Source organism: Thalassophryne amazonica, chromosome 20, assembly GCF_902500255.1.
Source record: "Thalassophryne amazonica chromosome 20, fThaAma1.1, whole genome shotgun sequence".
Lineage (NCBI taxonomy): Eukaryota > Metazoa > Chordata > Actinopteri > Batrachoidiformes > Batrachoididae > Thalassophryne > Thalassophryne amazonica.
The window spans coordinates 22,598,403-22,713,753 of NC_047122.1; the positions used below are offsets into that span (position 1 = coordinate 22,598,403).

General features: G+C 42.3%; 1 protein-coding gene and 1 long non-coding RNA gene across 5 annotated transcripts; one reads left to right on the plus strand and one right to left on the minus strand.

Moving 5' to 3' along the window:
- Positions 1 to 2,327: 2,327 nt before the first annotated feature.
- LOC117501571 (ectonucleotide pyrophosphatase/phosphodiesterase family member 2) lies at positions 2,328 to 88,931 on the minus strand. Of its 4 annotated transcripts, none has more exons than XM_034160476.1 (25): positions 88,742 to 88,931; positions 76,077 to 76,179; positions 72,912 to 73,061; positions 68,495 to 68,620; positions 67,780 to 67,840; positions 61,605 to 61,702; positions 51,875 to 51,954; positions 51,345 to 51,464; positions 51,172 to 51,227; positions 50,697 to 50,762; positions 48,045 to 48,117; positions 47,818 to 47,926; positions 43,675 to 43,800; positions 43,568 to 43,599; positions 43,340 to 43,464; positions 43,121 to 43,202; positions 39,551 to 39,638; positions 39,289 to 39,461; positions 38,548 to 38,608; positions 35,701 to 35,840; positions 35,210 to 35,351; positions 34,946 to 35,023; positions 29,156 to 29,288; positions 28,800 to 28,953; positions 2,328 to 2,811 (listed from the first exon to the last, which is right to left on the minus strand). In XM_034160476.1, the coding sequence occupies exons 1-25, from the start codon at positions 88,757 to 88,759 to the stop codon at positions 2,638 to 2,640; spliced, it is 2,568 nt and encodes an 855-aa protein (XP_034016367.1). In that variant the 5' UTR covers positions 88,760 to 88,931; the 3' UTR covers positions 2,328 to 2,637. The 4 variants fall into 4 exon arrangements, with proteins under 4 accessions (XP_034016367.1, XP_034016370.1, XP_034016368.1 ...); XM_034160479.1 differs by having other exon boundaries at positions 2,328 to 2,808; positions 43,121 to 43,199; positions 43,337 to 43,464; XM_034160477.1 differs by having other exon boundaries at positions 43,121 to 43,199; positions 43,337 to 43,464.
- On the plus strand, positions 54,300 to 70,142 carry LOC117501572. Its single transcript, XR_004558043.1, has 3 exons — positions 54,300 to 54,311; positions 61,422 to 61,428; positions 70,027 to 70,142. It is a non-coding gene; the product is annotated as an uncharacterized LOC117501572 (long non-coding RNA).
- Positions 88,932 to 115,351: the final 26,420 nt, after the last annotated feature.

Sequence of the window (115,351 nt, forward strand, 5' to 3'; positions counted from 1 at the left end):
TCCAGTATTTGTGCACCGTGCTGTCTGACTATTAAAGGTTTAATTAGGATAAAACAAGAAGAAAGATGAATTTGCAACATTCATACAAATGTGTGGTTCAGCGAGCTTCTTTTAAAGCACCTGCATGCTAATATAGCGAGCTAGCGACTGTAGCTTGCTATCTAGCCTGCAGCTGCTTCCTGAGTCCCATTAATTACTTGAATCAAATCTGTTTCTAATATTCAGTCTTCTCTCATAACAAACTGAAAAGTGATACAGATCTGTCTTTGTAAAAGTTTAGACTTCAAAGGGGAGAACTTTGTTAAAACTGGAAGAAGATACCTAATCCATTGCTAATCCAGCAATGAAAATACTTTTTAAACTTACTCACTATTTCCTGACAAAACCTGTTTTTTCACCATTGCTTGATTTTTTTTTAAAAGATATTTCTTGTTTACATAAGTCTTTAGTTGCCCTGATGCCCGCGTACGTGTACACACACACACACACACACACACACACACACACACACACACACACACACACACACACACAAACAACTCTTTACCATTCCAGTATATAATGTTTGTTATTTTTACAGCATTATTACATTGCAGGAATAATCTACATTATTGCGCAAATCTCCATCTTATCAAGTCTTTTGTCAATATTCAAATCATACAGATCATGTTTTCTTAAAATAACTGAGATCAGCCAATAATCTGCCACTGATTCCCAACCTATGGGTCGGGACCTTTTAATATGCCACTTGATAAATATGAGGGGTCGAAAGGTAAAGCATTTGGCTATAAGATATGGTGCTTGTCAGTTACCAGATGATTTCACATCTGGATGGATCTCAAAATAAAGTCGTAAGTTGAGTAATGAGCCTTGTGTGTACCACTGGACAGCTCTGCATTTCAGAATCCCCCTGAACGGGATTCCAGTCCAGTACAGGTTACTTACGCAGTCAGGTCCAGTACCCATTTACTGCTGGGTGGACTACAACAATGCAGATGGAATGTTTCATCCACAGACATAGGTAGCCTGACCGGGACCTGAACCTAGGTCAGGGTTGGGCAATTATGTGCCATTAAGGGCCAAGACACTGCAGGTTTTCCTTGCTACCAATCACCTCAACAGGTGATTTCGTTAAAGATCAGGTGTTCAGGAGAGAAGCTCATCACCAAACCCACCTGATGAGGTGACTGCTTCCAAGGAAAGCCTGCATGGTCTTGACCCTCATTGCCTACTCCTGAACCTATGGTCTACATACAGTCCAACTCCCTATCCCACTGAAAAAAATACAAACACACTGTATCAAAAAAAAATTGCATGCCCAAACATTTGATGATCAGTGAGATGGGTTACTGTCAGCTCACTTCCAGTTCTGTCGTGTTCGTAGAATTTTCTCATGTTCTGTTTGAAGAGGAGTTGAACACTATCAGTTAGATCACAATGGATTACTGTGATTGAGGCTTGACTCTTGATGTCACAAAAGTAAAGCGGTTAAAAAAAAAAAATAGTTACTTTACTGTACTTTCAGATTTTTACTAATGCCAATGCGGCCATATGTTCCCTGGTTATTGGATGAATCAAAGTTTTGGGAAGATCACTATAAATCTTGGTTTGGTGCAATCAGAGGAAACCAGTCAGTCGCACATATTTCATGACATGTGAAATTTAGTGCTGATCAGGATAAAGATTCAGATCTCTTAAAAATGGAACATTCATTTGAAGATGGATCAGTGCTGGACTAGGGTAGAGAAGTGTGGGTTGAGCTGCTTGATTTGCTGCTACCATGACCCAGACCCGGATAAGTGGCTGAAAATGAAAGAATGAATGAATTAGTGTTAAATCTCAGAACAACACAGTGGTTTTCCAGCCTTAGCAGTGCTAAGTTTGTTTCAGTTCCTGGCAGACAAAATTACTTGATAAGATGCAGGATGATGCTACAACCTTTAGTGTGTCAGATATTTTATTTCTTCACTTCCAGTCACCTACTGATTTCAGTGCAGGTTTAAAAACAAACAAAAAAATCACAGAACCTTCAACCTTGGTTGTGTTGTGTACACTGAAAAAAGAGAATGTTTGAACCAACTTAAAAGTGTTACAATTTATAAAAACCTGAATGAATTAAATTGTTTGAACTCAAGTTTGCAAGTTAGAGTTGATTTTAACTTTCAAATTTAAGTTTAAACAACTAAATTCATTCAGGTTTTTACAAATTGTAACACTTTTTAAGTTGGTTCAAACATTCTCTTTTTTCAGTGTAGCCGGAATAAGTCAGAGCTGATTTTTATACCATGAAGAGATAAACAGAATCCAGTGGCTGCCTGGGAGGGATTGTACAGAAGAAACATAAATTAATACTAAGTTTGCAGGATCGGCACCATCAATGATGTTTTTAAATACATGAAAAATGAGCCGTGTGCAACCACGTTCGTCCTCTTTCCTGTGCTAATCTGTCAACATTTTCAAAGTTGTACTTGACAAAACTATTGTTTTAGTCTATCAAATTTCACACTTTCCCCTTTTGTCCAAACGCTTCACAGGCAGTGCCGTCAGGAGCAGAGCAATGAGGCAGAGGTCGCCTGGACGGCATGTAGTGAAGAAGCAGAACTCGCCAAAACATCTGCATCTCATCTGTGCTCCCATCTAGTCTTCACTCTCGAAGGTGTGCAGATATGTTTTGAGGCTCAGGGTGCTGGTGTACGTGAGGTTGGTGGAACGATACAGGTCCAGACCGGTCAAGATCTCCACGTCGCGGACTCGAGCCGTATGAAGCTTTAGCAGCTCTTCCACCCACTGCGACTCATCCTCGGCGCTCTGCTGATGCACAAACAGAAAGCCATAATTGGCAGCAATTATTGCAAAAGCATTGCACAAATGACCACTTTTGAGAAGCGGCAAAAACATTTAGCGTGGAGATTTATGTTGTGAGACATGTTCATATCTGTAATTTGGTTAAAAACAAGTAAGGTTGTCATGTTCTGTGGTTGCTCTTTTCATCTGCCATGTCTGATTTTAGTATTAATTTGGATGTTGTGTTTTCTGTGTGTCTTCCCTGTCTCTTGGTGCTGGGTGGTGGGCGTGGCACAGTCTTGACCACGCCCACTTCTGGATCCTTCCACACAGGTGTTTCCCATCAGCAGCTCATCACCAAGGAGTATTTAAGCCTCACTGGTTGCACTTGTACTTTTCCTGATCGTTGTGCCTAGTGCCTTCGCTTCTAGCTCTGAGTTGTGTGTTTTTCCAAGTCCTGTTTCCACGTAGTGTATCAGACCACCTGCCTGTACTGACCACGCTTTTTGCCTGATGATCCTGATCTGTTTGCTTGTTTTGGACTGCCTTATTGTGTACCGAACCCCACTGAGTAACTCAGTAAACGCCTTTCTAAACCAGAGCTATCGTGTCGAGTCCTGTACTTGTGTCCAACTGTTTCCGTCCGACACTCCTGATGAAGGTGGCCATTAGGGCAAGAGACACAACTGTAAGTTGATTTTTGGTTGTCAGCCCTTCTTCTTTTTGCTGAAAGTGAACTTCTCAAATGAATAATCAGTCATAATAATCAGACCTCGGCGCATGTTTGAGCAACTTTTTTCACCATCTAGTGGGCAATGTGAGGCTTCAATGTCAGGGCTTCTGGCACTTTTCCTACTTGAAACCTAAAATTCAAAGAAGGTATATACAGTGCCCACCAAAAGTACTGGAACACTTGGTATTTCACACATTTTAAATTGATGCCATTTCAAATACAACAACAACAAAAAAAACTAAACAAAACAACAACAAAAAACAATAATTTCTAAAATTATCTTTGTTAAACTCAAATTGAAAAGCAAATCTATACAACATAATTACTCCATACAATTAATTAAAAATATGAAAGCCAAGATGATGGATTGCATAAGTAATGGAAAGCTTTGGTGTAATACCTGTAAATAAGAGGAGGATTTTCTTAAAAAAGAAGACCTGAAAGTTCGGGTACAATTTGCCAGAAGGTACATCAGAGATGCAATCTGAGATTGGATGTTTTGGTGAAAGAAAATTATATTTGCACAAAAACAACAAAGTTTATCAGTTTGAACATTAAATATCTTGTCTTTGTGGTGTATTCAATTGAATATAGGTTGAAGAGGATTTTCAAATCATTGTATTCTGTTTTTATTTACAGTTTACACAACATCCCAACTTCATTGGAATTGGGGTTGTACGAATCATATTTTCCAGTCAAGAGCCAAAACACGTTTCACGATGTTCCATGACGAAGAAGATGATATGGAATAATTTGTACTGTAATTAGTAGGTTGTCACCAACACAAGTTGCCATGCTTCAGATAATTAAATGCTTCACACGAGAACTTTGCCTTGAGACGGTGCAGGATGTGCACGCACATGCCTGTGTGAGCAAAAACACAGGCAGTTGACACTCTCACTCTAGTCCTACATCGCTCTGTAATGTTTCCGCTTGTTGGCGATGCCACATGAAACGATGTTGGTATGAATTGCGGCAACATATTTTAAGAATGACTAATATGATTTTGTCATGCATGTTGGGCAAATGAATCAGAAGAAGGGATTTAATTATGGTTAAAGATCAGAGGTCAAGGCCTAATTACTGTCCAGGTCAAAATGTTTAGAAGTGAGTTTGGATATTTTATCTTTAGTGAAATAAAACATTTTATTGTATATAAGTGGGTGATTCTTTTAAATCTGATCGGATCGGATGTGTTGTTGTGCTGTTGGAAAACTTTGGATATATTTTACTGAGGTTTTCCAATCAATTGAGTGATGAATAACTGTGGCAGGAGTGATATAAAGCTGACCAGCGAATACAGTCACAATCAATCACAAATATTTTGCTGATCAATATGTGCTTTAGATCATCCATCGAGACTTCTTAGTTGTTGAGATATACACAGGTGTTTTCCTTGGCTTTTGACCAAACTCAGATCTTTTCACTTCTAGGTGCAATTTCTTTTTGGACCACATTTTCCTTGATCTTTCAGACTTCAGACAACTTTATTGATCCCAAAAAAGGGCAATTATGTTTAAACTCCAATTACCTCAGACAAGATACAGCAATTAATCCACAATTATTACTTGTTAACCATAATAATGGCACACATCAAAATTAAAGACAACACATATACATTTGACATTGTTTATGTGCACTAAACTTGAAGCAGTCCGTCATCCGAATTGAGGCAAAGTGGGTGAAGGCTGCTGCAACTGGAGTCGCGTCGCCGCTAGCTTGGGGGGAACGGGGACCTGCCGCAGCTAAAAACCGCGCAGCCCCCGGAGGGGAAAGGGGTGGCATGAGCGGTGGCCAGGATGCGACCACCCTCGTCAGAGTCCCAAGCTGTTTGGCCAAACTACTCCAAAATTGAATCACCTCTCAGTATCAACTCAAGTAATATTCACAACAAGTTTGAAGATAACCTGTCCAGACATTTTTGAGTTAAACACACACACACACACACTACTCTGTCATTGCCTCCTCTCACACATGCAGGGTAAAGAGGACCAGCCAGAAGAAAAAGAACAGGTGCAACAATGGCTACGCAATAAGAACTCCAAAAACTAATTTTACATCTACAAGTCAGTCATGGGGAGTTCAAGTTAGTCCTATATAGGCCCTGAAGTCCATCTCTGTCTGTGTTTATCCCCAGATTCCAAAGTGTGAAGCGGATGACAGTCTGCAACTCCTGCTGGATGGGATGTCAATCTGTCACTGGTTACCTCTCCAGCCAAGACCAGCACCCGTATACACCTGGTTGGGACGATGTAGATGTAGCATCTTGTCCAAGGACACAGACTGGTAGCGAGACCAGGAATCAAATCCACATCTACATATTGATACCCCCCCCTGCAGACTCTAAGGGGCTATCCAGTTAAAAAAGTGGCACATCTGTAGGTCTGATCAGGTTTGATGGTTTTGCTCCAGACTTTGGTGCAGCCTTACATCTGCTTCCCTGGCAGAGGAATTAGTGGATGTTGTACCTTCAGACAAGGACTAAATGTCTGTTCGGAGAATCCTTGTGTACTCCTTGAATGAGGAGTATTACTTGCACTTTGGGGAGAATGACAGCTATGAGATTTTAGCCATGTGGCTCTGAACGTTATCCAGCACTTAGGTGCTTCAATGTAGAGGACCCCAGGAGCTGGAGGAAACCAAGGACACGCCCTTGTGTCACCTGGCTGCAGCAGATAGATGGTCACTTCTGAGAGGTGTAGATGGAAGGCTTGTCTGTCTGCGTGGGTGTCAGCCAGGATCCAAGGCAGCAACTCGTGACACCGGTGCACATTCTGATCTGATGTGAACCTTCAGCGTGTCCGGACTGAGAAGATTTGGGGTGTATCTAATACTTTGCCATGCCCTCAAAGCATTTTCAATTGCCTACAAATGGGAAAAAAAAAAAAAATAGGGGAGGTGATGGTTCAAATCCCATCCTGATTGGAAAATCACTAAGGGCCCTTGGGCAAGGTCCTTAATCCCCTAGTTGCTCCCGGTGTGTAGTGAACACCTTGCATGGCAACAGCCTGACATTGGGGTGAATGTGAGGTATTATTGTAAAGCGCTTTGAGCGTCTGATGTAGATGGAAAAGCGCTTTATAAATGCAGTCCATTTAAAAAAATTGGAATCACGACTTTAAGTGAGATGAAAACAAAATTATAAATAAGTTGTTAATTAAAAAAGTCACACAGCTACAAAACCTCCGCCAACACTAGTCTCCAATTCCACAAAGATTTTACCTTGGAAAAAATTTTTAAGGCCAAAGTCCTGTTAGAAGTGACTAAATTAGATGTGATCAAATGTCAGGAGGATATATTTAGTTCATGCACTCAAAACAAAGTTTTTCATGGTGTTGTCATGTTTTGTTTTGTTTTTCAGTTTCTGAATTCTTTTTCAGATAATTTCCACAGAACATTGGTGATCTTTGCTATGCAAAATTTGTCATTGCTTTTTGGCACTTGGTTTCTGACTGATAACTGAAAGACAAACACGCAAAAATTGGAACCTCCATTCAATTTTGGTGGTGTAGGTAAATTCATAACAGAAAAATAACAGTAACCGAGGCACTTTTGATTGAGCTATAATGAAAACTGTACACCAAATGGGTTTTTCAATATTAAATTCAAATGTCCACAAAATCCACAATCCGGATTAGATCTGGATCAAACTTTGAGGTGATAGTGAGTGCCAGTCTGCACCTCATCTTCAAATATGAGAGTGATTGGGGCATGTTTGATTAAGATACAATGTAAAATATACATTAAATGGGGTTTCAATGATAACTTTAAATGACCACAAAATCTGTAATCTGTTTCAGATCAGATCAGGATCAAACTTTGTCAGGCGATAGATAGTGAGCACCAGTCTGCACCTCACTTTCAAATATGAGACTGATTAGAAGACTTTTGATTAAGATATGACTGTTGTGAAAGTGTCGTTAATGAACGGACAATGGATAAGCCAAAAAGTAACAATTTAATGTTGTGAATCACACAACGATGTACAGACAATAACAATACAGTGACTGTCAATCATACACCAGGTGACGTGTGGGCAGGCTCGACGATAGAAGACGCCTGGCGAGAGAAAAGCCGGATCCACACAGCTTCCACCGCGAACGGAGCTGAAGAACACCGGAGCCGCCAAGCCCTGCGCCCCAGGTGGCCGCTGTCTTCAGCAGTCAGACCCGGTACTCCAATCACACACTCGTGCAGCTCCTGAGATAACCACTTATCTGGGTGGGGTGTGAGGCGAAGCCGTCGCAGTCCACACCAAATGCCAACTCCGCAGACAGGGTATCCGTCCCAGGAAAACGGCTGCAAAAAGAGATCAGACTAATACTCGAATTTAAGTCAGCAGAGAAAATTACCTGATTGGTAGTTGATTTCTCGGCGGGGAGGTGGAGTTGCAGTCCGGCCTTTATGGTGGTGGTGATGAGTAGTGGATGAGTGACAGCTGGTACGGATGATGAGTGACAGCTGTCACTCCTGGTCGCTCCGAGCCCTCTCGTGCTTGAAGCCCGCACTTCAAGCAGGGCGCCATCTTGTGGTGGTGGGCCAGCAGTACCTCCTCTTCAGCGGCCCACACAACAATGACCTAAATATATACTCAACAAAAATATAAACGCAACACTTTTGGTTTTGCTCCCATTTTGTATGAGATTAACTCAATGATCTAAAACTTTTTCCACATACACAATATCACCATTTCCCTCAAATACTGTGCACAAACCAGTCTAAATCTGTGATATTGAGCACTTCTCCTTTGCTGAGATAATCCATCCCACCTCACAGGTGTGCCATATCAAGATGCTGATTAGACACCATGATTAGTGCCTGATGATGTTGTAGAACGCAACACAGAGAACTAAAGAAAAAACTATATTGGCACACAATCTTTAAGAATTTGAAGGTTGTTTGCACAGCCACATTCTTCTGAGCAGGTACGCAGCAGCCTAAAGACCCTTTCTATGGCGTCAGATCAGTGACAAAACCCCACTCGCGTAAAAAATGCGTGCTCCCAGTGCTCCCCCCAGCCCGCTCAAACTTGATTTCTGCTCACGCGAAGTTTATCTGCTCGCGCAGAGAATTCCTGCTAGCTCATTTGAAAGTTATGGCACTATGGGGGCGAGATTATGGCACTATGGGGAGGCAACCAGGTCGGCACTGCCTCTGCTTGATTGGCTGTCTCTGGAGAGCGAGTTTTGATTGACAGCCCTCCTCTCTGACACGGAAGTCAGTCGGAGACAACAGCATTAAGCGATTATCACCTCGTTTCTGCTTAAAACTTCACTTCAGTCATCATCTATCTCAGCGACAGATATCTGAAGCTTCTGTACAACAATCATTTCCACATTATTTCATAACAAATTACAGAAAGTCCTAAAAATCACCTCTTGACACCAGCGCGTCTGCAGACTGACTCTGTACACCCAAACCGATCAAATGGAATAAAGTGATTATTATCATGCACACCTGCCCATCTGCGCGATGTTTCGTGGTGCGCTCATACGAGCTCTACCGCCGTAAGTCACCCTGAGTTGTACGTATTCGCACTATGTGTGAAGGGGCCTTTACATTTTTCCTGGATATATGCACACGACATAGTGTTTTTGTGCCATGAAACAGAAACGTTTTCAGTCTTCTAGACAAACAAGATTCATCACTGGGAGAGGCCACATTTGTTTTAGCTGTCAAAGTTTCCCCGTAAGGTCAGTGAGAATTCCTTTAAAATGTCCGCACTTGCTGCATTAGGAACAACTGGGGCTATTTTTGAAAGCCGTGCGTACACAGTCAGTGGTTGACTCATACTTGACACCATGTTCTTTCCCTTTTGCTGTAACATTTGATGTTTGTCTGAATGGCAACATACCCATGTAAAAAAACAAACAAAAAAAATGTGTGGCCATTCGCACTATTAATATGACAACAGTCAGCAGACAATCATTGCTGAGCTGGCAGTGAAATTTGTCTAAGTGCCCCACGACTGTGAAGTTGCCGAGTGCACGTGGCATGCCAGAGTGTCGGCTCCCCCCACAACATGTGTGCGCGTGTTGCGCGCTCTCAACCGCCCCCCCTCTCTCCCCAACACAGGTGTACGTGTGGTTCGCGTCCCCCTCTGCAGGTGAGGCATCTCTCATCTGATCACAGAGACATCTTAGTCTGTGCGCTGACAGGACAGGAGGCGTGGCTGGCTGCCCACAGCTGTTAAGACATCTCCGGTTCTAGACATCACAGCTGCAGCATACCTCCCATGTTTTGATGGACACGTGCGTGTGTGTGCTTGTGTGGAAACATAAAAATGGACCGTCAGTCTGTTTGGACATGCAGCAGGCGATCTGAATGTCACATCTGACAGGACATGCGTGTCAGGCTGTAAGCAGCATGCTGCAGGACCAGGACAATCCAACAGTATGACAAATCCATCACTTTCAGTCACGTATCAGCAGAAATGCGCCGTACCAAACGCCGTTTGGTCACTTATCATAGCACTTTTTTTCTTTTTTTGAAAATATGTTTATCTGCTTGTTGATTTGAGCCATTTCATGCTCCTGTTGCAAGACAGTGATTGTAGCGTAGTGGTAAAGTTTCCGTCTGTTAATCAGAGCATGCGGGTTTGAATCTGTGGCATTTTTTTTCTTTTTATTTAACCAGGATTATTTAACCGCGGGCTTCTGTGTTGCGTCCCCCTCTTATGTATTATTTATATCAACCCAGTGATATTCACTAATTATACAGCTGGTTTTTATGTTATTTTCCTCCACATCAGTGGCATGATGTGGTGCACCTCGTCCCATGGAACACAGTGCGAGCTGCTGCTTGCACTGCTCAAAAGACACCATTGCATGCATGAGCCGTTGCACAGGCATCGTGCACACCTGCCCGTCGGCGCGATGTTTCGTGGTGCGCTCATACGAGCTCTACCACCGTGAGTCCCCCTGAGTTGTACGTAGTCGCACTATGTATGAAGGGGCCTTTACATTTTTCCTGGATATATGCACATGACATAGTGTTTTTGTGCCATGAAACGGACACATTTTCAGTCTTCTAGACAAACAAGATTCATCACTGGGAGAGGCCACATTTGTTTTAGCTGTCAAAGTTTCCCCGTAAGGTCAGTGAGAATTCCTTTAAAATTTCCACACTTGCTCCATCAGGAACAACTAGTTTTGAAAGCAGTACGTACAAAATCAGGGGTTGACTCATACCCGACACCATGTTCTTTCCCTTTTACTGTATCATTCCATGTTTGTATGAATGGCAACACACCCGTGTAAAAAAGCAAACAAAAAAATTGTGTGTGTGTGTGTGGGGGATGGATAAAAGGAAACATTCTGATTTAGCACATCATCAAGTTTTGCTCAACTTTTCCTTGTCCCAGGAGGAAACTAATACTCTGGACTTGCTCAAGGACTCTTCAACGCACAGACATTAAAAAGGTTAAACAGAAGCAAACACCATAATGACAATAATGATGGCAAAAAGAAAATCCTGATACAGTTGTGCCTCAAAAGCCATTCAACCTCTCTTGGATCCACATGGTCAAACAGGAGGCTCATTCTATCCAAATTCACTCATCTTTAGAACTTCGTGCAATTTTGTGCTGACAAACAGAAAGTGTCCAAATCAGTGTAGTCAAAGGATGAACGTTTTGTGACAACAATCTACTGTATTTTCAGAAGTATAAATTGCACCTGTCAAAAAATTAACTGTGAAGGTCAAGCCAAGTCTGCCAACCAAGTCAAGTCAGCCAGCCCATTCCCACATCTCTAAAATAATTATTGATCAGCTGCAGACAGGTGAAACGTGGATGTCCCCTCGGCCTTCTCCAGCTACTGGCGTCCTCAACATCCAGCTACCTGTGCAAAGTCATTCCAGTGATACCCAAGGATCCTTCAAAAAGATCTAGTTCCAAACACATCCAGTCTTCACCTAACTAGTTAGCATCCAGGTCTCACACCATACAGCAGGACAGGCAGCACCAGGACCCTCAAGACTTGGACCTTTGCTTGCCTGCAAATATAATGGCATTGCCAAACACCTCTGTCCAGTGACCTCATGAATCCACAAGTTCTTCCCATGGGCCTCTCAATCTCAAAGGCAGAGGAACCAGAGACATGCACATCACTGCCGAGGTAAGTAAATGTCTTTTGAAGTTCAACTCTTCCACCACATACAGATACACATCCAGGAAGTCATTAAAAGCCTGAATCTTAGTCCTGATCCAGGACCATCTCAAACCCAGACACTCTGATTCCTCATTTAGCTTCTCAAGTGCCTCAATCAGAGTATCCATTGATTCCGCAAAGATCACAGCATCACTCAAGTCACTGGTTTCCGCAACCCTACCAGACACCCAGTCCACACAAGCACTGAACAGTGTATGAGCCAGAACACACCCCTGACTCTACCTACACTCCACACAACACTCATAGTATCTGTGTATAGGCTTCACTGTGCAGTGGACAACCCCTCAACACTGTACCAGCAGCCATCCTCCAAAGACAAGACCACTGTGGTTTATTCTTCTTCTCAGGAGATGAGGCTCCAGATAGCTTCTCCCCATCCCCTTCATAAAGCACGCTACCTTCCAATGAAAAGCAGCGACAGAATTACTCCCACGGGGAGCAGAAACAGCAATCTTTCTTTTTTTGTTTTGGAGCTACGCGAGATGTTTGTTTGTTTTTTTTTCACAGCGATCTGAAGGTGAAAAAATTGTATCTAAATTGCACTGGTGTATAAGTCACAGCTTTTTTTCCTGTATGTGAACCTCATTTTTAACAGGTTTCCCTGAGGGTGACATGTGCACACCACAGCCTGTGTTGTTTCTTAACATAAGGATTCTTAAAATTCTAAAAATAAGCAAGATGGACAACTTAACAGGCGTTGGACAACATATTCAATGTTATTTGACGCGGTTTGGACAGATAATATTGTGAGATGCACACAAATTGTTGGTCCGTAGCGTTGAAAACACTACAAGGAAAATGTATATCCATTTGATTATCATTATTATTTTTTTAAATCAGCCATTTAATTTGGGATTTCTAAGCTTTTTTAGCTTAAAAATGTGTTCCTCTCTCTCTCTCTCTCTCTCTCTCTCTATATATATATATATATATATATTCACTGTGGTAAGTCAAAACATGCACCATATGATAATTTGGGTCCCAAACATCAAAACACATCTGACTTTATGAGCTCCAACTAGGTGTTGCACAAAACCAGAATTTCCAGAGATATTGTGTGTTCGAGAAACCTGTCAACCAACTTCCTGAGGTAATGGTCATGTTTAAGGAAAACATTTTTCTTTTGTCCCCACTGACTGAGTTTCTAAAACAGCTACAAATGACAGAGTTGACCCTTTTACAGAGTCCGCCTACTTCCAATTTAAAACAGAACAAAATGGACATTCTCACGAATTTGGCGATGTTCATTTTCATTCATTCATTTTCTGGTGTTTATCCGAGTCTGGATCATGGTGGCAGCAGGCCAAGCATCTCTACCGACACTTCCCTATCCTCAGCTAAGCCCTGTAACTGTTCCAGGGGAGAAGAGCCTTATTACTCCCACCACCTTGAGGCATTCCCAAACCACCTGTGACCTGGGTGTTCCCAGGCTCTTCCCAGTTGGACGTCCCTACAAGAATTTCCTAGGAACATCACCAGAGGGCATCGTCACCAGTTGCCTGAATGACATCAGCTGGATCCTTTTGATGTGAAGAAGTAGCAGATCTATTCTGTATTCCTCCAAGATAGTCAAGCTTCTCACCCTGTCCTGGAGTGTAAGTCCAGATACTTGACAGAGGAATCTCAAAGTTCATGGCCTTCTTCACCACGATGGTTCAGTACAGCCTTCGTAGAACATCAGACACCACCCCAATTAGTTATCCGGGTCCCTCAAGGTGTCCTCTGGGAGGTGCTGTGGGAGGACTCAGGTACTGGAACCACAGCAATGAGTGATTCGGTCTCTATATGATCAAAGTAGGAGCTGCATTCTCGGCATTACATGGGACCCATTTTTGGTGGGTGTTGGACTCCACCAGGTCTGCCCCTTGTCACCAATCCTGTTTGAGATGTTCACAGACAGGATCTCAAGTCACAGTCAGGGACCAGAGGGTGTCCAGTTTGGTGACCGCCGAGATGCATCTCTACTTTTTGCAGATAATGTGGTTCTCTTGACTTCTGAGGCACAAGTTCAAGGCAAAGTGTGACACACTTAGAATGAGAATCAGCACCTCCAAATATGAGACCATGGTCCTCTGTTGAAAAAGGGTGGATTGTCCCCTCTGGGTCAGGGGAGAGTTACTGCCCCATGGTCTTGTTCACGAGTGGCGGTAAGTTGGAGCATGAGATCTGGAGATGTTGCAAAATACAAACTGCTGTGTGTGTGTGACAGTAAACATCCAGGACAGTGGACACGTATTTAGAAGCTTTTCAACAGTTTGTGGCAGTGATTCATGTGCTGATGTACAGTTGAGTAAACACATTATGTTTGTTATTTGTGGGGACAGGAAACAATGTGCCTTATAGAATGACTCAGGCGGTGCCAGCTCAAACAGGGAAACTGCACAGTTATCTCACATTTTAAACAAAAAAGTCCCTGCTTTAGTTTACGGTACAGTAAGTGACTGTAATCCACAACAATGTGACTTTAAGAAGAATGAGTCTACAGACCATATGACAGGATCTTGTGGTGTCATTTGACCAGGAGTCCCAAACTTTTGCAATGAATAATTTTCCATGATAGCGCCAACAGTAACCCAAGCAAGCATCTAAGAATGTTCTAGTCATTGTTTACTCAGGTTATGGTGAAGATGTCAAGAAAGGACCAGATGTCTGCCATCCAGGGCCTGAGGTGGTCCTGTGGTGAGGTGGATGCAGAGGCATGCGGTACCAGTGTTGACTAAAAGCCACAATATGTTGATGGCATTCTGAGTCAAGGCCTGGGTCCCACTCTCTGGTTAGTTATGTCCACCAATGACGTAATAAAATCAGCTGCGTTCAAAGCTACTCCACAGATTTTGAGGGAATTTGTACCACAGACAGATGTTAGGGCATGGAAGACTCCATTAAATTGTGGAGGTCATCTGGATCTGAATTTCACTTTATATAGGCTTTGAAGGATTACATCAAAACTACTTCATGGATTCTCAAAAAATTTGTACCATAGATAGATATTAGGGCATGGAAGACTTCACTTAATTTTGGAGGTGATCCAGATTCGGACTGGCAGACATCAAAAATCTCTGATTGCTCTTGTTTTAATATCAGACTTAATGTTGAATAATTATGTGTTAATTAGACAATTTAAATTATATAAGATCATGAGGTGTTGCTCTCACTTTAGATGCAGTAGTGAATACATGCACAATTAACTACTAATAAATGATAATAATAAATAATTGAACTACAGCTAAAACTACAACTAATATATAACTGAACTGCAACATTATTTTTGCATCATTGACAGTAAAACAACAAATCTGGATGCAGATCCGGATCACCATTACATTTTGGAGTTGATCTGGATTCAGATCCAGATTTTGGATCAGGATTTCACTTTGTAGACTTGTAACGATTATGCCATACTGCACAGATTTTTACAAAACTTTCATCCCAGATAGATATTAGGGCATGAAAGACTTCACTTAATTTTGGAGGTGATCCGGATCTGCATCTGGATCATGGATCAAGATTTCACTTTATATAGGCTTTGAAGGATTACATCAAAACTGCTTCAAAGATTTTCATCAAATTTCACCACACATTGCTGTTAGGCCTTGGAAGACTCCATTCAATTTTGGAGCTGATCTGGATCCAGATCCAGATTTTGGATCAGGATTTCACTTTGTAGACTTGTAAGGACTATGCCTACTGCACGGATTTTTACGAAATTTTCATCCCAGATAGATATTAGGGCATGAAAGACTTCACTTAATTTTGGAGGTGATCCGGATCTGCATCCGGATCAAGATTTCACTTTATATAGGCTTTGAAGGATTATGTCAAAACTGCTTAACAGATTTTCACCAAATTTTCAAAACAGAGGGATATTAGGGCATGGAAGAATCCACTGAATTCTGGAGGTGATCCGGATCCTTGTTCTGGATCAAGAGTTCACTTTATATAGGCTTTGAAGGATTACGTCAAAACTACTTCAAAGATTTTCATCACATTTTCACCACACATTGCTGTTAGGCCTTGGAAGACTCCATTAAATTTTGGAGCTGATCTGTTTCCAGATCCAGATTTTGGATCAGGATTTCACTTCGTAGACTTGTAAGGACTATGCCATAACTACTGCATGGATTTTTATGAAATTTTCATCCAAGATAGGTATTAGGGCATGAAAGACTTCACTTAATTTTGGAGGTGATCCAGATTCGGACTGGCGGACGTCAAAAATCTCTGATTGCTCTTGTTTTAATATCAGACTTAATGTTGAATAATTATGTGTTAATTAGACAATTTAAATTATATAAGATCATGAGGTGTTGCTCTCACTTTAGATGCAGTAGTGAATACATGCACAATTAACTACTAATAAATGATAATAAATAATTGAACTACAACTAAAACTACAACTAATATATAATTGAACTGCAACATTATTTTTGCATCAATGACAGTAAAACAACAAATCTGGATGCAGATCCGGATCACCATTACATTTTGGAGTTGATCCAGAATAAGGATCCGGATCACCTCCAAAATTCAGTGGATTCTTCCTTGCCCTAATATCCCTCTGTGTTGTAAATTTGGTGAAAATTTGTTAAGCAGTTTTGACATAATCCTTCAAAGCCTATATAAAGTGAAATCTTGATCCAGGATCCGGATGCAGATCCGGATTTTGGATCAGGATTTCACTTTGTAGACTTGTAAGGACTATGCCATAACTACTGCATGGATTTTTATGAAATTTTCATCACAGATAGATATTAGGCCATGGAAGACTCCGTTAAATTTTGGGGGTGATCCAGATCCGAATCTGGGATCAAGATTTCACTTTATATAGGCTTTGAAAGATCACGTCAAAACTACTTCACAGATTGTCACCAACACAGATAGATATTAGGGCATGGAAGAATCCACTGAATTTTGGAGGTGATCCACATCTGGATTCTGGCTCAGGATTTGTTGGGACTGCTCCGGATCAATATGCAGTTTCTGCAGCAGAAAGATATGAAATCACGATGTAAAGCCAAGGTCAGGAAGACATTATTTTGTGTCAGTTTGTGAATTAAATATCAGATTGCACCATCTTGATCAGTTGGACCATTCTGGATTAGTATGCAATTATTGTACTGTGCTGTGGAATCCAGATCCAGGTAAAGCCGAGTCATGATGTAAATCACATATCTTTTATTTTGAGTCCTCCTCAACCCTGGACGGACATCAGAAAACTCTGAATGCTCTTGTTTTGGGTTAATTTTGTGTAAAGAAGTAGCTGCTGTGACCAGACCTCGAAACGTCAACTACACCTGCTCCTAATTTCCATCATGCATATGCAAGGTTGGGTAGGATTACTTTTAACGAATACATGTGGATTACATGTATGTACATACATACATACATACATGTGGATTACATGTATGTATGTACATACATACATTTGGATTACTTGTAATCTGATTATTTTTGGATTACATTTCAAAGTAATCCTACCCAACCTTGCACATATGATAAGAGTATTCCCTGCAACGGCAGATTGATGTATCATATATGTTATATGGCTGGGGGGGCCTGGCTGCCGGTTTGTTTCTGTTTTTTGGTTTTCCTCCCAGGTGGCTTGCGTTTGGGACTGAGTGGCTGTGTTGCTGAGGCTGTCAGGACCTCACCCTGATCACCTGCGACTCGTCAGGACTCACAGCTGTGGTGCATCTGGATGGATTGGAACATGTTGGCATTTAAGACTGGAGTGCACAGTGTGTATTTGCCAGAGACTCGACCTTGTGACCAGACGGGTGAGATCGTCGTCTCGGGAGCCATCTCATCAACAGCGGATGCTGAGAACGTCCAGGTTTGATGCACAGTCTGTGAAAGAGGAGGGGGTGAGGTCTCACGCTCGTCAGCACACTTCCTGAGGTACGTTAGATTTTGTGACTAACAGTTATACAGTCAGTAAATGTGGTGTCCCTCACACCTTATTGTATTGAGCTGTTTGTTAGTCATGTATCAGCTTCCACTGCAGTGGAGTTTTGTGAACTGGATGTTCCATGCCTGCAGGTTGGGAAGCTGATCAGTAATCAAGCCAGGAAGTGTTTGCTGTTTGTACACCTTTAAGTGTTCTGTGTGTAGAGTGTGGACTCACATAATGGTTCCTTCTTTCAGACTCGGTTTGTTGCGGCCACCTGGGGGGTGTCGGCGGGGTCCTTGGGTCCGAACAGCTTCTGGCTCCGGACCGTTAGCGCTGCTGGGAGCGCACCACGCCAGGCCGCACCTTTTTGTTATTATATTATCACTGTTATGTATTAAATTCAGTTAGCCTTTGTACCGTGCTCTGCTTGTTTCATACTGGGTCCTTCAAACGCTGGTCGGTTCTCCGAGCTGCGTCCGACACATAACAGTAGTCTCTGGCCAAACATCACGGACCCAGCGGTAGCAGAGACGGTATCAGCTCCGGGCGTTCTTTAGTTGAGCACATTTTGGTTGTGTGTTGCACTCAGCTGCGCACATAAGAGCAGCTCGTTTGTTTTTTCTGTCGCCAAAGGGGTTTTTTCATTTTTTGCACTCTGGTTCCCCCTTGTGGTGACTGAATCACGTTACCGTCAAGCTCTTGAGTAGGAACAGGTGTGTTCCATTTGGTTGAGCTTGACGGTATAACTCACTGATTTGTTTTGTGTTAGTTCATTTTGTGTGGGTGTTTTTTGAGTTGGTTTTTGTGTGGGATTTTATTTTTTTGTTGTCCACTATTTGTCTGGGGTTGTGACCCTGCAGCCTGTCTGACAAAGAACAAAAAAAAAAAAAAAAAAAAAAAAAGGACCCAAACAACTGTGTGTTGGTCTGTTTGTTTTTTCTTTTATTTCTTTTTGTTTCACATCCCCAGGGTTAGATGGAACGGTCCCCTGGGGGGTGATGGGGTGGTACTTGGGTTGTTTTTTCTCTTTGTTTTTTGTTATGCCCTCTCTTCTCCTCTGACTCCAGCCGGGTGTGCCGTAGTGTCGGCATTGCTGGAGGGGTGCAGTTAGGTTGTGCTGGGCGTTTCCCAGGTAGCCTCTGCACCCGGGAGGGGAGGGGGGGGGTTTGGGGTGTCTTTTTGTTTTCCCCCCCCAGTTTCCGCCCTCAGGGTTTGACTGTGGTGTCCTCTGGGGGGGAAAGGGCGTTGGGTCCATCTAGCCGTGGACGGCCGGGGCTGGGTCCATTGGTCATGAGGGGAGGCGTCTCCTGGGGTTGACGAGTGGTCCTCTGGGAGGCGCTGGTAGTCCCCGTGGGTGACGTTGGATCCCAGAGGGACCTCGGCCGTGGTTATTACTCCTGGAGCTGGCGGGTGGCCCTCTGGGGGGTGTTGGTCCCTACGTGTCGTTTGGGGGGAGGAGGGGGGGTATTTTGGCATTTTTGTTTGTGAGCTCAAGTTTGGGTTTCTTTTCTCCCCTTCCCTAGGGTTTGATGGAACGGTCCTCTGGGGGGGGGGGGGGGGGGTGTTTTGGTTGTTTTGTTTTATGACTAATCACACATGTTTGGATAAAGGCTGACCGCACAGGTGTAAGAACTCCTGGCCACACCTGTGCTAAGAGACTGTCAGAAACAAGGGCAAAGATGCAGCCAGTTCAACCAGTCTGTTGGAGGATGAACGCAGACGCGGTTTCCAGCCATGGTCCCTGGAGGGGGGTGTTTCTCCTGGGCCAGGTGTGTGTGGTCGCCGGGAGGCTTCCCGTGAGGGTGGGGTACTGTTATATGGCTGGGGGGGCCTGGCTGCCGGTTTGTTTCTGTTTTTTGGTTTTCCTCCCAGGTGGCTTGCGTTTGGGACTGAGTGGCTGTGTTGCTGAGGCTGTCAGGACCTCACCCTGATCACCTGCGACTCATCAGGACTCACAGCTGTGGTGCATCTGGATGGATTGGAACATGTTGGCATTTAAGACTGGAGTGCACAGTGTGTATTTGCCAGGGACTCGACCTTGTGACCAGACGGGTGAGATTGTCGTCTCGGGAGCCATCTCATCAGCAGCGGATGCTGAGAACGTCCAGGTTTGATGCACAGTCTGTGAAAGAGGAGGGGGTGAGGTCTCACGCTCGTCAGCACACTTCCTGAGGTACGTTAGATTTTGTGACTAACAGTTATACAGTCAGCAAATGTGGTGTCCCTCACACCTTATTGTATTGAGCTGTTTGTTAGTCATGTATCGGCTTCCACTGCAGTGGAGTTTTGTGAACTGGATGTTCCATGCCTGCAGGTTGGGAAGCTGATCAGTAATCAAGCCAGGAAGTGTTTGCTGTTTGTACACCTTTAAGTGTTCTGTGTGTAGAGTGTGGACTCACATAATGGTTCCTTCTTTCACAGACTCGGTTTGTTGCGGCCACCTGGGGGGTGTCGGCGGGGTCCTTGGGTCCGAACAGCTTCTGGCTCCGGACCGTTAGCGCTGCTGGGAGCGCACCACGCCAGGCCGCACCTTTTTGTTATTATATTATCACTGTTATGTATTAAATTCAGTTAGCCTTTGTACCGTGCTCTGCTTGTTTCATACTGGGTCCTTCAAACGCTGGTCGGTTCTCCGAGCTGCGTCCGACACATAACAATATATTACCTGAGCAACACAAACTTTTTTTGACTGATCTGCAGCGTCAAAGGTCAACCAATTTTAATCACTTTGTCATAATGACATGTGCTTTAAATTTAGAGACTTAGAACATGATAGCATTCATCGTTTGTGAGTTATATTAGCAAACAAGTGTATAAGAGTCAGAGGGATGGGGCAGAAAACACACAGTTGTGGTGTTTTTGGGTGAATGTTTTTATTTTGGCTGTTAGCGGCGGTAATCATGAACTGTGTGAGAGTATGTTCACTCCACTGGAGTATGTGCTGCTCTAATTTGACAGAGTGAACGTGTGTGTTTTTGAGTCATTATCTTTGGCTAATGATGTACATCTGTGGTGTCATTAAATAACTTAGCAGAACAAAAGTCCAAACCAAACATGCAGGTTTTTCTCACACGGCATCCCTGTGCTCCACTGGGTTTGTTTTTACTACTAGGAGGAGATTCAGTTCACCCGTTCCCATGAGAACAAGAACAAGAACAGTAAAGTTTACTGTGGAGGATTTAGTGAAGCCACTGGCACCTCCAAGTGGTCAAACCAGCAGTACTACAGCACTAATCAAACCCTGACACTTGATGCACACAGTAACACACAATTTGGATTGCAACACTTAGTCCATGGGCCAAGCAGGTTTTTGGTACCACTTAAGAGGGAAAAAAACGACACTTAGAATCCAGCCTCAGTGTATCATGGCCTACACAAAAATGTATGATAACCATCCTAGGGTGGTAGCTGTAGCCAGGTCGGGGTCAATGAAGAATTACACAGAGGTCAAACTTTACAAATGCTCCAATCATGTTGAAAACTATATCACATTACTTGTCTGATCATAACGATTCCAAAAAGGTATCTATGACAGACTATTATGGAGTTACGGGGTCAAAAATGGTGACAAAGGTCAATTTCAGTTTGTACAGGGGTCAAATATTAAAGTTGCTCCAATTTCAGTAAAGATTTATGCAAATTATTGTTTGGGTTAATAGTGTTGTGAAGGTGTCGTAGCACGGACCCACAACAGGGGGCGCAAATGAACGGACAATGAATAAACCAAAAGGTAACAATTTAATGTTGTGACACTACACAACGAAAAGATACAGAAAATATGCACAGTCAATTAGCACCAGGTGACGTGTGGCAGGCTCGAAGATAGGAGACCCCCCCGACGAGAGAGAAGCCGTACTCCACACGGCTTCCACCACCAACGGCCTGAAGAACACCGGAGCCGCCAAGTCCCGAATCCCCAGGTGGCCTCTGTCCCCGGCTGTCGACCCTGGTACTGCTGGCAGAGAGCAAAACAGGATGTGTGAGTGTGAGTCCGCACACTCAGTAATACACAGTCCAACACTGATGGGAGGGAGCACCTCCACCTCCAAATCACACACACTCGTGCAGCTCCTGGTCAACCACTTATCTGAGATGGGGTGTGAGGCGAAGCCGTCGCTGTCACACCAAACGCCAATCCTCCAGATAAGGCAACACTCCAGGAAAACGGCTGCAATAGAAGTTCAAGTTATTACACACACAGTGTTAGTCAGCAGAGAAATTACCTCAGGAATGGTAGTCGATTTCTCGGCGAGGAGGTGGAGTTGCAGTCCGGCTTTTATGGTGGTGATGATGATGAACGAGTGACAGCTGGTGCAGGGGATGAATGACAGCTGTCACTTCTTCTAGGTCTGGCGCCCTTTCGTGCTTGGAGCCCGCACTCCAAGCAGGACGCCCTCTGGTGGTGGTGGGCCAGCAGTACCTCCTCTTCAGCGGCCCACACAACAGGACCCCCCCCTCAACGGGCGCCTCCTGGCGTCCGCCCAGGCTTGTCCGGATGCCGTGCGTAGAATTCGGCCAGGAGGGCCGGGTCCAGGATGAAGCTCCTCTTCACCCAGGAGCGTTCCTCAGGTCCATACCCCTCCCAGTCCACCAGATATTGGAAACCCCGGCCCTTACGATTGACGTCCAGGAGCCTGCGGACCATCCAGGCAGGCTCCCCGTCGATGAGCCGGGCAGGAGGCGGCATTGGTCCCGGAGTACAGAGGGGCGAGGTGTGGTGCGGCTTGAGACGGGAAACATGAAAGACGGGGTGAATCCGCAGTGAAGCCAGGAGTCGAAGCTTTACTGCGGCCGGGTTGATGATCTTGAGGATCTTAAATGGTCCGATGAATCTGTCTTTCAATTTAGGGGAGTCGACACACAGAGGGATGTCCTTGGTCGAAAGCCACACCTCCTGCCCAGGCTGGTATGTGGGGGCCGGGGAACGCCGGCGGTCCGCATGGGCCTTAGCCCTCGTCCGGGCCTTTACCAACGCAGAGCGGGCGGCCCGCCACACCCGGCGGCACCACCTGAGGTGGGCCTGGACCGAGGGCACACCGACCTCTCCCTCCACCAATGGGAACAATGGGGGCTGGTACCCCAAACATGCCTCAAAAGGGGAGAGGCCGGTAGCAGACGAAACTTGGCTGTTGTGGGCATACTCGATCCAGGCCAGCTGGTGACTCCAGGCCGCCGGATGCGCGGAGGTGACACATCGGAGGGCTTGCTCTAACTCCTGGTTAGCCCGCTCTGCCTGGCCGTTGGTCTGGGGGTGGTACCCGGACAAGAGACTCACGGTGGCCCCCAGCTCCTTACAGAAACTCTTCCACACCTGTGAAGAGAACTGGGGGCCCCGATCCGAGACGACGTCCGACGGTATCCCATGCAGCCGCATGACGTGGTGGACCAGGAGGTCTGCCGTCTCCTGGGCTGTCGGGAGCTTCGGGAGGGCCACGAAGTGGGCCGCCTTGGAGAACCGGTCCACTATCGTGAGAATCACGGTGTTGCCCTGGGACGGCGGGAGGCCCGTGACGAAGTCCAGGCCGATGTGAGACCAGGGGCGATGAGGCACTGGCAGAGGATGGAGGAGTCCCGTCGTCCTCCGGTGGTCCGCCTTACCCCTGGCGCAGATGGTACAGGCCTGGACGTAGTCCCGGACGTCGGTTTCCAGGGACGCCCACCAGAAGCGCTGCTGGACTACTGCCACGGTCCTGCGCACTCCGGGATGACAGGACAGCTTGGACCCGTGACAGAAGTCCAAGACGGCAGCTCTTGCCTCTGGTGGGACGTATAGTCTGTTCTTGGGGCCAGTCCCCGGGTCCGGGCTCCTTGTCAGGGCCTCCCGGACGGTCTCCTCCACGTCCCAGGTGAGGGTGGCCACGACAGTGGACTCGGGGATGATGGTCTCGGTGGGGTTCGACAGCTCCGCTTTGGCTTCTTCTTCATGCACCCGGGACAATGCATCTGGTTTTTGGTTCTTGGTCCCGGGGCGGTACGTGATCTGGAAGTCAAAGCGCCCGAAGAACAGAGACCAGCGGGCTTGCCTGGGGTTCAGCCGCTTGGCGGTCCGGATGTACTCCAGGTTACGATGGTCCGTGAAAACCGTGAAGGGCAACGACGCCCCCTCCAGCAGGTGTCTCCACTCTTCAAGAGCCTCCTTCACCGCGAGGAGTTCCCGATTGCCGACGTCATAGTTCCGTTCAGCTGGGGTCAACCTGCGGGAATAAAAGGCACAAGGATGGAGAACTTTATCAGCCTCCACGCTCTGGGACAGCACGGCTCCTATCCCTGAGTCAGAGGCGTCCACTTCAACTACGTACTGGCGATCAGGATCAGGCTGCACCAGAACTGGTGCAGTCGAGAACCGGCGTTTCAACTCCTGGAACGCGGCTTCGCACCGATCCGACCAGGTGAAGGGGACTTTGGTGGAGGTCAGGGCAGTCGGGGCTAACTACCTGACTGTAACCCTTGATGAACCTCCTATAGAAATTTGCAAAGCCGAGGAACTGCTGTAGTTTCCTGCGGCTTATCGGTTGGGGCCAATCTCTCACCGCCGCAACCTTGGCCGGATCAGGGGCGACGGAGTTGGAGGAGATTATGAACTCCAGGAAGGACAAAGAAGTGCGGTGGAACTCGCACTTCTCGCCCTTCACAAACAGCCGATTCTCCAACAACCGCTGTAGGACCTGACGTACATGCTGGACACGGGTCTCAGGGTCCGGGGAGAAGATGAGTATATCGTCCAGATATACGAAGACGAACCGATGCAGGAAGTCCCGCAAGACGTCGTTTACCAAAGCTTGGAACGTCGCGGGGGCGTTGGTGAGGCCGGACGGCATGACCAGGTACTCAAAGTGACCTAACGTGGTGTTGAACGCCGTCTTCCATTCGTCTCCCTCCCGGATCCGAACCAGGTGGTACGCGTTTCTAAGATCCAATTTAGTGAAAATTTGGGCTCCATGCAGGGGCGTAAACACAGAATCCAACAGGGGCAACGGGTATCGGTTGCGAACCGTGATCTCGTTCAGCCCTCTGTAATCAATGCATGGACGGAGTCCGCCGTCTTTCTTGCCCACAAAAAAGAAACCAGCACCCATCGGGGAGGTGGAGTTTCGGATCAGCCCGGCAGCTAAGGAGTCCCGGATGTAGGTCTCCATTGATTCGCGTTCCGGACGTGAGAGGTTGTACAGTGTACTGGACGGGTACTCAGCGCCCGAGACCAAATCGATGGCACAATCATACGGTCGGTGCGGGGGAAGAGTGAGCGCCAGATCTTTGCTGAAAACGTCAGCAAGATCATGGTACTCCTTTGGCACCGCCGATAGATTGGGGGGGACTTTGACCTCCTCATTAGCCGTAGTGCCGGGAGGAACCGAGGATCCTAAGCACTCCCGGTGGCAGGTTTCGCTCCACTGCGTCACAACCCCAGACGGCCAATCAATCCGGGGATTGTGCTTCACCATCCATGGAAAGCCCAAAATCACTTGGGAGGTAGATGGTGTGACATGGAACACTATCTCCTCCCTGTGATTCCCAGACACAACCAAAGTCACTGGTTGTGTCTGATGTGTGATTAATGGAAGCAGGGTGCCATCTAGTGCTCGCACCTGCAATGGTGCCGGCAGAGCCACCAGAGGGAGCCCTACTTCCTTTACCCATCTGCTGTCCAGCAGATTCCCTTCAGACCCCGTGTCTACCAGTGCTGGGGCGTGAAGGGTTAAATCCCCACAAAGGATTGTTACTGGGATTCGTGCAGATTTGCGGGGTTTTCCCGCGTGCGTGTTATGGCCCACCCTTAGCCCAGTTTCTAAGGACGGGCGTTGTAGTTTGACCGTTTTAGGGCAGTCCTTCTGCATGTGCTCGCAAGAGCCGTAGACAAAACACTCCCCGCGGGCCAGCCTCCTTTGTCTGATATTTGATTTTAATTTGGCCCTGCTTGTGTCCATAGCCTCCTCAGCAGGGGGAGCTGTAGCCACAAGGAGCTCTCTGGCAGTGAAGCGTGGGGACGACGTCACCTTGTCGGAACCGGAAGGGGGAGGGACGGCTCGTGCCCGGTCACGGCCCCCGGCCTGCTCCCGACGATGCTCGTTTAAACGGTTGTCTAAGCGTATAACTAAATCGACAAGCCCGTCAAAATCCCGCTGTTCCTCCTTGGCCAGTAGGTGCTCCTTAAGAACCGGGGACAGTCCATTTACAAAGGCGGCGCGGAGCGCAACGTTATTCCAGCCGGACCTCGCTGCCGCGATGCAGAAGTCGACTGCATACTCGGCTGCGCTACGGCGCCCCTGTCTCATTGACAGCAGCACGTTCGAAGCGGTCTCGCCTCTGTTGGGATGATCAAACACCTGTTTGAACTCCCGTACAAACCCAGTATAAGACGTTAGGAGCCGTGAATTCTGCTCCCAAAGCGCCGTAGCCCATGCGCATGCCTTTCCTCGAAGCAAATTAATAACATAAGCCACCCGGCTAGCGTCCGATGCGTACATGACAGGGCGCTGTGAAAAGACGAGCGAACACTGCATGAGGAAGTCCGCGCACGTCTCGACACAGCCCCCATACGTTCCGGAGGGCTTATGTATGCTTCAGGGGACGGTGGGGGGGTTCGTTGAACGACCAGTGGAACATCTGATACAGGCCCAGGACCAGCCAGAGGAGTGGCTGCAGCAGCGCCCTGATCGCGCGCTTCCACCCTGGCGGTGAGAGCCTCCACCCTCCGATCAAGGAGGACACTCTGCTCGGTCACAGAAACTAACCGAGCCGTGAAGGCGGTTAAGATCTGCTGCAGCTCACTCAACACGCCTCCCGCTGACGCCTGCGCTCCTGGCTCTTCCATTGGCCGTTCAAACTCGGGTTGACGCCCCTCGGAGTCCATGACGATGGCCGAGAAATCCTGTTGTGAAGGTGTCGTAGCACGGACCCACAACAGGGGGCGCAAATGAACGGACAATGAATAAACCAAAAGGTAACAATTTAATGTTGTGACACTACACAACGAAAAGATACAGAAAATATGCACAGTCAATTAGCACCAGGTGACGTGTGGCAGGCTCGAAGATAGGAGACCCCCCCGACGAGAGAGAAGCCGTACTCCACACGGCTTCCACCACCAACGGCCTGAAGAACACCGGAGCCGCCAAGTCCCGAATCCCCAGGTGGCCTCTGTCCCCGGCTGTCGACCCTGGTACTGCTGGCAGAGAGCAAAAACAGGATGTGTGAGTGTGAGTCCGCACACTCAGTAATACACAGTCCAACACTGATGGGAGGGAGCACCTCCACCTCCAAATCACACACACTCGTGTAGCTCCTGGTCAACCACTTATCTGAGATGGGTGTGAGGCGAAGCCGTCGCTGTCACACCAAACGCCAATCCTCCAGATAAGGCAACACTCCAGGAAAACGGCTGCAATAGAAGTTCAAGTTATTACACACACAGTGTTAGTCAGCAGAGAAATTACCTCAGGAATGGTAGTCGATTTCTCGGCGAGGAGGTGGAGTTGCAGTCCGGCTTTTATGGTGGTGATGATGATGAACGAGTGACAGCTGGTGCAGGGGATGAATGACAGCTGTCACTTCTTCTAGGTCTGGCGCCCTTTCGTGCTTGGAGCCCGTACTCCAAGCAGGGCGCCCTCTGGTGGTGGTGGGCCAGCAGTACCTCCTCTTCAGCGGCCCACACAACAAATAGAGCTCTAAAAAGGAATAGTTTGTACCATCTGTCATGCTTAGTTATCATGTTACAGGGTAACATATGTCACATGTCATAGAATTCAATGGATGTTGACCTTGTTTGACCTTTACTTTGGAGACAATGCATTCAACACAGTCAAAACTATTCCATTTATTGATCCTTTTATTTCAACCAATAATTTGCATCATTTTTTTGCTGAAATTGGAGCAACTTTAACTTTAGAACCCTGTACAAACTGAAACTGTGATATAGTTTTCAACATGAGTGAAGGATTTTTAAAGTTTGACCTTTGTGTAATTCTTCATTGACACCTGGCTACAGCTACCACCCTAGAATGGCTATCATACATTTTTGTGTAGGCCATAATACACCGAGGCTGGATTCGTTTTTTTCCCCTTAAGTGGTACCGATTAGGTCAAAATTCATGGAGTGGCTCATGGACTAACTAGGATTTGGATAGAAACAGAGAAAAATGCAGAGATAAATAGAATACAAAGAAATACAGAGAGATAGATTCCTTCATGGGTGGGCCAACAGAAAATCAAATTTGAAATTTCCATGAAATGGGAGATATTTTGTGTGTGTGTGTGTTTTAACAAAACTAATCAAAAAAGCAAGCGACTTATGATCAAGAAGATAAAATATCCCCCACTGCTGCCATACTGGCTGTTTGCATGTAATATATCAGAGGTAGTAAATCATTTATGGCAATCTACTGTATTTTTCAGAGTATAAGTCACATGTTTTTTTTTTTTTGTTTTTTGTTTTTTTAGTTTTGGAAGTCCTGCAACATATACTCCAGTGTGACATTTTTTTTTTTTTAACAGAAAATCACACATTCGTTATTAATAATAACGGTGACTATTTTTATCGAACATTCCTGGGAATCAAAGCATAAATAATCTCTATTATTATATGGCTACGACACTATGCACACACTGATTGGCTGATTTGGTCTCATCTGACCACATGACCTCACATGCCTCCTCTGGATCATCCAGATAATTATTTTAAAATCATACAATATCAAATTTTTTTAAATTTATTTTTAGATTCTGTCACTCACCGTTGAAGTGTACCCACAATATAGGGGTTTGACAGGGCATGGTGCAATGAAAGTGAGGGGTGCACAGTCATAATCCCACAGATGGTAGCTTTGCACCATTGGCTCCTCAGCCAAGCACATACGGTACACCAAACATGAAGAAATCCATATTTTGTGAGATGTGTATTCACGTTTCGGGAGATATTTTTTTCAATATTCGTGTTTTGCAATTCATGGTTTGCAGCTGATTCACGTTTTGGGTGTTAACAGGATTAAATAGATCCTGGCACTTAGCCTGGTCTGGAGCAGGTTAGCTCAACAAACTACATCTCCATGGTGTCTTATGCCATAACATATCCCACTTTCCACTCCCCTGCTTTCCTGCAGATGATGGATGAGTTGAGCCAGGATAACCACGAAATCCTGGCTTAATCCCTGTACTGCTTCTCTTATTTCATTGCTGATTGAACTGACAGATGTGGCGGTGCTGCCCCCTGCTGGGCGGGACTTACCTTGCAGCTTTCACTATTGTCTGGTCTGTGGGGCAGGATGAAGGAGAAGACCTTCAACGCACCATCGCACTCCTCCACGGTCTGGTTCTGCTCTCGACAGCTCGACACCACGATGTAAAAGTGGGAGGGGATGTGCAGCACATCAGTGGAAAACCTGAGAGTTTATTCACAAAATGTTCAATCGCTGCCCACAACTTTCTCAGATTACAAAAACAAAATATAATCAGGTGTAAAATTCTGCAAATAAACTGTGGTGAAAGTCAGTGAATTATATGCAAAATGTAATATTATTTTTTTTTTTTTCCAGAAGTCACACGCTTCATATGCCTGGTATACATTTGACCTTTGACTCTTACTCTTTTATTGTCTCCATAGAGTCTCTGAGACCATCATAATTGTAGTCAAAGATGGGCCCGGCCATAATGTTGATGCCATTGTTTTCCTCAGCATAACGCCTCAGCAGTGTCCCCTGCAGGTAACTCCACACCTCTGCATGCAGAAAAAAGTATGGCAGTTAAGTTTTGTTAATGGTTAATATTATTATTCTCTCTGATATGCAGGGGGCTATAGCAGTCAGCATGTCCGTCCATCAGTCCGTCCGTTTTGGCTTAGCATGATATCTCAATAACCACTTGACCAATTTCATAAGTGCTTCAGTTCTTTTTTTTAAATTGGAGCAAGACAACTGCACTCGCAGTGTGTCATCAGTCTGAACCAGACAGTGAAGATTCTGATGATGAAGGAGATGATCCCTTTTTTGTTCTGGATAAGCAACCAGAGCAGGTGGATCCACCGACGTGCGCACAGATCTCCACAGTGGGTCGAATCACATGCTTCTCTTTGCAGCTTCTCCAGGACTGAGGTGCTACAGAGCTCCATCCCAGCGCCGAGTCCTGGAACGCAGAGCAGGATGCAGACACACACTGCTCCAGCAGTGGTTCCAGGCGCGTTTTGTTTAAAGTGTCGAGATCAACGTTAGCTTCGGTTTTGTTTTGTTCCTCTTTCGTTCCTTTTGCGCTCTTGATTCGCAGGCTATTCGGTGATGGTAAAAGTCAAAAGCTCATTGTTCACCTTCTCTTCACAATTTGTGGCTTTGTTTACTTTGTTCCCTTTGTTCTGGAATCGTCATATGCCGTGTGACTGGGCCATAAGAGAGACACCAGCCACCCTCTTGAGGAAACCAGTTCTAAGGGCTCATTCTAAGCTCATGAAAAGACATGGATTCATTGTTCCAGGTAATTAAACACCAATGAACACATAGCTATGAACGCTATATTCCATTTCAGCTAATAACACAACTAACACAATGCGGCACACTGTACTCGAAAAACTGATGCATTGGATGAACTCAATTCAATTATGAGCAAGGTTTCCAGCTAATAAAAATAAGTAGCCCCAACTCAAATAAAGCACATCCATGCAAGATAATTTCATTTAATTTAGCTCAGGCTACATATATTTATTAGATGGAAATCCTGCACATCATTTGAGTTTATCAATGAGTCATTTGTTTGAGTGACACACTCAAAAAAAACTAACGCACTTGATTTGATTTCTATCTAATAAATATATGTAGTCTCAACTAAATTAAGTTACATTATCTTGTGTGGATGTGTTTCATTTGAGTTGGGGCTACATATATTTATTAGATGGACATCCTGCTCATAACTGAATTGAGTTCATCAATTAGTTTTTTGTTTGAGTGACACTCAAAAAACTAACTCACTTGATTTGATTTACAGCTAATAAATATATGTAGTCTGAACTAAATTAAAATACATTATCTTGTGTGGATGTGCTTTATTTAAGTAAAGGCTACTTGTATATTTATTAGATGGAAATCCTGCACATTATTTAATTGAGTTCATCCAATGAGCCATTTTTTTGAGTGTAGCTTTAATGCATCAAGAGTCTATGCTATTTCTCTAATTGAGTGTACTGTACATCACAACTAACATCACCTGTGGTTGATTAAGGAGTAAAGTTGTCCCTTAAAAGTTATCGTCATTTTTTTTCACTTTTGAAACAGTTCTGTGACAAATGTGAGAAAAGAAGCTTCATTAACATGTGAGAAATCACGCTGCATTTGTTCCCCTGATATAACTGGGACATCGTACCGCTTAAACAATAAAACATTCGCACACAAGCTGTCGTGAGATGCAGTGAGAACAAAGACGCGCGTGTGTGCAGCCATTCAGAGACGTCCTTGTCCCGCTCAGTTGTTTCTGTCTGCAGGAACAAATGTGTATCAGCTCGTCCCTTCTCAGACCTGACATCATAACGCTCGTGACCCAGAGACACAACGAGATGCAGCTGTTGTAAGAGAAAGGAACAACTCATACGAGCCACATGCTCCATATAAAGTCACACATTTCCTCACTGGCTTCAGTATAAAACCAGCCAGTGGAGCATGAATTGGGGACTGGAGCCATTTAAATGTCTCTTGACAAAAAACACTTTGATTTCTCAAAGTGCTGCTTTCCCTGGTGTGTCTGAATTTGTATGACTTAATTATTGCTCCAACCTTCAGTAATTGTCTCAAACGTTGGGTTATGGCCAAAAGATCAGCTTCACAGATCGATGCAGGGTTCGAGACACAGTGTGAAGACTTCATAGAAATGGTGGAACTCAAAATAGAACCATGACTCAAATGGGGGTAACTGATCCATGAACCATATGATATGTTACAGCCATGGGACCTGGGAAAGTCTTTGGTTCCTCCAGCAGATATTTGGGCTACCTTACTCAACATGGCTACGTGGTAAAACATGGACGGATGATGGTACAAAGCCAAGCATGAGGGATGTCAGTGAAGGATAGCAATTGTCCATAATAAAAAACTGAGTGATTTCCAGTTCCCACTCAAGGTTCTCCAAAGACTCCAACTGTGATAAGTCATAACCACCTTTGACCAATATATATATATATATATATATATATATATATATATATATATATATATATATATATATATATATATATATATATATATACGAGGTCTGTGAGAAAAGTATCGTACCTTTTTATTTTTTTCAAAAACTATATGGATTTGATTCATATGTTTTTACGTCAGCCAAGCTTGAACCTTCGTGCGCATGCGTGAGTTTTTCCACGCCTGTCGGTTGCGTCATTCGCCTGTGGGCAGGCTTTGAGTGAGCACTGGTCCACCCCTCTCGTCGTTGTTTCATTGCGAGGAAATGGCGGAATGATTTGGGCTTTTTTTTCCATCAGAATTTTTTCAGAAACTGTTAGAGACAGGCAGCTGGAAACCATTCGAAAAATTTATCTGGCTTTCGGTGAAAATTTTACGGGCTTCACAGAGAATAAGGAGTGTTACTACAGCTTTAAGGACGGCCCACAATGGCGCACGGCGCGCCGCGCTCCGAGCCGCCATCGAGAGGCAGAAACCACCACATCATTTCTAAACGGATGGCTGTGTGGAGCCGGGACCGTCGTGAGCAATTTCTCTCGTTATCACAAGAGCTGGACATCAGCCATTTTCCGGCAGATTTCACTTTTAACAAGAGATTTTGTCATGGAAAGCCGCGCGGAGGCTTCGCGCGTCAGGACCAATTCGCTGATGGAGCGAGACAAAGAACATCTCCGTTTCGGAGTGCCAGAGGACATGTCCAGCTCTCCACAATTTCTGTTATACTCACTCGACTGGTAAGCACTGAAAGCCGATATAGGCATGTCCCAACTTGTCCTCTAACACTCCGAAACGGAGGTGTTCCTTTGTCTCACATTCCACTGTTACAGGAGTTTTTTTCATGGAAAGAGGAGCGGCTCCATGGCGCAAAGCAACGCCGTGATGAAGCCTCACAGGACATGTTGGGGCATGTCAAGCTCATGCACAATCACAATCGGAGAATCACACGACTGGAAAGCAACCGGAATCCATCTGAAAGCCATCTCAAAGCCGTCCTGTGAGACCAACACCGAGGTGGTTTTGTCCCGCTCCATGAGCGTCACGGTGGCGCATTCATCCGCTTCTTTTTCCATGAAAAAAACTCCTGTAATGGTGGAATGTGCTGAAAAAGTGCTGATGTCCACGTCTCCTGCCTTTTTGTGAAAGTCAGACGACCTCCCGGATCAACAAAGCCTTCACGTTGGAAATGATCTGGTTGTTTCAGCAGGGTTTGACCCTGTTAATCGGCGCTGGCGCCGCGCTCTCAGCAGTTGTGCGCTGTCCTTAAAGCGGCAGTAACACCCCGTAATCTGTTTAATCCCCATAAAATCGTCCCTGAAAGCCATATTAATTTTTCGAACGGTGTCCACCTGGAGGTCTCTCACAGTTTCTGGAAAAAAAATTGATGCAGCAAAGCTCCAAATCGTTCAGACATTTATTCGCAGTTAAAAAACGACGAGAGTTGTGGACCAGTGCTCACACAAAGCCTGCTCACAGGCGAATGACGCAACCGACAGGCGTGAAAAAACTCACGCATGCGCACGAAGGTTCAAGCTTGGCTGACGCAATCACACGTGATTCAAATCCATATGGTTTTTGAAAAAAATAATAAGATCGGATACTTTTCTCACAGACCTCGTATATATATATATATATATATATATACACATATATATGTATATATATACGAGGGCTGTCAATAAAGTTACGGTCCTTTTTATTTTTTTCAAAAACTATATGGATTTCATTCATATGTTTTTACGTCAGACATGCTTGAACCCTCGTGCGCATGCGTGAGTTTTTCCACGCCTGTCGGTGACGTCATTCGCCTGTGAGCACTCCTTGTGGGAGGAGTCGTCCAGCCCCTCGTCGGAATTCCTTTGTCTGAGAAGTTGCTGAGAGACTGGCGCGTTGTTTGATCAAAATTTTTTCTAAACCTGTGAGACACATCGAAGTGGACACGGTTCGAAAAATTAAGCTGGTTTTCAGTGAAAATTTTAACAGCTGATGAGAGATTTTGAGGCGATTCTGTCGCTTTAAGGACTTTTCACGGTGCGAGACGTCGCTCAGCGCTCTCAGGCGCCGTCATCAGCCTGTTCAAGCTTAAAACCTCCACATTTCAGGCTCTATTGATCCAGGACGTCGTGAGAGAACAGAGAAGTTTCAGAAGAAGTCGGTTTCAGCATTTTATCCGGATATTCCACTGTTAAAGGAGATTTTTTTAATGAAAGACGTGCGGACGGGTCCGCGCGTCGGGACGCAGCCGACGCGGTGCGGCGGCACAGGAAAAACACCTCCGTGTTGATAACCATTTGTAAAATCCAGGCGGCTTTTGATGGCTTTCAGTGGAGTGAGTATATGAGAAATTGTTTAACAGGCAGGACATGTTCCAACTTGTCCTTAAGGCTTTCAACAGAGGTGTTTTTCCTGTGGCGGAGCGTCGCGGCGGCTGCGTCCCGACGCGCGGACCCGTCCGCACGTCTTTCATTAAAAAAATCTCCTTTAACAGTGGAATATCCGGATAAAATGCTGAAACCGACTTCTTCTGAAACTTCTCTGTTCTCTCACGACGTCCTGGATCAATAGAGCCTGAAATGTGGAGGTTTTCAGCTTGAACAGGCTGATGACGCCGCCTGAGAGCGCTGAGCGACGTCTCGCACCGTGAAAAGTCCTTAAAGCGACAGAATCACCTCAAAATCTCTCATCAGCCGTTAAAGTTTTCACTGAAAACCAGCTTAATTTTTCGAACCGTGTCCACTTCGTTGTGTCTCACAGGTTTAGAAAAAATTTTGATCAAACAACGCGCCAGTCTCTCAACAACTTCTCAGACAAAGGAATTCCGACGAGGGGCTGGACGACTCCTCCCACAAGGAGTGCTCACAGGCGAATGACGTCACCGACAGGCGTGGAAAAACTCACGCATGCGCACGAGGGTTCAAGCATGTCTGACGTAAAAACATATGAATGAAATCCATATAGTTTTTGAAAAAAATAAAAGGACCGTAACTTTATTGACAGCCCTCGTATATGTGTGTATGTATGTGTGCACCACAGCCTGTGCTGTTACTTAACACAAGGACTTCTAAATCCCAAAATTAAGCAAGATGTACAAATAAACGTGCAACGGACAAGGAATTGGGCATATTTGAATAATGTGACTTACATTTTGGAAAATACAGTGCTGGATTTTTTTTGTTGTTGTTGTTTTTAACACTTTGTGTTCTGTGGTGTGACTCACTCTTGAAGGCGGGGTACATGGGGACAGTGTTGGTGATGAGCGAAGCATCGTATCTGGACTCAGGCAACATTGCCATGTCTGTTGAGACAAATCATGAAGTGAGAGCTGTCCATACGTGGGATAACAGTGTGTGCACGTGTGTCCAAGCACGCACATGCACATAAAATAGACAGAACGATTTTGAAGAAACTATACTGGATTAAAAAAGAAAAACCAATGAAGTGCTTGTGCACAGAGCGTCCTATAGGAGCTGTGCAGGTTTACCGGGAGGAAAGAGGAAGCCGGAGGTCACGTGGTTGTTTCGGCTGTAGGCGGTGCAGCTCTGGCTGTGTTCAGGTGACACTCTGGAGTCAACGCGGATGCACTGAGCTCCAGCGGAAACCTCTGGAATGGGAGTCATATCCTCCTGAGAGCAAAAATATAAACATCTTGCAGCTCTAACAGTTAGTTTACAGTAGATGATTTTACATCCTGTGTGTTTACATGCAGCGTGTAAAACACGCATTTTCCTCTAAATATAGAGTTTTGTTTGCTGGTTATTGAATTTTCTGTTTATTGTTTCATGTTTATGCAGCTCTGTCATTAATTGCAAACACCATGTGCAGTTTGTAGTGCATGTGGAACTTTTAAGGCCTGCTTTTAATAACAAGCAGCATGACCAAGGCAGGCGGCAATCAGGAAGTTAGCGTGTGTGCAGACTTTGGACAGTAATCCTACTGACAGTATGAGTGTACGTGTTTGTGGTGTCTGTTTACCTGGCGTGGCAGCGTGTACGCTGTCCACAGAGGCATGTTCAGCTCCTTGCTGTAGCCGCTGACGAAGTCCACCTGCTGCAGGAGGATGTACTTGGTGTCAAATATCACGGCCGGCCGGCCAAAAGGAAGGTGTGTCCGGTCTGAAAAGCGAGTTTTAAGTACACTTCAAAGATCCAGTGTAAAAGTTTAGATTTACATTTTCACACTCGCTCACACACTCATTGTTACTATGCTATGTTGTGTTCTTATGTATTTTGGGTCAAGGATTAACGCTGCAAAAACAGAACGTTGATAGGACTAATATTTTTGGAGAAATTAGCAATATTAGCTGACAACAGTGAACAATGGATGTTGTGCTGCAATGCAACATGGGCGTTTGGGGTTTTAGATGTAATTGGGGTTCATATTAGTTTAACAGTGTTGTTCATGAAATTGATTTATTGTGTTTTTGTAGTTCAGTTAGTTTAGTCAGTTTAGTTAAGTGCCATGCTGTTGTTGCATTCCGCCACTGTCTCTGATTGTGGATGTGTAAAAATAAAAGCGTGCACGCATGTGTGCAATTTCACCCATGGGCAGACTGGGAAGAGCTAATGTTTGCTGTTTGGTATGTTTATGTATTTTGGGTCAAGGTTGAACACCGCCAAAATGGAACAATGATAGGAGTAATATTTTTAGAGAAACAATGGATATTAGCTAACAACACTGAATAATGGATGTTGACATTTACATTCTGGACTCACATGCCAATCCACCAGGGGGTGGTAAATCATCTATATAATAAAAGCGAGTGTGATTTTATTTAGTAAGTTCAATGTAAGTACATAATATAATTGTAAATTTGTTAAAAATACATGAATGCAAAAGAAAGTGAACACACTTATTTCCATTGTCATCTATTTAAAAATCAAATGACAAAATAGAAGTAAAAATTGAATATTAATACTACTACTACTACTACTACTACTACTAATAGGTTGCCATAGATACAGTCACTTCCGGCGAAGTGGCCAATCTGAAGGTGAGAATTCGTACCTCCACGACTGACCGCCCGATGAAAAGAAGATCGGGCTGCATTGATTGTTTATTGAAATCAGCTCGTTTGTTTTGTCTCTTTTTTTTCCCGTCTGCATATATAGTAATGGTAAATGCCACACTGGCAGAACCATTTATGAACTTTAATATGCATATATGCAATTTATTCTTGCAAGACAGAAGGCATGTTGTGCATGAGTGAATGTGGTGTATGTGTGACTGCCATCCGCCATTCCCGATCAGCCTATAACATTCTACTCAAAGCCAACCGACAGCTTCTATCAGGAAGGGCAGACCACCAAAACAACACAAAGACAGACAAGAACGAGAGACAAGTGGTGAAGACAATAACTGTGACGTGAGACACCGAGGAGACGGGGCCCCAGCCATACGACATACCATGACAAACAACCACACATGAACAAACAGTGACAGCAACAGTCTGTTGTCTAATTAGTGAGCATCCATACCCTAATCCAGAACACCGTCGTGTTAATCCTCTTAAGAGCACCCAAAAACCGAATTGTGGTGACGGCCACAAACACGCGACCGTCCACACACAGAGACCTAGATCACAGCTAAATATCCGATCACTACTGTGGCTGGTGTGTTGGGCCAACACAAGAGTACAGAACCTTACCATATGACATGGACCACTCCGGCACGTCAGAAGCCACGGGGCCAGCCGCGAGTAACGACGGAAGTGGGTCCAGGACGCAGGGTACCGGGGGAGCCAGAAGAAAAGGGGCAGCGGAAGGGCACGGGGGTCAGGAAAGGCAGCCCCCATAGCCACCGGGCAGCACAGCAAACCAACACCCCCAACAACACCCCCCACCCCTCCGCAGGGTCACAGGGAGCCGCCCCAAACCCGAGGAAAGCACACAGGGCACCGGCATGGGCCCACCAATAGGGGGAGCCCCAGAACCACGCCACCCTGGCCACGGTCCCCGAGGGCGGGAGAGAGCGGCGGCAAGGACGGGGAGCAAAGGAGCCACCGCAACCGAATCCAAAGCACAAGGTAGGGACCACCGAGCCACACGAGGGCGGGGCCCAGCCCCCAGACAAGAGGTGAGGCCCAACCCCGGGGCCAGGAAGAGCACAAGGCCCCCCAGCAGCCAGGCCCTCCAGCGCAGCCAGCAGTGCCCCCCAAGCTCCCTCTCCCCCCAACCTACCCCCCATCCCGGATCCCACCCCAGCCACCAAAGCCCATGACCAGGAGACCGCCCAAGCAAGACCCATCCTGCGTAGACCACGACCCCCCATCCCCCCAGCAGCCGCCGGCCCCCCAGTGCCAACACCCGTGCCCCACCGCCACCACCCATCCCCACAACAGGCCGTGGGCCCCCGAGCCCCACAGGCCCAGAGCAGGGCGAGGGGACCACGGCAGAACCGGTGAGGCAGACCCCCTACCCCAGAGTCCCAGACATCCACAGCCACCCGGGGCCAACCCGGGTGGCTGTATTCTGACCTTCAATGGAGTTTTCTTAGATAAATCTCAGTCAGAAGTCTGAAATTTGCAAGTTCCCTGTTTCAGTTGAATTGAGTTATTCATGGTCATGCATAGACTGAGTTGTTTACTCTAATACTTATGTACTGACCCATATAAGCAGCAGAAAATTAATGAATGAATGGTTAGTGCAAAAAAGTCTGCCCTCTACAGGACCGCACTGTGGAAAACTGGACAGATGTCACACTGACATATGAAAATAAGAAAAACATGTTTCAGTGGATCTGTGAATGCATCAATGAAAACTTCTAAAAAATAGACTAGAATGAAAATTTTCATCCAGATCCTGGTTCTGATAGGATACTTACTGTAAGTGTAGAAAGCCCCTAGTGGAGGACTAAAGGTTTCAATGGTTTCTTCTACTTTGTTCTGTAAAAGAAAATTCAGGCATCACACAGTCCGTCTGTTTGCCTAAATCTAAAAGTTAAATTTATTTAGTCTGCAGTAACCCATGGCACTCTGCATAAGCAATGATAAGCTTACCATTGACAAGGGATAATTTTCTGCTTGTACAGAGTACAGTTCACTGATTTAGACCTTTGATCTTTTGACCCCAATATTAGTAGTCTACTTGGGGTCACCGTGCCTAACACACATACCAAGTTTGGTAACAATCAGGCAATTAGGAAAGAAGTTATTTGCACAAATATTTTGTGACCCCAGATGCAACAGTCTAACACACTAACACACACACACACACACACACACACACACACACACACACACACACACACACACACACACACACACACACACACACACACACACACACACACACACACACACACACACACACACCACATTTGGTGATAATCAGGCCAGTGCACCTGAAGTAATCTTGCTCACAAGTGAAATGACTTGTGAGAAATGAAATGTCATGCTCATGCATCAGTACAAAAATTCCAGCACAAAAAATGCCAAAGCTGTTCCAAAATAAGGTTCAGAGGTTTTGCTGCCACCTAGAGGCTGCAGACTGATGGATTAAAGCTGTTATTTAAAGCAGTGTTTTGAACGCACAGTGATGATTGACATCACCGTTGCCCACTGACCTCATCGTCACAGCTGCATCCTAGGTCGTCGGTGACCGTGACCTGTGGGTCAGGCGTGGGCGATGGCTGTGTCACTTCCTCGGGCATACTGGGTCGGTACACCGGCTCTCGCAGCATGTCGTTCAGGCTGCCGTGCGTCCCGTTGTTTGGGGCTGGTTTCAGTCCCAAGAGGTCTGAGACAGAGTACGTTTTAGGTAGTGAGTTTTTTTTATTTATTTATTTGATCATATCATTAAATATTGGCCAGTAAAAATATTCTCACCACACATCACGTTGTATAACTCAATGTTTTCAAACTCAGGCACTCGTTTTTGGAACTTGAAGCTTGGTCCATAGCCCATAAAGATCGTCTGGATTAAGAAAAGGAAATAAAATACTTAGTGTTTTTTAATTTAAGGTTAACCACAGATGACCTCTCTCAGGTATGAGGTCACAATTCCAGCCTCATCTGTATGAGGATCATTTTATAAAATACTACACTCAACATGTTTGGAAAACAACACTAACTAAACGGATTGGTTAGGTTTAAAAAAGAAGAGAAGAAAAAGAAAATAGTGCAAGGACAACAGTATTTTCCAGAGTATGTCTTTTTTTTTTTTTACTAGTTTGGGAAGTCCCGTGACTTATACTGTGGTGCTACTTATATACTGAAATATCACACTTTTGTTATTAATAATACAAATTTAAATCCATTTTCATATAGAACATTCCAAGGAATGAATTCGCTAAACTAAATAAACTGCAATAATACAAGAACAAATGACAATAACTAAAATTATGCAAAAATGCACAAAAATCTCAAATTAAAAATCTGAAAATACAAGAAAAAAGGTGAGTTATGGGTTTTTCCTCTTCAAGAGGATTTTTTTTTAACAGGTGTGACTTATGCTCCGGAAAATATGATAATATAAAAAATGTATTTCAATAACAAGTGGAACCTATGGAACAACTAGAAGCACTCAGAGAGTGCAAACCTCCGCCAAGGCCATAGGGTCACTGACCCTAAAGAGATTCCCTCCTTGGCACAGTTATCTATTCAACAATTCAGTGTTACAACCAAAACTATGATACATACACTTTTCTTTCCTTTATATTTCACATCCTTGACCATGAAAACATACCACTAGAACTTGGAATCACTTTTATGTCTTTATTAGTTCAAACGTTATTGTATAAAAACGATTTTTCGGTAATGGCGGTTTTCTTCTGGATCTAGCTCCGTAACATTTGAAGCTACATCAAATCTGATGACACCTTACTGGATCAGTACAGATTCAGCTACAGTTTGGTGTTAGTTGTGCATCTCTAGCTTCATTTGTCACCTCACACTGACACATTTTCTATTTTCCCTATATTTTTGCATATTCTGGATCACCAGATCCGGAATCCGGAGCTGATCATCACCAAACTTTGTTGTTTGATAGAAAATTTGACTATGTTACACCTTAATTTTTTTCAAGTCTTTCTGCCTTGTTTTTGTGGAGTTAGAAATTAGAAACTGTCAAAATTCCCCCTATCCCGCAATGGTGAAGAATCCTTTAAAAAATTCCTGGATCTGGATCATGATCCGAATCACCACTAAAATTGAATCACTTGTTCCGCTTGTCATTTCCAACCACTCCACAAAATTTCATCAAAATCCGTTCAAAACTTTTTGAGTTATCCTGCTGACAGACAGACAAACAAACAAACAAACACGACCGAAAACATAACCTCCTTGGCGGAGGTAATTATGAGGAAAAACTGAAAATGTGGATTACAATTTACACTCTAATAGGTTGTTTAAAAACTGATTAGTTAACACATTGATTGATTGAAAAGTAATGTCTCCAAGAAATTTACTTGACTGGATATGTTAAGGCAGTGATTTTCAACCTTTTTTGAGCCGCGGCACCCTTTTTATATTTACAAAATCCTGCGGCACACCACCAACCAAAATAATATTATAATTCTATTACCTCTGGTTTTACACAAAACCCAATTATCGCAATAGAAAATCGAAACAGAAAACACCGCATTTCGAAAATCCTCAAGCATTTTGTGCTCTGATCTCAAGTGTTTTTTAGACGTGTCACAATAATCTGCCACTCTAATATTCACGGCGGTCAGGCCGCCTTCCACGCACACCTCCACAGCCAACACGGTTTCTCCTTCCCCAGAGGAGCCATGCTCTGTGAGCAGTTGAGATTCACGCTGTAGTCAGCAACCCGTAACCATGGAGACGCACAACGCTATGTGCGCAAGTATGTCTATTATACTATAGTACAGCACTTTGCTGCCATCTACTGTAATAAAAGAGCATTACATCATCTGCCACACTATTACAGCACATACACCCGATAATGGTGATATTTGATAATTGCCCACGGCACCCCTGACGATCGATCATGGCACCCTAGGGTGCCGCGGCACCCCGGTTGAGAATCACTGTGTTAAGGAGTGAAAACCAAAAAAAAATTAAAAATCCTTAGAATCTGTACTTTACTTGCATACCTTAATTTTTCACCAGATAACTGAATACATTTGCCTGAAAAAAGTTGCCAGCACTGGTGAGAAACAGGTTTTAGTATGTTCTGTAGCTTCCCGTCTACAATCTGAGTTAGCGGCGAGCTATCACGGTGAACGCTTGCTGTTATTGTGTCAGGAATGGAACCTGTGAAGGAAGCTCATCACTACGTTTTAAGCAGCGGAGTTCTTCACAGCAGAAGGTGATGTTTCGGTGGAAATTCATCGAAGAATGTAAGTTGTTTGCGGTAATGGATGTGCTAATGTTAGCACTGAGCGGCGGCTGGTCAACGGATGCAAAGATGGTGACGCTGAACAATGGATTTGTGTGACAACATAGTGGGACGAGTCCTGTCAATGACCGATGAGTTTCTCAAGAAACGAGTCAAATACTTGTTAGGGGAGAACTAGAACATCACTCAGAGAGAGTGATTGCCTACATAGTTGGAATTTTGCAAGAGTCTTGGGGTCACATGCTTCGCTTTGCTTGATTATCCAAAGATCTTCCACTAGAAAAGTCAGGTCACCTGTTTCTTTGTTTCTGGGATACAGATGGTCTTATCTGTATTGATTTCCTGGAACACGGGCCAACAATTAAATCAACTCGTTACATTGAGCTTTAAGAAAGTGCTTATGGAGAATGCAACGGGAGAAAGAGAATGTTTTGCTGCAACAGGACAACACTAGGCCACACACTTCTACTGCCACCATGGAAGCGCTGTGGAAGCTGAAACTCAACACATTACTGTATCCACCATCCAGTCCAGACTTGGCACTGTGCGATTTCCATCTATTCCCATAAATGAAGGAAGACGTTAGTTGAAATCACTACGGGTAGGAGCTGATTGCGGAAACAAAAGGTGGAGTTCTTCCATGATGGCTTCACTGGTGGAAATGTTATCTGGCAACTATGTTGAAAAATGAAGGCATGTAATTAAAGTGCAAATTGTAAGGATTTTTTTGTGTGTGTATCATTCCTTGAAACATTCACATCCATTCACGAGTAATTTTCTTGGAGGCATCACTTTTCATTCAAACGTTGCAGTTTCAAAATCTCCAATCCCAGCTCAGTCTCATTTCTTTCACGTTATTCTTCCTTTTCTTGTATCTGGCATTCTGATGTGGAAAGATCCTGCATAGCCGTAGCAACACAATCACCTCTGGCAATGTGCGATCGTGTGACGCATTGGGGTGGTGATCAGGAAGACGAGCTTATCCTGAGGGCAGTTGTTTAAAATGTTTAAAAGCATCTACAGTATTGCTGGGAAAAATATGGGATTTGGACATAAATACAGTGTGTTATAAAGAAAAACTACAGTCACAGTACCCTCATGCTGGTTATTTTGTTGTCGAAGCCGTGGTCGCCAAAGAAGCCGCATCGAGTCCGTAGTTTTTCTGGCATTTTCCTTAAATACATAAAAATAAAAAGAATCATTTTCCACTTTGTTAAACAATAAATGTGGGTTAAATATTTTAGATGCAAGAAAATAATAGGGAGTGTGTTGACGGTTGGGGGGGGGGGGGGGGGGGTGTCATATGATACTGTGCGATGTGCCACTTCTTCTCCATCAGCAGGTGGACATCCTCAATCCGGCGGTTGTTTGCGTAATGAAGTCGTTTTGGCAAATGTTGCTTCAGGTACGGCTTAAAGCGCTGCGTTGGCATTTTACACTGAAACAACAAAAGTAGGACACTGACCCCACTCGCCGAAGGACACCCAACGCCTCAGTTTGTGGCCGTACTGTGATAGTATACATGTTACTGTAATACTCACAGTAAGGTTTGCAACCACTACTTTTGGATCATCTGGTAAAAGGAAACATCATGTTAAGGTTGAAACATCGCCAGGTTACTAATTAAACTCTGGGACGGTCATATTACATGTGCTGGATTTGGGGTCACGGGGTCGTATTCTGCCCTGTGAGCCGGGGATCAGGATGATGTCATCTACGTTGATGGGGTAGCTGCTGAGAAACTCAATTCTGTCACAGTGTGCCTCCTCCATGCCTGAGAGACAAAAGCAGGACAAAGGTTTGTTTCCACCACTAATAAGACGGGTCAGAAACACAGAAGTCAAATTAAGGAGCTTACAGATACAAATCTGCAGTTTCTGGGGAATAAGAGTTTAGATGGAGGAATAGTGAAGTTCTAAGAAGTGGAGATGGTTAAGGTAGAAGAGTTTAAATACTAGTCTGGGTCAACTGTTCAAAGTAATGGAGACCGTGGGAAACAGAGTGCAAACAGTTTGGTTTTATGACAGAAGGATATCAGCAAGAGAGAAGCATGGGCAAAATTTGGTGGGGGATGGGGGGACATGTCCCCCCCACCTTTTCAACCAGGGGGGACAGAATATGGTATGTCCCCCCCACCTTCTGACATATATGTGTGTACTTGAAACATGCTATGTCAGTCTTATGTGCAAACCATGTCAGAATAGTATCTTTGTTTTGCAAGTTTGTATTTTTAGCAGCATTGACTTGTTTACAACACTTGTTTCTTGTTTGTCACATTCGGAATTTTCTGGGACTGCATTTGCCCAGATTTGAAACCAAAAATAGTTGCCTCTAGGGACTAGTGCAGGGCTGGCCAAGTTCGGTCCTCGAGAGCCACCTTCCTGATACTCTTAGTTGTCTCCCTGCTCCAACACACCTGAATCCAATGAAAGACGCATTAGCAGACTTTTACTGAGCCTTTCATTGGATTCAGGTGTGTTGGAGCAGGGAGACAACTAAGAGTATCAGGAAGGTGGCTCTCGAGGACCGAACTTGGCCACCCCTGGACTAGTGTCTACACATAAGTATCAATGGACCATATGCTAATTTACTAAATTCTGAAAGTTAGAATAGGAAATCAGAAAAGCTATCTGAGACCTCAGAAAGCCCATCTGCAATTATTGCTTGATCTCCAAAATCAGTCTGTGGAAGCGAAATTATGTTCAGTATGAGTGTTATCGTTAGTGCCATTTCGAAAATTAAATTCATGATAAGTAATTTATCCTAAACTTATGATCTGTTGTTTTTTCAAACTTATGCAGAAACAAATCTTGAGAAAAAAAAATACAGTATACGATAGTTAATAATTATTAAGAACCTGTTCTTCCATATTTATGAATACATTTTACCACATTGCAGTTGTTTTTTAAATGAGAACTCAACCTCTCATTCTTTTTGAGTTCTACACATGTGGTGATACCTTATTTACACCAGGATGTTAATAAAATCAATGCTGGCTATTCTCAGAATAAAGTACTTATATCCACAGTTTCAAATTGCAGAAGTCAAATGGTGTCCACTTTATGGTCTTCTCAAAACATTAAAATTACTGTTCTGGATGTTCAGAATGCATCTGAGCTTATCTAGAAACTGTTGGCTTCTGGGGGACTACACCGGCCCCCAGACCCCCGGCCTATGGGCTTAGGGCCTGTGGGCCTCGCACTTTGTCCCCCCCCAATTTCTAGTTCTAAATTGCGCCCTTGGAGAGAAGGGGAAAGTTTACAGATGGCAGCAAGACCAGGTGATGTCGTTAACAACACGAGTCAACAGAAGATGACATATCAACCTGAATGAAAATGGTCAACTGGTTCTTGAGATATCACGTTAACAAGGATGGCAATGATAATATCTTGAATATCTCACTGTGACCTTGAAAAGGACCCCAAGGTCACTGTAATCAACCAGTGTCAGGGGATCACCCAAGTACACCCTTATGCTAGATATGAATTTAATTGGTCAACCAGTTCTTGAGATATCGAGCTAACAAGGGTGCAATGACAATATCGTGAATATCTCACTGTGACCTTGAAAAGGACCCCAATGTCACTGAAATCGAATGGGTTGAGGGATTACCCAAGCACACGCTTATACTAAATTTAAATGAAATTGGTCAACTGGTTCTTCAGATATCATGCTAACAAGCAAAAACAAATGGACGGATGGACATGCTGATCACTATATCCCCCTGTATTCCATACCGGGGGGATAAAAGGCAGGAGCTGGAGCTGAAGATGCTGTGATTTTCTTTGTCGCCCATGGGCCAAGCAAGTTTTTGTTTCCAATAAAGGTGGCTAAAGAACACATGAAAGGTACGGTGGCCATTCTAGGGTGGTAACTGTAGTCAGGTAGGGATCAGTGAATGATTACACAGTCAAAATTTAGCCAGGTCAAAATGTCTGAATGCTGCCATCATATTTAAAAGTATGTCACATCATGCCTGATCATAAAGCTTTCAAAAAGATATAGTTTCTATGTCTCTATGACTGAATGTTATGGACTTATTTTGTTTTGACAAAAAGAGATGTAAATTATCGGTTGAGCGAACAGGATTAATAAATGTAATAGTTTTGACCATGGTGAATGTTTGATCTGTAACATGACAAGTGGTGCTGAATATTCCTTCTTAATTCAACCAATAATCTGCACCACTTACCCAAATGTAACTTTTGACTTCTGGACAAACTAAAATTGACCTTGTCATTGTCTTTATTGTCAATATTTTTGCTGTTTTTACCCCATAACACTCAGTCACAGACACTCCAAACTATACCTTTTTGAAATCATTACTATCAGACATCATGTTCAGGTGAATGCATCGCTGTTCACCTCCACAAAGTGCAGCAGAGGCTGTCAGAATTGGGCTTGTAAGCCACTCGCAAAGGTGCAGATAGACCAGCACCTCCAAGTCCTGATGCTACACCACTGTCTCTCGTAGATGGACGGATGCTAAAGAAGACTATCAGACAAATTCAATTCATTTAAGCATTTTAAAAATTTGACTCCTGTGTAATCCTTTTGGCCCCTACCTCACCATAGCTGCCACATTGGGACAGTCATGCCAGTCATTTTTGTGTTGGTCATGGTACACTGAGGTTGGATTGCTAGTGTTTTTTAGTCCATAAGTGGTACCAGTGAGGTAAAACTTGGCTTTGAGCTCATGGGCTATTGGGAGTGATGAGGATGGACAGGATTAGGAATGAACATATCAGAGGGGCAACACAGGTAGGACAGTTTGGAGAAAGTCCCAGAGGTTAAATTGAGATGTCTCGACATATGCAGGGTATATAGGGAGAAGGATGCTGAGTTTTAGCAAATGCGTGGTATGAACATCTGTCAGGAACACTGCCATCTACTGGCCAGTAGATGGCAGTGTTCATGGCAGTGTGAACAAGTGCCACACAGTCGATAAAAGTGTTGAATCACTTAACAAACAGAATTTTCAGTTTGTCTTTTTTTAACAAATGAAAAAAATGACATATTTACAAATACAGATTTATTTGTAAAACCCACCACACATTTCAGTAACTTGTATACAACTAACCAGCCACTGACATCAGGAAACTAATGTTCCCATAATGCATTGCAGCATGTGTGTCTAAACTCTAAAACCTTCAAAATTAGTTCATTACATTAAAACTAAAACATATAGCTGATATTTTCACTTTGTAAAATGACAGATGTGACGTTAATTCCAATAACTTGTCCGGAATTAGTTTGTTTAAAATTTTAACCATAAGACAAAACTGTCTTGCTGTGCATGACGCTAGTGATACGCTGCCAATTCTGTATGGTGCTAAAAATAAATGATCTTTTTTTCCCCTCACTGTCTTTCTTTCTGGTAGTCAGCTCTTCACTGCCTGTGGAGAATAGAGCTCTACCATTCATAGCTGTCTGTCTGCTACAAAACATATAACAGGTAAGCACTAAAATCTTTGATTTCAGACTTTACAAATGTTTATAACTGTTAAGCTTTATTCACTATGCCCGCAAAAATGTATTAGCGGTCTAAAAGTTATCGGAGCTAAATTTACCAGAAGCTAATTGGTTCACTGATGGTTTTCAAAGTTATCTGAAAAACTAATCCGCTCATGAAAACGTTAGCTTTGATAATTAGCGGTTAGTGGATTAGCAGAACTGTGCCCACCACTGAATTTAAGTGTGTCATTTTCACCATCAGACTCCTCATACTGTAAAAATAAACTTTAATCGCTAAAAAAATGAAAAGGTGTAAATTTTGTTGGGCGGGTCATACCGTGGTCTCCTACGATGATAACATTAACACAGCGATGCAGGTTCATCTGCTTCAAGCCATTCATCAGCTGACCAATGATGCTGTCCATCTCCTTCAGAGGTTCATCCAGCTGAGGACACAGCCAAAAAGGAATCAAAAGGCTCAACTGTGATATTTTTTGAAAATTAATGATATAACTGCAAAATTTCTCCTTCAGCAGCAGCACCAACACTGTTCGTGACACTGACCTCACTGCTGAGTGGCCCAAGTCGATGTCCAAAGGTATCGGGCTGCTCTGAGTGCACGCCATAAACATACGGCCTGCAAAAACACAAAACAGAAGTTTAACCTGGAACTGAACCTGGAATTTTCCGGAGGTTTTTTTAAACTACTTTGTGTTGTTAAGAACAGGGACAACTGTTTAGGACCCGAAATGCTATGAGGCAGTGAGCTGAGTGAAATAAATAACAGGTTTATTGTCAAATGAACAGAGAAATATGCGGAGTTGGTGATTGATGGCATGGAGGAGGACATTGGAGGACTGGATGGGGAGTGAAACCAGCCAGTGGACCTGGTGGTGGCTGCAGATCACACCATTCGAGTAATCTGGTGGTGTCCTCCTGCTCAGCCAGGCCTGAATAAGACGACGCTAATTACCGACAGGTGTGTTGCAGCCACAGATGTTTCTCAAAATCAGCTCCACTGGATGGAAACTGAGAATGAACAACACAGGAGAGAGGACAACTGACCCCAACCCCAAACCACAACACTTTGGCAGGTCCTGCAACTTACACTCTGGTGTGACTTGTGTACCGAAAAAAACACGTTCATTATTAACAATAACACACATTACAAAAGAAATTCCCATAATAAAGAGTACAATACAACAATGCATAAAAATCCCAATTTAAAAAGCAATAATAATAATAATAATCAAGAAATAGACTTTTTTGTTGTAATGTTTGTAAGGCTCTTGGTTATCAGTCTGTATTCATCTGTCTCAAATAACATCCAATATTAAAGGATTATTAACCGACCGCAAGGTCTGTACGAGGAAATATCAGGTCTGATATCCCCGTACAGGCTGAGTAAGTCAGGTTAATAATCCATTTATTATATGGCTATTATATATATAAACACACAAACTTACAATGTCGCCCGAATATGAAAACTGCTGACGGCTCATAGTCCGACCTGTTCGCTTCACCTCCATGAAGAACTTGCTAACAGATTGCCCAGTTGTTAGCTGCTAATCTTTCAATCTGTGTGGTTTTTTTTAGATGCTGTTTAGATATTTATGAAGTAAGTTTATGTCCGACTTGGATTATTTTAATCATGTTATTTGCTTCCTGGTTAGCAAAGAAAATACGCGTTGCGGACTGATTGTCATGGAAACTGGTCAAGATATGGGAAAATACCCAACTGGTAATCAGCCAATCAGAGCGCAAGTAGCATCGCAGCCATATAATAAGGACTTTTATTTGTCTCTCTTGTTTATTTTTTGAATTTAACACTCCTTAAATGAAGTTACAGTAGGGGTGTAATGATTCATCTGCTACATTGATGTATCTATTTATATTCCTACAATCCAAATACATCAATCTGTGCTCGACAAGTTGGCCTTCTAGATGACATATATCGATCTAATATCGTTCTAAAAGGTAATAAATCAATTGTATCGATACTAGGAAATAATGCGTTGGATTTAAGCACGGCAGATTTTTTTAAGGATGTATTTTGTTTGCACTTTTAAAGATAAAGACATTAAACGTTACTTAATTCAGTCTGCCTGTCTGTGACATCGTCGCCACGCACCAGCAGACAACACAACATAGCATGGCAGAGGAGAAGCCGGCGAACAAAAAATTATCAAGCCACTATTGTGGTCCAATGTGTGGAAACACTTTGGCTTTTGCAAAGACTGGGATATTCTAAATAAGTCGCTCGCTGTTTGTAGGATGTTTAAAGAACAAGTAAAACACCACGGCAACACGACAAATCTCTCCAACCACCTACTAAGGCGCCATGGGATTTCACACGCTGAACAAGTAGCAGTAACTACGGATTCGACAATTACATCTCATCACATTGAGTGGATCAATGAAGCTTTAAATGTAGTTTTAAATGAAGCTCATATTGGTAAAAATATTGGCGCATTACTGTGCATTATTAGAAAATGTCTGACAAGAATCCTGACATGATGACAGATAGCGCCAGGAACATGATTGCAGCTGGTGCAGAAGCCCAGTTCAGTCCTCAAATTACCTGCTTCGCACAACTATCCAGGTATTTATTTTCACAGTCACACTGGTTGAATTTTTGGCTAAAAAGCTACTGAATCGATTTCATGCCACTAAATTGTTTCGTAATATATCATTCTAAATGAACCAAGATCATCCTTGAATCGTATCGGCAACCTTGAATCGTGATATGGATCGAATCATAGTTACACCACTAAGTTACAGCCATGCTGTGGTGTGCACATGTGCTACACTAAGTTCCTGTTTGTTGTTAAACTCACACCCCAGTGAAGCACTGTGTTAAGAAGTGAGTTTCACATACAGAAAACAGTGTGACAAAGACTTTTTGACAGGTATGACTTATACTCCGGAAAATACAGTATTTTTTTTTTCGTCATCAGTCACATTTCATATTGGGCTGATGTGGTTTAAGTTTTCTAACTTTACCAACCTGGCACCTTTCCTGACGCAACTCCAGAATGACAAGTGGAATAAGGCTCACATGTCCTTGAACTGAAGACCTTCTGTTTTGGATGCTCAGCACACTAATCTCTTATGCCACCTGTGACTTAGATTTTGGGCTTATTTATGATTCAGATTTACTTTTGTTTGTTTTTTTCTTTTAAATGCTACATCCATGTATATTATGAGATAGGATACCTCTCATCATCGGACAGACGCAGCCAGTGTAAGATGGTCAGAATCCTTCTCTCCAGAGGAATCATCCTGGAAATAACAAAAGAAACAATAATAAAGTTCATGGTGTAAAGTTATACGTCACATTGTCATGATTCTGTCCTTATTTTGCTCTGAGTTCAGTTTCCTATTTGGTCGTATAATTTAACAGTAAGTTGACTCACTCGTCCCTCAGTTCAGTTCATATTTGTTTAAACCTGCTGTTCTTTTGCAAACACTGGTTTAAATATCAGTTATAATGGCTTTGATTGGTTGTTGAGCCATGAATCGCTTTAATTGAGTTTTCTACAGTTTTTGGGGCAAACCTAATGAATTAATTTCAACAAACCCGAGTGAACTGATCCGCTGCATTTAAAGTCAAACTGGGATAAAAGGGTGAAATTCCACCTCAGTTTCTGAAACTAATTAAAAAAATATTCCAGTACCAACTTTTAAGTACCAAGGCCAGAAGAAAGTTCCTGCTTTCACTCCTTGTTGCTCTGCTGTGATCCAAATCTGAAACAGTTTTGGTAAAATTTCAATTTTAATTCTTGTATATTTCTTACAATTTTGTCAAAATTTTATTTTGAAAAATCATTAAAAAAGCATGTGTGATTGTGTGTTTTAACTCACAGGCTGTCCGCCCCACCAGCGGTGGTTAAGTTTTTCTCGAGTGCGCACGGTGAAGGTGGCGTTAAACACCTGGTCATGCATAGTGTTTCCCACAATCCCATGGGATTCTGGGTAAAGACCCTGGAGAGTGCACCAACCACAAAAGTTATTCCGTTTTACATTAAAGTCTTCGACATTTGGCCACATTTAATTAATTGTTGGCAGTTGTTTGAAAACAGCATGTCAGAGTTGCAAAACTGTGTTATAACTACAAAAATGCAATTTTATTTTCACACTTCTTATAATATTAATGTATGCTTAAGAGCTCATTTTTGCACAGTGTAAATACACTGCACCATCAGTCTGGGCCAAATTCAGCTGTCACTCTCCTGCATAAAGACCAAAGGTGAGCTCAGAACCCCTTACTGGCAAACTTGCATTTCAAATTTGCCAACCAGCATCATTTGTGTATTTTGGAGTACATATTAACAGCCCTGCAATACTGCATCTCTAAAGTTAAAAGAAAACAGTCATTGATCTGGGTCACTTACAGTGGCGAGGGTGTATAAATTTGGGAAAGTCTTTGATGGGTAGACTGGTCGCATGTATGGAGCTGAAGTACCACAGGTTCCTGGTGGGGGGGGAGAGAAAAATGCATTTATTTATACCAATATTAAAATCATTTGCTTCTCAATCATGAGCACTTAAGATTTTAATGTCTGTGATTGTTTGTGCCACAAAGCCTCTACAACCAAACTACACCACTAGTCTTAACCCTCTGGGGCCCACGCTGTCGTATACGATGGCTAAGACCAAGCTTTACTAAATTATAAATAACTTTTTAATGATATGAGATATAAACTTACTTTTTTTTTTTTTTTTTTGCTGAAAAGTTAACTCCTTAGACTTTCAAGCCAGCCATCGGCCATCTTTGTACTCCTCATAGAAGCTGTGTGATGACGTGCGCAATGTGAGTGTCCAATCGGAATTGGTTCACCGTCACATGGTTTTACAAAATCCAATCATACTGCAGATTTACCTCGTGAAAAGCCAAAGATCATTTTCAGGAGTGATATGTTACTCGTGGGCAGCACGGTGGCTTAGTGGTTAGCACTGTTGCTTCACGGCGAGAAGGTTGTGGGTTCGATTCCCGTGGCCTTTCTGTGTGGCGTTTGCATGTTCTCCCCGTATTTCCATGGGTTTCCTCCGGGTGCTCCGGTTTCCTCCCACATCCAAAGACATGCAGGTTAGGTGGATTGGAATCTTTGAAATTGTCCTTAGGTGTGTGTGTGGGTGTGTCTGTGTTTGTTTGTCTATTTGTGGCCCTGCGACAGACTAGCGTCCTGTCCTGGGTGTACCCCGCCTCGCGCTCTATGACTGCTGGGATAGGCTCCAGCCCCCCACGACCCTTAATTGGACTAAGCGGTAGAAGATGGATGGATGGATATGTTACTCGTTGGCTGTTTGAATAGCCCCCCGGGTGCTCCAATGAGTACATACTCAGTGCACCCTGCGCCATTACGCACAGCGATCAGAGAATGAAGCGGAGAGCCTCTGATGATCTCACGTGAAAACTGCTTTAGGAGCAGCATAGAACAGTCCGAAACAGAGTAGAAGTAGAAGTTTGTGTTGTAATCTTTGTGTAATAGCGGATACAAATTACTTTGAGATGAAGACAAAAAAAAAAAAAAAAACGCATAGACCATTTTGTATATATTGTTCAAAATGTGCATTTGTTTATTGTTTGAACCTTTTTGTTGTACAGTCTTTCACACAAGACCTCAAATTACCTTTATAAAGTGTCAAAATAGTTGTTTATTATAGTTTGCTGTGTGTTTTGAATAAATGTGTGGAAAATTATTTTCCGCTTCTCTTTTTTCTTGCTTATTTTTGTTTGTAAACTTTTATTACACTTATAAAACACAACTATAGCATATATATTCTGAAAGCACAGGTTGTCCTGAAAAAAAGACATAAAACTTGATTGTGGGATGCAGGCAGAGCTGTTAACAGCAATAATAAAACATTTATGCCAGGCGAGTGAACTGTCCAAAAAATGCCCTCAGACTCCAGAGGATTAAAATATATACCAGTATTTATAGTGTAGTTGCAGCCTGGTATCAAAGTTATTTTTATAACTAAATTCCAGTGTACAAACACATCTGGCCATTCAATTCTGATATTGCTGTCCCAGTTCAGCATCTGTTCTTCTTCTGCATGAACAAGATGCATGAAGATGCTCCCTTTATATTTAACTGTTTTATCATTTTGTAGTTGTGGAGGTTTTGGTAACTTGACTTGTAACTGCAATTGTGTTGTAATTGATTTTAATGCATCATACATGCTAAGTACAAATCAGCATGTATGATGCATTAAATCAATGTTAAACCAATCATTTTAAATATTAGCTTGTAAAGTATGTTGTTACTAACACTTTTTTCCATTAGAATTTGCCAAAATAAATAAAAATCTGTGTCTTTGAGGTCTAAAGCCGGCCATTCACCACATGATGATGGATTAGGATGATGAATGCTTACTAGGATCATGGAGAAATGCATGCTGTATTGCAACACGCTTTGAGTAACTGCAATGAATTCTTGTCTGTTGCACAGATCACACCACTTTGCGGCACCTTGAGCATCTGTAAAACCGGTATTTCCCATGTGACATTATGACGTGTAATGCACTGTGTTACAAACATGTTATTACAGGCAGAGTGGTACATAGGGGCACACAGGGGTGCACACACTACACATTTGCATGTGATACAGCTATAATGGGAGACTCACTGTGGCCAAAGTCAACCACACTTCCATAACGAATATGTGTGAGGTGGAAGTGTATGTTTCCATTGTTGGAACCCTGAATGGGATCAACCAAAAGACAGGCAAAAGCTGCATGCCTTGAAAATGACCAAACTTCCAAGATGTGCACATGAAACAGTCCACGCCCATGGAGGCTCGGAGTGGTAATAGAAAGGGGAAAAAAGTAAGGCTGCAGGACTCAAGAGTCTAAATCAATTGTATTTTTATGTTTCTGTACCCCAGCACATATGGCTAAGACATTTTTTCCATTATCTGTAATGCATGTATTTCTCTGAGTAAACAAAATCTATTCTATGGTCAAGAATTTACATATTTGTATTTATGTGTATATTATCCACTCTAGCACACAATTGTAATATCTGTCACTCTGTTGTGTGGGCCGCTGAAGAGGAGGTACTGCTGGCCTACCACCACCAGAGGGCGCCCTGCCTGAAGTGCGGGCTTCAGGCACGAGAGGGCGCTGCCGCCTCACGGGAACATCCGGGAGTGACAGCTGTCACTCATCAACTCATGACAGCTGTCACTCATCTCCACTTCATCAACCGCTCCATAAAAGCCGGACGACATCTCCACCCCACTGCCGAGATATCACCTACCATTTGAGGTAAACTCTAAGCCGTTTAACTGTGCTGTATTGCACGTAATCATTTGCTTAATCTTTTCAGAAGGACCTGTTTGCTTGTGTCAGCGGGAGGCTGATTCAGTCGTCGACGGCAGGGTGTGGGATCACACCCTTCACGACTCGTAAGACAAGCAACTGGTCGAGTGTAGCGGATTGACTGTGTTCAGTATTGCGGAGGTGGAGGTGCAAATTCCCACCTGCTTGACTGACTGTGTTACTGGGTGTGCACACACCCACACCTAACTGTTTCTGCTTCCTGCCAGCAGTACCAGATCCGACAGCCGGAGACGGTGGCCACCTGGGGACTCGGGATTTGGCGGCTCCAGTATCCTCCGGGTTCGGTGGCAGTGGAAATCGTGTGGGATCCGGTTCTTCTCTGGACGGACGTCTTCTATCCTCGAGCCTGCCCACACGTCACCTCTGTAGATTGACTGCATACAAATTCTGTAACCGTCTGTATTTCGTTGTGCACATTCACAACAGTAAAGTGTTCTATTTTCGGCTCATTCATTGTCCATTCATTTACGCCCCCCTGTTGTGGGTCCGTGTCACTACACTTTCACAACACACTCAGCGTCATTCTCAATGTGCTCTGAGTGCACTCAAAATGGCACAATGCACAAATTACGTATTTTTTATTTTTTTGGAGTATAAGTCGCACATATTAAAAAATGCCTCTCGAAAAGGAAAAACCAACATACAAGTTGCTCCATCGTGATTATAAGTCATATAAGTTGTATAAGTCAGTCAGAGACATTTACCACCCCCTCTGCTACTGACCAGATCAATATTCCTGAAGCTGAACTGACTTGATGCTATACTCTGATTAAAAAGTGTTTCTTTTATTTTGTTATAACTGTTAGAATGGTCTAAGCAGTATGTCACCCCTCTGAGTCTGGTCTCCTTGAGGTTTCTTCCTCATTTTATCACCAAAGGAAGTTTTTTCCTTACCACTCTCGCCTGTGCACTTGCTCAGAGGGGTTGGTAAGGTTAGACCTTACTTGTGTGAAGTGCCTTGAGGCAGCCTTGTTGTGATTTGGCACAATATAAATAAAAATAAAGAATTTTTTGGGGAGAAATATATAATAACCTTTTTAATTTGGGATTTGCTGTCATGTATTTTTTTTTATTATTGGCATTTATACTTTTATTATGAGTTTATTTTTTTACTGCTTTGATTCCTGGTTAAGTCCCATACAAATTGCCATTATAATTATTCTTATTATTAAATGCATGTGTGATGTTTTAGTATATATGTAACACTGAAGTGTATATAAGTCGCAGGATCTCCCAAGCTACTAAAAAACTAAACAAAAAACTTTCGAATTATACTTCAGAATACATACACACACACACACACACACACATATATATATATATATATATATATATGTATATATACAGTGTTGCCACAGTTACTTTGAAAAAGTAATCCAATTACTGATTACTCCTTGAAAAAGTAACTTAGTTACTTTACTGATTACTCAATTGTAAAAGTAACTAAGTTAGATTACTAGTTACTTTTTTAGTTACTTTCCCAGCTGTCGACAACAACCCACGTCAACATGACAATGATACCTGTTTTGCCAAAACTCACTTTATAGTCACCCTTTCTTGACTTCAATGAAAATAAATACTTGTTTTATAAAAAGTAAAATAAAGACCTCTTTCTTGACCTCATATTTAACTGTTGACAGCACTGTAACAGTAAAACTTGCAATTTCAAACCTACATTGTTTATAAATGTAACTATTAAATTCTAACATTTTTCTAACATTTAAATTCTCTCTAAACATTTTACTTGTCGAAATTATTATTATTTTAAGCAATATTAGTAGTTGTAGTAAAAAACAGCTTCAAAACTGGACCTTTAATCTAGGGGTGTTGTGGGGGGGCACATCCCTCCTCCACGCCCCCATTCCATCTGGATTCGCCCCTGCTTTGGCGTTTGAGCACAAAGAATGGATAACATTTATTTATGCAGAAAACAGGACCAGATTTACAGGTAAGAAAGTTTTATTGCGTTTTCACATCATGTGGTCCTCAGAAAGAGAGTTTAGGTGCATTTGAGTGGAAAATAGTGTTAGTTGTTGACGCGTCGCGGAGGATCAGCTGTTTTTAACGAGACGATACGGAGCGGCTCAGCTCAGAATTCTAAATAAAGGAGGAAAAAAGTATAAAAATGTCTTCGTAAAGCTCAGTGCAGGTGTGCTGATCACCGCCCTTTAAGAGGTGAGGACGAGTCGAGCAGCTGCAAAAAACCGCAGATGAAAAGCTCACAGCTCGCTGAAAGTGGGCAGTTCAGTCGAACCCCGACCTCCTGCCCACGGACCAAGTTTAATGCTGCTATGGACCCACAATGAAAAATAATAGTAACGCACAGTGACATGGAGAAGTAACTTTAATCTGATTACTGACTTGGAAAGATTAACGCGTTAGATTACTCGTTACTAAAAAAAGTGGTCAGATTAGAGTAACGCGTTACTAAGTAACGCGTTACCGGCATCACTGTATATATATATATAATACACAGTGGGGAAGATCCCCCTGTCAGTTTTTCAGGTTTTCCCACGTACAAAGAATGCAGAAGTCTGTAATTTTTATCGTAGGTACACTTCAACTGTGAGAGACAGAGTCTAAAAAAAAAAAAAAAACAAATCCAGTAAATCACATGTTGTGTGGGCCGCCAAAGAGGAGGTACTGCTGGCCCACCACCAGAGGGCGCCTGCCTGTTGGCAGGTTTCAGGCACCAGAGGGCGCACTGGCCAGGTGGATCCACCAGGTGCACCGTATCAGCTGTCAGTCATCTAAACTCATCATCATCTCATCTATAAAAGCCTGGGAGAGACACCACTACTCTGCCGAGTTATCAGCTTACCATACAGGTAAACCTACTCAGCCGTTTTGTGCCGTACGCACATTCATTGTAACTGAAGTCTTCGCAGTTGTGACTTATACTTGCAGCTTGTAGCCGAGTTTGTGGAAATTGGAGGAGTTGGCGTCTCCACTCCTAACTTCTGATTTATTAAGTATAACAACTGACACTGCACGTCCTCCAGTTTTCCTCTGCACTCTGGGAGTATCAGGATTTATTCCTTCAGGAGGATTTCTGTGAGTTACTGACTCAAAGTCAAAGTGTCTTTATTTGTCTCCCTAAGGAGAAATTTGCCTTGGACAGAGTCTGCTACACAACAACACATCCCACGACTGTTTGCTGGGTATACACACACCCAGATTAACCTGTTTTGTTCCTGCCAGCAGTACCGGGTCTGACAGCCTGGAGCGGTGGCCACCTGGGGAATCAGGACTTGGCGGTTCTGGTGTATTATTGCAGGTCTCCGTCGGCAGTGGAACTTCGTGGGTTCTGGCTCTTCTCTGGATAGGCGTCTCCTACCCTTGGGCCTGCCCACGTGTCACCGTTTTGGACTGACTGTCTAAAAGCATATTTAAGTGTTGTTGCACATTTGCAGAATAAATTATTTATTTGGAATTCCTATTGACCGTTCATTTACGCCCCCTGGCATGGGTCCGTGCATTCACTTTCTCAACAGCATGATTTTTAAATAATTAATTTGCATTTTATTGCATAAAATAATTATTTGACCCCCTAGAAAAACAGAGCTTAACAACTGGTACAGTAGCCTTTGTTTGCAGTTACAGAGGTCAGATGTTTCCTGTAGTTGTTGACCAAGTTTTCACACACTGCAGCAGGGATTTTGGTCCACTCCTCCATACAGATCTTCTCCAAATCTTTCAGGTTTGGAGTTTCAGCTCTCTCCAAAGATTTTCTATTGAGTTCAGGTCTGGAGACTGGCCAGGCCACTCCAGGACCTTGAAATGCTTCTTACGGAGCCCCTCCTTAGTTGCCCTGGCTGTGTGTTTGGGGTCATTGTCATGCTGGAAGACCCAGCCATGACCCTTCAATGCTCTTACTGAGGGAAGGAGGTTGTTTACCAAAATCTCGCAATACATGACCCCATCCATCCTCCCTTCAATACGGTGCAGTCGTCCTGTCCCCTTTGCAGAAGAGCACCCCCAGAGTATGATGTTTCCACCCCCATGCTTCACGGTTGGGATGGTTTTCTTGGGGTTGTTCTCATCCTCTAAACATGGTAACTGGAGTTGATTCCAAAAAGCTCTATTTTGGTCTCATCTGACCACATGACCTTCTCCCATGGCTCCTCTGGATCATCCAGATGGTCACTGGTGAACTTCAAACGGGCCTGGACGGGTGCTGGCTTGAGCAGGGGGACCTTGCTGCCCTGCAGGATTTTAAACCATGACAGCATCATGTGTTACTAATGTAATCTTTGTGACTGTGGTCCCAGCTCTCTTCAGGTCATTGATCAGGTCCTCCTGTGTAGTTCTGAACTTTCTCAGAATCATCCTTACCCCACAAAGTGAGATCTTGCATGGAATTCCAGACGGAGGGAGATTGACAGTCATCTTGTGTTTCTTCCACTTTCTAATAAATAATCATAACAGTTGTTGTCTTCTACCAAGCTGCTTGCCTGTTGTCCTGTAGTCCATCCCAGCCTTGTGCAGGTCTACAGTTTTGTCCCTGGTGTCCTTAGACAGCTCTTTGGTCTTGGCTATGGTCGACAGGTTGGAGTGTGATTGATTGAGTGTGTGAACAGGTGTCTTTTATACATGTAACAAGTTCAAACAGGTGCAGATAATACAGGTAAAGAGTGCAGAATAAGAGGGCTTCTTAAAGAAAAATTAACAGGTCTGTGAGAGCCAGAATTCTTACTGGTTGGTAGGGGGTCAAATACTTATTTTATGCAATAAAATGCAAATGAATTATTTAAAAATCATACAATGTGATTTTCTGTTTTTTTTTTTTAGATTCTGTCTTTCACAGTTGAAGTGTACCAACAATAAAAATTACAGACCTCAACATTATTTGTAGGTGGGAAAACCTGCAAAACTGACAGGGGGTGAAATTATATATATATATATATATATATATATATATATATACACAACCCCTGGCAAAAATTATGGAATCACCGACCTCAGAGGATGTTCAATTTTGTAGAAAAAAAGCAGATCACAGACATGACACAAAACTAAAGTCATTTCAAATGGCGGCAACTTTCTGGCTTTAAGAAACACTATAAGAAATCAAGAAAAAAGATTGTGGCAGTCAGTAACGGTTACTTTTGTAGACCAAGCAGAGGAAAAAAATATGGAATCACTCAATTCTGAGAAAAAAACTATGGAATCACCCTGTAAATTTTCATCCCCCAAATTAACACCTACATCAAATCAGATCTGCTCATTGACATTGACCCTATGCCATGACATTGACCCTATGTGTCTTTTTGCAAGGAATGTTTTTGCAGTTTTTGCTCAATGGCAAGATGCATTATCATCTTGAAAAATGATTTCATCATCCCAAAACATCCTTTCAATTGTCCAAAATATCAACATAAACTTGTGCATTTATTGATGATGTAATGACAGCCATCTCCCCAGTGCCTTTACCTGACATGCAGCCCCATATCATCAATGACTGTGGAAATTTACATGTTCTCTTCAGGCAGTCATCTTTATAAATCTCATTGGAAAGGCACCAAACAAAAGTTCCAGCATCATCACCTTGCCCAATGCAGATTCGAGATTCATCACTGAATATGACTTTCATCCAGTCATCCACAGTCCACAATTGCTTTTCCTTAGCCCATTGTAACCTTGTTTTTTTCTGTTTAGGTGTTAATGATGCCTTTCGTTTAGCTTTTCTGTATGTAAATCCCATTTCCTTTAGGCGGTTTCTTACAGTTCGGTCACAGACGTTGACTCCAGTTTCCTCCCATTCGTTCCTCATTTGTTTTGTTGTACATTTTTCGATTTTTGAGACATATTGCTTTCAGTTTTCTGTCTTGACGCTTTGATGTCTTCCTTGGTCTACCAGTATGTTTGCCTTTAACAACCTTCCCATGTTGTTTGTATTTGGTCCAGAGTTTAGACACAGCTGACTGTGAACAACCAACATCTTTTGCAACATTGCGTGATGATTTACTCTCTTTTAAGAGTTTGATAATCCTCTCCTTTGTTTCAATTGACATCTCTTGTGTTGGAGCCATGATTCATGTCAGTCCACTTGGTGCAACAGCTCTCCAAGGTGTGTTCACTCCTTTTTAGATGCAGACTAACGAGCAGATCTGATATGATGCAGGTGTTAGTTTTGGGGATGAAAATTTACAGGATGATTCCATAATTTTTTCCTCAGAATTGAGTGATTCCACATTTTTTCCTCTGCTTGGTCTAAAAAAGTAACCGTTACTGACTGCCACAATCTTTCTTTCTTGATTTCTTATAGTGTTTCTTAAAGCCAGAAAGTTGCCATTTGAAATGACTTTAGTTTTGTGTCATGTCTGTGATCTGCTTTTTTTCTACAAAATTAAACAACTGAATGAACATCCTCCAAGGCCGGTGATTCCATAATTTTTGCCAGGGGTTGTATATATATAAAGGAAATGTGGAAACACATATATTACATCATGCTAACAAAATGTATGTTGTGCGCACACAGTAGCATTTAAGGCACTTTATGTATCAACACATGGCCTCATTATGTATTTTTTCCTCTGTATCACTCCAGAGCTCTGTGCAGCTTCCACCATCATCCTTTGCTACGTGGCACAGATTAGAAGTGCAGACAGCGTAACATATACACTGTTCTTATGGTTATAATAGCATCTCATCGTGTAGTGATTGGCTGGCTTAAGATGTATAAAGTCAAAGCTGTCTGTGATGGAACAAATGTTCATCAGTGTCTAAACGACAGAGTTCTTATCATGTAGGAGTGAGTGAGTTTTGTCTTTTTACTGAGTTTTTCGATGTTGGGCATGACAGATTTTCCCTTCTTCAGGTAGGATGCCCTAAAGCCGTCCACAGACAGCATGATGAGAGGAGGACGGATGAAGCTGAGGACACATGACAGAAACACATTTTAAAAAACAAAGCATTTGAATTTGAAACACGACTGCATTTGTGCCGTTCTATTTGTAACTCTGAATATATACACATTTCACTGGAACAGATCCTGATCCAGACTGCCACAAAAGTTCACATGTTGATCGGGTCAGGTTTCATCATAATCAGTGGATTAGAAGTTAATATGCAAGTTTATAAAAGATAGCAGAAAATGATCCACAGCCAGACCTTTGTGGCTTCCTCCTCTTTCTTTAATAAGCGTAACATTGTTCAACACAATTTTTCTTGCATGTTTTTCAATGGATTTTGGGTCATTTGGGGGCGTTGAATTCAAATCTGGTGTTGTTTTTGCCAATCACGTTTTGAGATATGAAAACATATTTCTCGTATCAAGCATTGAAGCAAAAGCTGCAGTCTTGCACACCTCTTGGATGTTGTAAATAATATTAGGCTATGGCTGTTTTTCAAATTTTGTAAATATGGTTTAAAAACTATGCTTTTGAAGCTGATTTTCTGCATGGGTAGTCACTTCAAAGGCATAAGTGAATGAGCAACTTTTGCATAGTGGGTAAAAAGCTACTTAGAAAACAGAAAACAGTTTGTTCAGATAAATAATATCAAATCAGAATTGTGTAATATTGCTTATGGAGTACCACAAGGATCAGTACTTGGACCCAAACTGTTTATTTTGTATATCAATGATTTTGTGAATGTATCTAATGTGCTTGGTAGCATTTTATTTGCTGAGGATACAATGCTGTTTTACTCTGGATCATATATACAGGAAGTAGCACAAGTGATAAAAACAGAATTGGAAAAGGTTAAGCATTGGTTTGATATAAACAGACTGTCACTAAATATTAATAAGACAAATTTCATATTGTTTAATGACAGAGCAAAAAAAAAATAACGTGTCATTACAAATAGATGGAATGGATATACAAAGGGTAAAAGAAATGAAATTTTTAGGAGTCATAATTGATGAAGATCTTACATGGAAGTCACACATAAATTACATAAAAGGAAAAATAGCGAAAGCCATTGCTGTTTTGCATAAAGTAAAATATTCATTAAATAGTTATGGTTTATTAACATTGTACAATTCATTAATTTTCCCATATTTAACTTATTGTGTAGAAATCTGGGAATCAACATATACAACTTATATACAACCTTTGTTTATTCTGCAGAAAAGGGCTTTAAGGGTGATTAGCAACAGTGGTTTTAGAGATCCATCTAATCCATTGTTCATTAAGTACAGGGTACTTAAATTTCGTGATTTGGTCGAATTGAAAATATTACAAACAATGTACCAAGCTAATAAAAATGCTTTACCAACAAACATTCAAAATATGTTTGAGAAAAGAGTAAGTAGTTATAAACTGAAAGGAATATAAGTCTTTAGAAAACCAAGATACAGAACCAGAGTAAAAGAACGGAGTATTGCAGTAAATGGTGTAAAATTATGGAACAATCTCAACAAAGAAATTAAAGAATTAAGGTCGTTTAAATTATTTAAAAAACGTATTAAACTAGATGTATTAAGTAAGTATGAAACTATAAAATAAGTTAGTGGGCTGTAAGGAAGTAAAAAAAAAAAAATGTAATTTGTTAATAATGTATAAAATGTTTTAAGTTTAAAAATGTAACCTGTCAGAGATGTAATCTATTTAATAATGGTCATAATTATGAAATAAGTCAGTGGTATGTGACAAATTAAAGAAATACAATCTGTTAAATAATGTTGAAAAATGACGCTGGATATTGAAAGATTGTATTGTAAAAAGGGGCAGAAAATATAAGACTTGTTCTTCTCTCTGCTCCTTTTCATTCTGGTAATGGAGATGCTTTATTTCTGCTTTTCTGTTTTTTTTTCTTTTAAATGAATGAAATAAATAAATGAATGAATGAATAATCCATCAATATGGAACATGCAGATTGCAAAAAAAAATAAAAATACATGATGTGATAGAGGAAATCTGAGCTCAGATTTAGATTCAGCACCCTAAAATGATAAAAAATCAGCTCTCAAAGTCTATGCAAGTCTTTTGACCAGTGACAGACAGAGGAATAAAAATCCAGATGAATCAGTAACTGCACTGTGTAATCCAGATTAGTGGACATTTGTGGGATAAACATTAGGTACATAGATACAGATTAAAAATCAAATGTATACTTAAAGATCTAAAAAAAAATAAAGCCCGGTCCAGTCATTAAAGTAATATCTGATTTTAAATCTATGAAATCAGGTATTTTATTTAACCAGGTTAGTCCCATTGAGATCGAGACCTCTTTTGCAAGGGAGATCTGGACAATTAGAAAGTTCCCAATTCACCTAACCTGCATGTCTTTAAATGTGGGAGGAAACCGGAGCACCTGGAGGAAATCCACGCAATCTCCACACAGAAAGGGCACAGGTGGGAATCGAACCTATGACCTTCCTGCTGTGAGACAACAGTGCTAAACCACTAAGCCACCAGGCATTAGTGGAGAAGTAGAACTAGACTGAACAAATCACTTCTGAATGTGACTCTTCTGCATTTAGATTTTATACCATCTCCATGAGAACTTTTGAACCCCAGAACTTGCCCATGAAGATGGAGCATTTTTGTGGGAGTTTGGATGAGAACTGGGGTAACGTCCTAATTCAATGACTGATCTGACACTGACGAAATCATGGCTTTAGTCTTCGGGTCCTGGTTGTTCTTTCAGGTTCTGAACACTGGACTGTATTTTGGCTGTTTAACTGCAACATTTCTGTGATATCAATCACGTTCTGAGGATTCTGTATTTTATTTTGTTAGTTTGGCCAAAGCAGATGGTCAGCAAACTGCATCTGGTCTGCTTGAAGATTCTTCACAAAATTAAAAACCAAACCCACTGAGGGATTTTTTTCATGACTGGTTTCATCAATGTGCTCGCAAATGGGGTGGGTAAGATTTAAACAGTGGTGTCAAAAGTACACACATTTGTTACTTAAGTAGAAGTATAGATACTGCAGTTTAAAAATACTCTGGTAAAAGTTGAAGTATCAACTTGACCTCTTTACTCAAGTAAAAGTGCTCCAAAACCTACTTAAAGTATAAAAGTATAAAGTAACCTTTAAAAAAAAAAAAAAAGTAGATGCCACTATATGAATTGAAAGCTTAATTTAAAAACTGATTCGTTCTACATGTGGCCCAAGACCCAAAACCCCAAATTACCCCCCAACACCACCTGCACGAAAATGTTTCAATTCTAGAAGCTCTGAAATGCAAAACTGCAGTGAGTGCAGCATCCATTTAGTGAAGGAAACAAACAAAACAATTTTCCTTATTCAAATTAATTCCAGTAGTATTCTGCTCTTACTAGGATGCAGCAGTTTTCTAGTTTGGCAGATAGTTCTGGAGGAAATAACTAAAGAAATTAACACATTGAAAATATGGTTTGACCGAAACAAACTGTCATTAAATAAGACAGGGATGAAGTGGAGGTGTAAGAGTCACTAGGTGTTCACAGGAAACATTTATTTATTTATGTATGTATTTATTTATGTATGTATGTATTGTTAGTTGCTTTTATATTTTCTGTTGTGTTTCTATTCAGGTTCTTTTTGCCTCTCTCTAAAATTGTATATAATAATCATTAGATTATTAATATATAAACAAAAATAAATTTAACAAATATTACAATTTGAAAACAAATGCACCCGAACCTGACGAGAGCTGCTTAATGCTAACTTTTAACATTGAAAATGCCATAGACATGCTAACGCGTTAGCGTCGCTCCCGTTTTTAAGTTATAAAATACATCTATCAACTATTTCAGAAGACCATAACAGGTTGGTTTAACATAGAAAAGATAAATAATACTCACAGAAGTAGGCTCTTTAGGGTTTTAGCGGGGGAAAATTAAGCGAAAGAAAGAAAGAATAAACGAAGCAATAGGTCGAAGCATTGCTTCAATCTGCGAACCACTGCTTGGATTGATTCACGGTTCAAAGCAAAGCCGTGCTGCAGAAAAGTTGATTACAGGCGCACATGACGTGAAATATATATATAAACATTAAACTGAAGCCAAAAGTAACGAGGCTGTTTGTTTTAAAAATGTAAGGAATAGAAAGTACAGATACTTGTGTGAAAATGTACTGAGTAGAAGTCAGAAGTAGGCAGAAAAATAAGTAATGGAGTAAAGTATAGATACCTAAAAAGTGTACTTAAGTACAGTAATGAAGTATTTGTACTTCGTTACTTGACACCTCTGGATTTAAACCCTGCTCAAGTTCAGCTTCTTGGAGATTTGATGCTGTATAAATAAACTGAAAGACAAAAAAAAAAAAAAAAGAAATCTGAAATCTGGATTTGAACACTGATCCAACTCATTCTGCAAGTTTAAGCTACTGTGACACTCTGAAAACTACTCAAGTCCATCAGAAATGTTCCCCTCACCCTCCGAGACAAAATGTTTCAAAAGACTTCTTAATAAAAAAATAAATAAATAAAAATCTTTAAAAAAAATTACAGAATCTGACCAGGATGTCATCTTTCAAGCAGTCTGAGCTTCTGTGTGTAAGAATGTCAGGTGAATCAGATCAATTGTGCTTTTCAATTCAATTTAATTTACATTTATATAGCGCCAAATCACAACAAAGCTGCCTCAAGGCGCTTCACACAAATAAGGTCTAACTTTACCAACACGTAGAGCCCACAGGTGACAGTGCTAAGGGCCCCTTCACACATAGTGTGAATTTTGGTCAAATTGCGCATGAAGTGCGCATGAAGCAGGAATCGTATGTAAAATGTGTAAAATCGTAGCTGCCTCTAACGCCTCGTACACCTGTTGCTACAACTATCTGTGCACGCCAATGGCTGAAAGACAGAGTGCGCGCTGTGAGAGCCCATCAAACCCTCTCGCGGCAGGTGTCAGCCAAATTCCAGCTCACACACACAAACATCTAACATCGCTCGCATGGCACATGGAAAATGTGTAGCCATTCAAACTGTTAACATGACAACAGTCAGCAGGTGATCATTGTTGAGCTGGATGTGAAATTTGTCTAAGTGCCCCCACGAGTGTGGCTTTGCAAAACAGCAACACACGTGAGGTGCCAGAGTGTTGGCTTACCCCGCAACACATGTGCCGTGTATGTGTGTCTGCTTGCTGTCCTCACGTAGCCATAAATAAAAACATATATCACTGTTGCAATGGGCTGCAGCGAATGCGCGCACGGCGCACACATTGGCAGGCTACCCCAGGTGAAACGGACAGTCAGATCATAACACACAGCGGGCGATCTGAATGTAACATCACCCACGTGAGCTCTGTTCCACATGACGCGGTATCTGTCCTGCAGCACGCAGTCACAAGACACGCGTGTCGGGCTGAACATGCGCACGGGGCCGGTTGGACATGCCGCCAGCAGATGTGGACATAAGAGCTCATTGCTTCATTCATGTCATTTCATGACTGTACGTTTGTGGCCATGGGTCATCTACAGAGGAACAGATGGCTCATACTTGTATTGTCCACTTGATAAGAGGGATTCAATAAAATACAGTGTTTTTATATGGTGTGGTTTTATTATCTTTAAATATGTCTGTGTTATTTTTGTTATCAGGCATTTTCCCACACCTTTCACAGGACAGTGATGGTAGATTAGTGGTAAAGTCTCTGGCTGCCAATCAGAGCTTTTGGAAATTGTAGGTTCGAATCCCATGGGTGGCATGTATTTTTTTTTTATCTTCACAGCAGCTGCTCGCACTGTGTTCCTGTGTACACACTACCGTCGCGGCATCGTTCACGCCTGCCGTCGGCTTGATATTTTCATGGCTTGCTTATACAAGCTGTTCCGCTGTGAATCGCCCAGATTTGTACTTGGTCATACTATGTGTGAAGGGGCCCTAAGGAAAAACTCCCTCTGATGACATTGAGGAAGAAACCTCAAGCAGACCAGGCTCAAAGGGGTGACCCACTGCTTTGGCCATTCTAACAGTTACGAGGTTACATCTGTTTTTGAGCAGATATACACACTGCAGAACCGTTCTCAGTACCTCGGTCAAGATAAAGGCAAGTTGAGGTTCGGACTCACCCGGCAGGACATTCTGGCTTCTTGATCTCCTCACAGTCTTCCTGCAGCCATGATGTTTCACCTCACAAAGTCACAACAGCACAAAGTTAATAGCAGTTTCCCCACCAGCCATTTTATTAGGCATGCCTGTACATTAATGTAACTATCTAACCAGCCAATCGTGTGGCAGCAACTCAGAAACAAGTGACTTTGATGAAGTGATCAGACATGTGTATGAACTCATACTGACCAACAGCCAAGTACATCAGTGCCATAGTGAAAGTTGCATTACGCTGCATTCACATGACAACAGCAAAAAAACAAGCTGACTTGTCATTACAGTAGAACCGCCATCAGCAACACTGAGCGGAAATGCGTTTGTGTTGCCATGGTGATTTGATGGGGCAACATTTCCCTTTAAGCATCTTCAAAGTGTTGCATAAAAATTAATTTGCTATGCTCCTCACCATCATTAGAAAAAAGGGTGGAGCTCACACAGGGAACTTGGTGACCCGGGTCATATTGGAGGTGGTTTGGGCATTTGGTGAGGACGCTTCCTAGAGATGCATCCAACTGGGAGGAGAACCTGGTTCTGCAGGTCACATGAACTCCCCATCGAACTGGTACCCAGATACAGTCTGGTATAGACTCAGATATACCGAGGTCAGTTCTATCTACAGTGTGAAGGTTGCAGTGACGCACAGCAGTGCGCGCTCCCTGACCTGACCTCTTGTACCTTTGCAGACAAACTTGTAGTTGGAGCAGCAGTCTTCTTTCTCGATACAATCGTCTGAACAGTGACAAGCGTGGTTGTCCTTCCTCTCCTCGCCGCAGCGAGCCTCTATGCACTCGAATCGTCCATCTGACAAACGGCACACAAAGGTCATAAAGGAGTCATACTGTGCAGCATTTGTTTTTGATCCGGTTTGAGTTTCCTCTCAAACATCCTCAAACTCCTACAAATCTGGGACTGCTAACGTACAAAATACCCAGCTAGAGGCAAAATTTAAACCCAAAGTATCTGGACTCCTGCTGTCTAGAATCTACACATTACTCCAGCTGCGTTTCCTGTCAGAGAGGGGTGGGGCTTATTATGTAACGCAACAGAGACATGCAGAGATCAGAGTTGTCTACACAAAATGCAACCGGACCTTTTCACAAAGATTCATGAAAATGTGATCACTTGTTTTGGAGTAATCCAACATTTGAAAGGCAGAGAGAAAGAAACAGAAGCCAAATAAATAAATAAATAAATAATGATCTAAAACTGGACAGGAATCCGTGACCTTCCTGTAAGAATTAAACACCCCAAAGCAGGAACAACAATCATAAAATTAGAATGTAGTGAAAAACTTCAATATTTATCAGTTGTTTTCTGAAACTCATTTCATACAAACTAAAATGTTTCAAGCATTTTTTTTTTTCAATTTTTGTTTTGATAATTGCAGCCTACATCTACAAAAAATGTGCATCTCAAAATATTAGAATATTTCATAAAAAAAGGATGTATACAGAAATGTGGCTCTTATGAAAAGTATATTAATTTGTCATTGATTACTTGGTTGTGTCTCATTTTGAATGAATTCCTGCATCAGTGATGTTGCTGAGGTGTTGTGGAGGTCCAGGTTGCTTTGATAGCACCCTTCAGCTCGTCTGGATTGTCGGGTCTGGTGTCTCCCCTCTTCCTCTTGACAATACCCTGTAGATAATCTAAGTATTGTCTATGGGGCCAATCAAGTCCAGTAATATTATGGTCAGCAAACCATTTACTAGTGGTTTTGGCACAGTGGACAGGTGCTAGGTCCTGCTGGACAAGGAAATCATCTCCATAAAGCTTGTCAACAGATGAAAGCATGAAGTTCTCTATAATCTCCTGGTGGATGGCTGCATTGACTTTGGACTTGAAAGGACACAGTGAACAGAAAGATATGGTCGGGCCTACGTCACTTCTGCTTAGTTACAGCCATCATTTTGGATCGCGGCGGAAAACAAACTGTACGCGCACTCACAACCATTGTGGATATAGTCGTCTTTACCGCTGTTTATTCGCAAAGGCCGGTCGATTTGTTCATGCCAAATGGCATATGAATGTGTGGAGAGCTATGATAGGTGTGCAAAAATTGCTGCAGTTAAAAAGCTCATAGTTGGATCTTGGGATTCGAGCTGACGGCCCGCTGCGAGGCGAGCTGCCATCTGTCCCAGCCCCTTCCTCTTGGCGCCCCCTTGATGCTCTTAGCTAAGTGTCCCACGTGTTTACTTTGAAAAAAGTGTTCAAAGCAGGCCCGGTCACCTGAATACCCCAGGTAGGAATAATGGAATAGAACTCCGGTTCTATTTTGTGGGTTTTCGTTCTCTGAACTGGAGCCATGATTAAGAGGGATGGCCGAAGGCATTCGTCTTGTGTCGCAAGAGGTGAAATTCTTGGAGCGGCGCAAGAAGGACAAAAGCGAAAGCATTGGCCAAGAATGTTTTCATTAATCAAGAATGAAAGCCTGAGGTTCGAAGACGATCAGATACCGTCAAGCCTCCGCTCCTCTTTCCATGATCGGACACTCGAGTGAAGAGAGGGGCAGAGCTGTCGACTGATCACCACCTGGTGGTGAGTTGGATCCGCTGGGAGGGGAGGAAGCTGGTCAGACATGGCAGGCCCAAACGTATCGTGAGGGTCTGCTGGGAATGACTGGTGGAACCCTCTGTCAGCGAGGTCTTCAACTCCCACCTCCCAGATCCCGGGGGAGGTTGGAGACATGGAATCCGAGTGGACCATGTTCTCCACCTCCATTGTCGATGTGGCCGCTCGTAGCTGTGGTCACAAGGTCTCTGGTGCCTGTCGCGGCGGCAATCCCGGAACCCGGTGGTGGACACCGGAAGTAAGGGATGCCGTCAAGCTGAAGAAGGAGTCCTACTTATCTTTGTTGGTAGGTGGGACCCCAGAGGCAGCTGACAGGTACCGGCAGGCCAAGCGTGCCGCAGCCCGTGTGGTTGCAGAGGCAAAAACTCGGGTCTGGGAGGAGTTTGGGGAGGCCATGGAGGAGGACTATCGGTCAGCCTCGAAGAGATTCTGACAAACCGTCCGACGCCTCAGGAGGCGGAAGCAGCTCTCCACCCGCACTGTTTACAGTGCGGGTGGGGAGCTGTTGACCCTGACTGGGGATGTTGTCGGGCGGTGGAAGGAGTACTTCGAGGATCTCCTCAATCCCATCGTCACATCTTCCAAAGAGGAAGCAGAGACTGGGGACTCAGAGGTGGACTCATCCATTACCCAGGCCGAAGTCACAGAGGTGGTTAGAAAGCTCCTCGGTGGCAAGGCTCCTGGGGTGGATGAAATCCGTCCTGAGTACCTTAAGTCTCTGGATGTTGTGGGACTGTCTTGGCTGACACACCTCTGGAGCATCGCGTGGCGATCGGGGACAGTGCCTCTGGCTTGGCAGACCAAGGTGGTGGTCCCTCTGTTTAAGTAGGGGGACCGGAGGGTGTGTTCCAACTATAGGGGGATCACACTCCTCAGCCTCCCCGGTAAGGTCTATTCCAGAGTACTGGAGAGGAGAATTCAACCGATGGTCGAACCTCGGATTCAGGAGGAGCAGTGTGGTTTTCGTCCTGGTCGCGGCACACTGGAGCTCTACACGCTCCATCGGGTCCTTGAGGGTTCATGGGAGTTCACCCAACCAGTCCACATGTGTTTTGTGGATCTGGAGAAGGTGTTCGACGTGTCCTTTGGGGCGCCCTGTGGGGAGTGCTCCGGGAGTACGGGGTCTGGGGTCCTTTGCTAAGGGCTATCCGGTCCCTGTACGACCGCAGCAGGAGCTTGGTTCGCAATGCCGGTAGTTAAGTCAAACCTGTTTCCAGTCCACGTTGGCCTCCGCCAGGGCTGCCCTTTGTCACCGGTTCTGTTCATTATTTTTATGGACAGAATTTCTAGGCGCAGCCAGGGTGTAGAGGGGGTCTGGTTTGGGAACCACAGAATCTCATCTCTGCCGTTTGCGGACAATGTGGTTCTGTTGGCTTCATCAAATCAGGACCTTCAGCGAGCACTGGGGCGGTTTGCAGCCGAGTGTGAAGTGTCAGGGATGAAAATCAGCACCTCCAAATCCGAGGCCATGGTTCTCGACCAGACAAAGGTGCTTTGCCCTCTTCAGGTCGGTGGAGTGTCCTAGCCTCAAGTGAAGGAGTTTAAGTATCTCTTGTTCACGAGTGAGGGATGGATGGAGCGTGAGATCGATAGACAGATCGGTGCAGCATCTGCAGTGATGCGGTCGCTGTATCAGACCCTCGTGGTGAAGAGAGAGCTGAGTAGGGGGGCAAAGCTCTCGATTTACCGATCGATCTACGTTCCGATCCTCACCTATGGTCATGAGATTTGGCTCATGACCGAAAGAACGAGATCGCGAGTACAAGCGGCCGAGATGAGTTTCCTCCGCAGGGTGGCTGGGCGCTCCCTTAGAGATAGGGTGAGGAGCTCGGTCACTCGGGAGGAGCTCGGAGTCGAGCCGCTGCTCCTCCACGTCGAAAGGAGTCAGTTGAGGTGGCTCGGGCATCTTTTCCGGATGCCCCCTGGACGCCTCGCCGGAGAGGTCTTCTGGGCACGTCCCATTGGGAGGAGGCCCAGGGGAAGACCCAGGACACGCTGGAGGGACTACATCTCTTGGCTGGCTTGGGAACGCCTTGGGGTTCCCCCGGAGGAGCTGGAGGAGGTGTGTGTGGATTGGGAGGTCTGGGCGGCTTTGCTTGAGCTGCTGCCCCCACGACCCGACTCCGGAAAAGTGGAAGAAAATGGATGGATGGATGGATGCTTTGATCTGAACAACTGTCAATTCAGCAGTCTTCCCCATGATTATGTTTGTGTGTATTGAACCAGACTGATACATGATATCTACTGTACACTGTGCAAATAGTGAATTACTCAAACTTGCAATTACATATTTAATATTTTGAGATAGGTTTTTCTTTGCTTTGCTTTTTTGAAGCTGTAGGATGTAATAATCCAAATTTTAAAAAATGCTTGAAACATTTAAGTTTATTTCTAATGTGTCTAGAATATTTTAAAAATTTCCACTTTCTGAAATGACAAAAAAAAAAAAAAAAATTTAAGTTTTTCCACGATATTATAATTTTTTGAGATGCACTTTCAGACCAGCTGCCGCGGAACTAACCTGTTTTCAGGCAGTGAACATCAAAGTCGGAGCAGCAGCCGTAGTAGGTCTTACACAGATTGTCACATCTGCATCCTGGAGGCTTGACCTCCTCCAGCTCGAAGCACCTCCCCTTACAGGAGCCCGCTGAGCTGACATACTGTGAGACGACTGCAGGGGGCGACATTCATCAGCCAAGTGAAGACAGAATTAGTGAATATTATCACAACATGCAGCATTTTCAAGAATATTCAGAAAAAAAAAAACATAGCAAACTGGAATCAGCAGTCGACTGTGGCATCAATGACATCTTACATTCTCCATGTTTTAAAAACACCCAAACAGAGATGATGTGGGGGAGCTAACATGGCTCATTAGAATGCAGTTAGACTGATAATTAATTGTGTTTACAAGAACATATTGTATTTTCATCACATTTGTCTTTAACACCGTGAGAAACATGGTGGATTAGTGGATAGCACTGTTGACTCATAGCAAAAAGGTCATGGAGTTGATTCCCACATGTGGCCTTTCTGCCACTGCACGAAAGTTTGAAATTTTCAACCTTTTCCACTTGCCACAGCGACAAGGAAAAAATGGATATTATTTGATCTAACGAATTTAACCTTTAGTGAGATATGTGCTGCAGAGACACAGCTAAGGGCCCTGTCCCACTGGGGAGAGGATTAATTGTGCATGAATTGAGTACACAAATTACGGGCATTTGTTGTCATCCACAACAAAAAAATGGCTAAAAATGACAAATTTCCCAGTATGAATTATGGATATATTAATAATATATATGATGAACAATCACGATTGTATAAGGCATGTAGTGAGGAAACAGATCCGACGCATTGAGATTATCTTGGCAGTATTACGGGTGTATTATGAATGCATCGCGCACGTGTTGCGTGTGCACGGCATCTGCATTGTGTTTATAAAAGAAGCACACTCGGGCCTTTCGGCATCACTATTCACACCAACAATACAGCCTCTGGAGCAACTGCTGGACTTGGACAAGTTGACTGGAGTAAAGAAGCAGTGAAGAGGGCGAGTGGTGACATCAGCAGATCGCATCAGAGTGCAGCTCGTCTGAACGATTATTACAAGTTAAATCTGTTATAAACACAAATACTGTAACAGCAGCAGACAAGAAGGAAAAAACACATAACTGTTTTATCAAGCCTTGACAATGTAAACAAGTCAAATAATTATCTTTTTAGATGGCTCAAAATGCTTTCTGCAGCTGGAGCCGTTCACGTGCGTGCATGCATGTACACATGGCTCCAGCTGCAGCTTTGATTCAGGAGGTGATTACAGCCATTTTCAACAGGCAGTTTGCAGAATAAAATGATTAATCTGCCACAAAATAATTATTTTATATAGGCAGCATCCAGCGCAGAGCGTGTGGCAGCTAGTAGAACAAAGAACAGCGTCCAGCTGTGAACACAGTGCATCTGATTTGCATCCACTGCAAATCAATTCAAAGCAGATGTAATAAAAATGCTTTATTCATGGCCAGTCTGTATGCAGTCGCTACAACTTATTTTAGTCCGTGACGCGGACATGATGGGCACGCAAAATATCCGCCAAGCCGCAAATCCCTGTCAGTTGCGGATATCAGCAGATGACGGCAGATATACAGCGCATAGATTGAGTATGTATTGTGTATGTATTGAGTATGTATGGAGTATGTAAGGCGGATGTCATCCGCAGCCAAAATTTTGTGCAGCTCAAAAATCCTGGCAACGGAAAAATGTGCCTCTGCAGATAATTGCGGACGTGTGCAGGTGTCAGCCGACTCATACAAGCATGTTTCACGCATATTGCAGATGTTAAGCGAATATGAGCCAATTTTGTGCGCAATCCATACGCAAATTCTCCTAAACGCCAGTGGGACAGGGCCCTAACATCTGCTTCTGTAGTCACTTTGCCAATCAGGACAGTGTGTGCACAGCAATGATAGGAACTGCTAAGTATTACTGATTCTGCTTTCTTTATTAAATCCCACGCATGACCTTTGCAACGTGCAGCTTTTTCCTACGTGTGACCTTTGCAACGTGCAGGGTTTTCCAACATGCGACCTTTCAAATGTGCAGGGTTTTTCAACGTGTGACCTTTGCAGCGTGCAGGGTTTTCCAATGCGCGACCATTGCAACATACAGTTTTTTCCAACGTGCAATCGTTGCAACATGCAGCTTTTTCCAACGCGTGACCTTTGCGATGTGCAGGGTTTTCCAACATGCGACCTTTCAAATGTCCAGGTTTTTCTCAGTGCATAAGCTTTGCAACATGGAGGGATTTCCAACGCGTGACCTTTGCAAAGTGCAGGGTTTTTCAATGTGTGACCTTTGCAGCGTGCAGGGTTTTCCAATGTGCGACCATTGCAACATACAGTTTTTTCCAACGTGCAATCGTTGCAACGTGCAGCTTTTTCCAATGCACGACCTTTGCAGCGTGCAGGGTTTTCCAACATGCGACCTTTCCAATGTGTAGCTTTTTCCAATGCACAACCATTGCAATGTGCAGGTTTTTCTCAATGCATAACCTTTGCAGCGTGTAGATTTTTTCCCATGTGCAACCTTCGCAATGTGGAATATTTTGCAATATGAAGCTTTTCAATATGAAACGTTTTGCAATATGTAACTATCACAAATATGCCAGTGTTGTCTGTGGTATGCAGAGGTGGATAAACTCAGAACAAAGGGTGCTGTGCACTCATGGTTTCAGATTGATGCTCTAAATCTGATACCTTACCACCTTCCATATTACTTTCTTTCATATGGGTAAGGTTAAAAGTTATGAAAATGTTAGCGATGGGAGTTAATTTTTCTGAAATGCAGAAAGCGTCTGGAAATTTTAACAATATCCACATCCAGACAAGTCCAATTTCAGAATTTCCTACCTTTGTATAAGGTGCAGAACACCTGCACTGATGAGAGGAACTGATAATGCATACATTCAGCAGCTCTCTACCGGATTTCCATCCGGAGGTCACAGTCAGTGACTGTCTTTGTTTGAAATTTAAACCCAGTAAACCTGCTGACGACACCACACAGTGTGTACAGTACTGCATAGACGCATGCCTAAAAACACTGCACAGTACTGTATTACACGCTTTGTGGTCAAGCAACCATTTTTCAGAGATCTTGTGACAGCGACGGGCAGCGCGGCTGAGGTCACCTTTAGTGTTAGGCGAGCTGTCTCCACTCTCTGCGGGCCGGCTGGCTTGAAACACATAACCTCTGCTGACGTGGACGCCCAGCAGGCAGAGGACAACCACTACCTGCAGAAAACCAGAGCACACAGCAAACAGCGTGACTATTCTTATGCCTCAATTCCTCAAGGTCAAAGGTCAGGTTCAGCCATAAGCCTGCAGCTCTGCAGCCACCAAGACTTCAATGTCTTGCGCAATGATGCAAAAAAGAAAAGAAAAGAAAAAAAATAGTATGGATGCTTGCCAAAATAGAGCAGTTCTATCTACATGCTTGTTTTCCGCTCTCTAAGACACACATTCATGCCTGACTACTAAGGTCAGAGGTCAGCAAGCAGCCAGGAAAGACAACCCTGTGAAGGTTTGGACACAAGTGCAGTGTGGTTACACTCCTTGTACAGCTCAGCGAGTTCAGCCAGGCACCAACTCCCTGCAGATAAAGGCTCAGTTCATAGCCACCAGAACCTCTTTTGTGTGGGTGATGCATTGGGTACAGTGGCCATGAAGTGGAGAAAACACAACATTGTTAAACACCTTTATTTGAGAAAAAAAAAGTGTGAGGTCATTGAAAATGTGTAGCAAAGAGCTTTTCCAGTCTTGAGGGATATCCTTTAAAAGATTTTCCAAAGCAACATTGACAATTTTGGATAAAGTGCTAATTAGTGTTGCATTCACTGGAAAAAAAAAAAAATCAGACCACTGATCTCATAATTATGAGATCAGGATCTCGTAATTATGAGATCTTTTCTCGTAATTATGAGATCTTTTCTCGTAATTATAAGATCTTTTCTTGTAATTACAAGATCAGTGGTCTAATTTTTTTTTTTATCCAGTGAATGTATAGTATTTAACAACTCATCAGGTGACTTTGGCACCTGCTGGTCATGATAGCAAACATTAAATATGCAACAAACAGGCAGATGAATATGATCTGAGTGGGTGAAACAGCTAGTTTTACAGTAGACATCTATGTAAATCCAAATTGGTCACTCCTATACGCCACACACAGTCAGGACGTGGGACGTTGTGTAAAATGTAAATAAAAACAGAATACAATGATTTGCAAATCCTCTTCAACCTATATTCAACTGAATACACCACAAAACAAGATATTTAATGTTCAAACTGATAAATATGATTGATTTTCTGCTAATATTTGCGCATTTTGAAATGGATGCCTGCAACACATTTCAAAAAAGTTGGGACGGGGAACAAAGGACTGGGAAAGTTGATGAATGCTCAAAGAACACCTAATTGTAAACAGGTGAGTGTCATGATTGGGTATAAAAGGAGCATCCTCAAAAGGCTCAGCCGTTCACAAGCAAAGATGGGGCGAGGATCACCACTTTGTGAACAACTGTGTGAAAAAATAGTCCAACAGTTTAAAAACAATGATTCTCAATGTTCAATTACAAGGAATTTAGGGATTCCATCATCTACAGTCCATAATATAATCAGAAGATTCAAAGAATCTGGAGAACCTTCTACACATAAGCGGCAAGGCTGAAAACCAACACTGAATGCCCGTGACCTTCGATCCCTCAGGTGGCACTGCATAATAAACCGCGTGGACTCAGGAACACTTCAGAAAACCATTGTCAGTTAACACAGTTCCTCGCTACATCTACAAGTGTAAGTTAAAACGCTACCATGCAAAGTGAAAGCCATACATCAACAACATCCAGAAACACCACTGCCTTCTCTGGGCCTGAGCTCATTTGAAATGGACAGATGCAAAGTGGAAAAGTGTGCTGTGGTCTGATGAGTCCACATTTCAAATTGTTTTTGGAAATCGTGGAAGTCGTGTCCTCTGGACATAAGAGGGAAAAGACCATACAAATTATTACCAGCGCAAAGTTCAAAAGCCAGCATCTGTGATGGTATGGGGGTGTGTTAGTGCCCATGGCATGGGCAAATTACACATCTGTCATGGCACCATCAATGCTAAAAGGTACATCCAGGTTTTGGAGCAACACATGCTGCCATCCAAGCAACGACTTTTTCAGGGAGGTCCCTGCTTATTTCAGCAAGACAATGCCAAGCCACATTCTGCACGTGTTACAACAGCGTGGCTTTGTAGTAAAAGAGTGCAGGTACTAGACTGGCCTGCCTGCAGTCCAGACCTGTCTCTCACTGAAAATGTGTGGCACATTATGAAGCGCAAAATACGACAACGGAGACCTCGGACTGTTAAACAACTGAAGTTGTACATCAAGTAAGAATAGGAAAGAATTCCACCTACAAAGCTTCAACAATTAGTGTCCTCAGTTCCCAAGCACTTATTGAGTGTTGTTAGAAGGAAAGGTGATGTAACAGAGTAGTAAACATACCACTGTCCCAGCTTTTTTGAAATGTGTTGCAGGCATCCATTTCAAAATGAGCAAATATTTGCACAAAATCAACAAAGTTTATCAGTTTGAACATTAAATATCTTGTCTTTGAGGTATATTCAACTGAATATAGTTTGAAGAGGATTTGCAAATCATTGTAGGATATTCTGTTTTTATTTACATTTTTCACAACATCCCAACTTCATTGGAATTGGGGTTATACATTTGTGACCATCTCAGACACACAGAGATGTGGGAAAATCCAAATGACATTCTTTATTAGGTGCAGGAAGAGTGGAAAAACAAATTCCAGATCAAACCTGCACTCATTTTTGGGTGCATGTGGAGCACGGGGCGTATCCAACAGTAACAGACCTCTCTTGTGCTTTTCAGAGAACTGGGGTTATGATCGTGACTGAAAGTTAAACATTTAAAAGGTTGTTCGTTAATAAATATTCTCACATCTGTGTTTTCAAAAATTCAGATTTCCTGCAATGTTGTATTTTGTACATTTGAGCCACAATACTCAATATTCAACAAATTCACCCTTAAAAAAGAAACTCAAATAATTTGTTCATTCAAACCATTAATGGAAACAACTAACTTGCATAAATTGCATAAATGTTTAAAGCCACTTTAAATGGTCAAATGATGAGCCAAACACTTCAAAATATTTCCTCAGATAATCAACAAATGTACGTGTTCTAACTAGCAGCAGCTAGCATTTTAGCTAACTGTGTGATAAAAGTTTATACAATTCTATTGTGCTGACACTGACATTGTTCCAAAGATAGATTTGTACTGCTTGCTGTCAATTAACACAAGAAAGAGCAGTGGTAATACTCTCAAGTGATTCATTCATGCTAACAAGCTAGCTGAGCCCAATTAATTACAGCTGCTGTTAGCATGTAGCCCCCTCCAAAAAGGGGCATATTATGCTTGTGCATGAATAAATAACATTATCATATACCTATAAATGATACACCAATATGACTGGATAAAACACTAAAGAATAAATAGCAATACACCCTTTTCGCGGACACTTAATGTTTTTCATACCACCCGAGTAATCAGCCAATCAGTTGTCACGTACAATTCTTTCTGCCTCGCTTAGAAAACAGCCCTTGGAACTTGAGGTGGATGAAAGAAGCAAAAGACCTTCGCTATTTATGTCGATATTTTGATGAATTTCTTCATTTACAGCAGCTTCATTAAACAGATGTACTCGAATGATTATCAGCATGACGGCGAGCTTACAGGCTAACCTCTGCTAACAGTAGAAGACAGTTGCCAGTTATGGCTTCTGAAACAAGGGAGAAAAAAAAAGAAACAGCACCGTACAGCACCATAAATTTGGCCTTCAGCCTCAGGGTGTATGGTTTTCTTCAGGGTGTATAAAGCCATATTCATTGGTGAACAACTTGATAACTGATATTATGCTGCTTCCCAAGATAATGATTTTACTCAATAACTTCACCTTGTTGCTGTGTCATGATCCAAACTGAGTAAAAACTAATTAGGAGTCAAAACCGATGCCATCTGTAAGAGGAAACATTTAGACTCTTCCCTTGGAAAATTCCTACAAGTCTGAATTCATACGGGGAGACTAATCCCAGCGGAGTGTGGGAGTGTCAGCACAAACAATTTGGAGGACGGGGTTTCAGCAGAAACCATTTTAAACCGGCACGTCCGAGGAACTTGTATGTAAGTTGTCTTGATGATGATCACGACTTTCAGGAAAGAAGAACCAGGGCTGTGAAACCTCAAGAATGACATGAACTGAGTGCCATCTAATATATAAAGTTGACTCTGTGTGTGTGTGTGTGTGTGTGTGTGTGTGTGTGTGTGTGTGTGTGTGTGTGTGTGTGTGTGTGTGTGTGTGTGTGTGCATGTTCGCTATGCACAGCCACAGAAATTAAGTAATCCACACCAAACTTGCTATGGTGACTGGGGGCACCAAGGGGGAGGTAACTGGAGCCTTTAGGTTGAAAGCATACATGTGCTTTTATTTTCGCAATTCACGTGTTACTCAGGTTAGGTAGCAAGTATCAATCAATCAATCAATCAATTTTTTTATATAGCGCCAAATCACAACAAACAGTTGCCCCAAGGCGCTTTATATTGTAAGGCAAGGCCATACAATAATTATGTAAAACCCCAACGGTCAAAACGACCCCCTGTGAGCAAGCACTTGGCTACAGTGGGAAGGAAAAACTCCCTTTTAACAGGAAGAAACCTCCAGCAGAACCAGGCTCAGGGAGGGGCAGTCTTCTGCTGGGACTGGTTGGGGCTGAGGGAGAGAACCAGGAAAAAGACATGCTGTGGAGGGGAGCAGAGATCGATCACTAATGATTAAATGCAGAGTGGTGCATACAGAGCAAAAAGAGAAAGAAACAGTGCATCATGGGAACCCCCCAGCAGTCTACGTCTATAGCAGCATAACTAAGGGATGGTTCAGGGTCACCTGATCCAGCCCTAACTATAAGCTTTAGCAAAAAGGAAAGTTTTAAGCCTAATCTTAAAAGTAGAGAGGGTGTCTGTCTCCCTGATCTGAATTGGGAGCTGGTTCCACAGGAGAGGAGCCTGAAAGCTGAAGGCTCTGCCTCCCATTCTACTCTTACAAACCCTAGGAACTACAAGTAAGCCTGCAGTCTGAGAGCGAAGCACTCTATTGGGGTGATATGGTACTACAAGGTCCCTAAGGTAAGATGGGACCTGATTATTCAAAACCTTATAAGTAAGAAGAAGAATTTTAAATTCTATTCTAGAATTAACAGGAAGCCAATGAAGAGAGGCCAATATGGGTGAGATATGCTCTCTCCTTCTAGTCCCCGTCAGTACTCTAGCTGCAGCATTTTGAATTAACTGAAGGCTTTTTAGGGAACTTTTAGGACAACCTGATAATAATGAATTACAATAGTCCAGCCTAGAGGAAATAAATGCATGAATTATACTCAACAAAAATATAAACGCAACACTTTTGGTTTTGCTCCCATTTTGTATGAGATGAACTCAAAGATCTAAAACTTTTTCCGCATACACAATATCACCATTTCCCTCAAATATTGTTCACAAACCAGTCTAAATCTGTGATAGTGAGCACTTCTCCTTTGCTGAGATAATCCATCCCACCTCACAGGTGTGCCGTACCAAAATGCTGATTAGACACCATGATTAGTGCACAGGTGTGCCTTAGACTGCCCACAATAAAAGGCCACTCTGAAAGGTGCAGTTTTGTTTTATTGGGGGGGGGATACCAGTCAGTATCTGGTGTGACCACCATTTGCCTCATGCAGTGCAACACATCTCCTTCGCATCATCCGTGAAGAGAACACCTCGCCAACGTGCCAAACGGCAGCGAATGTGAGCATTTGCCCACTCAAATCGGTTACGACGACGAACTGAAGTCAGGTTGAGACCCCGATGAGGACGTCGAGCATGCAGATGAGCTTCCCTGAGACGGTTTCTGACAGTTTGTGCAGAAATTCTTTGGTTATGCAAACCGATTGTTCCAGCAGCTGTCTGAGTGGCTGGTCTCAGACGATCTTGGAGGTGAACATGCTGGATGTGGAGGTCCTGGGCTGGTGTGGTTACACGTGGTCTGCGGTTGTGAGGCTGGTTGGATGTACTGCCAAATTCTCTGAAACGCCTTTGGAGACAGCTTATGGTAGAGAAATGAACATTCAATACATGAGCAACAGCTCTGGTTGACATTCCTGCTGTCAGCATGCCAATTGCACGCTCCCTCAAATCTTGCAACATCTGTGGCATTGTGCTGTGTGATAAAACTGCATCTTTCAGAGTGGCCTTTTATTGTGGGCAGTCTAAGGCACACTTGTGCACTAATCATGGTGTCTAATCAGCATCTTGATATGGCACACCTGTGAGGTGGGATGGATTATCTCAGCAAAGTAGAAGTGCTCACTATCACAGATTTAGACTGGTTTGTGAACAATATTTGAGAGAAATGGTGATATTGTATATGTGGAAAAAGTTTTAGATCTTTGAGTTCATCTCATACAAAATGGGAGCAAAACCAAAAGTGTTGCGTTTATATTTTTGTTGAGTGTAGTTTTTCAGCATCACTCTGAGACAAGACCTTTCTGATTTTAGAGATATTGCGTAAATGCAAAAAAGCAGTCCTACATATTTGTTTAATATGCGCTTTGAATGACATATCCTGATCAAAAATGACTCCAAGATTTCTCACAGTATTACTAGAGGTCAGGGTAATGCCATCCAGAGTAAGGATCTGGTTAGACACCATGTTTCTAAGATTTGTGGGGCCAAGTACAATAACTTCAGTTTTATCTGAGTTTAAAAGCAGGAAATTAGAGGTCATCCATGTCTTTATGTCTGTAAGACAATCCTGCAGTTTAGCTAATTGGTGTGTGTCCTCTGGCTTCATGGATAGATAAAGCTGGGTATCATCTGCATAACAATGAAAATTTAAGCAATACTGTCTAATAATACTGCCTAAGGGAAGCATGTATAAAGTGAATAAAATTGGTCCTAGCACAGAACCTTGTGGAACTCCATAATTAACTTTAGTCTGTGAAGAAGATTCCCCATTTACATGAACAAATTGTAATCTATTAGACAAATATGATTCAAACCATCGCAGCGCAGTGCCTTTAATACCTATGGCATGCTCTAATCTCTGTAATAAAATTTTATGGTCAACAGTATCAAAAGCAGCACTGAGGTCTAACAGAACAAGCACAGAGATGAGTCCACTGTCCGAGGCCATAAGAAGATCATTTGTAACCTTCACTAATGCTGTTTCTGTACTATGATGAATTCTAAAACCTGACTGAAACTCTTCAAATAGACCATTCCTCTGCAGATGATCAGTTAGCTGTTTTACAACTACCCTTTCAAGAATTTTTGAGAGAAAAGGAAGGTTGGAGATTGGCCTATAATTAGCTAAGATAGCTGGGTCAAGTGATGGCTTTTTAAGTAATGGTTTAATTACTGCCACCTTAAAAGCCTGTGGTACATAGCCAACTAACAAAGATAGATTGATCATATTTAAGATCGAAGCATTAAATAATGGTAGGGCTTCCTTGAGCAGCCTGGTAGGAATGGGGTCTAATAAACATGTTGATGGTTTGGATGAAGTAACTAATGAAAATAACTCAGACAGAACAATCGGAGAGAAAGAGTCTAACCAAATACCGGCATCACTGAAAGCAGCCAAAGATAACGATACGTCTTTGGGATGGTTATGAGTAATTTTTTCTCTAATAGTTAAAATTTTGTTAGCAAAGAAAGTCATGAAGTCATTACTAGTTAAAGTTAATGGAATACTCAGCTCAATAGAGCTCTGACTCTTTGTCAGCCTGGCTACAGTGCTGAAAAGAAACCTGGGGTTGTTCTTATTTTCTTCAATTAGTGATGAGTAGAAAGATGTCCTAGCTTTACGGAGGGCTTTTTTATAGAGCAACAGACTCTTTTTCCAGGCTAAGTGAAGATCTTCTAAATTAGTGAGACGCCATTTCCTCTCCAACTTACGGGTTATCTGCTTTAAGCTACGAGTTTGTGAGTTATACCACGGAGTCAGGCACTTCTGATTTAAAGCTCTCTTTTTTAGAGGAGCTACAGCATCCAAAGGTGTCTTCAATGAGGATGTAAAACTATTGACGAGATACTCTATCTCACTTACAGAGTTTAGGTAGCTACTCTGCACTGTGTTGGTATATGGCATTAGAGAACATAAAGAAGGAATCATATCCTTAAACCTAGTTACAGCGCTTTCTGAAAGACTTCTAGTGTAATGAAACTTATTCCCCACTGCTGGGTAGTCCATCAGAGTAAATGTAAATGTTATTAAGAAATGATCAGACAGAAGGGAGTTTTCAGGGAATACTGTTAAGTCTTCTATTTCCATACCATAAGTCAGAACAAGATCTAAGATATGATTAAAGTGGTGGGTGGACTCATTTACTTTTTGAGCAAAGCCAATAGAGTCTAATAATAGATTAAATGCAGTGTTGAGGCTGTCATTCTCAGCATCTGTGTGGATGTTAAAATCGCCCACTATAATTATCTTATCTGAGCTAAGCACTAAGTCAGACAAAAGGTCTGAAAATTCACAGAGAAACTCACAGTAACGACCAGGTGGACGATAGATAATAACAAATAAAACTGGTTTTTGGGACTTCCAATTTGGATGGACAAGACTAAGAGTCAAGCTTTCAAATGAATTAAAGCTCTGTCTGGGTTTTTGATTAATTAATAAGCTGGAATGGAAGATTGCTGCTAATCCTCCGCCCCGGCCCATGCTACGAGCATTCTGACAGTTAGTGTGACTCGGGGGTGTTGACTCATTTAAACTAACATATTCATCCTGCTGTAACCAGGTTTCTGTAAGGCAGAATAAATCAATATGTTGATCAATTATTATATCATTTACCAACAGGGACTTAGAAGAGAGAGACCTAATGTTTAATAGACCACATTTAACTGTTTTAGTCTGTGGTGCAGTTGAAGGTGCTATATTATTTTTCTTTTTGAATTTTTATGCTTAAATAGATTTTGCTGGTTATTGGTGGTCTGGGAGCAGGCACCGTCTCTACAGGGATGGGGTAATGAGGGGATGGCAGGGGGAGAGAAGCTGCAGAGAGGTGTGTAAGACTACAACTCTGCTTCCTGGTCCCAACCCTGGATAGTCACGGTTTGGAGGATTTAAGAAAATTGGCCAGATTTCTAGAAATGAGAGCTGCTCCATCCAAAGTGGGATGGATGCCGTCTCTCCTAACAAGACCAAGTTTTCCCCAGAAGCTTTGCCAATTATCTATGAAGCCCACCTCATTTTTTGGACACCACTCAGACAGCCAGCAATTCAAGGAGAACATGCGGCTAAACATGTCACTCCCGGTCCGATTGGGGAGGGGCCCAGAGAAAACTACAGAGTCCAACATTGTTTTTGCAAAGTTACACACCGATTTAATGTTAATTTTAGTGACCTCCGATTGGTGTAACCGGGTGTCATTACTGCCGACGTGAATTACAATCTTACCAAATTTACGCTTAGCCTTAGCCAGCAGTTTCAAATTTCCTTCAATGTCGCCTGCTCTGGCCCCCGGAAGACAATTGACTATGGTTGCTGGTGTCGCTAACTTCACATTTCGGAAAACAGAATCGCCAATAACCAGAGTTTGATCCTCGGCGGGTGTGTCGTCGAGTGGGGAAAAACGGTTAGAGATGTGAACGGGTTGGCGGTGTACACGGGGCTTCTGTTTAGGGCTACGCTTCCTCCTCACAGTCACCCAGTCAGCCTGCTTTCCCGGCTGCTCGGGATCTGCCAGGGGGTAACTAACGGCGGCTAAGCTACCTTGGTCCGCACCGACTACAGGGGCCTGGCTAGCTGTAGAATTTTCCACAGTGCGGAGCCGAGTCTCCAATTCGCCCAGCCTGGCCTCCAAAGCTACGAATAAGCTACACTTATTACAAGTACCGTTACTGCTAAAGGAGGCCGAGGAATAAGTAAACATTTCACACCCAGAGCAGAAAAGTGCGGGAGAGACAGGAGAAGCCGCCATGCTAAATCGGCTAAGAGCTAGTAGCTATGCTAAGCTAGCGGATTCCTAAAAACACGCAAAGTGAATAATGTGTAAATAATTTAGAGGTGATTCAGCAGAAGGAGTGCTTTAGTTAAGGCACGTAAAGATTACACTGGGAAACAAATCGTAATCTAGATAACTAGATCAATCTAACTGCGCAGATTAAACAGCTAACAGATACAGAAAAACACCGCTGTGCTCCGGAACAGGAAGTGATACAATACCGCAGTGAGAGCCAACCACCAGTAGAGGCAAGCAATCACACTTTACTCACTATGTGGTAGGCTGCACTTTAATTACAATCTGAACGGGCCAGCACTAAAAAGTCAAAGAGTGTTTTTTTCTTCAATTAAAATGTACCTGTTGTGTACGGCATGCCACTATATATATATATATATATATATATATATATATATATATATATATATATATATATATATATATATATATATATATATATATATATATATATATATATATATATATGTGTGTGTGTGTGTGTGTGTGTATGTAGTATATGTGTATATTTGTAAGTAAGTAAGAAACACACTTTATAAGCATTTTATTACACTGCTAAAAATCGAGAATACAGTCAGTTCAATCCTAAAAAAATACACCTGTTTTCGAAACCATCCAGGAAGAAACATTATTTCGTTTGCTTTTCAAGAAAGGGGAGTTTTGTTTATGACCTAAACGCACACAACTCAGTTCCCACACTATATACCCAAAACTAGTGATTTAAAAGACTGTGTGGCTAGAGGCTGCACTTACAAATAGCAAACTCTTCTTTTTAGTGCAAGAATTATCCTATATTCTTTGTCTACTTTTTTATCAGTAGGATACATAAAATTACATTGTTGCACACAGAAACCAAGAATTTCCACAATTTTTCAAGAATTTACAAATGCAAAAACGAATGCTGAAACCCTCATCCTCCAAATGGTTTGTGATGACACTCTTATACACTCCACCTGTGGATTAGTCTCTCTCCCCATCAAGATTCCCATTAACTTCCCACCTGGATTATAAGGAATGTCTCACCAGTATGTCAGTGTACAACTACTGCCACCTACTGGTCTGGAATGTAAATATTTGCTGACGTGGTACAAATGCCCTGATGGCATCATCATTAATGTCAAAGAAGATGCTTGATAATTTTTTTCTGTTCACACTTTTTGGCAGAAAACAATAATCACCGAATTAAGACTGAAGCAGGTTGTAACTTTTGCGGTAAGAAGTTAAGCTTTTTAACATTGATGTTGAAGGCAGAAACTCACCTTGGATTCCATTAAAGCCAGACCAATATGGATTTTTGCAGGCCAATACCAATACTGACATTAAGGCATAAAAAATGATTCCAGTATATCTACTGATATAGACCTAAAAATGGCAACGATTTCTAACATTTTGTTGTCAAAGTCCAAATACAAAGAAATGTAACTGAGGCTCGATATTTTACAGTTTAAACATGACCTTTGTTTTAAACTATAAAAATAAACCAACAACCAACCAGCTGTCATCATGCCACATTCACGCAAATTGGCAGTCACCGTGTCCCATCCCTCAGTGGCTGCATAAAATAGACTTCTCATCTATTTTGGCCCCACCTGGCAGCATAGCAAACACCTCTTTTGTTACTGAAAAATGCCCACTCAGATGGAAAATAAATGGCAGCTGGTCACATTGCCTCTGTCTCTTGTATGTGACCAAGGGGTGATGGGGTCCCAGCCATGCTTGATAGTAATGCTGTCAGAATGTCTTGTGGTGGACGAACTACGTAATGACAATTTCCCACAGCCTCTGTTTTTTGATATTGTTTAATCACTAAACTGTAAGTTTTCATAATGACAAAAATAACACTGGTACAATACCTGTTCATGAAAGGCTCATATCATTTGATATTATCGACCTACTGATATTGTGGTTGGGCTCTAGTTTCTTTGTAACTATCTTTGTATATATTTTAGCAAGATATCTTAATGGCACCTAATGCAATTTTAGTCAAATTCTGCAGTTACGTCAGTTCTGTGGATGGACAGTAACGGTCAGCCATCAAGGTCAGAATTCAACATCAATATTCCAGCCTCATGCTAATATATAAAATATCTAAGTGCAGATGTTTATTGTTTGAGAGCCTGTGTCATATTTTCTCAACATGTGTGATACTTTGGCAATAATATGTTGCTCCACTGGAATTTTGAGGAATGAATCTATTGGAAGCTCTCAAAAACTTTTACTTTGAAGCCTGAAAACGATATTTTGTGTCCTATGAAAACATCAGCATGTGAAGGATGTGGTTGCAGAAGTGATCACGTGACTCTGTCTTATGGCCCTGATTGGTGGAACAGGTGCCGCATGGAACCAGTTAGAAGTTATGAATGATGATGATGATGATGATGATGATAAATCACTACATGCTGATCAACAAAGCATTTGTTTACTTTTAGCGCCCCCTAGGTAAACAGTGCTTAGCGCCCCCTAGGTAAACAGTGCTTAGCGCCCCCTAGGTAAACAGTGCGTGCGACAGTGCTGACAGCGAGCTGTTTCCGGTGATTCTTCGTCATCATCATCACCATCATCATCATCATCACCTAAGATGTTCCACAAAAGCCACAGTTACGTAATGTCAATGTGCGCATGAGGCAAAGTGATCGCGCAAAGTCAGCGCGCAAACAGGCTTCGAAATGAAAGCGCAACAATACGAGCAGGATCGGGATCAGATCAGGATCAGGGTCTTACCAGATCGGCCAGCAGCATGTTCTGAACCCAGAGTCCACTTCTGGCATTCCCCTTGAAAAACAAACAAACAAACAAAGAAAAAAGTGTCCAACACGAGTCCCACTGCGCGCCTCTGCAGATCCGGATCGATGGAGCAGAGCGCACGAGGGTTCTCTCTCTCTCTCTCTCTCTCTCTCCTCTCTCTCTCTCTCTCTCTCTCTCTCTCTCTCTCTCTCTCTCTCTCTCCTCTCTCTCTCTCTCTCCTCTCTCTCTCTCTCTCTCTCTCTCTCTCTCTCTCTCTCTCTCTCTCTCTCCTCTCTCTCTCTCTCTCTCTCTCCCTCTCTCTCTCGGGCCAATAAGCATGAAGTCATGGTGACAGCTGCGCTCTGGTACAGCAGCGCGTCCTGTGGGGGTCTGAATGGGTTGTTGTATAATAATTTCCAGGTCTCTCTTCTACCCACAGGAAGGGGGGCTGAAGATTCTAATCAACACAAGAGCCCATATGATTACACAATAATCAAAACGCAACTTTCATACCAGACAACTTTCAACTTTATTATCTCAAAGGGAAATTGATTTTGAAGGGACACAGGCTGATTGCATTTCATTCAACAAACACAACGTCACAGGTCACTGACAGAGAACAAATTTATGGACACCCCCCCCCCACACACACACACACACACACACACTGCAGTGTCTAACAGGGTTGTCATTGGGATAAGAGTGAGGTGACCATAAGACCATAAGGGTTTGTGGCCTGCTGAGGCTCCCGACGGGGTCCAGGGGTAGCACCCAGTAGCGCCAGAGGGGCTGAAACTCTGAAATTTTGTTGAAAATTTGGAAGGCTGACTTGACAACCTGGATGGGATATAATCATTTTTTTACATTCAAAATTTAGCTTCAGACACTCTGGTAAAGCATGTCTACACAAAAGGAGGCCAACTGTGGCCCGGGGGGCACCAGTTAGCGACCCTGATTCAGGCACAGCACAATGACTGACCTGATGTCTGACAAACATCATGCAAATTATTTTAAGAATCACAAAGTTTTCTTCTATTTTTAAAAATGACACTTTTGGATTTAGCAGCACAGGTGTCTGGTGTGAACAGGACTTACTGAGAATATGTTGTAACGGCACCAATGGATTGAAGAAATGGAGAGTTTGAACAAATGTCTGCAGAACTCATGCTGACAGGAGCAGGAGGCAGGAGTTTGTGTAACATATCAACTGATTCTAGACAGAAACGGCCAAACAGTTCTCCTTTTGCGACTGGTTGCCTGAAAACATGCTGCAGTAACAACACAACACAGTGCGTTTTGGAAAAGTTCAACTTAAAGCACTCAGTTTAGTTGTGCAAAAAAGGGGAGCACTCTGGCAAGGAGAAGGTTCTTGTTGCTGAATGTCAACAGTGTCACATAAACATTTTATTATGAAATAACAAAGGAAAATGTATCATCTCTATAGAGTAGAAATAGAGATCAACCCGCCTTCTGTTCGTAGCAGCTCAGCTGTCACAGGTTGAAACAAAGCAGCCGTTCCCTTGCTTGAAAAACTGCACTAATCTTCAACTTCAACTTCCCAGTGATTAGTGACCATATTAATCCTACAAAACATAGATTTGATGGTTTTTAGCGGTTAACCCTCTGGGGTCCGAGGGCATTTTTTGGACAGTTCACTCGCCTGGCATAAATGTTTTATTATTGCTGTTAACAGCTCTCCCTGCATCCCACAATCAAGTTTTATGTCTCTCTTTTTCAGGACAACCTGTGCTTTCAGAATATATATGATTTTTTTGTGTTTTATAAGTGTAATAAAGGTTTACAATCAGAAATAAGCAAGCAACAAATTAAGCAAAAAATAATTTTCCACACACATTTATTCAAAAAACACAGCAAACTATTATAAACAACTGTTTTGACACTTTATAAAGGTAATTTGAGGTCTTGTGTGAAAGACTGTACAACAAAAAGGTTCAAACAATAAACACAAATGCACATTTTGAACAATATATACAAAATGGTCTATGCCGTTTTGTTATTTTGATATGGTAAACAGTGATTTATGCCGATAAAACAACAGAGTTATCCAGTAACATTCACATGCAAACTAGTGGTGCAATCCTGATAGTTACACACTCTTTGTTTGAGCATGTGAGATTGTCATCAGAGGCTCTCCATCTGCTTTCACTTTCGCTCTGCGTAATGGCGCAGAGCGCATTGGTGTATGTACTCACTGGAGCACCCAGGGGGCTATTCAAACGGGCCAAATAGTAACACATCACTCCTGAAGATGATCTTTGGCTTTTCACGTGAGGTAAATCTGCACTACGATTGGATTTTTGAAAACCATGTGATGGTGAGCCAATTCTGATTGGACACTCACATTGCACACGTCATCACACAGCTTCTATGAGGAAGATGGCCGATGGCTGGCTCGAAAGACCGCGGAGTTAACTTTTCAGCAAAAAAAAAAGTAAGTTTCTATCTCATATCATTAAAAAGTTATTTATAATTTAGTAAAACTTGGTCTTAGCCGTCGTATACGACGGCGTCAGCCCCAGCGGGTTAAAGTGAAGGTCAGAGTTCATGGTGATATGCCTTTGGCTGTTTCTTGATAGCGTTTACATTTAAAGTGTCAAAGTGGGAAAAATGTTTTTCTTAAAGTAGACCTTTGACCTCAGATAAAAGTGGGTCACTATATTAAAGGTTGGGTGGTTTTCCAGTGTTATTCTTATTTTAAATAGGAAACAAACAACAACATTTCTGCGTAATGTTAATTTCTTTGTGCTGATTTATGGGATGTGTTCAAGGTCAACGTGGAGATAAAATGTGTCACTACGGCATCACATGGTTTTGGTTCCGTGTCATTCATGCTTCCCCATGACCGTGGTGCTTTTGGGACCTGGACAAGCAATAGAACACATACTTCTGCCAATGTATAAACTACCCTTATGATGTTAAAAAATAAGGTATCCTTGTCCCACCCCTTTATGTGACCCCGCTCCCCCCAAATTTACTGCTTCTCTTGCAGCCCAGAACCAGGATTCTGTGACTGTGAGGTCACAGTGCTTACTGCTGTACCACCAGTATGCTGTCAAAAAAAAAGAAAAGAAAAAATGAAAACTAGAACATACAAAAGGTCACATTTAATAATACTGTTTCAGATCAAACAAAGTGTACTCAGTGTTTCTTACATCTTCAAGATACTTTAGACCCTTTGATCCATGTACTTGAGGATGAATAAAAGCTTGGAACCAAGCAAAGTGTTGCGCCGTCAGATGCAACAGTTTCCACACTTATGTGGTCTCTATGCTGACTAAAGGAAAATCTTAAAACAACAAGGCCATCAGGAAGCTTTGTGAGTACAGACCGCCCACATGCTGTGTCCTTTCCTGTGAGTCTCAGCACAGATAATCAGAGAAAACAAAAACCAGCTTCACTTCGAGGCTCCTCATCCCGAAGCCCACAATCTGAAAAGCATTTTCTTATTTTCTCAACCAGCACTCTGTATGTTCGATCACAAGACTCATGTTTACATGAGCAAAACTATTCTGATATTACCAGATTATGACAATACCCTGACACTATAAATCCAGATTAAGACAATACTCTGACATTACAGACCCAGATTAAGACAACACTCTGACACTCTAAACCCAGATTAAGACAGTCTGACACTGTAGACACACATTAAGACAATACTCTGACACTATAATCATCTTTTTCTGATCGTTTTTCCTGAATAAAGTAATAAAATCAAACTAAGACAATACTATGACACTATAAACCCAGATTAAGACAATACTGTGACACTATAAACCCAGATTAAGACATTCTGACACTGTAGACACAGATTAAGACAATACTCTGACACTATAATCATCTTTTTCTGATTGTTTTTTCCTGAAAAAAGTAATAAAATCAAATTAAGACAATACTATGACACTATAAACCCATATTAAGACAGTACTTTGACACTTTAGACACAGATACTCTGACACAATAAACAGAATTTTCTGATCATTTTTTCCTGAATAAAGTCATAAAATCAAATTAAGACAATACTATGACACTAACAAAATATTTTCTGATCATTTTTTTTCCTGAATAAATTCATAAAATCAAATTAAGACAATACTGACACTATAAACAGCATTTTCTGACCACTTTATTCTGAATAAAATCATGAACTCAGATTAAGACAATACTCTGACACTATAATTTTCTGATTGCCTTATACCCAATAAGGTCATAATCAGAGTAAACAGTAATCTAATTAAAACATGTGGACTATTCTGACGTTGAAGTGCATTGCAGACATGTAAACACTGAGTCAGACTATGACTCCATATCAGAGATTTGACAGCATTTTGCAACACGAACAGTTTAGGGGACACAGTGTGGTCATGAGTCATTAACCGGCCTCTATTCTGCAACATGTAAACCAGAATATAAGTGAAATATTCTATCAATTTTTACAAACACCTTAATCAAAATTTTGTTTTATTTGGAATAAGGTTCATAGTAAGATTTTTATATGTTCATTAAATGTTGCCGCTCAGTGGTCTCCAGCATCATCTTCTACTCTGTAGTGTGCTAGGGCAGCAGGCTGAAGGCAGCTGACATGAACAGACTCAACAAGCTCATCAGGAGAGCTGGCCCTGTCCTGGTGATTGAGCTGGAGTCTATGGTGGAGGTGTCTGAGAGGAGGATGTTGAGGAAACTGCTCAGAATCCGGGACAGCACCTCCCACCTGCTGCATGCCACACTGACGTCCTATCAGAGCACCTTCAGCCACAGACTGAGACCACTGAGGTTTCTCTGTCTGTATCTGGCCCTGCGACAGACTGGCGTCAGGTTGTATTCCACCTCATGCCCTATGACTGCTGAGATAGGCTCTAGCCCCCTATGATCCTTGATAGTAAGTAGGGATAGAAAATGAATATTTGCATGGAACAAAGCATCATTTTTAAATGTCTTCCTGTTCTTGACAGCATTTAGATGATCATCAATCATTATATTGCAAAAAGAAGGTCTCACTTATATGGGCATTTACATTTCACTATCATGATTTATTAGATTTTTATTTAGGTACTTTTTAATTACTTCAATTATTTTAGTTTTTTTACTGCTAATAAATAGAACAACAGGCAGATTTTCTTGAGTCTGTTAAAGTTTATATATATATATATATATATATATATATATATATATATATATATATATATATATATATATATATATATATATATATATATATATATATATATATATATGGATAATTATTATAAATCCTTGAAAGTCTGATCATCTCGCACTTGAGACTCTACAATGACCTCTGTCTTTGATAATATTGATTATTGATTGGACGGGATCAGTCATTCACTGGTGTAGACCTCTTGAAGTTCAGAGCTAGCAATCTGATACGTTTGCTCAGCTGACATTTGTGAACTTCAGCAGTACTAATGTACTTTGGACAAAGACTGCAAATATTTACTGCATGACACACAAACACAAAGTCTGACACAGGAAGTGGCTTTTCCAACGTCCACATGTCTGAAGTAACACAAGTATCTGTACGGAAATGATGTGCTTATTAGCTGCCATATTAATAGGCACATCTGTACAACATGGTGTTTACACAAAGAAATGGCCCAAACCTTTATTTAATAGTTCTGCACTTACCCTGAAGTGTGATATTGATATTTTTAACTGATTAAAGTAGATAAAAACTGTATTTATGTATTCTGTCATTTAAATACTTTATACAAATTCCCTTTTGGCTGTTTTCTGTGATAATTTGTTTGGGCACATTTTAGGTGATTTGTATGAGTGATTGAGAAAATCAGTTTCCTCTTTTATTTAATTTTTAACTACTACATTATATTAGCCTAGCAAGAGCAGGCACAATCTAACAATAAACAGGCAATTACATCAAAGAACTACATTAAGAATGACTGCAAATTTTATTGATCTCTTAAGAAAACAGAACAGAAGCGAGAACATTATCAAATCAGATGATGTAGCACGACTAGCTAATATTATAGCTAATGATGCTATTGTGGACATTGCTATTATTGTTATTCTGCCAGTTTAGTCAGTTTTCTTCTTGTTTGTCAAGATAAAGTACCAGTATGTAAAAGCATGTAATACTCTGTAACACACAATAGAGAGCTAGTGCAACCAGCTAGCACATAAAGCCATCACAGGCCACGTTAGCTATCTTAGCACATGCTATCAAATAATAAAATAAATAAATTAAGGGAATGTAGTTTGACTTTCCATACTGTTTTACAACTCCCTGAAAACTATACAGATAGATTTTTATAACAGCTTATACGTTGTGAGGGATGACATTTATATATTAGAAGATACTGCACAGCTAACAGCTATCGTCGCCATTTTGGACGTTATTTTTAAGTGTTGCCAGGTGGATGTTAATTCTTCAGGTGGGTACCAACCTCAGTACAGGTATTTCTATCGTAATCAAGCATTTACAGATGGGAATGAACCACATCAGAGTCCCAAGTTAAAAACTTTTATCACATTGTCCTTCAAATGATTGCTACACTGAACACCAGAGTCAATATCCAATCTGAACGATCCTCTCATCGTCTATGCCAGTTTCCTTTTTTAGTTCCCTTCTTGTGTTTCAGCATCCTCATCTTCTCCACAAGAAGAAACAGAAAAATAAAAGTACAAATGAAATCATCAGATTCTCTGCCTTAATGCTGGCGCCCTCTGCCGGTAAATAATGGCAGCAATGCTTTTAAAATCCACAAGGAACAATCTGACACTTCATTGGGGACCATGGTTTGAAAAAAGTTTTTTGGTTGCCTGAAGGATACTGAAAACCTTGTTTTTTGTGTGTGTGTTTTTAAAAGAATGGTGTGACATATTTGGCAAGGGTCAAAATAGGGTCAACTAGGGGTCAAAATATCAACACACACACACACAAAAAAACACTCTAGTCTAGTTCAGACAAATACCAAATTCTTCATCTTACAGAATTCAAAGATATAAGGTTTGCCCCATGTCAGACCATCTGTCATTGACCCCATTCAGTCACTGACATTCAGGCATTGACCTCAGTCATGGAAAGGTCAATGCACTTTTGTTGAAGGGTCACATTTACCAGTAGTAGGATTATCTGATTTGAACCATTTTACTGTGTCATGTCCACTGGGTGACTTTCAAAAACTAAAATACAACCTGAACCTTGAGATTTCAAGACATTCATCTTTGCGGCCATATTAAAATTTCCAAGAGCAGCAGAAGGTTTTTGAATTTTGATCCCCAGTTGACCCCATTTTGACTCCACCCCAAAATGCCCACCACTTTGAAGAGGGCCATCTGAGCCAGATTTATTACATCTGCCAAGGATGTAATTTTGGAGGTGATCCGGATCCAGATTGGCAGGTCAGAAATCTCTGCTTTGAATCAGCAAAATTAGAGAAAACTTTCAAAAGTAACTGTGTTAAAGGATCTTCTCCAACAGAGGGCAGCATTATCTCTGATAAAGTAAATAACAGGGATGGAGGTGAAAGGAAAAAAAAGATTAAAATGCACTTTGAAGTCAGACAATATTTCTTTAATCAGTCCTGAAGAAATTAAAAGCACTCAGTTTTCAAAGCATTAAGAAAACAAGTGAAAGAAGCCAACAACACACCTGTGACAACTGAAGGAGTTCAATACCACTGCCAAGGAGGTAATTCTTTCACTTGCCTTTGTTCATTTGAAGGATAACTCAAAAAGTAATTAATAGATTTCAATGAAATTTGATGAGCAGATAGACAATGTTCTGGCTAGAAAGTATTCCATTTTGAAGGTGATCCAGAATATATTCTGGAACTGAAATCCAGAATATTTGGCACATAGCAACATTTAAATTTGGTGAACAAATGGGTAATGTCCTAGAAACTGAGGGATTATATTTTGAATTTGATCTGGATCATATTTTGAATCCAGAAGAAATTTTAAACATCCACGAACATTTAAGTCAAAAATGTATTTATAATAAAAGCAACAATTAACTTTGATAAGTCCTAGGAAATATTTAATGTAATTTTTGAGGCAGTCTTGAAAAATGTCTGTGATATAGCACTGAATTCAAAAAGTTATTGTACATATAGATAAATTATTAGGAAAAAAGATTAATGCTTGATGCTAAAAGCAAATGAAAGTGGGTATTTTGGCCGTGGAGAATATGTGGCCTAGGAGGAACTATGTTCTTCTAGTTTAACCTGAAGTCTGACATTCGGTGACTTCACCAGCTTAAATAAATAAATAGAGTAGCTGTAACAGTGGCGGTTTATTTGTGTATTATATTACAGGGAGGTGAGTTGTTTTATCTATTATTCTGTGATTTTATTTAGCTTACAGTACATCCAGAAAGTATTCACAGTGCTTCACTTTTTCCATATTTTATGTTACAGCCTTATTCCAAAAATCAAAATCAAAATCACAACACCCCATAATGACAAAAAATATTTTTTTATATTGCAAATTTATTTAAAATAATAAACTAAGAAATTACACGTGCATAACTATTCACACCATTTGTTCAATACTTTGTTGATGCACCTTTGGTAGCAGGTTGGATGGGGAGTGTCGGTGCTCAGCCATTTTCAGATCTCTCCAGAGATGTTCAATCAGATTCATGTCTGGGCTCTGGCTGGACCACATAAGGACATTCACAGAGTTGTCCTGAAGCAACTCCTTTGGTATCTCGTCTGTGTGCTTAGGGTCATTGTCCAGCTGAGAGATGAATCATTGCCCCAGTCTGAAGTCAAGAGCGCTCTGGAGCAGGTTTTCATCCAGGATGTCTTTGTACATTGTTGCATTCATCTTTCCCTCAATCCTGACTAGTCTCCCAGTTCCTGCCACTGAAAAACATCCCCACAGCATGATGCTGCCACCACCATGCTTCACTGTAGGGATGGTGACTGGTTTCCTCCAAATATGACATCTGGTATTCATGCCAAAGAGTTCAATCTTTGTCCCATCAGACCAGAAAATTTTGCTTCTCATGGTTTGAGAGTCTTTCAGGTGTCTTTTGGCAAACTCCAGGTGGGCTGCCATGTGCCTTTTACTAAGGAGTGGCTTCTGTCTGGACACTCTACCATACAGGCCTGATTGGTGGATTGCTGCAGAGATGGTTGTCCTTCTGGAAGATTCTCCTCTTTCCACAGAGGAATTCTGGAGCTCTGACAGAGTGACCATTGGGTTCTTGGTCACGTCCCTGACTAAGGCCCTTCTTCCCCGATTGCTCTGTTTAGATGGGCGGCCAACTCTAGGTAGAGCCCTGGTGGATCCAAACTTCTTCCATTTACAGATGATGGAGGTCACTGTGCTCATTGGGACTTTCAAAGCAGCAAAAATGTTTCTGTACCCTTCCCCAGATTTGTATTCAGAGACAATCCTGTCTCAGAGGTCTATAGTCAACTTCATGCTTGGTTTTTGTTCTGACTGTCAACTGTGGGACCTTATATGTAGACAGATGTGTGTCTTTCCAAATCATGTCCAGTCAACTGAATTTACTCCAGGTGGACTCCAATTAAGCTGTAGAAACATTTCAAGGATGATCAGTGGAAGCAGGATGCACCTGAGCTTAATTTTGAGCTTCATGGCAAAGACTTATGTACATGTGATTTCTTAGTATTTGTTGTTATATCTGCCAAGGACAAAATAAAATCATCTGCGTATATTTGTCTGTCTTTCTGTGTCTCTGTCTGTTAGCAGGATAATGTCAAAACTATTTCACAGATGACAGACTGGCGTCCTGTCCAGGGTGTACCCCGTCTTGCGCTCTATGACTGCTGGTATAGTCTCCAGCCCCACACAATCTTTAATTGGACTAAGCGGTTGAAGATGAGTGTGTGTGTGTGTGTGTGTGTGTGTTTGTGTGTTTGTGTGTATTTCATGGATTCACACCAAATTTGCACCATAGATAGATCTTGGGGCATGGGCGGCTCCACTTAATTTTGGAGGTGATCCATATTTGGATTTTGGCTCAGGATTTCATGTTATAGGCTTTTAAGTATTACGTCAAAACTACTGCACGAATTTAGATGAAATTTTCACCACAGGTAGATTAGGCCATGGAGGACTCCATTAAATTTTGGAGTGGGTCAGGATTCTGGATCATTTCTTAAATTTTCACCATTTTGAGGCTCATCTCGAATCTGCTTGATGGATCTTGACAAAATTTAAATCACGTGTAGCTATTGTACAAAGGAAGACCCTGTCAGATTGCAACATCTTGATCAGTTGGACCATTCTGGATCAGTATGCAATTATTGTATTACGTTGTGGAATCCGGATCCAGGTGAAGTCTGGATTATGATGTAAATCACATATCTTTTATTCTGAGTCCTCATTAAACCTTGGTGGATATCAGAAATCTCTGATTGCTCTTATTTTTAATAAATTTGCAAAAATCTCAAAAAACTTTTTTCACTTTGTCATTATGGGATACTGTGTGTAGAGTTTTTTAGGGGAAAAATGAATTTCATCCATTTTGGAATAAGACTGTAACATAAAAAAAGTGAAAATACTGAAGTGGTATGAATCCTTTCTGTATGCACTGTAGATGTTGGAGAGATGTACTTTCAGTTTGACATCAAGTAAGCAGCTTTAAATGTGATAGAAGTCAGATTTTTAAAACAGTGATTTTATGTGCTAACACGACAAAAACATAACATTTATTTAATTTAATTCATGTGTAATTAACTAGCTTTGCTGAGTGTGTGCTTGTTCCGCTCAGTGTTGCTATTTGTAGTTATTTTGAGCAGATATCAGCTCACTCCTGATCAGGAACTGAGACTAAAACTCATTGATCGGATGTTTAGTAAAAAGCTCCGGAATGTCAGTTTATCAGAAGAATGTTTACTCTGTCTGGCATGCGGTATTGTTGTTGTTGTGGTGGTGGTGATGACTGAGACATATATCTCCATTGTTGTCATTCTTTGCCACGTTGTCCAAATGATTTTGAACCAGGTTGCTTGAAAAGGCAAAGGCCACACAAAGAATGCAGTTTGAAATAGCTGTAGTCCAAGAACACTTTATGTGTACATATCAGGGGTGGATCTAGCTTCAGGTGAAGGGGCGGGTGGGGGCGCTTGTGACTTGGTTTGACACAGCACTACTAGCAGAAAAAAAAAGGGGGGGGGGGGGGGAAGCCTGTCAGCATTTACCTGGATTCGAAATAAATCTCGGAAGATAAATACCGACTCTATAGTCATAGTTTTTTATACACAATTTTTATTTTAAACACTGGAACTCTAATTCTGCAGGCAGCAGTCAACAATAAGCTGCAGACCTTCTTAAATCGAAGCTCAAGACATTTATTTAAAATGGCTTTAATTTTGATGTTTGGGTCCACAGATCCCATCTATTTCATGACCATTAAAGAAGAAGACACCCACTCCCACTTCTGGAAGGAAACAGAATCAGGTGGCAGAAAGACAACAAATAAGGTCTAATTTGTCAGCATTAAGCAACAAGAAAAACAGAAGAAATACTAAGCCCTAAGCTTCACTAACAGACCCAGACTTTAGATATACACTCAACAAAAATATAAACGCAACACTTTTGGTTTTGCTCCCATTTTGTATGAGATGAACTCAAAGATCTAAAACTTTTTCCACATACACAATATCACCATTTCCCTCAAATATTGTTCACAAACCAGTCTAAATCTGTGATAGTGAGCACTTCTGCTTTGCTGAGATAATCCATCCCACCTCACAGGTGTGCCATATCAAGATGCTGATTAGACACCATGATTAGTGCACAGGTGTGCCTTAGACTGCCCACAATAAAAGGTCACTCTGAAAGGTGCAGTTTTGTTTTATTGGGGGGGATACCAGTCAGTATCTGGTGTGACCACCATTTGCCTCACGCAGTGCAACACATCTCCTTCACATAGAGTTGATCAGGTTGTCAATTGTGGCCTGTGGAATGTTGGTCCACTCCTCTTCAATGGCTGTGCGAAGTTGCTGGATATTGGCAGGAACTGGTACACGCTGTCGTATACGCCGGTCCAGAGCATCCCAAACATGCTCAATGGGTGACATGTCCGGTGAGTATGCCGGCCATGCAAGAACTGGAACATTTTTAGCTTCCAAGAATTGTGTACAGATCCTTGCAACATGGGGCCGTGCATTATCCTGCTGCAACATGAGGTGATGTTCTTGGATGTATGGCACAACAATGGGCCTCAGGATCTCGTCACGGTATCTCTGTGCATTCAAAATGCCATCAATAAAATGCACCTGTGTTCTTCATCCATAACAGACGCCTGCCCATACCATAACCCCACCACCACCATGGGCCACTCGATCCACAACATTGACATCAGAAAACCGCTCACCCACACGAGGCCACACACGCTGTCTGCCATCTGCCCTGGACAGTGTGAACCGGGATTCATCCGTGAAGAGAACACCTCTCCAACGTGCCAAACGCCAGCGAATGTGAGCATTTGCCCACTCAAGTCGGTTACGACGACGAACTGGAGTCAGGTCGATACCCCGATGAGGACGACGAGCATGCAGATGAGCTTCCCTGAGACGGTTTCTGACAGTTTGTGCAGAAATTCTTTGGTTATGCAAACCGATTGTTTCAGCAGCTGTCCGAGTGGCTGGTCTCAGATGATCTTGGAGGTGAACATGCTGGATGTGGAGGTCCTGGGCTGGTGTGGTTACACGTGGTCTGCGGTTGTGAGGCTGGTTGGATGTACTGCCAAATTCTCTGAAACGCCTTTGGAGACGGCTTATGGTAGAGAAATGAACATTCAATACACGAGCAACAGCTCTGGTTGACATTCCTGCTATCAGCATGCCAATTGCACGCTCCCTCAAATCTTGCGACATCTGTGGCATTGTGCTGTGTGATAAAACTGCACCTTTCAGAGTGGCCTTTTATTGTGGACAGTCTAAGGCACACCTGTGCACTAATCATGGTGTCTAATCAGCATCTTGATATGGCACACCTGTGAGGTGGGATGGATTATCTCAGCAAAGGAGAAGTGCTCACTATCACAGATTTAGACTGGTTTGTGAACAATATTTGAGGGAAATGGTGATATTGTGTCTTTGGAAAAAGTTTTAGATCTTTGAGTTCATCTCATACAAAATGGGAGCAAAACCAAAAGTGTTGCGTTTATATTTTTGTTGAGTGTAGTTGAAGCTGTGACCCACTCTGTTTACTAATAAAATTAATTCATAAGGGTAGGAAGCATAGTACCATACTATGCCAGTATGCTAGCCATACGAAAGGGCTTTTATTTCTTGATTTTAGTGTAAAGCACTTTGGTCACCTTTTGGTTGCTGTAAAGATTAATATGAATAAATGTTGATTGAGTCATTGTTTTTGCAAGACATTCTGGGGGGGGGGGAGGGTAACCCCCTCAACATCGCCTCTGGATCCATCGCCTCTGGATCCTCCAGTGCATATGTACCAGTCTGGGAGTTTGAGGGTCCCGCGCTGTGTCTTAGCTGTTCCTGGGATGGCACACTTCTGGACAGAGACCGCAGATGTTGTACCTGGATTCTACTGGAGCCATTCTCCCAGTTTGGGTGGTCACAGCCCAGAGTGTTTCCATTATCACCGTGATCATTGTGGCTTTTAACCCCCCACATTTGTTCATTGTCCACCACTACAACACCTGGTTTGTTGGACAGCCCCTGTTTGTTTCAGACTGGTAGTCCAACAGCACCTGAGTGTTCTCCTCTTGGATTTGGTACTTCCAGCCCATATTCGGCACAGATGTTCCTGCATGCTGTCCCCAGCTACTGGATTAGGCCTTTCAGTGGATGTGATTCAATGCTGTGCCACTAGTTTGGGATTCCACATTGTTTTAATCCGACTCAACTCTGATCTGAAGCACATACTTCACTTTAAATTACACTCACTTATTAACGTTTTTGGGTGTGTTTGGTTCTCGGATCTTATCAGTCTGATGGTGAGATAAAATATTAAACAATGATATTTTGTATTTTGCTGCTGAAAGTGATGAACATGACATTGCAGATGAATTGTTATAAACCCCTTTTCTGTTGGTGATGATGAAAAAGTTCTTTCAGCTGTTTAATTAAATTTTATAGGAGCGATGATTACACAGTGTAAGATGATTTTATAGCTCGTTTCCTGGCTCAGTTTGCTGATGGATGTTGATTGATTCTTCTCCAGCAGAGCAGAAATAATCCTCATGTTTTCCTTTTTTTTCTGCAGCTGCAGCCTCCTGCCACCTGCATGGCAACCAGACCCGCGTCAATAACGTCTTCACTCCTCCGCACTCACTTCTTATTCTCACCTTTCATTGTCTGCAGAGCCAAAATGCTAATTATGTTTTATTTAAGAGATTTTTTTTTAAGTTGCACAGTGAAAGATTTTTTTGTCATTTGCAGAGGTTGTTTCATTGCTCATCTGAAATTGTAGCAGCTGGTTGAGAGAAAAAAGTAAATATACATATAATTGAATAATTGATATCTGTGTTTATTCATGTTCATTCTACAGGAACGTACAGTTCCAGTTCAAAAATATGTCGATGAGCACTCGCTGTTCACCAGAAATATATATATATAGTAGTATTCAGAATAATAGTAATGCTATGTGACTAAAAAGATTAATCCAGGTTTTATTGTTACATGGAAAACAAGGTACCAGTAGATTCAGTAGATTTTCCCAAATCCAACAAGACCAAGCATTCATGATATGCACATTCTTAAGGCTATGAAATTGGGCTATTAGTAAAAAAAAAAGTAGAAAAGGGGGTGTTCACAATAATAGTAGCATCTGCTGTTGACGCTACAAACTCAAAACTATTATGTTCAAACTGCTTTTTTAGCAATCCTGTGAATCACTAAACTAGTATTTAGTTGTATAACCACAGTTTTTCATGATTTATTCACATCTGCGAGGCATTCATTTTGTTGGTTTGGAACCAAGATTTTGCTCGTTTACTAGTGTGCTTGGGGTCATTGTCTTGTTGAAACACCCATTTCAAGGTCATGTCCTCTTCAGCATAAGGCAACATGACCTCTTCAAGTATTTTGACATATCCAAACTGATTCATGATACCTGGTATGCGATATATAGGCCCAACACCATAGTAGGAGAAACATGCCCATATCATGATGCTTGCAACACCATGCTTCACTGTCTTCACTGTGAACTGTGGCTTGAATTCAGAGTTTGGGGGTCGTCTCACAAACTGTCTGCGGCCCTTGGACCCAAAAAGAACAATTTTACTCTCATCAGTCCACAAAATATTCCTCCATTTCTCTTTAGGCCAGTTGATGTGTTCTTTGGCAAATTGTAACCTCTTCTGCACATGTCTTTTATTTAACAGAGGGACTTTGTGGCGGATTTTTGCAAATAAATTAGCTTCTCACAGGCATCTTCTAACTGTCACAGCACTTACAGGTAACTCCAGACTGTCTTTGATCATCCTGGAGCTGATCAGTGGGTGAGCCTTTGCCATTCTGGTTATTCTTCTATCTATTTTGATGGTTGTTTTCTGTTTTCTTCCACGCGTCTCTGTTTTTTTTTTTGTGTCCATTTTAAAGCATTGGAGATCATTGTAGATGAACAGCCTATAATTTTTTGCACCTGTGTATAAGTTTTCCCCTCTCTAATCAACTTTTTAATCAAACTACGCTGTTCTTCTGAACAGTGTCTTGAACGTCCCATTTTCCTCAGGCTTTCAAAGAGAAAAGCATGTTCAACAGGTGCTGGCTTCATCCTTAAATAGGGGACACCTGATTCACACCTGTTTGTTCCACAAAATTGACAAACTCACTGACTGAATGCCACACTACTATTATTGTGAACACCCCCTTTTCTACTTTTTTTTTTTACTAGTAGCCCAATTTCATAGCCTTAAGAGTGTGCATATCATGAATGCTTGGTCTTGTTGGATTTGGGAGAATCTACTGAATCTACTGGTACCTTGTTTCCCATGTAACAATAAGAAATATACTCAAAACCTGGATTAATCTTTTTAGTCACATAGCACTACTATTATTCTGAACACTACTTTATATATATATAGATAGATATAGATATAGATAGATGTGTGTGTGTATGTCATTTTTTAAAAACTGAGCTAAAATGCTAAGTGCTAACGTTAGCATTGAGGTTAGCTGTAAAATACATATTCATAAAATGGAAAATGTGAACTTTTGGGTTAATAACGGAAACATTATCTGTGTAGTTTTTTGGACATGAAGCTTCATGATGACTATGCTTATTGTGTTTTCAGTGTTTAGTTGATCAATGTGGATATGTATACAGTGTTGCTAATTGTTACATGGGGTTAGTTTTAGGTTAGGACGGGATTTATCCCATAGCCATTCATACGTGGTCTGTATGATGACTTCCAGAGACCTATTGCAGAGCGTGATGTGCTGTTTGTGGTAGGACATGAAAGTTCTCATCCAAAGGTCCTGGGTTTGAATCCTAATCACATTAAACATTTTCTTTTTTTTTCTATGTCAAGTATAAAATGCATAAAAGACCATCATCATAACCACACATAATTATTAATATTCTAGAACCAGAGAAAGTGTTAAAGATCGTCACTTCAAAACATGATTTCAGTCCTATGTACGGATAGAAAAAAGACAGTCTCACAATCACATGACCTAGATTAACCAGTTAGAAGCGCTATGTACAAATAGAATGCGTGATACCAATATGGTTATGTTCGGAGAACCACTGCATTACTTCCTGATGAATGTCTGTATTATCAGGATATAAAATGTACAAACAAGCTCATCAGCCTAATTGAACTAGCTACATGCTAAATAGCAACTCTGTTGTAATACATAAGCTAAGCTAGTTATTGTGTTGAACAGTTCATTTACTGCGGTAAAAAGTTAATAAATGTTTGTATCCACTTCAGTCCTGATGACAAACTATGATGATTTCTCTTTTAAACAGTTTATAGACTGACTGGCCAGAAAATACGTTCTTTTGACTTCGCCACAGCAGATCTGGATGTGGATTTAGTTTCACATCAGCTGGGGCACAGGTGGGTTCTGAACCAGGAACCTTATGTTTTACATTCAAGTGCATTAATCACTTGTTTGCTAGACTGTAGAATAAATTATCCTATACTTAGCTATATTTTGGACATTTTGCTGTTCTTTCCAATTAGCAAACCGACCAGCGTGTGACTGGGATATACATGAATTCAGGTCAGAGGTCATCAAACATGAACATTAGGCATCACATCGCTGACTTGAGCGAATATTACTTTGAAATAAAGTGAAATTTAGTCCAAAGGTTTGTTTCTGTTTCAACATTTTAGTGAGTCGAATATCAAACCACAGATAGTTGTATAATGTGGAAGTTGTGTTGTTGTTGTTGGGTCTCATTGGAAGTGGATTTTTGTCTCCTCCTTCTTGCTCGCCCTGACAGCGAGTTTGTTTGTTGAAGGGTTTAATTTTTAGCTCGCAGCAGCTTTTTTTTTCACCTCCGCGCTGACTGAACACACACAGATTTCAGTTGATGAACGTCTGCCGTTGCAGCTCCTCGACCTCTGGATTAACCTTCAGCATCGTTTTTCAGGAACGATGGGACCTCGAACTGCAGGTCAGAACACATGATGCTCTGCACACATCACAAATCTGAAATTCTACAAAAACACATCTGAAGGATCAATGAGGTTTTTCTGCTTCCTGCACCTTTAACTTGATAAATAATGCATCTCTTTTTTCTAACTTTGGGTTATTTGCAAACTTTTCACATTATATTTGCAATTACACACATTTTACATCAGTGGTGTTTTCTATATATATATAAAAAAAAAAAAAAAATCACAACCATTCAAATAAACACAGTGGAGTATGTTTCATCATAATTAGACACATATGCATATAAATGTCAGCCTTTTTTTTTTTTTACCTTATTTTAATGGAAATATAGTTCTGTAAAACATTATCAAAATGGGTTAACAAACATAAGTGTGCAAATACACAAAATCCTAAAATACTTAAAAATACTTTGAAATCCTGTGCATTATTTAAATTATTACTTTACATTTAATGCTGTTTCTTTAATAACAGCTGTTACAAACACTATTTTTTATTTTTGGTACTGTTTGTCATTTGTGATGTACATCTTCAGAATTTTTTTATTTCTCTTGGCAACATAAAACCTTTTTTTTAACAAAATAAAATTTTAATATTAAACTTTTTTTATTGAAAATGAATAAGCCATATTTAGTCTAAATGCAAATATCTAAAACATAAACTAAATTTATTGAAAAAAATACAACTGTTGTATGGCTGGCGTGCCTGGCTGCCTTTTGTTTCTGTCTTCTGTTCTGTCTTTTGTTTTTCCTTCCAGGTGGCTTGCGTTCAGGACTGAGTGGCTGTGTGGCTGAGTTATCAGGACCTCACCCTGATCACTTGAGGCTGGTCATGTGCAGCTCGTCAGGACTCACAGCTGTGGTGCATCTCTATGGATTGGGGCATGGTTGCATTTAAGGCTGGAGTACACAGTGTGTATTTGCCAGAGACTTGACCTTGTGACCAGACGGGTGAGATCGTCGTCTAGAGAGCCATCTCATCATCATGGATGCAGAGACCGTACCAGGTTTGACGCCATGGTCTGTGAAAGAGGAGGGGGTGAGGTCTCACGCTCGTCAGCACACTTCCTGAGGTACTTTAGGTTTTGTGACTAACATGAGTACAGTCAGTAAATGTGGTGTCCCTCACACCTTATTATATTGAGCTGTTATGTTAGTCGTTTAATCAGCTTCCACTGCAGTGGAGAATTGAACTGGGTGTTTCATGCCTGCAGGGTGGGAAGCTGATTAGTGATTAAGCCAGGAAGTGTTTGCTGTTTGTGTACACCTTTGAGTGGTCTCTCTGTGTGTGGAGTGTGGACTCACATGATGGTTTCTTCTTTCACAGACTTGGTTGGTCGCGGCCACCTGGGGGGTGTCGGCGGGGTCCTTGGGTCCGAATTGTTCTGGCTCCGGACCGTTTGTGCTGCTGGGAGCGCACCGCCACACCAGACCGCGCACTCATTTGTTATATTGTAGCACTCACTGTTATGTTATTAAATTCTGTTATCCTTTGTACCGTGCTCTGCTTATTTTATACTGGGTTCTACTTCAAACGCTGGTCGATCCTCCGCCCGCGTCCGACACATAACAACAACACTAATTTTGAAAATGTGTTGTGGAAATCTGGGCCAAAAATGGGTAATGGGAGATGGTTCTTCGATAATTCTTACCTCCATTATCGTGTGAGTTCTATGAAAATCTCTCGTTTTTATTATTTAAGGAAGCATTGCTTCTACTCATTTGAATAGAAACAAAAAATGCTGGGTTCTGAAATGAAAAAGTGTAATTAGGACTGAGACGTGGGAATTGAAGGGAGTGCAGGAGGAGACGTTTGATTTGGAATAGAAGCTGACAGAAAAACAGGGCAGGACTAAAGGACCGGATCGTATGGAGGAGGATTGATACATTGACCCCATAAAGAAGAGGGAGGAGAATGAAGAAGCATCGCAGAAAAGAAGAAAACAGTAGAAAACAAGAGCAATCTGAGATTTCTGATGTCTGCCAATCTGGATCCTTAAATCTTGCCAGAATCCACATCTGGACCTAGATCTGGATCACCTCCAAAATTCAGTGGAGTCTTCTACGCCCTAATATCTATCTGTGGTGCAAATTTGGTGAGAATCCTTGAAGTAGTTTTGATGTAATCCTTAAAATCATATTAAGTGAAACTTGACTCAGAATCCAGATGTGGATCACCTCCAAAATTTAATGGAGTCTTTCATGGCTTAATATTTATTTGTCATGCAAATTTAGTGAAAATCCGTGAAGTAGTTTTAACGTAAACCTTCAAAGCCTATATAAAGTGAAATCCTGATCCACAATCCAGATCCAGATCAGTCTTCCATGTCCTAATATATATCTGTGGTGAAAAGTTTGTCAAAATCCCTGCAGTAGTTTTGATGTAATCCTACTAATATGATAATAAAATTAAGTGGAGTCTTTCATGCCCTAATATCTATGTGTGGTACAAATTTAGTGAAAATCCATGAAGTAGTTTTGATGTAATCCTTCAAAGCCTATATAAAGTGAAACCTGAGTTAGAATCTGGATCCAGATCACCTCCAAAATTTTATGGAGTCTTCCATGGCCTAATATGTATCTGTGTTTAAAATTTTGTCAAAATCCATGCAGTAGTTTTGACGTAATCCTACTAAAAGTAATCCTTCAAAGCCTATATAAAGTGAAATCCTGATCCACAATCCAGATCCAGATCAGTCTTCCATGTCCTAATATATATCTGTGGTGAAAAGTTTGTCAAAATCCCTGCAGTAGTTTTGATGTAATCCTACTAATATGATAATAAAATTAAGTGGAGTCTTTCATGCCCTAATATCTATGTGTGGTACAAATTTAGTGAAAATCCATGAAGTAGTTTTGATGTAATCCTTCAAAGCCTATATAAAGTGAAACCTGAGTTAGAATCTGGATCCAGATCACCTCCAAAATTTTATGGAGTCTTCCATGGCCTAATATGTATCTGTGTTTAAAATTTTGTCAAAATCCATGCAGTAGTTTTGACGTAATCCTACTAAAAGTAATCCTTCAAAGCCTATATAAAGTGAAATCCGGATCCAGAATCCAGATCCAGAATCCGGATCAGGATCACCTCCAAAATGGAGTGGAGTCTTCTATGGCCTCATATATCTATCTGTAGTGAAAAATTTGTCAAAATCCGTGCAGTAGTTTTGACGTAATCCTGCTAACAGAAAGACAAACAAATAAACGACGATGATTTTATTGCAGCGTTGGCGGAGGTAATGGTAATTTCACGACTTTCTGTCTTCACCAGTTGCTCCTTCTAAAGAGGAGAAGGCAGGCACAGCAGGAGGAGGAAAGGGAAGAGGAAGTGTCCAAGGAAAAGCTCGGATGAGGAGCAGCAGTGACGGCAGTATTTACACCAGAAGAGGAGGAACCTTCCCAAGTTCCTCCTCCTCGTCGGCACTGCTGTCCAACCCAAAATCAGGTACCAGGCCTCTGTGGCTCCACCCACTTCCAAACATTAGATACAGGATCTTACAGTAGCATTGTTGTATGTTAATTTTACGCACACAGTGTAATGTGGATGCATGTGGAATCACAATGAATTTCAAGAACTTACTGGTACCATTGTGTTCCTGAGAACTGCGAGTGGAACTGGCAGAAAGTAGCCTTTCTTAACATTGTCCCTTTTTTTTGCATTTATGAAAATATTAGTTTTTGTTCAAAATATTAGAATTTTTAATTGTAATTTTTTTACTTTTCTTTCAGTTCTGAAGAGACCAGTGAGCACAGAGGAACTGCAGGAACCAGGGGGACCATACGTTAAGAAGACATTCACAGTGTGTAAAATTAATGGCCCCTTCACACATAACACGAAGTTGGGAGAAAAAAGCAGGAACCGGCCCAAAAAAAGCGCGAAACATTCCACCTGCTATCACACACGATCGGACACACATGAACGATACCACAGCGATGGTTTGTGCATGCTTGTATGCTCACACGAACACAGTGCGAGCACCTGGAATGTGTGACACCACATCGCACTGCTGCGATGAGGGAAAAGCACATACACACACCAAAAAACTACACACCAAAAAAAAAACAAAAAAACAGCTCAATTTCTAATATTTAATCCCTCTTATCAAATGGACAACACAAGTATGATTCTTCTGTTCCTCTGTATATGACCCATGTCATAGACGTCAATCATGAACTGACATGAATGAAGCAGTGCATTCTTATCATGTCCACATCTGCTGGCTTCGCATGTCCAGCTGACTCCGCGTGTCCAGCAGGCACTGCATTTCCATGTCATGTGGACCATAGCTGACATTGTGGATGTGACATTAAGATCGCCAGCTGAGTGTACACATGATCCCACAGAGCTTTTCACATGCCAGCTTGCCAATGGCCACGCTGACGTAGTTGCTCCGGCCTGTTGTAAAGGCGATACGTATTTTTTTTTAAGTTGTACAGCATGCACATGCACGTGCCTCACGGTGGAATGTTGTCAGGTCATATACTTCATAGCACTGTTTATGTTCTCCATCTGTAACTTGCATGTCCACAGGTCTCACCAGCAGCGGCTGGCGTGGACATGACCACCTTTTCAATTAGCTCACAGAACAATGTGTCACTCTCTGTTTCTTTGTTATGTGATTATTTGTTTTATGTATTTGTTTAATTGTTGTGACTGTGTTCTCTGTGTTTTTAATGTAACATGTCATGTGCACTGAGCCACTGTCACTTCCAGCTGGTGATCAGCTGGGAGGCACCATGTGTCCACAGTGTTGTGACCAAAGCGATCACACATGAATGAGTCCACGCCTTTCCCCATGTTGTATTTATTTTCCACTGTTTTTGTCTATCATGTGGAGTATAATTTACATGGTGGAAGGTTTATTAGCCTGGCTGGCAGGCTGATATCACATTCGCACCGTGGCATGCATGCTCAGATGTGGCTGGCTGGTTCCCATGTTATCTTTTCTGTACATAATTATCAGCATGTCATGAGAGCATGAGAGCCCGCCCACACATGTGCATTTTGTGGAGTGTTGTTCATGTTGTTGATGGCACGACATATGTTCTTCAGCTGAGGTGCGAGTACACAGTGGTCAGCTGTTGCAGCTGGACATTACAACAATCCAGATGCTTGCTGTGCTTGACAGCAATGGCACTGCGGCAACCTTAGCCGCACCTGACAATGTTGAGATCATGGTGTGGGGGGAGGCAACACACCCCTCACGACACATTCGCACACCACGTGTTGCGGGGGGGCCTTGCATGACATCAGAACCTGGAATACATCCAGACCGCTAAGCGTCTGAACCCCAGACAAGCCCGATGGTCACTGTTTTTCGGATGCTTCAACTTTAAGATCACTTATCACCCTGGGACCAAGAACATCCGGTCTGACGCCCTGTCCCGGATGCATGAAGAGGAAGTTGGAGCAAGGCTGTTGGACCCACCGGACACCATCATACCGGAATCCACTATCATCGCAGCCCTCACGTGGGACGTAGAGGGAGTGGTCAGGGAGGCCTGATGCGACATCCAGATCCCAGAGGTGGTCCTCCCAACAGGCTGTATGTCCCACCAGATGCTCGGACTGCCGTATTGGACTTCTGTCACAGTTCCAAGCTCTCCTGCCATCCAGGGGTGCTAAGAACCGTGGCAGTGGTCCGGCAGTGGTTCTGGTGGGCGTCAGTCAAAGCAGACACCAGGGACTACATCCGGGCATGTACCATCTGTGCCAGGGGCAAGGCTACATACCAGCCGGAGAAGGGGCTCCTCCAGCCACTGCCTGTGCCTCGTCGCACCTGGTCCCACATAGGAGTGGACTTTGTCACGGGTCTCCCTGTGTCCCAGGGTAAGACTGTCATCATGACAATAGTGGACCGGTTCTCCTAGGCGGCCCACTTCGTGGCCCTTCCGAAGCTCCCGAGAGACTGCAGACCTCCTGGTCTACCACGTCGTGTGTCTGCATGGTATCCCGATGAACATAGTGTCAGAACGTGGTCCTCAGTTCTCCTCGCAGGTCTGGAGGAGCTTCTGTAGGGAGCTGGGGACCACGGTGAGCCTGTCGTCCGGGTACCACCCACAAACAAACGGTCAAGTACAGCGGGCTAACCAGGACTTTGAACAAGCCCTAAGGTATGTCACATCTGCACACCCGACGGCCTGGAGTTAACATCTGGTGTGGATCGAGTACGCGCACAACAGCCAAGTGTCGTCCTCTACCGGCCTCTCCCCGTTCGAGGTTTGCTTGGGGTATCAACCCCCATTGTTTCCAGCTGTTGAGGGAGAGGTCGAGGTGCCCTCGGTCCAGGCCCACCTCAGGAGATGCCGTCGGGTGTGGAAGAAAGCCCGCTCTGCTCTCCTGAAGGCCCGGACGTGGGCTAAGGACCATGCGGTCAATAATTTTTTCACATCACTAGATCAGAGTTGTCAGAATTGTGGAGAAAAGGTTTTTGTGTGTTTGTCATATTGTAGTTGTCTTTTGTGTCTGTGTAGATTGTAGGCGATGCCGTGGGCTGGGGGTTTGTGATTAGAGGCAATACACCATGTCACATCCAAGCCGTGGAACCTTATGGCCCAGCTGCTGCCGCGGGGATGAAGGTATACATTGCATGAATGAAACTGAGCCATATATCTGTACTACAGGTCATGGATTCTGAAGGCTAAAACTATGAGAGGGTTAGATGTCCCCTTTAAGAGATGTTTTATCACTTTGTGTTAGCAGACAGATTGGCATTAGCAATCACAGCATAACATTCACAATCACAAACCAGGCAAAGTGTAGGACCAGAGAAAAGACACAAATGTTTTTGTTGTTGTTTTTTTTATGAAATAGGTGGGGCTTGGTCTGGGCATGATTATGGTCTCATGTTTGTAATAATACAGCTGTCTCATATTTTTAATTATGCACCTGTCTCATGTAATTATGCACGTGTCTCATGTTTGCAATTAAGCATTTGTCTCGTGTTTATAATTATGCATGTCTCATGTTTGTAACTAAGCATCTGTCTCATGTTTGTACTTATGCACCTGTCTCATGTTTCTAATTATGCACCTGTCTCATGTTTGTAACTATGCAGCTGTCTCATGTTTGGAACTGTGCACCTGTCTCATGGTTCTAATTTTGCACCTGTCTGTTTGCAATTATGCACCTGTGACCTGTTTGCAATTGTGCACCTGTCTTATGTTTGCAATTAAGCACCTGTCTCATGTCTGCAATTATGCACCTGTCTCATGTTTTAATTATGCACATCTCATGTTTGCAATGATGCATGTCTCATGTTTGCAGTTATGCGCCTGCTTCATGTTTGTAATTGTGCAGCTATCTTGTATTTGTAATTATGCATGTCTCATGTTTGTAACTATACACCTGTTGCTTGTTTGTCTTCACGCACCTGTCTCATGTTTGTAATTTCACACCTTTCTTGAGTCACTGCTGGTTTTCAGTTTTGTTAGTTTACCACATGCTTGCCTATGTTTTCCCAGCCCAGTCTCATGATTTTTTTTTTTTTTTTTTTTTTGTCCTCTCATCACGAAAATTTGAATCATTTCGTGGCGGGTTTTTTTTTTTAACTCACTATTACTAACCCTACTCCTACTCCTACCCCCAACCCTAACCTTAACCATAACCTAAACCTACTCCTTCCCTTAACCCTAACCATAACCCCCCGCACTTTTAATTACGTAAAGCCATCACGGAATGAATTAGAATGAATTTGTGCTGCCATGATGGAAATTTTGCACTTTTCATGACAATATGATGAACCAATTGATTAATGTATATTTCGTGCTGCTGAATCACAACAAACAGTGATACTGGGTTGGTTTTTCCACAGGTGTTCTTCAGTGTTGCAGAAGGAAACAGAGCCACAATGTCACATATAACTTTGATAAAAGGGATTTATTTCTTGTTCTTCATCTACAGGTTTGTCAGTTTGTGGTGTCGGTTAACGGTCTCAATGTTCTCAATCTGGACTACCGGACTGTTAGTCATCTCATCCTAACTGGACCCAGAACAGTGGTGATGGAGGTGATGGAGGAGACTGACCAAAGAAGGATCCAAAAAAATTAAGGAAGGATCCACACTAAGCAGAGACTGTATTGTCCAGTAGTCTAACTTTTACAGTTTTTATGAGACAAACATTCTGAAAATTATTTGTGTGCTTTGGATGCGTATGATTGTAGAGGGATTATATGATCTGTAGTTCCAATGACAGTCAAGTGCCAGGTTTTCCATTAAGTACACTAAGTCAGGGTATGGACAGGGAAGGGGTTTGATGCAGAACAACCTCAGCATGCACTTCCCACTAAAAATAAGCTTTACACAAAATGTTCAGATTTTGTTTGCTAGTTTCTCTTCAGCTTATGAATTGGCCAGGTTCAATTCAGTCTGGGAGTATCCTTGATACTAAACAACCACTTTGGGTCCTGGATGGCAACTACCCAGGGAGACAACTGGTTCATCCCCACCTGTACCCATCTAACTGCCACAGCCAGGTGAGATGTGGGCGTGTCCTTGACCTTCTCCAGTCACTGGAGTCCTCAACAGTGACAACTTGAAAGAAATGTTTGAAGTGTGGGAATCGTGTATTTGCCTCCTGTCTGACAGAGATGATAAACACTGATATCTTCTTTTATAGATGTGGTTATTTGATATGTTCAGTTACACTTTTTTAAAAGTTTAAACGTTTCAAGTTACAACTGAAATAGAGTAACATGGTAACATTAGGACTCGACAGCAAGCCACAGAGTAGGTGATTAGAGAACCTGCAAGGCTTATGACTAATGTGGGTGTTGAATCCATTAGCTTAGTGGGGAAGTTAGCACAGAAAATCCACTATATATATATATATATATATATATAAATCATGTGGAACTGAACATCTTCGTTCACCAAAATGCTATGGACTTCGTCCCTGGTCACATGATCTATATGCGTCACGGGTGCACACGCTTCATTGTGTATGTGTGTTTACTTTGCCACTTGATTCTTAGAAAAGAAGTCATGAGTGTGAAGACGCATGACATCATCATCATCACAAGGAAGCATC

Excerpts from the sequence above, each read along its gene's own strand:
- LOC117501571 (XM_034160476.1), bottom strand. Across the intron at positions 51,465-51,874 it reads ATTTATACACCCTCGCCACT|GGTCTTTACCCAGAATCCCA; the intron begins GTAAGTGACCCA and ends TGCACTCTCCAG. Across the intron at positions 51,228-51,344 it reads GCTGGTGGGGCGGACAGCCT|ATTTGGATCACAGCAGAGCA; the intron begins GTGAGTTAAAAC and ends AAACTGTTTCAG.